This window comes from Notamacropus eugenii, chromosome 7, assembly GCF_028372415.1.
Source record: "Notamacropus eugenii isolate mMacEug1 chromosome 7, mMacEug1.pri_v2, whole genome shotgun sequence".
Classification (NCBI taxonomy): Eukaryota; Metazoa; Chordata; class Mammalia; order Diprotodontia; family Macropodidae; genus Notamacropus; species Notamacropus eugenii.
Window position 1 is genome coordinate 137,712,350 of NC_092878.1, and position 130,927 is coordinate 137,843,276.

Sequence of the window (130,927 nt, forward strand, 5' to 3'; positions counted from 1 at the left end):
TAAGAGCAAACCAAGGCTGGAGTTTGGCAAGGCAAGATTGGTGATAAGGCAAGGGGGTAAGGGACTCAAAATCAGAGGGGAATGTAGAGTCCAACTGATTCACAAAAGAATTGGGATAGGGAAGGAAGGAGATTGTTGCCTCTGATGGCCCGGTAAAAAACTGAGAGACAGAAGGAATAAAAGTCATAGAGAGGATGAGGAATGGAGTTAGGAGTCCCAAGGCCTAGGGAAAGATGAAATGATAAAAGATTGATAAAGGAATAAATAAACTCCTTCACATACATATACATATATGTGTATATCATATATGTGTGTGTGTGTGTCTGTGTGTGTGATAAAGGAATTTCAGAGTTCATAAACATGATAGTGGAATACCTGTGGGTAATCGCAAGGGTACGTGACTACCTCTGTGCATAGCTGAGGTGGAATGGAGGGGCAGAACATTGTGAAATTTAAATGAAGAGAGATTACTGAGTGACAGTGGGACGAGGACAATAAGGAGGTGGCAATGGGGAGTATTTCAACTCCGACTTTAGCCAGTGCAGGGAGACAGCAGTTTATAAGAGAAATTTATACCTTTTTAGCCAACGCTGGGAAAGGTGCTGCAAGTACACCATCTCATGAGAACTGAAAACCCAAGAGCTTGAATTGCGTCCATTCTTGAGTCTTCAAGCCTCATGATAAATGCAATCCTTTTCCCCTTGGACCTCTGTTACAAACAATTGATCTTCAGTATGCCTAGTGAAAACTCCCAACGGTTTTGAGCACGTATAAGTGCTCAAAATATATTTATTAGCTTAGTCCAAAAAGTGCTGCTTTTACAAAAAAGTATGGTGACAAATCCTGGTACAGGGGAAAGTCAGAGGACATGGATTCTAATTTTGCCTCTGATTCTTACGAAACGTGTGGCCTCAGAGAAGTCATTTGATCTCCCTAGATCTGTTTTCTCATCTCTGAAATAAGCGGGGAGGGTGGACTACATGGTCTCTGAAGGCTTCTCTAGCTCCAGAGCTATAATCCTAATCTATTTGGGTAGGCTAGTCTTTATTTAGTGTGTGACATTAAAAGTTTATCATTTGAGCATTGTAACAATTTTACCAGACTTGGGTTTTGATTAATATGTGAGGCAATGGGTTTTAGCGAGGTTCTAAGGCTTGTATCTCTAGCCTCAACGATGTCATTCCTAGGCTCAAGCAGAGCCTGGATAATACATATAAGGTTGTCCCCTAGATCTTAGCACTATTTTAATCTTATCAAAGCACTAAGACTTTCTGGAGAACCCTGTATAATGTTGTAGGGGAGATTCAAGATTTGGATAGGGGCTAGACCTCTGAAATCTCTTCTAGCACTTTCTTGATTCTGTGATCTTACAAATACTTGATCTCTTTCCAGGTTGTGTCTCAAATATCATACTCTTTCATGAAACTCAAAAATAAAACATTGGAGTTTTCTATTTCTACTGTCCAATATGAAATATCAAATGCGGAGGCGAGGACAGGACTATATATCAGGATGCTGGATGAGAAAATTTTGGGATATGTTATAGCCACTGGGCATTGGTCATTGATTGTGTTTCAAATTATAATAATTTTTACTTGACTTTAAATACTTGAGCTATTAATCTTTCATTATCCTCTATCAGACAGTCCTGGTTTTAGGTGGAAAGAAATGTCATCATACAAACTAGTATAAAGTTATCTGGAAGACCACCTGCAACCCAAGCACCCGGAAGATAGCTGACTTTGTAGTCTTACCCTAAGTGGGAACCTACCAGAGACAGGTACTGATCTGAGTGCCTTAAATATATTATTTCATTTGTTCCTCACAACAACCTTGGGGAGTAGTTGCTATGATTATTTCCATTTTTACAATTGAGGCAGAGGTTAAGTGAATTGCCCAGGGTCACACAGCTTGTCTGAGGTGGGATTTGAACTCCACCCAGAGACCCAGCACTCTGTCCAATGCAAACTGATGAATAGGTGAGTTTGGTTTACCTTATATTTTCACTCAGTAAGGTTAATAATGCTAGAGAAGATTATACTTCTAAGTAAAAAATTTTAATAGCTATTTCCGCTACAGTGGAAGTCAGAGAATCAACAACTTTTATGAGCACCTAACAGATGGGTTGTGAAAATTTTGCAATTACTAGAATCTGCTGTTAACTGACAAACCGAACATTAGCAGTGAGTTGTGGGTTGTATCAATTGGAGAGAGAGCCAAGATTTTTTCCCCTAAGATGGGAGTATTTTGTCATCTCCTTTCAGTATGTTACCACCACTACTGTAAATTGAATTTAAAGTGGTAGAAACAGACTTGCTCTTATTAGCTAATTTTTATTTGGGTGTATATCTCATTATAGGTGAACTAAAAAATTTAGCATTTTACTAAGAGCTAGGTACTATACTAAGTGCTGGGGGATACAAAGAAAGGTAAAAACATTCCCTGGTCTCAATAAACTCCAGAGTCAAATGGAAGAGACAACATGCAAGCAGTTAGCCACAAACATAAAGTGATCATGGGGATTCCTCTGTTATGGAAGTCCTTAGGTTAGCAAGGCAGCTGTCATTAGAATCTTTCTTCATTTTTCCCTGAATAAATAATAGTTGGAAAGGACCTTAGAGCTCATCTGGTCCAACCATCTCCTTTTACAAATGAGAAAGCTGAGACCCGGAGAGGTCTAGTAATTTGCCCAGGGTCACACATCTAATAAAAATAACAGCTAGTATTTATATAATGCTTAAAGATTTGGAAAGGAGCACTTTCAGTTGTTTCAGAATAGCTTCTCTCAACTACCCTGTGAGTTAGGTAGTATTATTAAACTCATTTTGAAGATGAGAAACTGAGGCTGAGGTTAAATGAGGCAAGCATCCAGGGTAACATAGCTAGTAAGTACCAGAGGCAGGATTCCAATTCAAACCTTTTTCATTCCAAGTCCAACACTAACTCCTGAGCCACCTAGCTGGCAAGTATTCAGGATTTGTACCCAGACTTCTGACTAGTCCTTCCCTTTAATCATCCCTTTTGGGGACTGCCACAAATTCACAGCAAAATATTCAACAGACATTTAAGCACCACGAGATGTAAGACTGTGTAGAAGATGGTGTATGACTGGAGAGTTAATCATGGTGATTAGAAGGATTGAGTCAGTGCAGAATTTAATTGGTTTAAGTCAAATGAGAGAATGTATAACTCACTAAAAGTGTGACAAGTATGAAGTAGAGTGACTGGGCATGAGAGGAGAAAGAGATTGTCTCTGTCTGGCGTTTTAGCCCCAGTGGCTTGTGAGTGAACCTTGCTGTGGACAAAGCATGGGGAAAGCAGGCACCAGGATGGGTGGAGTTTGGTATTTTCCATCTATGCTCTGAGCCTTGAGACAGTATGGGATTCCAGGTCTAGGAATCTCCTATGCAACACTATCAACATTTAGGGAATGGTGAAAAAATAGTCTTCTCATAAAGTGTATATCTGAATGGGACAGTTCTGTGTCTTCCAGTAGTTTCTGCAGGGAAATAAAGAGAAAGTCCTAAATTCTAAGCACCTTGGAAAGCGGAATGTGATTATTGGGAGTAGAAAATGGGCAATAGAAAGGAAATGGGTTAAAGGAGAGAGATAATATTGATGGGGTGAGGGATTATCTGATAGACACTTAAAATCTATTCTATTCTGATACAATAAAGCACTTGAAGTTTAAAAAAAATAAAAAGACTGCTGAAGAGGAGAGACAAATACACAACACCTGTCCTCAGGGAGCTTCAAGTCAACTGGAGGAAAGGACCCAAATGATTGCTTTAGGGTATAAGGTAAAGGAAAGTGAGCTGAGGTCTCTGGGTCAGCCCGGCTTTCATTTCACCGTGGCATTTTGGAGAAAATTAAGGAGCAAATGACAGATTCAAATAGGTCCCTCCAGTAGGATAATTTTAGTTGGCTATTTGGATCTGGAAGCCTGACTGGGCACGTACATGCACAGAGAGATCAGTTACCTTTGGGTACTGAGAGGGAGCAGGTGTCTAAACAAAGTCCCCGTTAGTCAAACTGATTTAGAACAGCATGACTATCTCATCCAGCCTTCTGGGATTAGTGGGCATTGGGCAGGCACAAGGCGCTCCACTGTGCAGATGGCCTTTGAGGACACCTGCACTTAATTAACTCTTATGGTCAATGGCTACATCAGGGGCCCAAAGAATTAGGAAAAAATAATAAAACTATCCACTTCCATTTAGACAGAGATTTATGGTTACAAAGTGATTTGGATACACAATTTCATTTGATCCCTACAACTATGTGAGACTTAGAACCAGTATTACTGTGCAGATCCATTTTACAGATAAGAAAACACAGACTCAGAGAAATCATTTAAGCAACAAGCATTTATTACTTACTTATCATATACATTGACCTGGGATACAGATATAATAAAAGAAATAATTTCTACTCTAAAGTGTTTCTCTACTTTTGTATTTTTTATTATTTTTTTCAAATTAGCAAGATTTTATTTTCCCTCCTTCTTATCTTCCCCACCCACTTAAAAGAAAAGAAAAGAAAGTCTTTATAACAAATGTGTCTAGTCAAAAATAGCAAATTCCCACATTGATCATGTCCTGAAAATGTGTCTCTTTCTGCATCTCCATTAGGTGATCTCCATCTCATCACGTCCCAAAGTAGGTAAGTTCATCATTGGTCCCCTGGAATCTTGGTTGGTCATTTCCTTGATCAGAGTTCTTAAGTCTTTTTTTTTTTTTAATTTCAGTAATAAAACAAGCATTTCCATAACATAGTATAATAAAAAGATTGCACGTGAAACTGTACATTATGCACAATTTGCTATTCCTTTTAGATGTATAATAAAATGTCATGTAAATTTCTTTTTTTTTTCTCTTTTTTTTCTTTCTTTCTTTAGAGATGGCTACCATTAGGCACAAATATGTATGCATATGTAAAATCATTCTATACATATTTCTATTTATCAGTTCCTTCTCTGAATGAAGATATTGTCTTCCTTCGTATGTCCTTTGTAGTTCATTTGAGTATTATAGATGGTTTGGGATCAGGTTCTGAAGGACTTCAAAAGCTAAAGAAAGGAATTTTCATTTTATTCTAGAGATTCTCTGTGTTGCTCAGTCACAAGAGGTGGGGCATGAAATCCACGCCTTCAGTGATAGTCAAGATCCATAATCTTATGATCCTATGATCACTTTTACAGATGAGAAGAGGTTATAATTTGCCCCTCCCTCTCCAGTAAAGGACTGAACAAAAGTTCAAACACGTTTTCCTCCATGTCATAGAACCACAGATTTGGAGAAAGACAAGTCCTCAAACACTCTCTAGTCCAGTGTCCTGATTCTACAGATGAGGAAACAAATCCTGAGAAATGAAATGACTTATCCAAAGTCACAGAGATACCAAGGGCTGGAAATAGGATGAAATGTCCAGTTTTCTTTACATACTTTAAAAATATGCCATCTCTGAGTCCAGAATCTAGGAAAGGAGATTTCTGGCTGGTTGTTTCACTTTCCTTCCTGCTGAGCCCAGGATTAGACCTATGTGAGGCTCAGTTCACCTACCTACAAACTGGGCTAAAGAATATTTAATTCCCATTTCTTACACAAGACTTGAGTTGTCTGCAATGTTCCATGTATTCTTGCAAAGTAGCCTTTTTATATTATATTTTTAAAATCTTCTATTGATGTCTTCCTCCAATGTCTCATTCTGGTGTAACCCTGAGTTTTGAAAGGCAATGCCAATGGAGCATGGAAAGGCTTCTGGTAGGGTGATGACATGTCTGCTAGAAAGGGACCAGCCTAGCTTAGTTCAGAGACCCATATTTTATCGTATTGGTTATGTGGCTATGGATTTTTTAAAAAGCTACTCTTGAAGACCATCTGCTAAGTGACAAAGGAGTTACAATCGATGTCAGTGAAGAGAGTGCCCACACTAAGAAAATTATAGATCAGGGGTGAGGTACCTGTGGCCTCAAAGCCACATGTAGCCAGCCCTCTAGGTTTATAGCATGGCATTCCATCCAAGAGTCACACTTAAGCACCTATTCAGCTATATGTGGCCTTGAGGCTGCAAGTTCCCCACCCCTTTTATAGATCCTTGCAGCATTGGTGTAAGTATAAAACTACATACTGTGGACAAGCAAAAGTGAAGTTGTTTCCACTCTGCTATGCCTTCTATATGGTTCCAGAGAAGAAGCTAGGAAATTCCTACTCGAGTCAAATACTGTTAGAAAAATAAGTCAGGAAGGAAAGAAGGAAGGAAGGGAGGAAGGAAGGAAGGAAGGAAGGAAGGGAGGAAGGAAGGAAGGAAGGAAGGAAGGAAGGAAGGAAGGAAGGAAGGAAGGAAGGAAGGAAGGAAGGAAGGAAAGAAAGAAGGAAATAAAAATAAGGCAGAAAATTGAGGTAATTATTGGAAGTCATTTTCCAAAAGGCAAGTTGAACTCTCATTCTTTGCTTTTTTAGAAAAAAAAAATGGTTTTTAGAGTCATGACAGAAAAAGATTTGTTTTTGTAATTTTTTATCCTTAGCAATACCTTGATTTTCACACTGAAACAGTAAAAAGGCACTTGAGGAACCTTTCCTTCAATCCTCCCCTAGAAATAGCTTTGTCTAAAAATGTGAGGGAGAGGAGGAGACAAAGGCAATTCAACATTAGGTAAAATCAGCTAATAAAAGGAGCAAGTCTTTAGAAGTTAAACAGTCCTGCTGAGAGGTAAACTTTAGAAAGAAGTGTCCCTTATCAAATGGGAAGGAGATTTCAAAGTCTGATCAGCCCACTGATTTGGAAGTAACTCAATATTTAGTTGGAAAATAAATTTGAGCAGTTTTCAACTCCCCCCCAAAGATAGTGTGTGCCCTCAATGAATTCTCATTTAAACTGGAAAAATGTTCCAAATTAAATGCACTTTCTCAGCACTCAGGTTCATAACCTAAAGAAGAGAATGGAGTTTTGTTTTAACAAAAGCTCATTAGAATTAATTATGACTTTGGGTCTAGCAGGGAATCCTAAACATAAAGAAAATTCTGTTTATCATCTTTGGTCATCTGAAGCAAAGTCACCCTCTCTTTTTTGGTTCAAAATTCTATGATGATTTTTTAAAATTGGACTTTGGAAAATGCATTTTCTTTGTGATCCCCACTGAAAAAGATTAACTTCAACAGGACTTACTACTCTTTATGCATCAAGCTTCACTAAAAATGATTTCGATGTATAAATTAACCAAAATCACTTAATGACCTACTCCTGTGTAATTTTTCTGCCCATTCAACCCTGTAATTGTGTACAAAAGTGCTTAACACAGTGTGTGGCACATAGAAGGTATTAGTTAAATGTGTATTCCCTTATTCCCTAACAGTTTTAATTATATTTTTTCACTTTGCACCACTTTGTATCTTTCCATATTTGTGTATGTTTCATATTTGTCATGTGTGAGCAAATTCTACTATCCCACTAGTTTGACTATTGATGGGATGTCATGCTGAAAGAAAACAAGATAAACATAAAATTAGAGAAAATATCAGTCAGTTTGAGGTTCCTCATCTGGAAAATGGGAGCATTAATAGCACCTACCTCAAAGAGCTCTCGTGAGGATGAAAAGTAATGCATTTTAAAGAACTTTAAAAATATTAGACTGTTGTATGTCTTTTATTATCACCAATTAGTTCAGGCAATTCTTACCATCTATTTTTTAAAAGGCTGTTTCTTTTTTTCTGCTATTATAATAAAGCTATTATAAAGATTTTGTTTAAAGCTCTCTCTTTAAAAAAAAATTGTGATTTCAAGTTATATTCTCAATACCATGATTATCAGGTCAAAGTTATCTATTTCTATAAATATATATATGTGTGTGTGTGTGTATGATGATACACGTATTTGTATGTATTTGTTGTTATTCAATCATTTCAGTCTTGTCTGACTTTTCATGACCTCATTTTGAGTACTTGGCAAAAATACTTAAATGGTTTGTCACTTTCTCTAGCTCATTTCACAGATGAGGAAACTGAGGCAAACGAGGTTAAGTGACTTGCCCAGGGTCACACAGCTAATAAGGATCGGAGACTGGATTTGAATTCAGGTCTTCTTAGCCTGGTGCTACCTAGCAGCATATCTATACATATAATTATATATATATATATATATATATATATATATATATATATATATATATATGCACACACACATATATGTGTGTGTATACACATATGTACATACATCTATATAATGCTAGTAAAGTTTAACTCTGCACTAAGACTTTTGGGACATCCTAAAGAGCTATAACTTTATCTTTATCTGTAGCTATACTATCTATCTATAGGTAGATCAGTTAAGTTTTTTTGTTTGTTTATTTAGAGTTCCATAGTTTTGGAGCTAAAAGGGACCTTAGAAGCCATCTTAGCTTTAATCTCCAATGGCTAGATTACACCCAGACAACATCCATGTACAGGCTAATCTTCTAAAAGCCTGCCAATGGTTCTAGGGTTCACCGTCCCCCAGTTTCTCAATTCCAAAATCCCTGCTCTTTCTCATGTAGACCAGTGGTGAGAGAGAAAGGCATTGAGACAAAGCTAAACCCAGGGACCCAAGCCCTTATATTTCTCCTGACTAGCCACAATCTTGCCTTTATTATGTACTCTTGGCCAGAAAAGCTTGAAAAAGGTTTCCCCTCACCTCACCCTTACAATTAATTTTCAGGGCGGCTGTCCATCAATCATTCTCTTCTGTAGATGGCTAGTCCCAGAGACTGAATGGCTTAGTTAAGGCTGCAGAACAGGACAATGGCAGTGCCTGACTTAAAACTCTCAAACAACTTTGCATACAAGTTCAGGAAATGAAAAAGTGGCTTCTGGTTTGTGTGCAAGGGAGAACTTTTAGGCAGGCTAAATATAGTGGCCCCAATTGGAGCACGGCCACTGCACTAGGAGGTAACCCCAGGATGCTTACAAAAAGAGCACTCTAGGATCTTGAATTGCCACAGGTGGTTAGGAGATTTCTTTAAAATCTTTTCTAAAAATAAACTCGTGAACAAGGCCAACTCCATGTGCTCAGTGTGTTTTTTCTTTGACTTCTCTTTTAGGAGTGAGGACAATGGTGCTATGAGATGAGAAAGAAGATAGGTCTCTGTTGTGTCACTAAGGGGCCAGGGCTGCCTTAATGCGTGCCTGGGGAGGAATTTGGAATGGGAGGAGGGGTGTTTTCTTTTAACAAGCCTTATTTAAGTGACTCTTTAAGAGGTTATTGTTCCGAGCTTTTGGTTTCGTCTGTTTTCTTAATCCGATCCTTGGGATTCCATAGGCTGGGAACAGGATTTATTCCCATTTAGGTACCTACATAAGGCTTACAGAGTAATTTCTTCACAGCCATCCTCTCAATTCATTATAGCAGTTTAAGGACTTAAAGGAGGTTACACAAAAGAATCTGGAAGGTCAGGTGTGTGGAGTTGTTGTTCAGTCATGTCTGACCCTATGTGATCCCTTTTGGAGTTTTCTTAGCAAAGATACTGAAGTGGTTTGCCATTTCCTTTTCTAGCTCATTTTACAAATGAGGAAACTGAGGCAGATACGGTTAAGTGTCTGAGGCCAGATTTGAACTCAGAAAGGTGAGCTGATGCACCCAACTTTGTTAAGTCAACTCTCTGAACTTCATAGGGAAGAATTTAATACTGCACTAAGACTTTTGGGACACCCTAAATAGTTCTATTTTTATCTTTATCTGGAGCTATACTATCTATCTATAGGGAGATCAGTTAAGTTTCTTTGTTTATTTGTTTATAGTTCAACAGTTCTGGAGTTAGAAGAGACCTTAGAAGCCATCCTAACTTTAATCACCAACGTCTGGATTATAACCAGACATCATCCATGTAGAGGCTACTCTTCTAAAAACCTTCCAGTGGTTCTAGAGTTCAGTCTCCCAGTTTTCAGGTACTTCTGGTTGGTTCCTGACATCACAAAGAAAACCCATGTCTTCCATGCCCCTGAGTATCTTCCCTTCTGGAAAAGAGCAGAAGAACAATATATTTAGAGCAGAGACACCCTACTGAAAAGATTCAGAAAAGCCTAAGAAATTATCCCAAGTAGATGTTAGCCTTGGTGGGTTAAGGGGGGTTTTGCCCCAAGATCAGATTTTATTTGAAAGACAGCTGTCAGAGTACTTGTATGCCACTAAGGAAGAAGGTAAGTGGTAGAATTTGGTGGCTGGGCAGAGTTATGGTAGGATCAAAGATTAGGAGGGTGCTGGCAGGAGACATACGGGCAGACATTCACTCTGTCTGGAGAAGTAGTTCATCTCCAATTCTCATAGGGTTCCCCTGGTGGGGTGGGGAGAGAATGAACTAGAAATACCAAAGCTCTGACCTGGACCAGGGTGGGGAGGGATGCCCAGTTCTGGCCTTCTTCTCCCTCTCTCTAGCTCATGGTTCAGAACCACTGAGCTGGTCTCCTCCATGCCAACAACGCTCCTCTCAACACATTCTCTCTGGGGAGAGGTGGTAAACTAGCAAGCACTTTGGGAACCAAAATAGTCCCTCCTCCTGACCCCCTACTCAGCCTCTGAAAGTAGAATAAACTCTAACCTATCCATAGTTCATAGCCTCAGGGGATGAACAGGAACGTTGCACTGAGGAAGTGTGGGGGAGATGGAAAGAAGAGAAAATCAGCGCAAAGAAATGAAAGCAGGAAGGAGACAGAGGCTCTGAGAGATTAAGTCCTGTGCATTTTGAACTGAGTTCTCCCTGATTCCAAAGACAGTGCTGTATTCACCAGCAAACAGCTCTTCTGCCAGATGGGCAATGGAAATGGGAAAGTGAGAAGATTCCCAAGGAAAATTGGGGAGGCTTATGATCCCCCCACTCTGCAACTGAAGAAGTTTTCTCTCATCACTGCCCTGGATGTCCTTTGTGGTCCTTTCCAAAAGTACAGAGAAGTAGAACTGTGGCTCTGATTGCAAATATTCTATGAGTGAGGTATTTTTATCCTCATTTTTCACATGTAATGGTTTAGGCTTGGAAAGGAAAAACGATGCAATCATGGTCACAAAAGTAGTAAGTTTCAAAGCAGAGACTCAGCCTCAGATTCCAGCCCCAACTTCCAGAGATTATGTCCTTCACTACCACCACTCAGAGGGAGTTCATCCACGCAGCTCTGACACTCCACCCTGGGGCTGAATGTTTTTCATTAGTAACTGGGGCCATACTGAATGGAAATTTACCTAAGCCACTGTATTTAGATGAGTGCAGGCTATGGCTAACATCCCATCTGAACATCCACCAGCCCACCCAGCTCTGCTGGCGTCCTGCCCTGCTGTTGCCTCACATGAACACCCCCATCCTCTCCTCATTTCTACCTCTTGCTCTGGGAACAGTAATTGTATCAATATCACCATTCCAACTGGAGAGGGTGTGATTGTATTGGTCACAGCTCTTATAACTTGCAAAACTTTTTTACAGTGTAATTTTATGAATTGTTCTCTTGGTTTTGTGCATTTCATTATCAGTTTACACAAGTCCTAAAGGTTATTCATTTTTAATAATATTTATATTTTCAAAGGACTGGTGATGAAACATACCATTACAGAGATATAACAGCTTTAGGATACAGAATGAGACATATTTATGTATATACACATATGTGGGGGGAATGAAGGGGTGTGGGCATATATGTGTGTGCATGTATGTGTATAGCCATTGAAAGAATTTGTTTTGCTTGATTTTACATATTTGTTACAAGGAATTTTTTTCCATTGGGGTTGGGAGAGAGATAAAATAGATTCTGCTCATTTGAAAAAAATACAGAAGTGGCAGGAGGTGTGCTATAGATACGAAATGTCATCTGTGCTTTCTGATAAGGTCATTGTATTATAAATTTTACTTAGCTGTCTTATTTTATTGCAAGAAACTTCTCATGAAGTAGGAGCAATCTAGGTCAAAATCCCAAAGATATCATAAAAAAGTAAAAAGAACCTCCATGTTCAAAAATATTTATAACAGCCCTTTTTGTGGTGACACAATATTGGAAACTGAGGGAATGCCCATCAACTGGGGTTTGGCTGAATAAGCTGTATTGGTATATGAATGTAAGGGAATATTATTGTTTAGTAAGAAACGATGAACAGGCAGATTTCAGAAAAACCTGGAAAGACTTGCATGAACTGACACAGAACCAGGAATACATAGTACACAGTATTGGCAACATTGAATGGTGATCCACTATGAATGACTCAACTCTTCTCAGCAACATGATGATCTGAGGCAAGTACAAAGAACCATCGTTTTCCCCCCCTCCCACTCACCAAGCTGATGGTCATGTCTGAATCAAGCTTCTAAAAGTGGTCTGGTTGCTGCCTTTGAAGCAGCTGTGGGACTCAGAAAGAGTAATTCAATTTAAATGCAACAAATGTTGCTTGCTACTGCATTCTGCCCTCGTGGAGCATCCCTAGGAGCTGGCAGAAAGCATTTTCCTTGTGCAAGACTTGGTAACTCTGATCAATACAAGGATCTATGACAATTCCAAAGAACTCAAGATGAAAAATGCTATCCACCTCCAGAAAGAAAAACTGAGCGCAGATTGAAGCATATTTATTTTACTTTCCTGATTTTTCTTGTGGCTTTTCCCTCAAAAATGGTTAATGTGGAAATATGTTTTGCAGGACTCTATATGTATAATATTAGGGTATCCTATTTCTTGCCTTCTTAATGGATAGGGTAGGGGATGGAAGGAGAGAGAGAATTTGGAATTGAAAATTAAAACCTTTTTTTAAAAAAAGCATCTTCGTCATATTAACCACACAAGATCTTTGGTACAAACGCTATTATCTCTATTTCACAGTTGCCAAAACTGAGACTCAAGGAGCTTAATTTATTGGCCAAGGGTTCCACTGACTTCTGAGTGGGGTAACATGTAAAGGGCTTTGTCCACTATCCAGAGCACTGTGCAAACATCAGCTACTACTGAAATCAAGTATCAGGACTGGAATTCAAAGCCAGACCTTCTGATTCCAAGTCCTAGAGTTCTCCCCATTTCACCATGATTCTGCAGAACAGAACCCACCCTGGACAAGGTGCTTCTGCAGCCTGAGATAGTTGGGTCAGCATCTGTCAATCAGAAAGGGAGCCAGTCTGCAGATGACCCAGCAAGAATGTTTGCATTCTTCCTGACAAACTCAGCTTGAAGCTTTCCTCTAGCACATAAGAATGAATGTAGCTGAAAAGTCAGGGGAGGCTTAACTGGCCCCCGTGCTATCCTAGAATCTCCGCTTATACTCTAAAACCTTGCCCAAATGAACAGTTTTCCAAATCTGTATTAAGTTGATGAATTAGATGTTATTGTTTTGTTGTGTCCAATTTGGATCAGTTATATCAATTATGGTGAATATTGAGACTTGCCATGTACTAGATACAGTGTTAAGGATACAAAGGCAAAAATTAAAAACACCTTGACCTTGAGCATCAGGGAAAATGGCCTGCAACAGAGGTATTCATAAAATAGAAACAATATAAGTACAAGGTATTGAGGCAACGAGGGTGGGAAGAGAGGAGAAATGCTAGCAGCTGGGGCTTATCAGAAGGGCTTGAGCTGAACTTTGGGGAGCTAGGGGTTCTAAGAAGTGGTGGTGCTAAGGAACTGCATTTAGACATGAGGAATGGTCAATGAAACAATAGGAGATGGAATGGTCATTGCAGGGATTAGGGTTAGCAAGGCCAATCTCTGTGCATCATAGAGTATGTGAAGGAGTACCTAATAAGCCTGGGCAGGTAAGCGACAGACAGTGTAATGGATTCCATTACCAGACTGTGAATTTGACCCTAGAGGCAAAGGGGAGCCAATGAATCAGGCCATTAAATATAGTCAGACCTGTGCCTTAAGGATATCAATGGGGAGGGAGTCTCTACTTGAGGCAGGGAGACCAATTTAGGCTCTTGCTGTGGTCAAGGCAAGAGTTGATGAGAGCCTGAACTAGAGTAATAACCATGTAAACTGAGAGAAAGAAATGTATATGAGAGATGTCAAGTAGAATCAACAAAACTTGGAAACTGATTGGCCACGTGTAGGATAGGGGAGAATAAGGAGTCAAGGATAACTCCAGGGTTGTGGAACTAGATAGAAAATGGTAGTCCCCTCAATCAAAATCGTCAAGTATGTCTTTGTGTTTATTTTCTGAGGTCTGATGTGTATTTTTTGTACCTATTCAAATATATTGTAAGGTCCTCTAAAGCAGATACTAACAAGATCCTAGACTAAGAACTGGAAAGGAAAGGAAAGGTCTTCTAGTCTACACTTTTTTACAGATGAGGAAACTGAGACCCAGAGAAGCTGAGGGAACTTTCCCAAGAGATGACAGAGACAGGATTTGAATTCAGATCCCTTCATTCCAAATTCAGAGCTTTCTTTTTCACTTCACATCAGTGATTTGATGAACAAAAATGCCCTTCCCCCCCCTTCCTTTGCTAGCACAGTTTTCTATACACAGGAGAATTTCACTGAATGTTGGTGATTAACTATGGATCATACAAAACTACCCTCTGGTCCCTATGGAGTAAGTTTCGCCCACTTAATTCTTCAAAGGCATTCATCAACACCCTTCACAGTTCCCACTTCTCCCAAAGCTTCAGACCAATGTTGCTTGCTCACATATGGAGGGTGGGCATAGTAAGACAGTCCAAGGCTAAACTGACAAACCTTGAAATTAGAAATAGAAAGCTTAAACCAAGGAACTCCAAGTCTTAATTTTCTGTGCCTCAGTTGGTTCTAGAATATAATCCCCATGTATGCAAGTCAATCTGTAGACAATAAATTGTTTTGCCTTTGGGTTTCTTTTTGTTTTGTTTTGATTTGATTACAAGTTTATCATAGTGGCTTTTTCCTTCTACGAACTGAAAGAAAAAATTCTAGGTGGGACCTTTAATGAGTATGCACCATAATTTTTTCCTGCTACAATTGTGTTTTCAGCTTTGCTTATGTGGTTTTCAAGTCCTAATTATAACTTTGCATGAAGGCTCCTGTGAACTTCCATGAACAGGGCCATAAGAATAAAGAGCCTCATGGGCTGATTGACATACTGGCCAAGGTTTAACACATAGAGCCTTTGGAAACTGCAGCTGCTGTAGCTGATAATACAATAAATAACCATAGTAAAGGGCTTTGCCATGAATGGAACATTACTGTCTTTCTGAGGGCTCGGGAAGTAGGACACAATGATTTACGAGGATTGCAAGGCAGCAGCAAGATTGTCAATCCACAGCTATTACTGTTCTCTCCCTCCCTCCCCCCACATTTTAAAACTCTTAAATGGCATTAATGTAAGACCATGTTGCCCTTAGGGAACTGGATTAGGTGAGGGTAAGCAAGATCTGTTTGACAGCAGAGTTATAATTGGGCTAGGTCCTGCAGAGAGGCTGGTATGCCCCATGGAGAAAATGCAGAAAGATCTCCGCAGTCTATCTGCACCATCTGTTGGGAAGAACAGGGACAGAGGGAGTATTTCAAGAGAGGCAAAGGAGAAGAAAATCCTGAACTCCTTTTTGGAAATTCTGCTCTTTCCTCCTATCCCTAAGAAGAAATGCTGCTCTGTCTCCTGTACTATCTTTTTTTTTCCATCAAAGCCTTGCTTTCTCAAGCTAGACAATGGGTCTAGGTGTCTCAATGGATGGAGTGATATACCTGGAGTCAGGATGACTTGAATTCAAATCACGCACTTCTTAGTTGGGTAACCCTAGGTAAATCATTCAAACCTTTCTTTGTCTCAGTTTTCTCAACTGTAAAATGGAGTTAATAAAAGCACCTACTTCCCAGGGTTGTAGTGAGGATCAAATGAAATCATATTTGTAAAGTGCTTAGCACAGGGTCTAGCACATAGCAGGTACATGATAAGTGCTTGGTGCCTTACCAAGCTGCTCATACTTTCTCAATGCACAGAGAATGGAAGGTTAGTTAGGGAGGTATGGTGTGCCTGGAAAGATGGAAGGGCTCTCCACTCTGCTAAGGTACTTGTCCTGAATCATGGGATCAAGGGATGGTACCTCTGTGACCCCAAGAGGAGCCAAATTTCAACAACCTGACTGAAAGTGCTGTAATTTGGAAATGGATTCATGGGTCACACTTCTTGCTTTAACACTAACTCTGGGCTTCTGTGTCCAGTTCAGTAAAATGAAGTTGGATGCCATGGCCTCTAAAGCCCCTTCTGGCTCTTTGAGATTTGAGTTACAATTCATTAACTTTCAGTTCAGCCTCAATAATTGAATGTCTTCTATTTTTCCTACTAAGTTTTGCCCTCCATGGTTTCTCAGACCTGCCTGCTGATGACAGTAGGAGGCTGAGGGAGGGTAGAGAGAGGGTGTCTGGACTGATCCGTTGCTCATGCTGAGTCATAAGACAAGAGACAACTGCTCTGGAAGGACCAATGTCCTGGGGAGAGGCCAGCTACTTGGGTTAGAAATCAAGAGACCTAGTATACTCTTTGCCCTGATACTAACTTGACCTCAGTTTCCTCCTTTGTAAAATGAGGGGAGTAGACAAGATGATCTTTAAAGTACCTTCAAGCTTTAACAGCTTATGAAATTATGAGATTTCTGTTCAACTGACCTCCTCTTCAGGTCAGCCTCCATTTCAGTAAGAACAGAATGCGCCTTTTTTTGTGTGACTTTAAAGCAGTCCTTTTCTCTCCTTTTGGGGGTCTCTGGCTCTTCCACAAAATGAAGACGTTGTATTTGATGATTCCTATGGACCCTTCCAGATCTAACATGATATTCTTGCTGAGAACTTTTAGAGGGAGGGTCTTTCAACTTTCTCCCCCAAATATTACTATCAGTATTACCATTTCTCCACACAACCCAACCTCCAGCACAACCCTTCCTTCTCCCACCTAGCTATCAAGCTTCTGGATGCCAAATGTAAAGAAACTATTGATCTTAGCACCTAGTAATCAAGAATTCCCCTCTCTGGGACCTCAGTTTCCTCCTCTATAAAATCAAGGAAGAGGAAGATCCTTTCCCAACCCAGCATGATCATTTTGGGGGTTGATCAAAGTATTTTCAAATCATCTTTCAACACCCTCCCCCAAAGTATCTATGTGCATATTGTAAAAGTCACCTTTCCGCCCCTCAGCCCCAACCTCTATCTTCATACCTTTGTATTGGTCACCCTTATACCTGGAATAACATTTATTCTTCATCTTTACCTTTTAAAATATTTTCTTCAGAACTCTGATAAACACCGTCTACTACATCAGAAGTATCAGATATACAGCCCACAGCCCACCCACAGTACTCCCAAGTGTGGCCAAACCAGATTAAATGTAATTGGGAGATATTTAACACAGTCGATGTAGGGAAGCTGTCCCCCACATTTAGCATGGAGGTGTTGTTGGATGGCTTGCAGGGAGACAGAACAGATATCTCTAGCCTCTTCTCCCTCCACCTTCTCCAAGGGAAAATTTAATTCCTGCCAAGAAGAGATTGCAGTTTGTTCACTCAGCTCTCTTTAGAAAGGAGTAGAATTATATTCATTTGCACCCTTGAATATTACTAGTCTAAGGGATGCATTTTTTAGGATCATGCTATTTAATAATAAAGAACTCAAACTTTATATCCAAGGCTTGACTTCTTTCCCATCAAATTTACTCATTTCAGTCATGTCTGACTCTTCATGACCCCATTTGGAGTTTCCTTGGAAAAGATATTGGAGTGGTTTGTCCTTTCCTAGCTTATTTTACAGATGAGGAAACTGAGGCAAACAGGATCAAGCGACTTGCCCAGGATCACACAGCTAGAAAGTATCTGAGGCTGAATTTGAACTCAGGGTCCTTCCTGACTCTAGCACTGGCACTCTTTCTATTCCTCGTCTAGCTGCCTGATGTATCACTCTTCCCACAGGTGAATCAATGGTTTGTTTGTTGCATTACAAAATGGGAGGGTGCATCAAAGGGGAGAGAAGATTGGGAGACTGAGGGGAGTGCATTTTGTGTTTGAGTAAAATCAAGGGATAATAATGAGGGGAATAGAACCCTGTGGTTCCTCTGGAAGAGAAACAGGGAAGGGGGGAAGAGGAGGAGGAGGGAAGGATTGAAAAGGGGAGAAGAAAAAAATGGCCTTGATTTGATGGGAAGGAGCTCCATTGATCAGTATTCCCTATGAGTGAAGGAAGATGTTCTGTGAAGGGAGATAGGGACTTTGTGCTTAAGACTGTATGGGAGAATTTGGTGCTTAAAAAATCCACTCACCCTATCTGAGGAAGGTTCCCACCAAATGCCTGTTCTAAAATGAACAGCACAGCAAATAGCAAAGAAATCTATTTATCTAAGTCAATGACAAAACAGAAATCAGAGAAAATGTACATATGAGAATATATACCAGACAACAGAGTGATGGAGCTTTCCCATTGGGAGCAAGGTAATTCATCTCAACCGAGAGTATAAAATCTCACCCAAAGGGAAATTCCCTGAAGTCACTAGTGTCTCAGGCTGGGGAAAGGGATATGAGAAAGACTGTTAATTCTTCTCATTTTGGCTTCTTTCCTAAGTCTTATTTTCCCTTCAGCAACTTTCAGTGGAGATGACATTATTTATTTTCTCTCTCAAAAGTCAGAAGCACCTAAAGTACATGTAGAACCCAAAGAAACCCAAAAGACCTGAAAATATCCAAGGTCTGAAGAGAGCTCTCCTTCCTCCTGCTTTTACCCACTCCTCCCACCCTTACAAGCATAGGGCATGGTTTCCACCATTGAGGAAAGAGGCCCATTCCAATGGGCTTTAGGACTTGGGTTATATAAATAAAAATAAAATAGAATGTTGTTGTGGTTGTTGACTTGTTTTTGACTGTATCCAGTTCATGACCCCATTTGGGGTTTCCTTGGCAAAGATACCGGACTGGTTTGCCATTTTCTTCTTCAATAGAACACAATGTTAATCTGTGATTTTCCAAGTCAACGTGTGACCAACAGGAATCCTTATGTATGGTTTAGTAGCCCCAATTTCTACCTGAGTTTGACACCATGGCTTTATCTGAAGCCCATCTTCTCTTTTCTAACTGCTAGTACTTCCTTTCCTGCTCTGCCTCTCTACTCTGCCATTACTTTGACTTTATTCTAATGATAGAGGCAGCATAGCATAATGGATAGAGATCTAGTCTTAAAGCCAGGAACTCTAGATTCATCCCTACCTCTGAAATCTTCTGCCTAGGAGACCCTAGGTGGACATAACTGAGCCCCCAAGCAACTTTCTGAGACTCTAAGTTGCAAAGAAAGTACAGATGGACATTAGAGGAGGAAGTTTCCTCTTAGGAACTCTCCATCTCAAGGTAATCACAGATCTAGCCCTTTTCCCAGAATACATATATACATAGTATGTATGCACATACACATGTGTGTGAATGGATAGATAGACAGATAGACAGATAGATAGATAGATAGATAGATAGATAGATAGATAGATAGATAGATAGATAGATAGATAGATAAGTAATGTTATCTTCCACCAGTGGAGACCAGGCTCCTTTAGGGCTGGGACTATTCCATTTTTGTCTTGATATTCCCATCACCTAGCACATAGTAGGTACTGAAGACTTGCTTGATGACTGATTGATAATAATGTGGCAAAATATAATCAAGACCCCTGTAGAGAGTGACTCATTGTGACACTGATTTACTTATGCCACTAGTTAGAATTATTTCTAGCAAAGTGGGCATGTGTCCATGTGGTATGATGTGTAGGGACTCAAGTTATCTGTCAAAAAAAAATCCATTCCCATACATTGGCTCTTGAAATTTAATTCTTTGGGAATAAACCATAGTCTTCTCCCAATGACCCACTTTAAAAATGCAAGTCTCCCGGAAACAAGTAATGTTTGAAGTCATTCAGTACTTAATGTAAAGTATTATGTTAATTTGTTTCTCTCTTTGCCATAAAGGGACCTGGCCACAGTGGGACACTGGGATCTATGGGAGGTAAGTGGATGTGGAAAGACTGGTGTTACAAAATTAGCGTCAGCTCCGTCTCCTGGTTGCATCCCAAGAGAGTAAATGAGGATAGTAGAGTTCTCTGTAAAGGACTATCCCCAACAGGTATTGCATTTCTTCTCTGTCTCCCCATTCTCATTCTGCCCACTGCTGCTCAGTATACTAGCCAATTCAAATGTACTATTAAATGTTACCATAGCATGAGAGAATTTAAATAAACTATATAGACAGTCAAGGTGAATATATGTCCGGTCTCATGTTACCCAGTCCATTGGCTCATGTTTAAAGCAGCAAACAATCCCTTGGAGGCACTCCCTGTCATCACTCACCCTTCACTCTGCCAGCCCTTCCTGTCCACCCTGCTGGATCTTGGTTTTACAGGTTTATGTACCAATCTGCCCTGCTTTGACCCTGCAGCTTCAGGTTGAGCAATTGCTTTTCTCGCCACGTTTGGTCCAGAAGGGCATGGCCCTTTCTCTTGGGAGCTCCAGAGTTTCTACCTTTGACTTATTAACTGCCTTCCAGGAGGTCATCTCTTCTATTACCTGAATAATGATCAAGAAATCCAAGAAAAATGACAGTAAATACTTTCGTCCAGTGAATGGCTGAGCAAAATAATCTGTTGGATGCTGGAGAGGGACCCAGGCAAAGAACCTAGCAAAGATGTCATAAAGACTTTCCTCAAACAGAGAACTGGAACATGATGGCTATAGATGTGAAAAACATACCAAAAGATAAAACTAATTACATCCAATTCAGCTAACATTTATTACTTATCTATCTATCTATCTATCTATCTATCTATCTATCTATCTATCTATCTATCTACTTATCTATCTATCTATCTACCTGTCTGTCTGTCTGTGTCTGTCTATCTAACCTAATCTATCTATCTATCTATCTATCTATCTATCTATCTATCTATCTATCTATCTATCTATCTATCTATCTATCTATTACTGCTATGTGAGAGGTGAGCAGCTAGGTGGCACAGGGAATAGAGCACCAGCCCTGGAATCAGGAGGACCTTAGTATAAATCCAGTCGCAGACACTTAGTCCCCATGTGACCCTGAGCAAGTCACTTAACCTTGTCTGCCTCAGTTTTCTCATCTGTAAAATGAGCTGGAGAAGGAAATGGCACATCATTCCAGTATATTTTCCAAGAAAACCCTAAAATGAGGTCAGGAAGAGTAGGACCCAACAACAACTATGTGGAAGATATAATTAGGTCCTAATTAATGTAAATAATGAATCTCCTGAAGTGGTCACATAGCCAAATTAGGACATATTTCCATTGGGTTGGAACTAATTAACACAGTTTACATAATTATAACTTTGGATAGGGCACGTTCAAATACAAGTGGTCACTTGAGGGAATTCATTATTTACATTAATGAGACCTGTTTTTCCTATACTGGAGACGTCAAGACCAGAATGAAACTGTTCCTGCTGCTAAGCAATTCGCATTCCTTCAGGGAGATATAATGCTCACCTAAGTCAGTGCAGCAGGGTTTTGATGCTTACTCACCTATAGCAATTCAAAGCAAGGTCATACGTGTGTTGAAAGGTAAACGTAATGCCTCTCAGATATTTACAGGATAAGCTCTGACCCTCAGTTCAGTGACTTGTCATTTTCTCACCAGATACAAAAATATTCCAGTAGATATGAATGGAAACTATCTCTGAAAGCACCTAAAAATACAAACTCTCATTAACTTCCAGTGGCTCTGTACAACTGTACAACTGAGGAAAAACTTCTTTTCCCAGAAGCTTCATTTCCTCTTTTTTCTCAAACTCTGAACTCACTGGCTTAGAAAAGCATAAGTGTTACTGCCTATGTAATTTATTAAAAGTAACAAACAATAGAAATTTACATAATGTATCAGTGCCAAGGGTGCAAGTAGGTGTCATAGTGGATAGATTGCCAGGTCTGGAGTTAGTAAGACCTATCTTCCTGAGTTCAAATGCAGTCTTGGATACTTCCTAGCTGTGTGACCCTAGGCAAGTCATTTCACCCTGTTTACTTCAGCTTCCTCATTTGTAAAATAAGCTGGAGAAGGAAATGGCAAAATATTACAGTATTATTGCCAAAAAAACTCAAAATTGGGTCAATAAGAATCAGACACAATTTAAAATGACTGAACAACAGTAAGCTCCTTCTTGGCTAACAAGAAAGAAAAAGAAAAAAGACTTGTAATCAGAATCCTCTCACAAACAGCTTCCTCAGTAAAAAGTCAGGTATTGTCAGCCCTCAAGACTTTAGCCTGTCTTTAAGATACACTAAGACTCAAATAAAAAATTTTTAAAAAGAATGAAATCCAAAGTGTCTGTGAGAGGATCTTTTTAAGATGCAGTTATGTTTTTCCCAACTTACAAAAAATTTTCAGTCCCTGAAAAATCACTTGGGGTACATCAAATCCAGCCTCCTCTTATCTTGAGAAACTGACCCCTTTATCACATTGCTGCATGTACCTTACCACATCCCAGCACTGGATAATTTTCACTATCGTCTGCCTGCATTTCTACACCCCTACTGCTGAATGAAACTGCCTTTCTATTGTAGGTTTGCTACAAATTTATTACCTAACCTAAACTAGTCCCCTTCATACCTACAAAAGCAATCTTTTTTATATATCCTTAATTAACTCACTGCTCCACTTGCTATAATGACTTATTTATCTCTATTTGCCTTCTTCTCCCCTACTTGAGAATCTTGTTTCATATTTTCATGCTGGAAAAAAAATTGAGGACATTTGCTTAGAACTCCCTTTTCTTCTCTCCTCCTCATCTCACACCACTCAGAAAGCTTTTGCCACCATCTCCTCCTTCACCCTGACTTTCATGAAGGGGTGGCTCTCCTCCTTGCCAAGGCAAACCTCTCCACATGCACAAGTTTAATCACATTTAATTTAATTTAATCTAATTAATTTAATCACATTTAGTGAGATTACATTTAATCTCATCTCCAGAAGATTGCCCCTGGATCATCCCTACTTTTTCATTAATCTTTCCTCTCTCTCCCATCTACTAGCTGCTTCCAAGTGCCAACAAACATGTCCATTGTCTCCTCCAACCTCAAAAAATCCTCATTTGATTCATCCATCTCTGCTAGCCATCTTCCCATATTTCTTCTGCCTTTGGTGGCTAAACTCCCTGAATAGTCCGTCTATATAGGTGCCTCTTCTTCCTTTCCTGTCCTTCTCTTATTAACTTTTTTCAGTCTGACTACCAATCTCATTATTCAGTTGAAACTGCTCTCCCCAAAGTAACTAGCAGTTTCTCAGTTGCCAAATCTAATGGACTTTTCTCGGTCTTTATCCATCTTGACCTCTAAATCCTCCATTTCACCTTCATACTTTATTCTCTCTAGGTCTTCCTGGCACTGCTCTCCTCCTGATTCTCCTCCCACCTATTTGATTTCTATTTCCTGTCTTCTTTGCTTCATCCAAGTCATGTCCAATAAAGGTGAATGTACCACAGAGTTCCATCCTGGGCCCTTTGCTCTCCCCCTCCTATCCTATCTCAAGGTCAGCAAAATGGCGCTGGAGGTCTTCAGTTTAATAAACAGCCTAGTATGTCTTCTCTCCCAAACTTTTCTTCAGAGCTTCCCAAACATTGAGCTAGCTTGGGCAATGCATATATGGAACCACATCATCTACATACCTACAGTTCTGGAAAGTATGCTGCCAAGGTAAGTGAACTTATCCACAGCATTCAGAATTTCTCCATTTGCTATAACCAATGGTTCTGTGGTGCTGAGTGGTACAGAACATTTGTTTTCTTGGTGTTGTTAGACCAAAATTAGCACAATTGGTAGAGAAATTGATCCATATTTTGTTGCATCTCAGTCTCAGAATCTGCACTGAATGCATAATCATCTGAAAGCAAAAGTCATGTACTAACTCTCCCTCCACTTCCTGGCAAATAGTAGGAGCTTAATTAATGTTTATCAATTGATTATTGATATGCAATAAATATATTACAATAGAAAGCACTGACAGACTGGTATGACAATGACAAAAAAACTAAATATAGGACCTAATGCATGTACAAATCACAATAGTACATACATATCCATTATTTGGGAACAATCAACTAACTCTGAAAAACAAGAAAACCCAACTTAAGCAATAGTAACGGCAATCACTCTATATAACAATATGTGCCCAGTGGACTGCCTGCTAATTTACATATCAAAGGCAAAATACAATAGTAGTAACCCATTGCACGGATAAACAAGCCACTCATAGAACACACAACTGCACAGGTTGAAATTACAGGTCAACACCATATATAATTTACCAATAAACTGGTAGCTTGAATAATCACTTGTTTCTTTTGCAAAATCATAAATTAGCCTAGTCATGGATCAGGGGATTCTAAATGTTATATGAACTAGCGATTTTTTTATATCTGTAGCTAACTTGGTTAATGACAAATGCTGGTAATCAATATCCTCCTATCTATAGCTCTGTGTTACTAAACCTGAATTTATTGCTGGTATAGGTTTGCTAGGAGCATTTTTTCAGCTCTATAGATTGTTTCTGTACCAAATGGGTCTGTACAGCTAAAATTTAAAGCAGGCAAGGTATGACCTCAGGGTTCAGCCTTCTCTCTCTTAGTTAATCAATCAATAAGAATCTATTAATAATTTACTATATGTCAGGTACTGTGCTAAGCCTTTGGAGTACAAAAAGAGGCAAAGAGCAACGTCTATTTTCAAGGACCTCATGATCTAATTGGGGGGAAACATGCAAACAAATATATACAAAACAACCTATGCACAAGATAAATAGGAAATAATTAACAGAGAGGAGGCACTGGAATTGAGAGGAGTTGGGAAAGGCTTCCTATAGAAGGTGGGATTTTAGTCTAAGACAAAGTTACTGGATTCCTATGCATGAAATCAATTCAGAACAACCCCGCTTCCAGAAGTTCTCTCTGCTAATAAGGAAGCAAGTTCAACGTTATTGAACATAAATTTCAATTGAACTATTTCTTCCTGAACATTTCTAATGTATTAGCTTTTTGTTTTAAGGTAGAAGTTTGTTTCAGTCTCTATCTCTTTATAACAAGAAGATGATTATCTTGATTTCTTGTAACTATGTGTCTTCACTCTATCTGCTTTACTTTCCAGTTTCTTCTTTGGCTAAGATAGTTCATCTTGAAGCTCGTCTATCTGTGATCTGGTTTCTGTTTCAGGTCTCTCCATGGTTCTTCAGAAGCCTAAGTTTCTCAGCAAAATTTTCATCTTGCTTTAGTTCTTGATAACAAACCCGGATATCGTGTTGTCATTTATTTCTCAGTGATTGTTGTTGGGGCATTCCTCCAAACCAAGTGAAATTTCTTCCCTTGAGAACACATCATATTTATGGCCATCAACCTCACATTTATGAAGCAGCTAGGTGATGCATTGGTCAGAGTTCAAATGTGACCTCAGACACTCACTAGCTGTGTGACCCTGGGCAAGTCACTTAAGCCCTGATTAAAACTGGAGAAGGAAAGGGCAAACCACTGCACTATCTTTACCAAGAAAATCCATGGGGAGTTGGGCCACAGAGTCACAAAGAGTTGGACACGATTGAACAAAACCTCACCTTTATAATACAAAACTGTTCTGCTTCTTCTGGATGATGTTCTTCTACCAAACTACTGCAGTCTTTATCCTTTTGGTCTTTTGTCTTCCCAAAGAGAATAATTTTGTTCACAGCTACATTTTTAAAAGTTTTGATAAAAGCTTTTACCTTTGTGCTACCAGTGTCAATTTATTATTATTATGTATTATTAAAATATTATTGTTACTATTAATGTGAAAAGGTATTTAATAAGAATGTGTGTGTAGAACCCATATAAAATTGCATGCCATCTCGGGGAAGGAGGGGGTTGAAAGGGGGAGAAAATTAAAAACTTATAGAAGTGACTGTTGAAAACTGAAAACAAATAAATTAATTAAATAAAAGAGAAAAAATGATAAAAAAAATATTATTGTTATATGTAGACCAAATAAAAGAAGATGTTCTGTCACTATTCAAAGTGGAGTTGTCCTGATTTGGGTTACTTCATACACACCCTCAGTCCGTTGTTTAAATAATTGTGGCATCTTCTTTCAGCTACCCACCAGTCAAGTACTTATTCTCTTGCTAGGAATTTGCTATGTGATGTAATTTTAGCACTGGCCACCTTTGTCCACTTGGTCAAGTTATGATTTTTTTGTCTCAGGTTGTAACATTGTAGACTTTTTCTACAAAAGTTCTTTTTGCTATCCAAGCTATCCACTCATATCACAGATTTGGAGAGGAAATCATCTTCATGCTAAATGATAATGCAGAATCTAGCAAATGTCTCAGCATGTAGGACAGCCACATAATGATACTCTGGCTTTTGCAAGAACATGGATCCAGTCCTAAGATTTTTAGTTTGGGTCTCTGATAATTTTTTGTGATGATGCAAATCAGCACCTACCTCTTTGTAAAGCATATTTTTCTGACTTGGTTATAATGCTTAGTTTTTCTCCTTGCAAGTCCACTTGTCAAACATAGCCTTTACATTTTGTAATCAACTCCTCCTCAGAAGGGTGTATGTATCAATTTCCTGGAACTTTCCCATACTATTACTGAATTATTTACATAATCAACTGGGTCTGGTCATTCTAAAAATGCTGAGTGATTAATTTCTCCAAATATTATTCTTTTAGCAACCACTTCGTTTTCCCCTAACTCTTTTTCATTTCATTCTAAATTTTAAAATAATTTTAAATAATTCATAATCTCTACGCTTTTACATTCCATGTCTACTCATAAGATCAAGAAACATCTGATGTCTCAACAGTCATTATTCAACAATTCATTTCAAATATGTCAACTTACATTTTTTAAAAGCAGTAAAACTGAATTCAGTTGACCAATAATGTTAGAATCAGCACTAGTCATGCAGCAAATAAAACGAGACAAATATGCAAAGTAGTAGTACGTAAAGACAGCAAGCACAGAATCATATAAAGCACCATTGTCAGACACTTTACATTAATAATTCTATAAAACACAACAGGATAGCTAGGTGGCACTGCAGCAGATAGAGCTCCTGGCCTGAAGTCAGGAACACATCACTCTGAGTTCAAATCTGACCTCAGATACTTACTAGTTGTGTGACCCTGGACAAGTCACTTAATCCTGTTTGCCTCAGTTTCCTCATCTGCAAAATGAACTGGGGAAGGAAATGTCAAACTCTTCCAGTATCTTAGCCAAGAAAACCCCAAATGGGGTCACAAGGAGTTGGACATGACTGAAATGATTGAACAACAATTTCAAGAACTAGAGAGTGCCAGCAAATGGAAGAAAAGGGAGAGCTCATAAAAAGTCTCTTATTACTTAGCTATACCTGAATAAATAGAAAATAATTGATTGTCTTTGTGGAAGTCACTTTTAAATCAATCATTCATCTACTTATTAAATCAGAGATCAAAATCAAAGAATAAAAATAGAAATAAGACCATCATGGTGCACAATTAAAACAGCACCAACTTGCTATCTTAAAATAAATTATTGATAAAAAAAATAGAAGTGGGAAAAGGAACAGTTATCAGTAGGAATATTCACAATTTCCTCCAGAAGTAAATAATATAAATAAATGATAAATATAATTTAACTAATGACATATTGTCATGTAATATGACATAATATAATAAATATTATATAATATTATTGGCAACACAGATGTAAAATATAAATGTGAGGTATATAATGCTATTAATAGTATAAATGCAAAATAGAAATATTGATAATACAAATGCAAAATATAAATGTAGAAACAATTACCCTAAGGGGAACGGTAAGAGTCTAGAAATCATCTCAGGCAACAGACACTTGATCTCCTTGACAAACAAAGAAATATGGCATTCAAGGACAACATCAATTTAGAACATGCACTCACTTTCAAACTCTTATGGAACTTTAGGACAACATACACTCACTTTCAAACTCTTATGGAACTTAAGAGAGGGAAATATATAATATTTCCTTATTAGGCATTGAGAAGAAATGGTGGGGAAATTATTTGAAAGAAAACTTTGTGTGAGACCCAGTTAAGTCAAATCTTCTTCAGGACACTTGAGGGTAAAACTAGAAGGCCAATTGACAAATAAAAATGGAAAATAACTGCCAGATTTTTTTTATCTTTTCACATCAGTCCTTAACACAGTGCTTGGAACATAATAAGCATTTAATAAATACTTGTTCACTGGGAGGACCCATGTTTTCATGAAGCAGTGTGAGAGAGAATTCTTAAATGAAGGGAAGTTTGCGAACAGTTAGCTTTTAGCAAGTTTTGTGAAGTTATACTTTGATTTAGAGTCAACAGGAGGTTTAGTGATTGCTAGGTGTACTTGTGTATAGTTAAAGGCTAAACTGAGTTATTCCATCCAGGTGGTGCAGTGGCTAGAGAGTTGGACCTAGAGTCAGGATGACCTGAGTTCAAATTCTGCCTTGGACATGTATTAGCCATGTAACCCTGGACAAATCACTTAACCTCTGTTTGCCTCATTTTCCTCAACTGTAAGACACAGATTATTATAGTTGCTACCTCACATATTCTGAGAATCAAATAAGGTAATATTTGTAAAGAAAGAAATGGAGAAAGAGAAAGAGAGAGAGAGAGAGAGAGAGAGAGAGAGAGGAAATTGAAAAAAATTAAGAGAGAAAAAACTTAAAGTACTCCATTTACTGCTTGTCCTGATGACTAATTTGGTTATAGAGTCATACACATTACTTTATACATTACACAATATACATTACTTTATAAACTGCCTAATTTAGTCTGTTACGTACTATTAAATAAACTCTTTTGACTAGAAGAAAATCCCACCATTTTCATTTCAGGTGGAGACTTGGGATGGGAGATATGTCATCTTCTTGAGTAATGTCCACCCACCAGCCATAATGAACAAAATATATAGAATTCATCCCAAATGGTAATAGATTAGAATATATGGTCTTCAGGAGATAAATGTGACATGGAAAGGTTTCCACTTGCCTAGATTCACACAAAGTATAAGGTCAGCTCTCCATCCAACAGGCTGCCTTTTTATGATTTACTGTGTACATGTGATTTTTCCAAAATGAAAGAACTTCCTTGAGTGCTTAGAACAATTGTTTTTATGTTTTTAATTCCAGTGCTGAGCAAAATATCTGACTGCGCTTTTGAGTATTAAGTAGGCAGCTAATGAATGACATTGAATGAGTGAATGTTAAACTCTACGTTGGAAACATTAAATCCGCAATCTCTACTTGGTCAAGTCTGACCAATGGAGATAAAGTTATAGCAGTCTCACCTCTGATTTTGATTTATTAACCACCTACATTTCAGATACAAGCAATATTTCTCTAGAAGGAAGCTCTTTATTATCTTAATTTTGTCATCCCTTACCAGTCAGATAATCAGACACTTCACAGATTCTAATGTTTCTTTTGTTGAGTGAATACAGCAGATAAAGTTGATAATATTTTAGAAGTTATCATTACTAGGGTTTATTTGACTTTTCTACTTTAGATCTCATTACAAAATGTTCCCTTTTTTTAATGAATGAGATGGTTTCAGAGAAACCTGGAAGGACTTGTATGAACTGAGTGGAACCTAGAGAACCATGTATACTGCGTATACAATGATCTAACATTGCAAAGGCAAACAACTTTGAAAGACTCAAGAACTCTGAGCATGCACTGATCTGCCACAATTTTGGAGGACCGATGATAAGCAGGAGGTTACTCATCTACTAACAGAGAGATAATAGATTCGAATACAAAAATGAGACATTCATCTTTGGAAATGGCCAATGTAGAAATCTGTTTTGCTTGACTGTGGATATTTGCAGCAAGAGATTTGTTTTTTCTTTCTTTTCTTTCCTGCTTTCCTTCTTTATCTCTCCTGCTCTTTATTTCTCCCTCTCTCCTGTTCTTTCTTTCTCCTTTGCTCTCTATTTCTTTCTCCCTTCCTTCCTTCCTTTCTTTCTCCCTCTCTCCATCCCTCTCTTTCTTTTTTCTTTCTCTTTCTCTTTTCCTTCCTCCTTTTTTCCTTTCTCCATCCCTTCCTCTCTTTGTTTCTTCTTTTTAACTTTGTTTTTCTTTCTCCCTTCCTTCCTCTCTTTTCTTCTCTCTTCCTCTTTTTCTTACTTCCTCCTTCCCTTCTTTCCTTCCACCCTCCCTCCTTCTTTCTTTCTCTCCAAATGTGGGCATAAGGAGGAAAAAACAAATCCTTGTTAATTTTTAAAATTAAATTTATTAAACTCAAAGGGTTTTTTAATTGGTTTTTTCCCCAAAAGTTCTTCCTGGAGTTGTCTACACATACTCTAAAATCTCTGGAGCTCTTGAGAATACCAAAATTTTAAAATTCCACACAGTCTCAAACTATTGGTTCTATCTCTACAATTTTCTTCCATGATATGGTACTCAACATTTTGGTATTTGCCTCCAATAAACTGGACTCCCCTTTAGCAACTCAATATGGAGCTTTCTTCCTGAACTCCATGTAGAGCTTCCTTAAACCTGTTTATAATTCCTACCTGCGTAACATTTGGGGATGAATTCTGTATGTGTTAATGATGGCTGGTGGAGGAGCACTATTGAAAATGGTATCTTTCCATGTAAAACTTTGCAACTATGGCACAGACTCCACCAGATTCTTAACTGAAGCAAAGTTCCAAAACGTCTTTATGTTGGCCCAAAGTGTCAAACACCTAGCTCCTAAAGATTACTTCATATTTACTCTTTCTCCTTCTACTCTGGCCCTGGAAGTCCCTCACAACAAAAAGTAAATTTAAAGGAGATGCCTTAAAGTTTTATTGATATTTCCAGATGTTGTATTGAGGCAGGTAGGTGGAAAAGTGGATACAACCCTGGACCAAGAGTAAGGAAGACCTGAGTTCAAATGTGACCTCAAACACTTACTAGCTATGTGACCCTGGGCAAATCACTTAACCACTGTTTGCCTCAGTTTCTTCAACTGCACACTGTGGATAATAACAGCACCTACCTTCTAGGGTTGTTGTGAGGATCAATTGAAATAATATTTGTAAAAAGTGCCTACAGCAGTGCCTGGAATATAGTAGGCACTATGTAAATGCTTTGTCTCTTCTCTTTCCCCTTTGCATTGTCTTCATTTCAAATACACATCCCCTCCCCATTTCTTGCAACAAAGAATTAAAAAATAAAGAAAGGGGCAAAATAGTTTGGGGAAAACCCATCAGCCCCATCAGGTTGATGCCTTTTTCATATCTCTTCTCTCCTAGTACCCCCTGGGAAGGCCATTTCCAGAGATAGCAGGGTAGCCATCTGGTTGTTTAAAATAATTCTTGCTTATATTGACCTCTACTGGCCAGAGTGAATACTTTTAAAGCAAAGTTGGTCCAAGAAAAATAACAAAGATTTGGACTAGATCTTCAAGATACTAAAGTGTGTAACACTATCTGGATCCATTGGGTGAGCCAGAAACCACTTTTGCAAACTTCACAACAAAAGCTGGTTCAGTCTAAGTTTTATTTTAATACGTGCTTTCGTTATTCAGAAATGGATGCCAAGACAATTAAGCATGACCTTTCCATACAGATGGTGCCTCACTTCACACGCACACACAGCACCTGTTACATTAACACTCATAGGCAGATGTTTGCATATTTTTAATGCACACTGCCTTAATATGGTAAAGTGCTGAAGCAATAGTTTTGCAGAAAGGAGCCCAGTATCACTTAATCTATGTGCCTTAGCTGACGAAATAGACTCATGCAATTCTAGGAAATCCTGGGTCATGTCAAGTAAAGAGTTCTTATTGAACTACATACACATGTGTTTAATAAACTGAATGAAATAGCTGTTTCACAAACACCACATTGCTTGTGAGCCCACAGAGGTACTGGCTGATCCTCTGATGGTCTGGGATATGCTCAGGATCATTGAACTGGAAGGTCAGTCCTTTACAAAGAAGACAATGAAACCCATCATTGTGGAGACATAGATCTAAAGTTTCAAAAGACCTCAACACCATTTCATCTAGTTTAATTTAAATTAATTTAATTTAAACCTCTTCACTTCATAGATGAGAAAATCAAGTAACAGAGCTTAAGGAACAACAAAAACAATGAAAATAATGATAATAATAGGCATGTATATAGCAATATAATAAGGATTGCGAAAGATTTTACAGTCATCTGATCTTCACAACAACTCTGTAAGGTAGGTGTCATTATTATCTCCATTTCACAGATGAGAAAGCTAAGAGATTAAGTGACTTCCCCAGGTCACTTAGCTAGCAAATGCATCATGCAGCATTTGAAACCAGATCATCTGATCAGCAAACCCGTGTTCTTTCCATTGTGCCACACTCTCTCCCTCATGCATAAGAACAAAAGTGTTGAGAATCTTTTGGATGGAAGAGTTAATATAGTCTAACTTCTTGACTCATTCAGGAATTTCTTTCTATAACTTCCTTAACGGTGATCATTCAGCCTCTGTTGGAACACAGCAATCAGAAACTTCCTACGTCGTAAGACAGATAGATGATCCAACTTTGGGATAGTTCTGTTAAAAAAAAAATAAACGAAAAACCCTCTTCATTATATTGAACTTCTTAAGTTGTGGGCCCCAACCCCATATGGGTTCACAAAACATTTGGCAACAGTAAAAAGTTTCTGAACACGCAACGACCAAAACTTAATTCAAAATCCAACAGGTAATGAGTCTGAGGTGCTTCTGGTGGTGCTTAACCATGCCACACAGAATAACTTCACTGCAGCTGAACACAAAGCATGTGCACTTTGCACTCTGCATGCCCTCAGGTAAACTAGCACTTCCAAAATTCAGAAAAGTGTCTTGAGTGGAAAGAAGCCCTGAACCAGTCTCTAGTGTCTGGCACATAGAAGGCACTTGATAAATGGTTATTGACTGACTAAATCAATGCCTGTAGCTTTTACCCTTTGAACCTAATCCTATCCTCTGGACTTTAGTAGAAAATAATGCATTCTTCCATGTGACAGCTCCTTAAATATATTAAGACTGTTTTACACCTCTCCCAAATGTTCTCTTCTATCAATGAACAAGTATAATTAAACAGCTGCCATGTGCCAGGCAATATGTTAATCCTTGGAGATACAAAAGTAAAAACAAAATAGCCCCCATCCTCTCAGATCTAATATTCTATCTGGGGGCAGCTGAGTGGCACAGAATGCCAGTGCTGGAGTCAGGAAGACCTGAGTTCAAATCCAGCCTCAGACACTTACTAGCTGGATCACCCTGGGCCAAGTCACCTATCCCCTAGTTATCTCAGTTTCCTAATCTATAAAATGAGGATAAGAATAGTTACCTCCCAGGGTTGTTGTGAAGATTAAAAGAGATAAGGATTGTAAAGAGCTTAGCACAGTGTCTGGATCATGGTAAGTGCTATTTAAATATTAGCTATTATTATTATAATCAGAGGAAACAATACGTATATAAATATTTACAAATTATATATGTGTACATATAAACTAAATACATAAATAGTGTACAATGTAATAAATGTATAATAATAAATTATAAACAGGAAATAATAGAATAAATAATAAGCAATAATAAATGAGAGATGAACGATAGATCATAAAATAAATTCATAAATGCATAAATAATGAGGAGGGGGAGGGGATCAGGATGGGCATCATGTAGTAGGTGATGTCTAAGATGAATTTTGAAGGAAACTAAAGAGCCTAAGAGATGAAAATGAGAAGGAAGTGCATTCCAACCATGGGAATATGTCTGAGCAGACACATGGAGTTAGGAGATGGAATGTTGTGTGAGAGGAGAAACAGGAAGGCCAATGTAGCTGGACCATAGGGTATGTGAAAGAGAGTCATCTTTAATAAGGCTGAAAAGGTAGACTAAAAATAGATTGTGAGAGGATGTAAATGAATGTTACCTTAGAGTTGGAGATCTTAGCCTTTTTTGAGGCCATGGGCCCCTTGGGCAGACTGGTGAAGCCTATGGACTCCTTTTTAGAATCATGTTTTAAACTGCATAAAATAAAATATATAGGGTATAATGGAAACTAAATGCAATGACAATAAAGATATAATTTTTTACATTCAAGTCCAAAGTTTTCTTGACCTCTGTCTACCAGATGAAGGTGCCAGATGAAGAAACCTTAAGGGCTAGAGATAATAGGGAGCCACTGGAGTTTACTGAATGGAGGAGGGCAATGGCCAACTTTAGGAAAATTATTTTTGTAGTTGTGCAGAGGAAAGACTGGATTGAGGAGAAACTAGAGGCAGGGAGAAATAGGAGACTATTCTAACAGTCCAAGTGAAAGCTCCGATAAGGGCCAGAACTAAGATGGTACCTATGGGATTGGAGAAAAGGGAGTGGCTGGAAATTGCAGGAATGCCTATCAATTAGAGAATGACCGCACAAGTTGTGGGATATGATTGTGATGGGATATTACTGTGATACAAGACATGATGAGCTCATGGGAAGACTTGCATGAAACAAGGAAGCGTGAAATGAGAACCAAGAGAACATTGTATACAGTTAATAGCAACATTGTTTTAAGAATGACTTTGAGTGACTAAGTGAATTTTATAAACACTGAAATTAACTATAAAGGACACATGAAGAAAGATCTTCTCTGCATTCAGAGAAAGAACTGACAAGTAGAAGTATGTGTAGAATGATTTTACGTGTGAGTGTGTATGCCTATTTACGTTTTAATGGTAGCCATTTCTAGGTTGGGGGAAGGGGAAAAAAGAAAAAAAAGAAATTTACGTGATAGTTTTATTATATATTTAAAAGGGATACACAAGTCGTGCACAACAGATTTGCAGCTTCATGGGCAATCATCTTTTTTTATTACACTGTGTTATGGAAATACTTGTTTTATTCTAACCCTAAATAAAATAAATAGATGTGGGGAGAGAAAGAGATGACTGTAAGAGATGCTATTAATATAGAATCACCAAGACTTGGTAATCGATTTGGATATGTGGATCTCAGAATGGAAGCTGAGGATGTTGATAACTGCTCCTTGGTTGTGAAACATGAATGACCAGAATAGGGGTGGGGAACCTAAGGCCTTGAGGCCATGGGTAGCCCTCTAGGTCCTCAAGTGCAGGAGCTTCCATTTGGGGCTGTACTTGAGGGCCTAAAGGGTCACCTGTGACCTCAAGGACGCAGGTTGCCCAGCCCTGGACTAGAAGGATCTTGGTGCCCCCCAATAAAGTTATGAAGGAGAGGATGAGGGGTTTTTTTGGTGGGTGGAGTATGGGAAGAGGTGATGAATTCTGTTTTAGATGATGTTGAGTTGAGATGTATAGGGAACACGTGGTTTGAAATATCCAAGAGTCGACTGATAACGCAGAGTGTAATTTAGGAGGCAGATTATGGCCAGGTTGATATGTCTGGGAGTCATAGAAACAGAGATTACATTAAATGCATGGGAGCTACTGACGTTACTGAGAGGGTGTGCAGAGAAAGAAGATAAGAAAGGTGAGTTCCTTGGAGAGGGTAGAAGTTGTCCCTTCTCAGCAGCACAGTCACTGTCTGCCACATCTTCAGTTCCCTTCTTCAAGACCATGAGGGACAATGTCCAAGCAGAAAAAGGTGTGACATTTTAAAATTGGAGATGCTTAACAGGGCACTGAGATTGAAAAAAAATCTTGAAGAATGGACAGCCTCTACTCCATCCCTGGCTTACTTTCATTTAATTATGTTTTTTTTAAAGAATACAATTGCTTAATTTAATATTATTTCTCATACACACCTGTGATTGACCCTGTCCTTATGTTACTTAGGATATCTTGGTTTGCAGTATGAGAGCAAAGTGGGAGCCATACAAGGGAGGTCCACCCCTTACCCATGTTTAAAGAGTTTTGCTTTCTTACTGAGGGTGTAAGAATGAACCATTTCATAATTACACCTACAAGTACAGAAGTATTATAAATACAGAAGTACAAATACAGAAGTATTATAAATATGGGCTATATTTTATAAATCTGTCCCATAGATATGACTCCCCAAAATAACTGAATGTTATTGTAAGGGTAGGACAGGAGGGTAGGTAGAGTAAGAGGCTTGATAAGAGAAAAGGAAACTTGGAACACCTATAGGAAGTATGATAGAGAATAATCAGGAACAGCTAGGTGGCACAGCACTCAGCCTGGAGTCGGGAAGACCTGAGTTCAAATCCAGTCTCAGAAACTTACTAGCTGTGTGACCTTGGGCAAGTCACTTCACCCTGTTTGCCTCAGTTTCCTCATCTGTAAAGTGAGATGGAGATGGCAAACCTCTTTATTATCTTTGCCCCAAAATACCTGAGGGCATCACAAAGAATTGAACACAACTGAATAACAATAAAAGAACTTCTTTGTTCTAAGCCTTCTTGGGTTTCAGTTATGTCCAACTCTTTGTGACCTCACTTGGGGTTTTCTTGGCAAAGATAGTTTAGTGGTTTATAAGTTCACTGAAACTTGGATTCAGTCAAAGGGCTACACTTGAGGACCTAGAGGGGCACACAAGTTCCCCACACTGGGGCTAGTTATTTAACCTCTTTGGACCTTTGTTTCTTCATCTATAAAATGAGGTTTCACTAAATGTCCTCTTCCAGCTCTGGCCCTATGATCCATAATCCAAAACTGAACATTCTTGATCTGACTATAAATGCCTATCCTTCCATCTTTCCTTAATTGATACATGTTTTACTATGAACCCAAAAATACAGATCTCTTTTTTTGTGTCTCAATTAAATTTGTTTTAAGTGTTTGTCACATTCAGTATCAGAACTCTAAGTAAGAGTTAAATAACTCAGAAGCTATGGTTATTAATAGGGACTTTAACCTTCTCTAGAATGTCTAAGGGTGGTTGATGGTACAAGTGCAACCATCTACTTAAAACTGGTGGGCATAGTAGAGATTGTTCTTCTATCGTATTATCACTTCTTTTTATCTTTTAACCAAATTTTATTTTTTATCAACAAAACTCTCCCTTCTTTCTTTTCAACCTTCCTCTCTCTCCCACCTGCATTTAGAATGCAGGAAAATTAAAACCCCTATTCCAACCATATCATATTAGCATCTACTGTGGAGTAAGAATACCAATGACTGCTGGGCCTAGAAAGCCAGAATATCAAGGTTTCCAACCAGTTAAAGACCCTAAATAGTACCTCTAGCCCAGAATCTAAAAAGTGTAGCTTTTGAAAAGAAGGTTACATAAAGACAGTTAAAATTGCAAAGTAAAAAATGAGCAGTTACACTTTTAAGTGGTTAGTAATAAGAATTTTCACCAGAAAATGGATCCAAGCATGTCTTGAATTTGACAAGTAATTAGTGTGGCTTATAGGAAGAAGACTAGTGTCATCTGTCAACCAGGATCTTGGGCATGTGACTGTGATTGAAGAGCATGGGTTTATGTATTATGTTCATCATACAGCACCACCCTGGGGAATCCCAAGCTCCCTAAGCCTCTCTCAGGCTCTCAGAGTCACTGACAACCACTCATCCTTTATCTCTCTGCCTCTGAGGGAAATTTCCATATTTTCATATTAGCCAAAGGGTTGGATCCATAATTAAAATGTTAATTAAGTTCTGTGTCAATCAGCATTAGGATGGGTCCTTTAATACTAACAACTCACACTCTATTCTAATGATGCTTTTTACCAATATAACTTTTGCTGAATTTTCCTTGCATGGTATCCTGGGTCTTTCTCTTTCTTTCACTTCAGTTCCCATCCCAGAAATCTTGAAAAAAAAAAATCTATCCTGAGAAGTTAGGCATGTTATTATGAACACTCATAGTTTGAGTCACTAAACAACTTTTTATAGCAATGGTGATCTTCTCTAAGGCTACTCTTTGCTTAGATTCATTATTAGAGCTTTTGCCTTAGTCTGATAGGAATATTATGTCTATGAGCATTGTGCCATGAATTGGGTTATGCCCATCTTTCCTCCATCTCTCCTATGACAATGATTAGTTTTTCCTAAAAGGAGACAAAGTAATCCCAGAACGTGATCAGCCTCTATTTCCCTGATGTAGCTTCCTGGTCACCTAGAAACTCAAGGCTTCAAAGCCGCTAGAACTAACTGTGAAAACAGCAAGCAAAAAAAGCCTGAAGTTTGGGACCATGCCCTTTTCCCACCCATGCAGGGGACAGAGCCCAGCTTTAACATAAATATAAAGTTAATAAATAGGCTGGAAAATTGAGGAAATAACAGGAAAGAAAAGAAAGAAAGAAGAACTTCACCATAAAAATCTATGATGGTGGCAAGGAAGATCAAGACACACACTCAAAAGAAGACAATGAAATCAAAATAGTTACAAGCAAAGTCTCACCAAAAAAAAAATGTGAATTACACACAAGTCCAAAAAGAATTACTGGAAGAACTAAAAAAAAAAAATTCAAAATCAAATAAGAATGATAGAGGAAAAATTAGATAAAGAAATGAGACTGATAAAAGAAAATTATGAAAAGACAATTAGCATCTTGGTAAAGGAAGCACAAAAACATGCAGAAGAAAATAACACCTCAAAAATAGAATTGACCAAATATATACAAGATTTCACTGCTGAAAATAATTCTTAAAAAGAGCAGAAATAGTCAAATGGAAAAAGAGGTATAAAAGCTCACTGTAATACTTCCTTAAAAATTAGAATGGAGAAACATCAAGGAATAATAAAATAAAGGCAAAAATAAAGAAATAGAAGGAAATGTGAAATATCTCGTTGAGGAAACAACTGACCTAGAAAACAGATCAAGGAGAGATAATTTAAGAAATATTGGAGTTCCTGAAAGTCATGATCAAAAGAAGAACCTAAATATTATATTTGAAGAAATTTTAAAGGAACACTACTATACTAGAATAAGAGGCTAAAATAGAAATTGAAAGAATCCACTGATCATCTCCTGAAAGAGATCCCAAACTGAAAATCACCAGGAATATTATGGCCAAATTCTAGAGCTCCCAGGTCAAAGAGAAAATAATTCAAGCAGCCAGAAAGAAATTATTCAAATATTGTGGCATGATGGTCAGGATCAGCTACCAAATTAAAGTAACAGGGGACTTGGAATATAATATTCTGGAAGGCAAAAGAGCTAAGACAAAAACCAAAACAGTGTAATCTTTCAAGGGAAAGAAAATGACTATTTAATGAAATAGAGGATCTTCAAGCATTCCTGATGAATAGAAAATTTGACTTTTAAATACCAGATTCAAGAGCAACATAAAAAGGTAAAGATAAAAGAGAAATCATAAAGGATTAAATAAGGCTAAAAAGTTTACATTTCTGTATGGGAAGATGATACGTATAACTTCCAAGAATATTGTTATAAAGCAGTAAGACAGACAGAGAGGGCAGAGTGAGTTGATTTATGTTGGGATGATATCTTAAAGATGGATGGGTAAGAAAGGGGAATGCATTGAGCAAAGGGGGAAGAAAGAAGTAGAATGTAGAAAATTATCTTACATAAAGGAGATATCCAAGAAAGAGCTTTACAATGGAAGAGTAAATAATGGTGGGAGAGGCAATGAGTAGCACTTGAACCTCACTCTAATTTAAACTGGTTCAAAGAGAATATAAATACATGTATACATACACGTATATATACACACACATACACATATATACATATGTATTATGTATACATTCAATTAAATATAGAAATCTATGTTACCCAACACAAAAGTAGGAGGGGAAGGGAATAAGACAAAGATGGGGTGATAAAAGGAAGTCAGATTAAAAAAAGGCAGTGGTCAGAAGAAAAACAGAATTTAGAGGGCGGACAGGATAAAAAGAGAAAAAAAAGATAAATAGAAGGAAATAAGATAGAGGGGAATACCGCTAGTAGTCATAACTGTGAATGTGAAAGGAATGAGAAGAAAAACACTCATAAAATGGAAACAGATAGGAAAATGAATTAGAAACTAGAATCCAGCAATATGTTGTTTAGAAGAAATACACTTGAAACAGAGACACAAACAGAGTTAAAATAAAGAACTGAAGCAGAATCAAATATGCTCCAGCTAAAGTAAAATAGATAGGGCTAGTAATTAGAATCTCAGACAAAGGAAAAGCAAAAATAGGCCTAATTAAAGGAGATAAACAGAAAAGGCATATGTTGCTAAAAAAGCACCACAGACAATGAAGTAATATCAATACTAAAGATATATGCAGCAAATGACGATGCATTCAAATTCTTAAAGGAAAAGTTAATTCAATTACAGGAGGAAATAGACAGCAAAACTAAATTAATGAGGGACTTCAACTTTCCCCTCTCTGTGCTAGGTAAATCTAACCATAAAATAAATAAGAAAGAAATCAAAGATATGAATAGAATCTTAGAAATATTAGGTACGATGATCTCTGAGGTAAATTGAGTAGGAATAGAAAGGTGTATATACCTTTTTCTCAGCTGTACATGGCACTTTCACAAAAATTATCCATGTATTTGGTCATAAAAGCTCACAGCCAAATGCAGAAAAGCAGGAATATTAAATACACTTTTCAGACCATAATGCAATAAAAATTACATTCAATAAAAGGCTGTGAAAGCATAGAATAAAAATGAATTGGAAACTAAAAAATCTAATTCTAAAGAATGAGTGAGTCAAAGGACAAATCACAGAAACAAACAATGATTTCATTAAAGAGAATGACAGCGATGGCACAACATACCAAAACTCTGAGATGCAGCCAAAGCAGTATTTAGGAGATATTTTACATCTGTAAGTGTGAATATAAATAAAAGAGAAGAGCAGGTCAGTGGACTGAGCATGTAACTAAAAAGAAACTAGAAAAAGAACAAATCAAAAATCTCCAATTAAACACCAAAATGGAAATCCTGAAAATCAAAGAAGAGATTAATAAAAATGAAACTAAAAAACCATTGAACTCATAAAACTAGAAGTCAGTTTTATGGAAAAACCCCCAATAAAATAGATAAACCATTGGCTAATTTTATTTTAAAAGGGAAAAAAACCAAATTATTAGTATCAAAATAAAAAGAAAAATGTACCACCAATGAAGATGAAATTAAAACAATTATTAGGAATTATTTTACCCAATAATGTGAAAATAAAATTGACTATTTAAGTGAAATGGGTGAATATTACAAAAATATAAAGTGCTCAGGTTAACAGAAAAGAAAATAGAATACTAAAATAACCCTATTTTAGAAAAAGAAATTGAATGAACCATAAATGAGCTCTCTAAGAAAAAATCCCCCACACCAGATGGATTTATCACAAACATTTAAAAACAATTAATCTCAATTATATATATATATGAAAAAACAGACAAAGAAAGAATTCTACCAAATTCCTTTTATGACATGAATATAGTTTTGATACTTAAACTAGGGAAAACATAAACAGAAAAAGAAAATTATTGACCATTTTCCTTAAAAAGCCATTTTCCAATTGGTATATAATCAAAGGATATGAGCATGAAGTTTTCTGGAGAAGAAATCAAAACTATCCAGTCACATGAAAAAATGCTCTAAATCACTACTGATTAAGGAAATGCAAATTTTAAAAACTCTGAGGTTTTTAAAAAACTCACATCTATCAGATTAGTTAAGATGACAAAAAAGAAAAAAAGAACAATACTGGAGGAGAGGTAGAAAACCTGAGACACTAATGCACTTATTGTTACCATTCAGGAGAACAATTTGGATCTCTGCCCAAAGGGCTATAAAACTGTGCAATACCACTGCTGAGTCTATATCTCAAAAAGATCAAAGAAAGGGTCAAAGGACTTATCTGTACAGAAATATTTATAACAGTTCTTTTTATGGTGACCAAGTATTGAAGGGATGCCTATCAATTGGTGAATGGTTGAACACATTATGGCATAGTTGTGATGGAATACCATTGTGCCATAATATATAATGAGCAGGATGGTTTCAGAAAAACCTGGGAAGACATAGGAACTGATGAAAAGTGAACTGAGCAGAACCAGAAAAACATCATACACAGTAATAGCAACATTGTCAGGATGATCAATCACGAAAGATGTACTTGCTCTGATCAAGACAATGATCCAAGACAGTTCCAAAGGACTAATGATGTTATCCACCCCCAGAGAGAGAATTGATGAATTTTGAGTACAGGTTGAAGTATACTTTTTTACACTTTGTTTTTCTTGGGTTTGTATGTTTATGTTTTCTTTTGCATCATAGTTAATATGGAAATATGTTTTGAATGACTTCACATGTTTAATTATATCATATTGCTTCTTTTCTCAAGTGTTAGTGGAGGAGCAAGAGGGAGGGAGAGAATTTGGAATTTAAAATTTTTAAAAACAAATGTTAAAAAAAGTTTTTCATGTAACTGGGAAATATTTAATGAAATCAATAAAAATATATTTTAAAAAGAAATTTTAAAAATAGCTACCTGGACACCAATCACTGGTGGCTAACGATAGGGAAAACATACCTAGAATGGGGGCTAGAGACAATTGTATTAGGGGTGACCCCCTTAGGGGTACCTAGAACCTTAAGGGGTTCTAGCCTGATTCTAGGACAGTGAATCCAAAGCATACTCCCTACATAAGGAAGCTGTCTCCAAGATTTGATTGGCCCAGGGCATGAAGGTTCAAACTGATTACTCATTCACAGGGCTTCCCAGAGCTTACGCTGTTTTTATATAGCTTCCTGATCATCTAAGAGAATTAAAAGACTCATGCATAAAGGGAAGCCCTTTCTACTTGGCATATTTTCCCCCAGCTAGTTTGCCACTCCTTGCTACTGAGTAAACAGGTTTCAGTATGGTTATTTGGAGGGAGGAGAGAGAGGAGGCTCCACCTCAGCTAAGTGCTGAAGTTAACCTCCTTAGAATGACTTTTGAATGACCTAAGTGTGTGTCATTTAGATTAAATAACAGATTTAAATTACCAAGAGACAGATTTGAATCAGGACAAGCCTACACCAATGTGTATATTACATAAACATTATATAGTATATACAGTAGTTCCTCTTTCATTCTTGAGGAGAACCAGTGACATCAGTAGGGTGATGCCTTGACTCGCAAGTGAATTGGATTTAAGCTTCAGAGACAAGAAGGCATGTGTTTAAAAAACCACTAAACTGTGTATACCATTTGACTTAGCAATGCCTCTACTAGACCTACACATAAAGAGATCAAAGAAAAAAGAAAAACCCACACATAAACAAAAATATTTATAAAGGTTCTTTTTGTGATGAGAAGGAATTAGAAACTAAGGAGGTTTTCATTAATCAAGTGATGATAGAATAAATTATGGTATATGAATATAATGGGATAAGATTTTACTGTAAGAAATGAAGGCAATGGGTTTAGAGAAACCTGGAAAATTTGTACAAACTAATGCAGAGTGAAGTGAGAAGAACCAAGAAAATATACAGTAACAACACCATAGTAAAGAAAAAGAAATTGGAAAAACTCAAGACCTGTTCTCAACCATGATTCCTAGGGCCTGATGATGAAGCAAGGTGACCAGCTCCTGATGCAGGGGTGATGATGTCAAGGTGCAAAAAAAAAAAAAAAAATGTATTTTTGGACCTGGAAAATGTATGGATGCTCATTTGTTGTAAAAATTGTTTTTTCTTTTTTTGGAGGGTGGGAAGAGATTTGATGGAGAAGGGAAAGTTAATGATATTGTCACCACAGGGAACAAAAAGAAGGAAAAGATAGTGAATTTTTTTTTAAATATACATAACAGAAGGAAATTTAGAAGGAAACAGACAAGCAGAATGGCTTTGTAAGTACTTTGTTGAATTTATTATATACATTTTTATGCTTAATAGCGATTCATGACTTCGCATGTAAACCTTTTTCATTCTCCTTTACATATAAAATTGTTTTCATCATATTTAGATTAATTTTTCATTGAATTAAAAAAAAAGATGGCTTCATGATTCTTGAGGATCAAAAATGAAGCATGCTGCTTGTTTCTGGCAACATGGGAATTCTAGGAATTTGTTTTGCTTGACTATGAATATTTGTTCAAAGGGTTTTATTTTTCTTTCCTTCTTTGTCTTTCTTTTCTTTCAATTTTGATAAGGAGAAGTTGGATAAAAGATGATAGGTTGACAAAGAAGAGGAAAAAGATTCACTGAAATATTTTTTAACCAATGAACAGAACAGAATGAAGATGCAAGAAAAGACAGACAATCAGGACAGCTTTGAAAGTTAGTACATGTGGATATGACCTACAGGATGGAGGACTAGATGTTTTCTCCAATCCTCACAACCTCTCAAACCTTTCCAAAACAGAAATTATGCATCAAACATAAAACAACTTCAGCTGCCTCCATGATCTAGGTAAAACATCTGGAATCCAAATGATTAAAAAAATCAAGCAAACCCATGAACCGATGCCCTACTTTGAGCATACAAGCTCCCCCTCCTCTAGTGCCTACCATGCTTACCAGCAGGAAGGCTGGTTTATAACAAAACTCATCTCCACACTCCATTTTTTCCAATGTCCAAAAGATCCAAATTATAAGTCATGGATGTTTACTAGGGCCTTAGTGGAAGCAACTGCAGCAGCAATCTTTGCTGCAAAAGATTTCTGCAGAAGACTGGGAGAACAGAAGGAAAGAGGCAGGATACATGTCTGGGAATGAAATAAAGTTCTAATCCACATATCAGCCACCCCACTCCATCTACAGCCTCAGAGACCCAGACTCCAAATGACAGAAGTCACTCCTGGCTGCAATAACACATGTGATAGTGCTCTGAATTGCTGGGCCAGAGAACTGAAAACAGAGGGAACTGGACAAGACACTGCTTAGGGGGTTGTGCCAGGACCCTACTAAGACTGGGAGAAGGAGCTTAGCAGGAGTCAATTCTGTCTGCCCCAAAGTCATATGAGGTGGTTGTTCAGTGTGGGCTTAGGAGGAGACACTTTGAGATCCAGCCCCCAGAGACTCAGATGTGAGCAGTGGGGTGGAAATAAGGGAGAAAAGACTGAAATTACCAAAGATTTCAGAAAGAAGAGCACTCAAAGACTTTGAACATAAGCAAATAAAATAATAATCACAAGGAAATATGGTCTTCAGTACTTGAAAATGAGTTCAAGCATCCATGATTAAATACTGCAAAACAAAGGAAAATAGAACTTAATGAGACAGAGAACCTTATAGAACATAGAACCACAACATTCTGTTCCAGAGTGGTTTAAAAGAAAAGTGAGAAATATGCAAGGAAAAATTATGGCCTGTGAAACACAAATAATAAGTAGAATTAAAAAACTGGAATGTAAAATACCAAGTCTCACCACAGAAGTAAAAAAGGAGAATAATTTATTGGGAATACAAATACCTAAAAGTAAAGGACAATCTAGTAGAAAAAAAGGAAAACAAAACAATATTAAAAGAAAATCTGTTTTCTATAGAAGTAAAACAAACTGATCTCGAAGGCAGGTATGCGGTGGGAGCGAAAGAACCTCCTCGGGTCCACCTTTGACACTAGGGATCTGTGTGTGCTTGGGTAAGGCATCGAACATCTCTGGGCCTCAGTTTCCCCATCTGTAAAATGAGGGGGTTGGGCTGAATGACCTCTGAAGTCTCTTTTTTTTTTTCCTGGGAATTCCAAAACTTAGACTAATGAGGACAGGAGAGCCACGAACTACTCTTTCCAACTCTCCCTGAAATTGTAATTATCACACAGTCATTCATAAATAGAATAGAAATAGTTCTATGTGAGTCATGGGGGAGGAGGGGTCCTCTCCCCACTGCATATAAATTGTGACCTGCAGATGGAGTTGCCTTGGTTATCTTGTCTGGGTGCCCGCTACCTCCAGTGAGTCCCCTGGGTCCCAGGTGCGCTTGGAGCAGCTGCCTGGTTGTCTTTGCATACTTCCCTGACTGTACCTCTCCTCCCTCTTGCCTCAGGGTCTGGCAGGGCTGGGTGGATGGCTGTTCAGAGCTGCTGGGAGTTTCACTTCCTCAGTGGTTGGGGCTCCCACTCACAGGAGGAGCGCGCGCTGCCGGCCGGGTGCTTTCCTCCTGGTGCCCAATGACCAAGTGAGCAGCAGGGAAATCTTGTCTTGCTGGCTCTCTTAATCTCCAGGCCACCCTACGTGCTAGCGGAGAGGCAGCTCGAATGGGCAGAGTCGAAGCCAGAGAAAGAAAGATGAGCCACCTGGACTCCTTCGAGGGAGAAGCTGAGCATCTCCAGCACTTGGGGTAAGGGACTGCCGCGCGTCCTGGACCTGACTCGGACCTCCCTGCTTACTTCCCCATCCTCTCCCTCTCTGCCCTCGTCTTTCCACATTGGAAGAGGCCAGGCATCTTCCAGTTGATGGGTAGTTTCATTTATTCTAGCTTTTGAAACAAAACATTTAACAAACTATTTTTTTTTCCTGTTGTAAAACCCAAGGGCAAGGCGTGATAATATAAAATGCAATCTCAGGGGAACAGGAGGTAGAAATACAGACTAGACTTTGTGCATATAAAAAGCTAAAAGTCAAGTATGTGACGTTAAAGGGGATTCCTGATCTCTTGGGAGCGAGGGGAATGTATTGTGGATATATGGCAAGCAATATAGCTTATCCCATAATAAATAAGTGGACTGGGGTTTGAGTGAGTTTGTTGTTGGATTGCGTTTTTTTTTTTTTAAGAACAAAAATGAGGAAGTGTCAGCAGTAATCTTGTATGTGTTCAGTTTTTGTTTTGCTTTTCCATCTCCTGGTCTGCATATGTTGAATGGTGATATTGTGCAGAGGTCTTTTATTCCCATAGATGCTAATAAGGGAGTAAATTTTTTTTTAAAATTGAGTAATTTATGCTTCTGACAGGCTAGAATAGTCAGCTGTGTTTTGATTTTTATAAAAAGGACAATGAATGCTACCTTCAAAAGGGTGGTTTCCCAGAGTGACTTGAGGCTTTGACTCGGAGCTCCTGGATTGTCCCTTGATAATCTGGACCGGGCACTTTGTTAAACAGGAGAGGAAAAATCATGGATTATAAAATGAGGAGAGGAGCTGAAGTCAGGTCAAATACAGCTGTCTGAAAATGCAGCTATCATATTTTTATGGACTTTATGGACTTGACCATAGTTAAGACCTCATTCCTCCTTCCCTCTCTCTGCTTTTTAGAGATGGGGTTTTAAGCAGAGAATTCTACTTCTGGGCCACTTGTATTTTACAACTACAAGTTTAAGGACACACTTTCAGGAGCTTCAGCCCTGCTGGAGAACAGCCCCAAAACAGAAGTGAGTGAAAAAAGATCTCCTGGTCTCCAAAATAACTGTCACACAGACCGTACGCTAAAGCCATACCTTTAGCCCACTTCTCAAACACTCAAAACTTAATGACTTTTATTTTACACTTTTCCTACCTAAGCAAGTTGGGTTATCTAATTTCCAAACCCATAGTAAAGCAAGTAAAGCAAACTGGAAAGACCGCTGGTAGAGAGAGGTGCTATACCAGTAGAAAGACATGATAGTTGACAGTTTGACAGAAAGATGAGAGACACAATTCAAAGGCAGATGTAAAACTGGGCTGTAATGGACAGCCCAGAATGAGGAGTGGATTTCACCATGATGACCCTGAGCCATAGAGGGTGTGCTGAGCATTCTATATTTTAAGAAACCACTGAAAACATTTTAGAAAGCTTTCATACCAAAGTATCTAAAGGCAGTAAAATTTTGAACTCCAATGGGTTGTCTGAAAAATTCACTAATGTACAACACCTCACTCTGGATTTGGGACAGTTGGGGGTAAATGATTGCATGTGGGATATTATTCTAATCTCAAAATGATATGTAGTATTTGACGAGAAATGTGAGATTTGTATAAAGCCTCTTCCAGGCAAAAGAAACTTTATAAAACAAACCAACATGGAATATTTTCTCATTATTTTGGCAAGCACCTCTAAAAGACATGGCAACTCCTTTGAAGACTAATCATCATACATAAGGTCTTGGGATTCTGCCTTTTGATAATTCTATTTTCTAGAATTCAACTGGAACAATGAAATATAATTTGCTTGGTAGAGTCATAGAAGGGATTGAGAGGACAATTAAAAAAACATTAAACTAATAAGCTTTTATTAAGCACTTACTTTGTGGCAGACTGCACTAAGGGCTTTGCAAATATCTCTTTTGATCTTCACACCAACCCAGGAAAGATCCAAAGAGGTATGTTAAATATCTCAGCGCTATCCCCATTCTCTTTCTGTGTGTCTATCTCTCTGTCTCTGCTGTGTGTTTCTGTGACTCTGTCTCTCTGTGTGTGTGTCTCTGTCTGTCTCTGTGTCTGTCTGTCTGTCTGTTTCTTTCTCTCTGATCTTTCTAATCTATCTATATTATCCATACATACAGTGAGCTCTAATGACATATATTCCACCAAAGTTTCAATGGATGTATCACGTATCTTAAATTGTAAGTGGTTAAAAGCAGCATTTACTAAAACTGCTTTTATTTCTCTCACAATTTCAGAGGGTAGATTAAAGGTGAGGGATTTTTTGTATGCAATGAGCTGGTGGTAAAGCAGGGGGAAAGGGTATTTTTCTGGTTTAGTTGTTGGCTTAGAAAAAGGAGAGGAGATGTGGGAAACAAAACAAGGAAGAAAAACTAGAGGCATCACCTTGGTAATTCAGCAGTAGGAACTGGTGAGTTGATAGAAAATAAAACTGGTTTTGTAGAAATTGAAAAAGTCCCAAGAATTCCAAATGGTTACTTTCAATCAGAAGTATTTTAGAATATTGCAAAGTAAATAATAATATTATCGTCAGATTCTCTTCGGGAGAAATACATCAAATTCTCATTTTTGTGTCTAGAATTCTAAAGAAATTAGGCACAAAGGGTGAGTTACTCAGACAATGAGTTACCCAAAGTCAAAATAGCATAAATGAAATTTTTCTTCTACTCTGATTTCTTTCTTTTTGGAGGGAAGAAAGGAGGGAGGGGAAAAAATGGTACACAGCTCTCCAGTACTGGTCCTCTTCCTACCTGACTGTAATTTAATGTCCAGTTCAAAAGCCCTTAGGGCTACCTGGGTGTTCGGAAGGGGAAAAGTTCCATCTCTACTGCTGAAAAATACTACAGCCCTGGTGAAGAGGGAGCAAAAAAGATATTCTGGCTAAACTGACCTACAATGGAGGCATTGTGTTCATTCTATATTGGGTGTTTTGACTTATTAGCAGTGAAACTTTGGTGGTGTTTGGGCCAGGGAGGGGAAAAGGCAGGAGTTCCAGAGCTGAAAGGATTAAGCCTTTAAGGAATGATCTCCGGGATTCTTCATCTTTTTTGTGTCATTATACCTTTTAGCACAGTTTTTTATTCATTAATTCACTGATTCAACAAACGCTTATTCTTCTTATTTTTATTTTTTCTTTCTTCTTTCATACCTGTGTGACTTTGGGTAATTCATTTAACCTCTCTGAGATTTCTCATCTATAAAATGAAGACACTTAAAAATAGTTGAAATTTATTGCTTTAAGGCTTAAAAAATGCACTATGAGGTGTATGATAAGTGTTTTATTATCCCATTATATAACTAAGGAAACTGAGGCTCAAAGAAATGAATTGGCCAGACATGATTGTACATACTTATTATCCTTGTTAGTGAGAAAGCTGAGATTGGTGGATCTCTCGAGCTTAGGAGTTCTGAACTTCGTGGATTAAACTACTGGGTGTTCATACTAAATTCAACTAAATTCATACTAAATTCAATAAGTGGTTTGGGGTGCCAAGGAAGCATCTCCAGAAACAGAGCAGGTTAAAGTTTACTTGTCAGTCAACAATGTGATAGGACAGTGAGTGTTTGTACTGGAACCAAGTCAAAGGAATTCTTAGCAAAGCCTGTCAATTACTTTTCAGCATGAGTATTCAAATCTCAGAAATCAGCAGATGTTACAAAACAGGACTTGATTTATTGTTCTGTCAATTGTCTAGACCTAAGAAAGGGATGGAAAAAATGTTAATAACGCAGATTAAGTTCACAAGTGTGTTGTGCACATTTTGTTTTGGAGAGCTGGTTGTTAAACATTTATGAGCATAACACTGTGTGAGTTGCTGCTGTATTTCCAGCCTGGGTGACACAAGACCTAATAGATAGATAGATAGATGGATGGATAGATGGATGGATGGATGGATGGATGGATGGATGGATGGATGGATGGATGGATGGATGGATGGAACGGTGGATGGATTGATGGATGGATGGATGGATGGATGGATGGATGGATGGATGGATGGATGGATGGATGGATGGATGGATGCATAGACACAAAGACAGACAGATAGAAAGGAGGATGAGGACAAGGAGAAGAAGAAGGAGGAATGTCTGAGTCACAAAACAGTAAATGTCAGAAGCAAGATGTAAACGCAGGTCTTCCCAGGTTCCACAATTATTCCACTGCATTATCATTGAAACACCTACTTAGAGTAGGAATAGTTTTAGAATCCTTTCTAGTGCTCAATCATTTGATCCTATATCTTCAGCCAGTTTTCTCCTCAAACACATAAGTCATTTCTCCTCCAGGCAGGCAGCCTGGTGTGGAAATCTGCCCCATCTAGAGCTATGCAAATGTGGGAAAATCCTTCTGCTCAGTCAATATGATTGTTCAGCATTTATTCAGAATAAATCATTTCATTAACAAAGTAAGGAAAAGAAGCATTGTTGTCACCAAGGTGCCTCCTGTCATTAACTTATTCAACACTTATTGAGAACCTTCCCAAATCCAAGGGCCAGCTCAGTGATACAATGCAGAGTGCTGGACCTGGAGTTAAGAAGACTCATCTTCCTGAGTTTGAATCTGGCCTCAGACACTTGCTAGCTGTGGGAACCTGGGCAAATCACTTAATCCTGTTTATCTCAGATTCTCCATCTGTAAAATGATCTGGAGGAGGAAATGGCAAACCACTCTGGTATCTTTGTCAAGAAAACTCTAAATGTGGTCACGAAGAGTCAGAAACCACTGAAATAACTGAAGAACAACTAAGGTCAGAGAAATGTGCTAAGCCTCAGAGAGAATACAGAAATGTATAGAATACAATCCCCACCTTAAGAGACAGGAGCTGGGGCAGCTCGGTGGTAAAGTGGATAGAGCACTAGCCCTGGAGCATCTGAATTCAAATCCATCTTCTGACATGTGCTAACTATGTGGTCCTGGATAAGTCACTTAACTCGGGTTGCTTCCAAAAAAAAAAAAAAGAAAGAAATTTATACTATAATAGGGCAGATAAAATCTGGACACAGCTGACTGTAGAACAAAAAATTATATGGTCAGCGTGTTCATCCTTCGTTGCCGAAGAAGACCATGTCATCAGAGAAATAATGATATGACTTGCACTTCACTTTGTTTTGAGTGAGGGAGGGCTGTGCAGGTCACCAGCCTCACTTCTCCTCCAGAGCTATCTGAATCCAGTGACCAGATATTCATCAGAAAGACTGGAGATGACCCAGGATGAGGCAATTGGGGTTAAGTGACTTGCCCAAGGTCACAGAGTTAGTGAGTTTCAAGTGTCTGAGGTGAGATTTGAACTCAGGTCCTCCCGACTCCTGCACTGGTGCTCTATCCACTGCACCACCTAGCTGCCCCACTATGGTCAGTAATAGTGCAGACAAAGCATGACCATGTGGTTCAGAGGAGAAAGATAGTTTTTTCAGTGTTAGGCTTTGAATTTTAATGGAGGGGAAAACTTTGATAGGTGAAGGTGAAGAAGGAAATCATTCCAGGTAGAGGAATGAAGAGAATTGCAAAAGCAAATCTTTATATTGGAAAACAAATGGATGTTTGGGCAATGGTAAGAAGTTGAAATTGCTTGGGGACTGTGTTGGAGAGTTATAGAAGAGAAGGCTGGAAAGGAGAGATTAGGAGTCCCCCGGATGCCAGCTAAGGACCTGGCCTTGAGTCGGCAATGTGAAACAGGCTTCGTGGAAGGGGAAAAATGCTTCTTAAAACCCTTCATAGCAGAGCTTTAAAAGGATTAATTTGTCTATAGTGTGCAGTATGTTGTATGAATTGGAGTCAGAAGAAATGGGAGGCAGGAGCCTATGTAGGAAAATGTATAAGTGGACTTAAAACCAAGGCAGACGATTATACTCATGGGATAACTAGCTACATGGGAATGAGTTCTTCTGCTTTTGTGTGTTTCCAATTGATCAATGAGCCAATGAACTGCTCCCTAATTAAGTGCCTACTATCTGTCAGGTGCCTTACTGGAAACAAAGGGTTCAAAGACAAGAAAGGAGGTCTAACAACAAGACGATTACATTCTAGGGAGTGTGAGATTTGAAAAATTTGAGAGACCTGATTTCTAGGTAATTCAACCATTTTATTAATAAGGCTAGCATGTTGTTAATAAGAGAACTTGTTAATAATTAGTGATATTATTAGTAAAAAATACTCTTGAATGCCAAAGACCCCTCATGGTGGTAGGCTCACAGTTTATATGCCCTTGGAAGACTAGTTAACCATTAATGAAAAAATGAATAGTATAATAAGATGTAGGCTCATTCTAATGAGGGTCTTGAAGATACATGACTTGGATCAGCCAAATCTTAGAAAAGAAGATTTATCAATTTCCATATCAACTGTATGACAAAAGAGAGAATCCACATTTTCTCAGACTTGTCTGAGTAAATGCCATGGGCAGGAATCCATTCATTAGCTTAAACTTAGAATTTCTTTTCTATCTGATTAGATCTTAGTCAAGGTAAATCTTTGAGAAAGATTTCCCACACTGGTTGATTTCTGGATGAGGAAGTAGAAACAGAGGGAAACTTTGGTCCTGATTCAATATTTAGTTATTAATCTGAGAAAGAAAGAATCACTTCTCTCAAGAGGAAACATGTTCATATATGTGCATATAAAATAAGTGCAAAAATAAAAAGTAAGCTGGGAGCGGGGGAAGGATCAGGAAAAGTCTCATAGTGTTTGAGATGAGTTATGAATGAATGAATGAAACAGCATTTATCAAATATTTTAATGTTATTCAATTGTTTTAGTCATGTCTGAATCTTTTGTGGCCCTATTTGGGGTTTTCTTGGCTAAGATACTGGAGTGGCTTGCCATTTCCTTCTCCAGCTCATTTGGCAGATGAGGAAACCAAGGCAAATAAGGTGAAGTGACTTGCCCAAGGTTACATGGCTAGTAAGTGTCTGAGGCTGGATTTGAACTCAGGAAGATGAGTCTTCCTGACTCTAGGCCCAGCACTCTATGCACGATGGTGCCACCTAACTGTCCTTTAAGTGCTTGCTGCACGCTAACACAAACACAAAACCAAAGATAATCAATGTCTGCCTCAAAAAGTTTCCATTCTAAGTGGGGAGAGGAGGAAGAAGGGTGCCAATGTAGGAGATTTAAGAGAGAGTTGGCCATGGCAGAGTATGTTAGCTTGTAAAGATACACGGAGGGTAAATGAAACCAGAGGGGATTTAGATTGAACCAACCTTTCCTGTAGTAACTGCAGTATTCATTTGGTATGGTGTATGTCCCAGATAGAGAACTAAAAAAAAAAAAAGAATCTTGCTAACAATCTGAAAAATCCATCCAGTTGCCATAGCCTCTCCTTAGACTCCTCTGGTGGCTTTCTGAGTGCATGGGATGGCAGCCAGTCACAACCTTTTATAAAACTGAGACACTTAGTAAAATAAACTTGGTGAGCATGAAGGGAGTCTGAGAAAGAGGATCTGTACGCCAGTACCTCAAAAGCTCAGCCACTCAAGCAGCTCATTACCCAGAGGTCTCTGAAGCATATCAGAACGATTCAAGTAGGACTTATTATTGTGAAAAGGGAGGAAAGTGGAACATTACTCCACTATAAAAAATGATGAACTCAATGATTTTAGAAAAACATGGAGAGATCTCCATGAAATAATGCAGAGTGAAATGAGCAGAATCCAGAGAACACGGCATACAGTATTGTTTTAGGAACAACTCTTGAGCAACCAAGTCGCTCTGAGTGTTATAAATATCCAAATTAACCTCAGACATCCTATGAAGGAAGATACTGTAGGAATCCAGAAAGGAATACTGCTGTGGCATAGGATGGGATGTGTTGATTGATTTAGAAAAAACATGGAAAGACTTGGACTAATGAAGGAAGATGCCCTCCACCTTCAAAGAAACAGATGATAGGATATAAATATAGTAGTCTTACATATATATATATATATATATACACACATATATGAGTGTATATGTGTGTATGTTTATAGATACATAGATATATATCCATACTCTTCTTTGGGGGGAAAGGTAGGAGAAAAATAAAAGTTAAAAAGTGCACCACAGAAAACAAAAGAAAACCTACCAGGAAGCAAAGAAAAGCTAGGCAGCACACAAGGCAAATGCAGTATTTATTATATAGGTTTTCTTGAAAGGGAGATTTATTGTTTTATATTGAATCATCTCTTATGGTCTCTGCTGTGTACAGAGCAATGTTATTTTCTTTTCTTTTCTCATTTTGTATTTAAGTGTAAAAAATTTTTTTAAATTACCAAACAAAAAAAGGAAGAAAGAAAAGGAAGGAAAGACGGTAACTTTTGTTTCCAGAACAGGTTTGCTGCTCTTTGTCGGGGCCACATAATTGCTTTTCAATGAGCCAAGGAAGGTTTTGTTTCTGCTAGTGTAGCCTTTCAAGGGGGTGGATGGGAAGTGTAGCTTTTCCCAAATAGATTTTCCATGCTAGTACCTTCTAGAGGTACTAGAGGATCATGGGAGGAAGAAGCCAAGAGACATGGAAAGCATGAGAACTTTTGCATCCATGGGAACGACATTACAAGTGTAGAGCTCTGCTACCCCAAAATGAATATCATTCTGAGCAGTTGGACCCTTGTCTAGCTCACTGACCCCCTTAAGAAGTGATCTGACTGAACAGAATGCTGTGGTTTTCCTGACTGTTGCTAGTACTAGGATCTGGCAAATTTATCCCCTTTCTACTTCCTCCCTTCTCTTGTTTCATCACTGCCTGGCTACCCTCAGAAGTTTACTGCTCTCTTTAAATTTTACTAATTTGCTATATATTCTTTTATAATGAGTTTTGTCTTCAAATAAAATTAAATTGATTTTTGTTGCATATTGAGTAAATAGTGGCTGCAAAACAGTGGATAAACAGCCTTGATTTAACCATGAGTCAGCCAGTCAATAAGCACTTATTAAGCAGACACTATGCTATATGCCAGGCACTAGGCTAAGCACTATGGTTACAAAGAAAGACAAAAGACAGTCCCTGCTTTTAAGGAGCTCCTAGTCTAATGGGGGAGACACTATGCAAATAACTATGTACAAACAAGATAGAATCAAGATAAATTGGGAGTAGACTCAGAGGGAAGTCACTAAGATTAAGGAGAGGCATCCTGCAGAAGCGGGGCTTGAGCTGAGACTTTGAGGAAAGCTAAGAGTCAGTGATGAAGGGAAAAACCAGTGCAGGCATGGGGAACAGCCACTGACAATGCTAGCCCTTGGGAGATGGGATTTCTTCTTCATGGAAGAACAAGGAGGCCAATGTCACTACCTGGAGGGAAGTGAGGCATAAAAGCACTGTAAAGATAGAAAGAGGCCAAATAGGGAATTTTATATTTCAACTCTGATGTGAAACCTCCTTTGATACTGTCCTACTGCCTGTGAAACCTGGGCAGCATACCAGCACCATACCAGGAAACTGAATCGCTTCCATTTGAATTGTCTTGGAAAGATTCTGAAGATCACTTGCAGGACTGAGGTCCTTACTTAAACTAAACTGCCAAGCATTCAAACTATGCTTCAGAGAGCACAACTCCGATGGGCTGGCCATCTTGTTCAATTTCAGATGTACTTTGTCTAAAACAAACTTTTCTACAGAGAACTCACACAAGGCAAGTGCTCACATGGAAGTCAAAAGAAGTGATATAAGGACACTCAAGGTCTCACTGAAGAACTTTGGAATTGATTGTGAGGCATGGAAGTCACTGGTAAAAGAGCATCCCCACCAAAGAAGGCACTATGCTCTATGAGCAAAACAGAATTGCAGTAGCTCAAAACAAACATGAGATACACAAATTTAGAGATATCTCCACTCCAAATGTACATGTGGACTATCTGAGCTCATGTTGGTCTGATCAGCCACAAGTCAGATATACTGTATACTAATTCCCACATAGTGATGTCATGATGGTCCTCTCTGAGAGCAACTACCTGCATGTCCTACCTTACTTAGTACTGTCTGCCAATCAAAGAAGTGGAATGCCATTTTTAATATCTTTTCAACTTGGCAATCTATACCACATACCCAGTTCCCCAGCACTGACATCTGATCTACCAGTTCCTCAGGGAGAGTGAAAATCATTCTTGAGGGTTGTCCAGTCTTTTTGAGTCACTCCCCACACAAATTGAGAACAGAACTTTCAGTCATCATGTATTTCTTTCTTTTTTTTTGACTCTCTTCCAGCTGCCATCCCTATCATTGTCTTATGTTCCTTCCAATGACCCCTCTTTATTGTCTCCAGTTACTCAAACAGCAGAAAGAATGGAGAAAAGTCATAATACCCAGTACAAATTTATCAATCAATCAACAGGTGTTTACTTGAGTATTATGTGACCAGCATTGTGCTATGTATTATGTAAGCCACAAAGAAGAATGATATGGTCCCATTTCCCAAGGCACTTAAATTTTATTTTTTGTTTTTGTTCAGTCATTTCAATTGGGTCCAACTATTCGTGACCTCATTTGGGTCTTATTGACAAAAACACTAGAATGGCTTGCCATTTCCTTCTCCAGCTCATTTTACAGATGAAGAATCTGAGACAAACAAGATTAAGTGACGTGCCCAAGGTCACACAGCTAATAAGTGTCTGAGACCAGATTTGAACTCAGAAAGATGAGTCTTCCTGACTCCAAGCCTATCCACTACCCATGACACCAGCAAATTGCTCTAAAAAACTCCAAAACAACACTTTATTATACTATCCCTTCTTACCAGATCAGATGTTTATAAATATTCTTTACTGCTTGCCAAACAAACTGAAACAACTTAGCTTAGTCTTTTAGAGGCTCTCACAATTTGACACTCCCCCATCTTTCCAGCCTTCCCTCTGTATAACCCACACTTACTAACCATTCATTGTTCCCTGCCCACCTCTTGGGCTTTCCGTAACTTTGCTTGCATTGTTGTTTGCATATAGAACAACACTGACCTCATTCCCACACCAGCTGAACACCTACACACCCTTTAAAGTTCACCTCAAAAGCTACCTCCTCTAAGAAGTCTTTCCTGTTTCCCCAAAGACAAGATTTCCTCCATCCCAGACGATACATAACACTTTGGATTATCAGGTGCCTTCCTCACTTACCCAAGGTCACACAGCTAGCTTGTGCTACAGCATGAACTCAGGGGCCTGGACTCCAAGTCCAGGCTGGAGTCCAATTCCAGACTCAGTACATTTCCCACTGTGGCCTGCTGCTAGTTCTTAGCTAAACTTTGTTATCTCCCCTAGCAATGAGTTCAAGGTTCTGCACATAAAATAAATGCTCTATTTGCATTTAAGGTCAATATTAATACTGTCTCCTCTATGCTTGAATTGTAAAGAAGTTCTATGATATAAAATCAATATCAAATTGCTCAAATGAGATAACATTTAATAAACCTTACAGTGCTACGTAAATTGCTAGCTATTATTATTGTTATTATTCATTAAAAATTATTGGAGGGCTAGAAGGGGAGACTGTAGACATGAGCCTGATTAGGTCAGTCCCAAGTGGTCCTAACCAATCATTACTGGGCCATTTACATAGTAGACACTGAAGTACCATAGAGAGAAGGAAGGATGGGAGTCAGCATTACTTCTGCTAATTTTCATACTCAGTTTTGTATGGTTTTTGAGATCACCAACAATGACTTAGCAATCATATCCAAAAACTCTTTGAGTGCCCTTCACTTTAAGACTCATATCCTAAGTATGAGGTGCCACGCATGATGGCTCATGCCTGTAATCCCATATACTGGAGGGAGGGAGACTGAGGCTAGGGATCAACTGAGTTGCAATGAGTCCTATAGGCTGATCAAGTGCCTGCATTAAGTCTGGCATCAATACAGTGAGTCTCTAGGAGACTGCCAAATTGGTTAAGGAGGGGTGAATTGGACAAGGGCAGAAATGGAGCTGATCAAAGCTCCCATGCCCATTAGAGTGGAATTCAGCCATGAGTAGCCCCTGTACTTTAGCCCATGGGTGAGATGGGAAAATGTAGTGCTTTTTAAAAATGAAGGAAAGGTATTTTAGGATGAATAGCAGACTCAAGGAACTTAAGAGTTGGAAGGAACCTCAACAGTCATCTTTGTACAGAAGTCTGCAAACTACATCTGTTTTTGTTGGTTGGTTGGTTGTTGTCCTTCATTCTCAAAGGGGATCAAAATAACATCAATAAGTTGGAGTCAAGGTATAGTGTGTCCGACTGTGGCTGATCAGACCAATATGAGCTTGGAATGCTGTACCATACATAGGTCGGGTACAAGTTCATATGAACGTTTGGAGTAGAGATGGCTCTACATTTGCTCATCTCCTATTTCTGTTGAGTTACTAGAATTCTTCTTTGTTCATAGAGCACAGCACTTTCTTTGATGCAGGCATGCTATGCTGAGTAGTCCTTTGCCAGTGTCTCCCATGCCATGTAATTGATTCCAAAGTTCTTCAGAGAGACCTTGTGTCTTTATTTTGTTTGTTCTGACCATCATGTGAGCACCTTCACTGTGTTAGTTCTTCTAAAGATAAGTCTTTTAGGAGAACATACATTTGGCATTCAAACAACATGGCCAGCCCATCGGAGCTACGCTCTTGGTAATAGAGTTTGAATGCTTGGCAGTTTAGCTTGAGAAAGTACCTCAGTGTCCAGTACCTTGTCTTGTGAGGTGATCTTCAGAATCTTCTGGATAATGGACAATGACTCTCACACTTTCCCAAACACCAGTGGAGTCAGGCAAGGCTGTGTGCTTGCTCCCGTGTTTTTTAACATGATATTTTCAGCAATGTTGTCAGAAGTCTTTGACAAGGACAAAAATGGAATCAAGGTCAGCTACCATGGTGATGGTAAACTTGTTTAACATGAAAAGGCTACAAGCCAAAAGTGAAGGGAGAGTCGGTACGTGATTTTTGCTCCCAGATGATTGTGCTGCACTCAGTGAAGCCTCTGAAACTGGGGTGCAACAAAGTACGGATCCATTCTCTGCCACTTGTACTAATTTTGCCCTAACAATTAACACCAAAGAAACACAGGCAGAGAACTAATAGCCTGCAATAACCAGCATCACACCATTCCACCCATATGTGGAGTCATCAGTTACAGCAAACAAAGAAATTCTAAGTACTGTGGATAAGTTCACTTACCTTGGCAGTGTACTTTCCAGGGGTGTACACATAGATGATGAGGTTGATGTGCCCATTGCTGAGCTAGCTCAGTGTTTGCGAAACACTGAAGGAAAGTTTGGGAGAGAAGAGGTATTAAACTGCCTATCAAACTGAAGGTCCACAGAGCCATTGTTCTGACCTCATTGTTGTATGCCTACGAAACTTGGAAAGTCTTCCAGTGCCATGCCAGGAAACTGGATTGCTTCCAATGGAATTGTCTTAGGAAGATTCTGAAAATCACTTGGCAAGATAAGGTATTGGACACTAAGGTTCTTTTTCAACCTGTTTTTTTAAATATACCTGCCAGTTAAGAATGGTTGTTATATTTTCAAATGCAATTAAAGTTTATTTTTTAAATGTAATAACCATTCTTAGCTCAAGGGCCTGCAAAAGCAGGTGCTGGGCTAGGTAGTTTGCTGATCCCTGAGTCTAATACAAAAGGGATTCCTACTATAATACACCAATAAATGGTCCTCCAACATTTGCTTGATGCAGATTTTAGCAGAGCTTTGGAAAAGGTACCTCATAGGATTGTTGTGGAGAAGGGGGAGAGGTCTGGATTAAACAATAGAATCAGATGGTTTCAGAACTGGTTGGAAGGACAGAATTAATCTGTTGTCCCAATATTTTAGTTTTAAAGGAGGGGGGAACCTACCACCTCTCAAACTGGCCCATTTCACTTTTGGACAGTACTCATTGTTGAGAAGGTTTGTTGCTGTCATTTTTCTTACATTGAACCCAAATCTGCCTCCTTGCAGGACCCAACTATTCCTTCTAGTTCTGCTGTCTGAGTCTAACCAAATCTAACAATTCTAAACAAAGCATATTTAATGCTTCCTCCACATTAGTCTTTCAGATACTTTAGGACATCTATCATGTTCTCCCTGAGTCTTTTCTTGTCCAAGCTAAACATCTTCAGCTCTTTCAACAGATCCTCACATAACATGGTCTTGCTAGCCCTCCTCTGAACACCCTCTAGCTTATCAGTGTCCTTCTTAAACTGCAGAAATGAAATAGTGTGACTTCCCAACGATGTCTGATAAGATCAATTGAATTCATCTTTGGTTACCTGCCCTGATCTTCAATCTTCTGTACGTATCTTTCAAAAAAATCAAATTTGACTGATGAGCTCTTTGTGCTACAACATTGTTCTCTGTAGAGATAGGCTTTTCCTTCTCAGTGGAATTATTTTCCTGTATGCCTTCAGAATTACATTCTTGAGACTGCCATGTCTTTTGATCTGGTTTCCCTTGAGGCTAAATTTGAACTTGGGTCTTCCTGACTCTCCATGGAACTCTATCCACTACAACACCTAGATGCCTCAAGAAGGCAGAGCTGGAGGAACACAAAAATGTGCTACATTCCTTTAGTGTCAGAGATGCTAAGGGCTAAGACTGGTAAGGAAAGCTAAGCAAAAGAAAAAGTGGGGTCTTGGAGGAGACATTTATGATATGGGAGAAGGAGTATCAAAGAAGGGATAGAATCCTTGTTTGGGGATATAATAACACAGAGAAACCATAGCTGCTTGATTCCTTTTCTACTTGAGATTGCTCTGTCTGTCAAGAAGAATGATGTTTAAACTGAAAAAAACATAATAAAAATGCCTATTAGGTAATATGAATGCAAAATTAGTAAAGACACAGGACGAGAGCCCCACCTGCCCTTGGAGAAGTCAAGTAACTTATAGTTTCAGATCCGGAAAAGATTGGCAAATGTGATGCAAGAGTCACTAATAGTGAATTTTAGAGATTGTAGACAATGGAGGTAGTGCCACAGAATTGAAGAAGGGCAAATGTCATTCCAGTTTTCAAAAGAGAGAAGAGATTAGCATCAGTGAGCTTGGCTTGAATTCTTGGAAAAATTCTAGACCTCATTATTGAAGAGATAGTTATAGAATATCTAAAAGTGGTAATCCCATGGCTGTACCAAACTAACCAAACTGGCTTACTAACTAGGTATATTTTGCTTCAATTTTAGCAAAGCATTAGGTAAAACATTTTAAATTATTCTTGTGTGAACAATAGATGTGAGCTAGAAGGTAGTGTCATTAGAAGGATTCAGAACTGATTGACTTCAGATATATTGGTTTGACTGGTATCATCTTGGAAAGAGGACTCCTGTGGAATGCCTTCAAGATCTGTTCTTTGCCCTGTGCCATTCAACATTTTTGCCAATGATTTAGATGAAAGCATAATAGGCATGCTTACCAAACTTGTAGATAATACATAATGAAGAGGGACAGTGGACACAAAGGGTGACAAAAGTCAGGATCCCTCAAAGTATTGACCTGAGTCTAATAAGATAAAATTTAATAAGAAATTCTAAAGTCTTATCTAAATCTGAAGTCGTATTTCATTCTAAAGTCTTAGATTTAAGAAATCATTTTTGTGAATACACGATGGGGAAGTTGATTAAGCAGCCTTTTCTTAGAAAAAGACCTTGGGATTTTAGTAGGTTAAAGACTCAGTATGATTCACCAATATGATGTGGTAGTCAAAAAAACTATTGAAATCTTGAGCTGCGTTAAGAGGGGCAAGGTGCGTAGGACTAGGGAATGGATAGATCCACTGTATTTGGCCCTGGTCAGACAACATCTGGGGAACCAGTTCAGTTCTGGGAAACAGTTTAGGGAGGACATTGCTAAGTTGGAAAGTGTCCAGGGGAGGGCAACCCATAATGTTCAAGGATTTTGAGAATATGTCACAAAAGGATGATTTGAAGAAAGAGAATAATAATAGGGACATCCAGAAGGTCATAGGAAACCAAACCCAAAAGAGAAGCCATGGCCTCAACTTTATACATATTTATGTGTTTATACATAAATATCCTATGTTTAGGCAATATGTAAAGGGAAATGGAAATCCCCATGCAAGGAAAGAATTTTGACCTCATAACTAGCTTAGCGATATGGTGAGATAAATACCCATTACTGAGTCCTGAGGGGTATGCCTTATTCAAAAGAAGAAAGATAAATAAAAGAGGTGGAAGTGAGATAGCAGGCTGTATTAAGATGTTATTTTCATGTGAAGAAATCCAGGAACTAGCAGGGGGAAATATGGTAGGTAGCATTTGGGTGAAGATTAACAACTGAAAGAAAAACGGAAGTAGTTTTGTCATTGGAGTATATTACAGACCACCTCATCGAAAAGGGCAATAGATAAAGAATTTCAGACTCAAATAATAAGCCTAGTATAGAGGAATAATTCTGTAGTGGTGAGGGATTTCAGTTTATCTGGATATCTGCAAGAGTTCTCCGCCTCTTTCTCTGTATCTCTGATTATCTGCTTCTGTCTCTGTCTCTTTCATCTGTCTGTCCCTGTCTCTCTTTCTGTCTGTCTTTCTCTTTCTCTTTGGTAGGGATGCTAATAAACTTCTTGACTTGCCTTAATAATAATTTGTTCTTTCAAAAGGTAGAGGAATAAACAAAGGGAAATGGTGCTCAAAATTTGATTGTCACCATCAAGGAGGAACTCCTTGCTGAGGCTAGAAATGATGGGAACTTTGCAGGGAGGGGCGAAGTGACCACTCCCTCTAAGAGTTTGTAATAAAGGGACAGGAAATCTAGACAGTCTGACACAAACCCTAGATTTGGAGAAAGTCATTTTCAAAGCTTTTAAAGTATAGTAGCTGCCAATGAACTAAAATTCCATAGGGCAAATCAGCTCAGGATGGATGAGAAATTCTCAAGAATTAAATTCTGAGGGCACAGAGGAAAACAATTCTGTTGAGAGGGAAACTATAAGAATCATCTGAGAAAACCAGTGTCAATGTGTGGAGAATTCACCAGCCAGTTTGGTTTTTTAAAAGGTATGTACAGAAGGGGAAGGCAAAAACAGATAGATACCAAAGAGTGACCCAATCCTGTAAAGATAATATCTGGAGAGCTAAAGTTCGGGATGAGCTAAAAGAGGAATCAGGGGGAAGAGAAAGCAATGTCAAGGAATTGGAGCTTTTTGACAGCTATATTGGAAGAAAAGTGAAATGGGGTGGAGGACTTGAACTACATGGGACAGTACATGCCAACAGAGTAAAGGTGCATGCCAACAGAGGTTACTTTGCTTCTATTCTCTCTGCCAAGGAGAATGACTTTTGGACTGAAAAGGACAGAATGACTACAATAAATCAAGGTGGGGGATTTAGTGCACTGCAAGCTTGACAGTGTGATATGACAGTATGCCCCTCTCCCTCCAAGAACCCCTAATGTTATCTTAGGCTGTAGTAAGTGGAATCCAGCCCCTACTATCTCAGTCAATAGACCAATGTAACTAGTATATTTTGTCTCTTTCTTTACTGAAACCCCAAGCTCAAAAAAAAAAAATTCCAATACCCAATAATCTCAGAATTATAGAATTTTATAGTTGAGTGGGATATGGAATCATCCTTAAAATAGGATATTTCCACCACACAAGATGATAAAGAAATTATGCCATCTAAAGAATGCCTGAAGGAAATAAGGAAGAGGCTAAATCTGGGGGTGAGAGGGGAAGAGAATAGGGAGGAGGAGAAAGGGAATGTTTAAAGGGCTGACATGTGGACCAGGGACTAGACTTGATTTGGGGCTTGGGGGAAGAGCAGAAGGAAAAAGGCAAAGGGAATCACCATTTCTCAAGTGCCTACTGTATACCAGAACCTGCACAACGTGCTTATTATCTCATTTGAAGAAGCAGGAATAATGGTTGGACATTGAAATGTAGACAAATAAAGACTTTGTGTCATGAGAAGTTTTCTAAGCATTAGACGGAATGGGGTGCTCTGGGACATCGTGAGTTCCTCCTCACCAAAATGGTTCAAACAGGCTCATGACCACTTGCCTGGCATGTTAAACAAGGGACAACTTTTTGGTTATGGATTAGACTAGACAGTCAGTAAGGTCCCTTCCAACCCTAAAAAAATTCTGTGATTCTCTGATCCTAAGAACTGAGAATGTTTACTCTAGAGAAGAAAAGACTTGTGATATGATAAGTGTCTTCTAATACTTGAAAGACAATCATGTAAAAAAGGGATTAGATTCTGTTTGGCTCTAAAGAATAGGTCTAGCAGTAAAGGAAAGGAGCAAATTTAGGCTGATATAAAGAAAACTTCTTAATGACCAGAGCTATCAGATGACAATCTGACAAACTAGGACGTAGTAGGCTATACTTCATTGGTCTTCAAAACTGGATGACCCCGTATCAATGTTGTGGAAATGATTCTTATTTGGGGGGGGGGGTATGATTTGAACTAGATGATTGCTGAGGTTCCTTCCAACTAGTAGTAGTGTAATTCTGGGATTCAAAGTAAGAGAAAATATTCTTTTATTAGCTTCTATTCCATTTATCAGTAGAAGCAGTATGGTATAGCATATGGAAAGCCAGGCCCTTAACCAAGTCCCACTTCTGACACCTACTGACTGTGTGGTCCTGGGTAAGTCACTTCACCACTCCATGTCCCAGACAACACTAAGATTAGACATTGCCAGCAAGGTGTTTCTATTAGAAGACAGAGGTTCTTCACAGAGGAGTTTCCCAAGTGAATGCAAGCCCAGGATCAGTCCCTATCCTATCTTGGGTAATTGCTACTGAATTTTTATCTCCTCCCTCAACTAGAATCCCAAGCTCAAAAGGAAATTCCAGAATTTTGTACTTGAGAAGGAGCTGGAATCATCCTTAAAAGAATTATTAGTAAGCATTGCTATTAAGAAAAGAATGCTATTAAGTTGATCCTTCTCTCCTTTGTCATGGTGTGAGGATTCTTGAAGGCTGTCAGCAGAGCACAACTCAGGTCCTACTAAGTTTCACATCTCCTCTTGAGTACAAACTATGATTACTTTCCAAGTCTAGCATTGACAGGCTCTAAGAGATTCCCTTCCATGGCTACAGGGTGATAAATTTTTGGCCCCAACAGTTCTGGAAGGCCATCCATTAAATCAGAGGAGGAATACAATTTGTATCGATATCCACACCAGAGATAACATATTTCCTTGAAGGGAAATCATATTATGGAACACCTTGAGTGGGAGACCCTGCAGTTCTGGTTACATCCTGTTGGAAATAGACAACTGAAAGTTTTCAATCATTATCAACAAACATTTATTGAGATTACCATGTGTAAAAATAACACTGTGCTGTGCACTGGCCTAAGGCTGAAAACTAACACGTTCTCTACTCTTGCAATGTTTCCATTCTAATCTGGTTGGATAGACTATATAGATGAAATATAACTTGTCATAAAAAGCCAAATGAGGGTTTAGGTAGAGGCAGATATTTAGGGGTTAGGTTTTTCCTATGAAGATTAGTTGTCTATTAGGATTTTTTTAAATAAGAGGATTTCTACGATGCTTTATCTTTATTATTAAATGGGAGGTAGCATCACCTAGCAGAAACACACCAAGACTCAGAGCCAGAAACACTGGGGATCAAATTCCATTTCTGATACATACTTTCTGTGTGACCCTGGGCAAGTCATTTAACCTTATTTGCCTCAGTTTTCTCCTTTGTAAAAATGAGCTGGAGAAGCAAATGCCAAACCACTCCAGTTTCTCTGCCAAGAAAACCCCGAATGAGATCATCAAGTTGGACACAGCTGAAATGACTCAACAACAACAAATTTTTAAATAGCAAAGCAAGTATCTGCCTGAATTGGTAGAGGAAGTTCACCATTAAGGGATTCCTATCCAATGACATCCCAGATCCAGTCCCTGGAGCTAGATTGATTGTTGCCCTTTGCTCTCCTAGAGGACAAAATGACACCACTAAGTTGGAGTCAAGGTACAGTGTTAGCCTGTGGCTAATCAGGCCAGCAGATGCTTAGAAGGCTCTACCACAGGTCAAACATATGAACATTTGCAGTGGAGATGTCTCTAAATGTGTGCGTCTCGTGTTTCTGCCACCATTCTGTTTTGCTCATAGAGCACAGTGCCTTCTTTGATGCTGCTTGACCCTTCGTTTCCCATGTCTCACAGCCGATTCCAAAGTTCTTCAGAGGCTTTGAAAGCATCCTTGCTTCTTCTGACCACCATGTGAGCACCTGCCTTGCGTGACTTCTCCATAAAAGTCTTTAGGCATTTGGTATTCAAACAATGTGGCCAGCCCATATTTGTACAATGTCTGTGGAATACAGATCTTGTATCAAATTACAATTTGCCTTCTATCTAACTTAAGAACCTAAAGAGAGCCTTGGGTTTTTGTTTCTTGTTTTATTTTGCTTTGTTTTCTATTTTTTTTTTAACAAATAAAAGGACTCCTAGAAATGTCTCAAGCAATAAGGGTCAAATCCTGCTACACCGAAATCAAGGGAATATCTATGTTATTTTGTTGGCTTAGAATTTTATGGAATCAGCTATTGCTTTAAAAAGTGAGGTTCAAATAACTGGCTCAGGGCTTTGTCATGCTGAGATTTTTGTCTCAAAAGTATCTGTAGATAAAAAGGACATAAAAGGGCTCTTGAGGATTCATTGCCTGAAGAGGAATAGAACTTTTACCTTGGAAAAGCCTAAGGTTACAGTGAGCTCATCTCAGGTTCTGGTCTGAGATTAGAGCTAAGCTGAGTTAATGAAAGGTTGAGGCTGAGGAGCAGGTATGTTTTCTTTCAAAGATACTTCCTTTTTTTTTTTTTTTTGTAAGTTACAGCTTTACACCAACATGAAAAATGCAGAGTGATGACATCTTTGCCTGAAAGAGGAAATGTACTCAAGAAATAGACACCAGGAAACACAGTTTTAGAAAACAGATAACTTTGAAACCTATGAAGGAACTTCCTTCCACTAACGTTCAAACATTTTCTTTTTAAAGGTTAACATGATTGATTCCTGTGAGGAAGGCTACTTTTTTTTACACAGTGGCCCACAGATTGGATCATGAATAAAACCTCATGGGAAAGATAAAATCCATTTTCTTTTTGGATTAGAAAATTATGATAAAATTTATTTGGTCCCAGGTCTCTTTCATTCATGGGATATGATTGAGACACTAGGGATGTTGCTCATATTACAATATAAGCAGTGTAAACCCAGGGTTTATTTTCTTATCATGCCCAAGTTTCTTTTTCTACCTATTTGATTGACAGTAAAGCTTAAAGGTATTACAAGGCAGTAGTGATTCTTCCATAAAATGATTTCCTCTTGCTGACAGTAGAGGCTGGGGAGAAACAGAGATTAGGAAAACCGAAGGAGCAGAGAAGAAAAGGGAGACTATTCTTGATGTTAGTGGGATTGATTAATCCTGTTTTGATTCTCACAACTACAATATAACTCTGCTGACCAGTTCTGTTCCCTCTCCCACCCTTACTCAGTATTTTCTTTGAATTTTACAAAATCTCAGAAGAGACATTCTGGATCAGCTAGTTCATTCCTGAATAAATCTTATGTTCGACTAATGTGGGCAAAGTAAATTGGGGGTGGGGATGGATTAAGAGCCTCAGTGATTGGAAGGATGGTGTCACACTCAACAGAACAGAAAATCTAGAAAGAAGGATGGATTTGGAAAAAAGAAAATGAGTTTCATTATAGAGGAGTTGAGTTTGAGATATGTGTTCCCACATGGTGATTCCCATGTGGTGATATTCAAAAGAAGGCTGGTTATGAAGACCTGAAACTCCACAGATTCAATGAGGCTGATTATGTAGATTTGGTAAGTCATCTGTATAGAGATGATAATTGGAACCCAAGGAAGCTAATGAGATCACTGAGAGACAGGGAATCTTTGAAGAAAAAAAAAGCAGCCCATGACCAAGCCCTGGGACACACCCAGGTATAGAAGGCAGAACACAGATGTTGATCCAGAAAAGGAGACTTTAGAAAGACCAGTCAGACAAGTGGGATAGACATGGAATGTGGGTGAGGTTCTGTTGGTTCAGAATCCACAGTATCTGAGGATCTAAGTTGCTCTTTTCCCCATGATCAGACCAACTAGGAAAAGCAGGTGGTTGAGTACTGGTATGAAGAGTACCCCTTTCCCTTATGCTGAAGAATAAATTTGGTCTCCAGCTTTCCTAAAAGTAATGAACTTGAAAGACTTGAAAGAATCATATCCTATCCATTTCTTAAATATTTTCCAAAGATTTCAGAGTGGTGGGTCTTCACTGGGAGTTAGTGGCTGCTGTGCCCCATGACAAGATAACTGCTTCTCCGTTAGAGATCAGATGTTTATGTAGAAAATTCTAATAGCCAGGTCTCTACTTGCCAATATATAAAGAGTGGAGGCTGGGGAGAGGGGTAAAGAATTCAAACAAAAAAGCGGGAGAGTAGGAGAGCACCTAGTTTCCTTTAGTGAATTCAGGTGACCTGGCCCAGATAAACTCCACCTCAGGTTCTGAAAGAGCTGGCAGAAGTCAGTATTGAGACACTGTCAGGAGTATTTGAAAGATCATACTGTGGGAGATATTGGACATAGTTTGGTGTTGATTTTTTGTTAATGTTGAATTAATCAGAGAAATGGTATTTGGAAAAGTTCTTAAAATTCAGCCTTTTATGAAGGCTATGAAATCATTTGCATAATTTATGTAAGGTAAAAATAATGTAGATCCTTCTCTTGCCCCTCCCACCATTAGAATGTAGGTCGGTTATGACTTGCCCATTGTAAATACTTAATGAAGTGTCTATTGAATCAAATGAAAAAAACATTGAAATATCATGGACAGGGGAGAAGTCCCACAGATTGGAGAAAGGCAAATAACCCAATATTTTTTTCTTCTCTTCAAAACTAAAATTTTTATTTTATTTTAAAATAAAGGTTTTCACTTCCTCTTCCAGTGTTCCAATTTCTAAAAAAAGGAAAGGAAAAACAAAATTAAGTCTTCAAATTTAAAGGCTAGTGAACTAGACTTCAGTTTCTTGGGAAATTCTAGAACAGGTGTTCTAGACATGTCATACAAGGTCCAAATAGGGAGGTGAGATTTCGAAGTGCTAGCATGACTTCATCAAATACAGGTCTTGCCGTACTAACATCCTTTCCTTTTTTGGACAGAATTACTAAACTAGTAGTTGAGGGAAATGCTGTGGGTATTGTTTCTCTTTTTATCCAGATTTTAGCAAAGCTGTTGATAAGAATATGTCCTAGTAGAAAAGATGGAGAAACATTCAGAATTGATTGCAATAATACTGGTGCAATATCAACATACTAGGTCTTCAGTGGAGTACCTCATTGTTGTCCCTCTGCTGTTTAACATTTTTATTAATGATTTGGATAAAGGCAAAGATGGTGCGATCTTCAAGTTTTCAGATGACAACAAGTTAGAAAAGATAGCTTACATTCTGGAGGACAGCATCACGATCCAAATGGTTCTTAACAGACTAGAGTATTTGGGCTGGATCTAAGACAATGAAATTTAATAGAGATGAATCACTCAATCCATAAACATTGTCTCTATTTTCTTCCTTTTACATTTTGTGATTTCATCAAGTGGTTTGGGGGGACTCCGTTGGGGTTGCATTCCCCCAAATTTTTCTAGACCCAGGTCTTTCATAATAATGATATAGAGAAAACCCCAAACTAGGAGCTCCAAGACATAGTTCATGTTGCTTAGAACCTCCGCTCTCCCACCCAAATAAAACCAGGACTCTTTCAAGGAGTCATTTTATAAAAAATATAGCACAACCCCTAACTGATGCCTTGTTCATGGAATCCACTATGGCCAGGCATTAGATAATAGATCCAGGAGCTCTGGATCTGGGTCTTAGCTTCTCATAGCATAGCTCATGGACTTAAGAGACCCTAAACCCACCCTCAGTGCAGATTGAAGCTTCTGTAGCTGGTCTTACTCTATTCAATGTCACATCACTGTCAGGGATGTCCACCTGCTTCTGAAGTATCTAGCTCATGGCTCACTCATGGAGCATGGAATCAAAGGAAGATCTTTGGAAGTTTGCTGCCATTCCAAATTGGCATCTCTGACCTTAAAAACTTTAGTTCCTATTTCCTGTGGCCAGAGACAAGAGGTATGTCACTGGCTCCCTGGAGTGTCAGTTCTTCTCTAGTTTTTGGCTCAGTGAGTGAGTTCTACCCTCTCCTTATAGCAATTTAACACCTTTGTTCTCTAAGTACCCCATACTGGAGGGGAAATTATTGAACTCATTTATGATCAAAAACTCAGAAAACAAGAGACTGCTACATCTTGTTCCTTGAATGTAATTTTGATTTTTTTTCCCATTTAGATGGTATCATGGCAATCTCACTCGACATGCTGCAGAAGCACTTCTTCTCTCAAATGGAAGTGATGGAAGTTACCTCTTAAGGGATAGTAATGAGAAGACTGGTCAATACTCTCTTTCCGTGAGGTATGTTATCCAATCAAGAAATGAGAACAACACAACAGCACTTGGTAATTACACTGATGTAGCTCAAGCTCTGGGCTCATTCTCCCAGCGCCCTCTCTTACAGACCCAACCAGACCTCAGCCATTACTTTTTCCCTCAGGATTCTAGGACAGAGGATAATTTTCTAGGAGCAGAGGCTCATGAGCCCCCATCAATGTATGTCCCTTATTGATTATCCTTTTATATAATTACCCAGACTTAAATAGTTTTTAGAAAAAGATATTTACTAAGGTAATGTAATAAGAACAGTTGGTACAAGCTCCCTTCCAAACCTGGAACCCACTCACAACAACCATATGCAAAGTCCAGGGAAAAGTGGGTTCAAGCTTAGAGAACATGAAGCAAAAAGAATAAGTCTTTGCTTATAGAAGTCCTTCAGTTAGAAGTCCTCTTCTCACCTTCATAACCTGACCCCTCCATGGAAGTACTCTTAGGTATGGTGTGTCTTTCTACTGAATACTTTATAAAGTCCTGAAGCTGCCTTTCCTTAGTGTGTCTAGCTGATCCTTAGCTCCTGATATAGACAGACAGACAGATAGATAGATAGATAGATAGATAGATAGATAGATAGATAGATATAGATATAGATATAGATATAGATATAGATATAGATATAGATATATTCCCATCAGCTCTTCTACAGATGCTGTTAGAACACTGATGAGAACTCCAAGTTGAAGTCCAGGAGGTCATCCTCTGGTTAAGGTGGGAGAGTCAAAGATTCTTCTCTCCTCCACCCAAAATGATTCTTTCTCAGGAATTTGACTAGAACTATTCTCTCTTTTACTAGAAAACTAGGCTCCTTTATATAAGAACCATAGAGTATAACTGAGACTTTTAAGCCCATCCCAACAAACCTTCTTTATATTGTTAATTCCTCAAGACCTTAGCTTGGAAAGGCTAGTGACCCCCCTGCATCCTGAGCCATCTCCTGTTGTCCTGATCCATATTTGTCCACTGGACCCAGATGGCTCTGGAGGAGAAAGTGAGGCTAGTGATTTTTCACAGCTCTCCTCTCTCACTTAAATCCAGTTCACTTGCATGTCATGCCATCATCTCCCTGATGTCATGGTCCCTTTGAGAATGAAAAACAAGCAGCAGCAATCCTTTCACTCCTTCCAAATGGCTTTCACTCCTTCCCAGTTGTTCAAAGATCTCAAACCTAACATAATTCCCTTGATTGATAGACTAAGTATGTTCTTACCTGGTTAATGTAGTTACTTTAAGTGGGAAGGAATAATTGATTTAATTGACACCCTCCCTCATCTCACACTTAGATCTCCTTTACCTCCCACTTTTATACCACTGGATCACAAATCTGCGTTGCTATTTTGGACAATTTGGTCAAAGAGCTCCCATACCTGAATGATAAAACAGCTAAATCATCCTTGCTCACTCAAAATTAGAATTATGCCAGTGACAAAAGCTGCATCTTTGATGGATTATGTCTGTCCAGTACTTTTCAGGAAATTAAACAATATAGAATTCTTTCCATTCACAGATTACTCATTAGGATGGCAATGAGATATGAAGATGCATATTTAATCTGAATGATAGTACATGATGACGGTTCCCAGATGTTGTCAACATTTGCTTTATTTTATGTAGTATGAACATCCTAACCAAACATGGTGGGAGCTGCATTAGGGTGTTTTGTTGTCTTTAATGATGAGACCTACAAGAAGAATCTTCCTCTTGAAGGCAGTGTGGTACAGTGGAGCAAGGACTGTCTCTCAAGGCAGGGGCCAGGATTCCAATCTGCCTCTGTCACTTCTTTCATGACCTTGGGTGAGCCAGTTACTCAATTACCCTTGGCTTCAGTTTCTTCACTTGTAAAACAAGGCATTTAGATTTGTTGGTGCCCCTAACGTATAATCCTATTCAGTTCCCTAAGGGTCAAGGATCGAGAAGTTGCAACATCACTACCTTACTTTTGTAAAGTTCAGAAAAAGGAGCCTATTAGAAACAGTTTTTAAATCTTTAGAGCCACAACTAGAAATAAGTTGGTGAGGGAACAAACTTAAACATGGTCAATGTTTTTTTTTTTAATAATAATTTATTGACTTTAAGGTTTCCAAAGAATTTTCCTCATAACAACCCTTTATGGAAGACATTTCAAGTGTTATGATTCTTATTTCATAGATAAAAAACCAAGAGGTTCATAGTACTGCTCAAGCCCCTACAACCTGGAAGTGTCAGAGCTAGGACCTAGACCCCATCTCCAGTCTCCAAATCCAATGCACTTTGCCTCAAATCATTCTGCCTCTTGCAATCAATCAATCAATAGACATTTATGAAGCAGCTTTTATGTGCCAGGAACTGTGCTAAGCATGGGGGATACAAAAAGAGGCAAAAGGCAATTCCTACTCTCAAGGAGTTTATAATCTGAATGAATGAATATACAGGTCACCATTAATGTTCTCAATGCCTAAACACTGTGGGACATCCATGAAGATAGCCACTCCTATAGGAAACATCATATAAGTCTGTGTGTGTGTGTTTTCTACATATGCCCTATTCCTTTTCTGCATCACGCTACACCCTTTTTAGAACTAAATATGTAAGGGCCCTTCAGAGAGGTAGGGAAATGAACACACAAGGGAGATTGCTCCCCTGGCATTCTGTCCAAGAGGGGAATCCAGTTTTGCATCTACTCTGCAAAGTAGAATTTGTCTAATCCCCAAGGTCATTGCCCTGACAAAATTTAACCGCTGCATCAGATGTCTTAGTTCTTGGACAATAATGACTGGAATCCTATCAGGATTGTGTGGTTCTATTCAAAAATGATGAATTTCACATACATAATAGATATGTATAGATAATAAATGTTTTTCCCTTTCAGAGCCAAAGAGTCTGTCAAACACTTTCATGTAGAATACACAGGCTATTCATTCAAGTTTGGCTTTAACGAGTTCTCAAGTTTGAAGGAGTTTGTCAATCATTTCGCAAACCAGCCTTTAATTGGGAGTGAAACAGGTAAGCTGTGTGTAAATGGGAGCCTTGCAAGAGGTTGTTTGAGGGATGGAGAAAGAAGATGGAACATGGGAACCAAAAATTCCATAATTGTAATGATTTGTCACCTACACGGGTCTTTGAATAGGTGAATTTTGAGTTCATCTTCTTTAGAGTCAATGTACTATTATCTTGTTACTGGCTTTGAATCAGAAAACACGATTTCAAATCTGATACCTATTGTGTAACCCGGGCCAAGTCATTTAACCTCTGTTTGCCTTAGTTTCCACAACCATTAAATGGGAATAATAATAGAACCTAGATTCTACCTCCTAGAGATAGGGTGACGATCAAAGGAAGTCATATTTGGAAAGGGGGAAAAGGTGCTTGATCCAATGCTTAGCACATAGAGGTAGCACATATGGAAACTCTTATTCCCTTCCCATCTTCCCCTCCCCCTCCTTCAAGTAACTCCAAGACTAAAATCTGCACTAGTGAAATTATTCCTCATTAGGGAGTTCCTTATGCCACAAAAATAACAATTAAAAAAAAGTCAAGTTTAGAATTTTAGAACAGAAAAGGATGTTGTTGTCAAAATCTTTTTTCTTTAGATAGGTTTAAGTGAAAAAAAGAAACCAGGTGTTGAGGAATACAGCATGGGAACTCCCTTTAGAAATACAGAGAGGTAACCTTCCAGTACAGAACTTTAAATTCTCTGGGAGTTGTCTGGAAAGTTAAGTGACTGACCTATCCTGACCCCAAGACCAGCTCTCTGTAAAGGTTGTTTGGGCTGTTTATCATTAGAGCAGCAAGGTGGAGTAGTGGATAGAGTACCAGGAGTCCTACAGGAAGGATGACCTGAGTTCAAATCTGACTTCAGATATTTACTAGCTGTGTGAGCCTGGGGAAGTCACTTAACTCTGCTTGCCTCAGTTTCCTCATCTGTAAAGTGAGCTAGAGAAGGAAATGGCAAACCACTGTAGTATCTTTACCAAGAAAACCCCGGGTGGGATCACAAAGAGTTGGACACAATTGAAAAATGAATAAAATAGCAAAAAATCATAAGAAAATGCCAACACGAAGTACCTAAGGTCTCTCTTCAACCCCACCTTAGAACTCTGCACACACACACGCAAATATCTGTGGATTTGATGAATCAATAGTGTCGAAAAACCCCTTGTTAGTGAAGGTGTTTTTGTTTTTATCAATAAGGAAGTATCCACAAGACATAAAGACGAAACAGTGACAAGATGGATTTTGGGGCTCTTTACAATTCCCTGTCTTCACTGACCAGTAATTGAAACAAGAGCTATTAAACTATGGGGGAGTTGCCCACTAATATCAATTTAATAATTCTTTGTAATCCTGAGATATATTGTCATTGACATCCTTCAGCCATGAGAATCAGACGAGGGAATGTAAGAAACTATCTCAAAAAGCAAAAGAGCTGCAATTACAACCCAAAACATGTTCTATAAATTTGAGCCCAATATTAATGGGAACAGATGGACCTTTAATAAAATATGGCTATGAATGGGAAGTATGGAAGAAAGAGAAAGAGGGGAGCTGGAAATACACACCCACCAAATCCACAAGGGAGTGGTGAAGTAAGTTCTGTGGTCTCTTAATGAGACTAGGAGCTATGGGGAAATAGGATAAAAGCAATGGAGAAGAGGAACTGGAATAGGGATAGTGGAAGGGAAGTCTCTTTGGAAGGAAGGAAGGAAGGAAAGAAGGAACGGAGGAAGGAAGGAAGGAAGGAAGGAAGGAAGGAAGGAAGGAAGGAAGGAAGGAAGGAAGGAAGGGAGGGAGGGAGGGAGGGAGGGAGGGAGGGAGGGAGGAAGGAAGGAAGGAAGGAAGGAAGGAAGGAAGGAAGGAAGGAAGGAAGAAAGGAAGGAAGGAAGGAATTTAAGTAAATTCAAAAAAATTGGGATAGGACAGATAATGGGAAAGGGAACAGGGAAGACCCTGTAGGGTTAGCTTCAAAATAGCATAAGGAAAATTAATTACAGAGACTAAGTATTGACTTTGAAGATGAAGGGAATAAAAATCAATACCGAAGAAATAAGTGAGGGTAAACACAAGCCTAATAATAATAACTTTAAAAGTGAATAGACCAAAGAAATCTAATAAAATGACATCCAACAATCTCAACCAAAAAAAAAATCTAAAAACAAAAATACATCTGGAATAAAATGAGGAGACCAAACTAAAATATATTATATATCAGCTGATTCCAAAAGAGCAAGAGTTGCAACTATGATATCAGACAAAGCAAAAATTAAACTTCTCAGTGTTGTGAGAGATAAACTATACTGGGCTTAAATGAACCATATAGACCATGAAGTAATATCATTACTAAATGCACATCCATGAAATGGCATCCTATCTAAAGTAGCAGAGGAAGAGTTAACTGAACCACAAAAAGACATAGAAGTTAACATAATTATAGGACGCTTAATCTCTTCTCCTAGAGCTAGATTAATCTGACAGAAAGATAGACAAAAAAGGAAAATAGGAAATTGAACCAACTGCTGAAGAAGTTAGATCTAAAAGACTGTTTCCTCTGAAAGGAAATATTAAAGAATATACATATTTCTCAACATCATATTTGCAAAAATAGGCCATATGCCGGGGCGTAAAGAAGTTACAAACAAATGTTTAAAAAACATGAATACCATGCATGTTCTTTATAGAACATAACAATAAAATGGTCATTAATATAGACAGCACAAGCAAAAAGTGCAGATATAAATAGAAACAATAATGGTATCCTGAATAATGAGATTCAAAGAAGAAATCACAGAAACCATCAATAGCTGTGTGAAAGACTGATAATAATGAGACAACATGGCAAAGTTTCTGGAATGCTGTTAAAGCAGTACTCATTGGGAAAAAAAATCTTGTGTAAAAATATTTACACGAACTACCTAATAATCTCTCTCTCTCTCTCTCTCTCTCTCTCTCTCTCTCTCTCTCTCTCTCTCTCTCTCTCTCTCTCTCTCACACACACACACACACACACACACACACACCCCTTGAATCTGGGTCTTTAAAAAACATTCTAACTATAAAAGTTTTGATGAGATTAATTCAGAACACAGCTCAAGATGCTTGTGTTCTCATTCTACACCTTTTCGTAAAATCTTTAAAATGAACGTTTTAAAAAAGGCGAACTTAGTGGATAGAGATGGGGAGCTGACATCAGAACAATCTCTATCTTATACTGGCTCTATGAATATGAGTAAATCACTTATATCTCAGGGTTACGTTAACTCCAGACTAGAAGTTGCGGAACAGGTACAGAGCTGCATCGACTGAGGAAGTTTCTTCACTAGTGAAAGTTTCTTCCCTTAAAGCATGAGGTCACAGATCCAGAGGGGAAAATGAAACAAAACAAAGCAAAAAAAAAGGAAAGAAAAAATCTGCAAAATGGGGAAAGAGAGGATTAAGTGCTCTGTAGGCTCTCTCCCAGTTGTAATGATCCGTTTCCTAATCCCTCTTTTTCTTGACTATGGACTGTATTAAACCATTCCAAATTGCATAAGAAGTTGCTATTGACTAATTTCCTGTTTACTTTTACACACAGAGTTCTTCAAACACTTGAAACTTAATTTTAAAGTATAAAACTTCTTTTTTAAGTGAGCAGTGATTACAAAACCAATTCCCATCAATAATTTAAACACATAAAGTCAGTAAGGGTTTTCTCATTACTAATACTTTATTTTGTATAGACTGCAATCGAGCTTTTAGCTTGTTAAATGATGCTTAACTGAAGCTCTTACTTGTTTATAAAAAGCACCCAAATTGTCAAAGAATCAAACATGAAGGTGAGCCAAAGGGCAATGAGAAGAATTATGTGGAATGTACTTGGTCATACAAGACATCTATAGTCAATCTCTTGCCCCTTTAATCAGCCAGTCAGCATTACGAAATAAAATTTCAAGTCAGCTATTGCATAGATCTGGACTTCCCTCTTTTCACACATGCTTCCAAGCCAAAAAAAATTCTATTTGTTGCTGGGTTGTTTTTTTGGTTTTTTTTTAATGTTGAACTTCCACTAATCTTAAGATTCTACTTCTTGGCTGAAGGAAGTTACTACACTATCATAGTTACTTTATAAGGTTTTATCACAATTTCCTTATAAAGTTAAGCCCTGCCTCCTCAAAGGTCTCTGTGACACATATTTATTTAAACCCTAAAATGATTCAAAATTAATTTTAAGACTTATAAAACCTCTGGAGGTGATCAGAGACTTTGAGATTTTCCATGGCAAAGAATAGCTGGTTTTGTGTTCTTTCCCCTCCTTAAAACAATAGAAGAAAAGCAATTTTAAAAGCCACCTAAATAACTGATTGGCTCGGGGTGGGGAGACACATAATAAAATGCATTGACTTAGCATTCTTTTGACTTTGAAACCTCTGAATATCATAAGAAAATATTGTAATGTGCTTTGTATAAAGAGTGGAGTGCTATTTGCAAAGCACAGCTGATTAACCATAGATGTAGTGTGGGGAGAATCCTTTGAGCTTTAAAACAAAGGCGTTTATACAGGGTGTCCCAAAGGTTTTAAAGCTATTAAAGTTTTCAGCAACACATGAAAATAGAAGAGGAGCACGAACAGATACAAGAAGAGAAACTTACCTTGTTTCCACTTCTTCAAATTAGCAGAGATTAAGACCGCACCAAGACCCTATATTTGATCCTAGTGGAAGCCAATGAAGTGTGTTAAGTTGTAAGGAAAGTGCTCTTTAAACCAAGAGAACTCCTATTATTGGGTTTAGATGATCTTCTCCAAAGTCCCTTCATTCTCACGACCCTGCTGTTCTTTGGTCCTTTCAATCATATTTGACTCTTCATGGCATCATTTGGGGTTTTCTTAGCAAGGATGTGGGAGTGGTTTGCCATTTTCTCCTTCAGCTCATTTTATGGATGAGGAAACTGAGGCAAACAGGGTTAAGTAAGTTTTCTAGGGTCACACTAAGGCCAGTTTTGAACTCAAGAAGATGAGTCTTCCTGACTCCTGGTCTGGTGTTCTATCCACTGTACCACCTAGCTGTCCATTTAATAATAATAGCTAACATTTATATAGCACTAAAGCACAGGTCTATTCAGTAACAATGACTCCCTAATCAGTAATAGTGGCTCCCTATTGTCTCTATGATCACATATAAAGCCTGTATTTGGCTTTTTAAGATCTTCATCCTTTGGACATTTCTTACTTTTCCAGTCTTCTTATACCTTCATCTTTTTCCTGTGCTCTATAATCCAGTGACACTCTTTCCCTGTCATTCCTCAGACACAGGACACTCCTCCTAACTCTGGGCATTTTCACTAGCTATCCCCCATGTCTCCAATGCTCTCCCTCCTTTTCTCCACCTTTTGGCTTCCCTAACTTCCTTCAAGCCTCAGTTAAAGTCCTACCTTCTACAAGAAGCCTTTTCTGGTCCTCCTTAATCTTAGTGCTTCCCCTCTGAGATTATCAACAATTTACCTTGTACATATCTTGTTCATATGTAGTTGTTTGCACATTGTCTCCCCCTTTACACTCTGAGCTCCTTTGGGGTTGGGAGGAGGAGTATTCTTTTGGTTTGGTTGGTTTTGCTGTTCTTTGGATTTCCCAGACTGAGCACAGTGCTTGGCACACAGTAGGTCCTTAATAAATTCTTGTTGACTTGAATTGACTTTAAGATTTATAAGTTTTATTTAATCTTCATAACAATTCTGATATAGATCCCCCTTTTACAGATAACAAGACTTGAAGGTTAGATACTATTATCCCCATTTTGTAGACAAAAAAACTGAAGCTTAGAGAGATTAAGTGACTTACCCAGGACCACATAACTTATATCGAATCCAGGTTGCCTCATTTGCAGTATGCCATAGGTATAGAATGGAAGGGCTTGATTAGGAGCCAAGAAAACTGAGTAAGACTCCAGCACTTAGCAGCTGTAAGGGTGAATGGACACATCATTTAATCTCCCTAAGTTTCAGTTTCCTCATCAGAAAATGAGGATGTGTAATATTTATACCATGTAACTCACATATGAGAAATACTTGGTGAACCTCACATCATTATGCAAATAGAATTTCTTAAGACTTGCCAAGCCACTTTTCTAGAATCTAGGGGAAAAACCAAATTGAAAAACAGCCTGCAGACTACTAGGGAAGACAAAACATGGACACAAATAAGGGTAAAACAGTATAAGGTAGAATACCATAAGGACAAAGGTGAGATTCAGAAAAGGTGCTGGAATAAATCAGAGGAAGAAGAGCTTATTCCCAATGGAGGGAGAGGAGGATGAAGAAGAAGAGATTTGGGGTCAATGTTGCATGGAGAAAATTGTCTAGAACTAGATTTGATGAAGGGTAGTATTTCAGCAGACAGAGATGTGTAGGAAGGACCTTCCAGGTATGACTACCTTGCCTACCTGAACCCTTGAAATCTCCAGTTGTCCTGATCGATATCTGGTTGCTGAACCCAAATGGCTCTGGAGAAGAAAGTGAGGCTGGTGACCTTGTACAGCCCTCCCTCCCTCAGAACAAAGTCCATTTCAAGCCATGTCATCATCTCCTGATGTCATGGTCCTCTTTGAGAACCAAGGACAAACCACAATTGGAAAAGAGAAAGATTACAGGCTCAAGGACTACTGAGAAGACCTTAAAGAACCCAGAGCTTGAATTCCTGAGTGAAGAGGAGAGGATGGATGCAAATCCATCACTGGAGAATCGTCTGAATTTTACACTGCAGAGCATCAGAGAACAGTCAGTTCTGTGAACCGACTCTCACCAGCTCTCTATACTGGTGATCTGCTTAGCCCATGAATTATCACATAGGGTTCAGTGGAATACAGAGCTTGTGTCTCTCAGATACATGAAAAGCCCTTTTCAAAATACGTTGAGTGTGGGGCAGCTAGCTAGCTCAGTAGATAGAGCACCAGCCCTGCAGTCAAGAGGACCTGAGTTCAGATCTAGCCTCACTTAATCTTAATTGCCTCAAAAAGAAAAATGAAGAATGGATAAAGTATCATGGTTATGTGTTGTTCAGTTGTGTTGATGCTTTGTGACCCCATTTGGGGTTTTCTTGGCAGAGATACTGCAGTGGTTTGCCATTTCCTTCTCTAGCTCATTCCTTAGATGAGGAAGCTAGGGGATGCCAGGTTAAATGACTTGCCCAGGGTCACACAGCTAGTCAGGGTCTGAGGTCAGATTTGAACTCAAAGATAAGTCTTACTGACTCTAAGCCCGGGGCTCTATTCCCTGAGCCACCTAGCTGCCCCCAAAATACTGACTACACATGCTAATAGTGATCTGATTGGTAACGGGTATTTGACAGGCTCTCTCTCCTAACCAAAGAATGTAAGTTGCTTCTCCCTTTGTGGTGTTTAATAACATTCACCACTATTATTTGAACCATTAGGGCTGTGGGTTGGTTTTCACTTGACCAAACTTTCCAGGTAATCCAAACAACTTACTTCTCTAGGTTCCTATTTTCTCCGCTATGAAAATGAAGGTACTTTCCACCTGCCTGTGTTACAATATACCCTGGCAGAAGGTCAGCCCTTCAGGGTCATGGAACATTTCCTTTTTCTCATTTTCCTCAGTGCCTTACATTGTGCCTGACATACAGTAGATGATATATGCTTCCTGATTGATTGATTGCTACATTGGAGCATTTGGGAACAAACTACAGAACAGATGAAATGATTATTCACACCAACATGGTTTGGGACATTGAATCTTCCTCATGATGATGAAAGAATGTCTTTAATATTCACTTGTACCTCTGCGAGTAGAGATTTGAAGGGAATGAATGTAGAGCACACCTTTTCTGCTGCTTATAGTCTTGAAGTTGCCTGGGGCATCAAAAAGTTAAGTGATTTGCCCGAGGGCCACACAGCAGCGGGACTCAAACTCAATCAGATCATTACTAGCATGTGTAGTCACTACTTTTTGAGCTGCCAGGTTGCGCAATGGATAGACTTCCAGGATAAGCATTGATCAATTGACTATGCCTCTACACCTCACAGTATGAAGAGTGATGAAAGTCCATATTCATGGAGTCATTGAATATTAGACTTGGAAGCAAACTTGGAGATCTTCTGGTCCAAGCCTTTCATTTAATAAGCGAGGAAACTGAGCCCTAGATCAGTGAAATGACTTGCCCAAGGGCACAGAACAAGTTAATGGCAGAATCAACCACTGACTCTCAATTCACTGCCCTTTCCACCACACCAAACATTCATATAGAACTATGGAAAGAAATACTAACAGAGCCTAATGAGTAACTGATAGCATGGTCATCATTGTTGTTTTATTGGGACTTACTCTCTGAATCCAAGAACAGCAATGAAATGAGAGTCAATTTTGTTTTTAGAAGTAATGGTCTAGGGGCAGCTAGGTGGCCCAGTGGATAAAGAATTGACCTCGAAGTCAAAAGGACCTGAGTTCAAATCTGACCTCAGACACTAACTGTGTGACCCTGGGCAAGTCACTTAATTGCAATTGCCACCAAAAATAAAGCAATAGTCTGTATATATTTGTACTTTACAACAGTGGTATCAAATTTGAAGAGAAAGGGGAGGGCCATTAAATTATACATGAGGATCCCCGTGAGCTATATGTTGACTTGGAAAACTACATACTAATATTGTCTACGTTGTATTATATTGTATTTATTTTGTTGGATATTTCTCAATTCAGTTTTAATCTGGTTTTAGCAGCACCAGGGTGTTGCAGCAATAATGCAGCCCATTGGCCACAACTCTGCTATACAGCACTACTGTATGCAAGGAGATCAGCCCTCATGCCCAGCATTCCACCAGGCAGCTCAATTGTTCAGTTCAGTTATTATCTAAGTTCATAATCTCTGGACTGTAGACCACCCAAGGAGTCTATAAATAGATTTTGGGGGATCTTGGAACTTCTATGGGAACTAACCTCTAACTGAAATTGAGCATCTCCTTCCATTATGAATGATATAAGTAAGGGTGTGATGGTAAATGTTTAACTGACTCTCTGAAAAAAGTTACACCTACATTTCAAAATTTAATCTTCATTATTAACATTTTCTCCATCACTTTCTCAGGTCTAGATGTTTTCTTTTCTTTTGGGGGGTGGGGGGTGGGGTGAGGCAATCAGGGTTAAGTGACTTGCCCAGGTCACAGACTGAAGCTGAATTTGCACTCCGGTTTACCTGACTCCAGGGTTGGTGCTCTAAGTACTGTACCACCTAGCTGCCCCTGGTCTGGACAATTAAAAAAAAGAAAGAAAAAACCTTAACAAATCATTTTGTCATCTTTGCTTATTTCTAGGATGCAAATGTTCACACTGAAGATTTAACAGTTGTCTCTCCCTAGCCAATACAAACTGGCTGTAGGACATATCTAGATGTAAGCAATGACATTATTCTGAGAAGGGATCCATGGGCATCACTAGAATTCCAAAAGGCATACTCCCCCCCCCATTCACCTCTATGAATGTGTGTGTGTCTGTCTGTCTATCTCTACCCTCTCTCTGACTCTTTGTCTATCTTTGTCTATCTGTCTGACTGTCTCTGTGTGTCTGTATGTCTCTCTATCTCTGTGTACCTCTATCTCTGTCTCCATCTATCTGTCTGTCTTACACACACACACACACACACACACACACACACACACACACACACACGATTAAGGAACTACTCTATGTACCTCTAATGAGCAATTCTGAAACCAAATTTAATGTCAGAGGCAGGAACAAACCAGCTTCTAGAAACAGAGCAGAAAATGAAGTAAAACCTGTAGCCATATTCTCTAAGCTCCCAATTCCCTGATTCCCCTTGTAGCCTTTTCACTCCCAAGCCCTGAAGTTGTCTTGGTTGTACTATCTTGTATGTTGGAGTTTCCTTGTCTGCTGGTCTGGTGCTCTAACTCCTCTTTCCAAAATATGAGACCTCACTGAATTAGTAGTGTTCTTTCCAGGGGATTTCAACAGTCAGATTAAGAAAACCTCTCCTCTGGGGTCACAAAAATAAGAAGTTTTAGGATGAGTTGCCTTCTTGCCTCATCTATCATTTCAGTCTAAATCCAACCCCAGTCACATAAACTAGAGAAAGCAGATCAGTACCGCTACTTTGCTTTCCATTTATAATCCACTTCCCAGAAGCAGAGAGCTCATTAATACTTCCTTTATTGAGTTAAAAGATGAATATTTTAGGAGTAAAGTTTTTGAATCCACTCTAGGGGTGGGGAAGACAAAGCTCGGATCCTGGAGGAATTTGGGACATCTGGAGCTGTCCTGGTCCTAGGCATTCAGTGCTGTGGAAACGAGGAGGTTTGCCAAAGCCCTTTCCAAGTTTAAACCTCATCCCACAAAGGCATTCATTCACTTATTCATTCAGTGAATGCTTATTCAACTCCTACTCTATACAAGACACTAGGCATTACAATGGCAAAGAAGATATTATCCCTGTCCTTTATAACCTAGTAGGACATAATTCCATTTACACAAAGTCTCTAAAATTTCAACCTGCTTTGGGGATAAAAGATCATCAAGTATGGCCCACAGCTCTATAGTATCAATCGGTGCCACCATCATGGCCATATTTTTCAGTCTGGCTCAGAAACTCTCGGCTTATACCTTTACTGCTTTTTCTTTTCTAAAGATCACTGACATCATGCCAGTCACTCAAGTTCATAATCTTGGAATTGTTTTTGTTGTTCATTCCTCTTCACATCCTCCCAGGTACCTTAAGCCCCACAATACAATCAATGGCCAAGTCTTATTTATTTGACCTCCATAATATTTCTTGCATTTATCTCCTTCTCTATACTCATATGGCTACCACTCTTAATTTAGGTCTTTGCCATGCCTGCTCTGGACTATTGTTTTACCCTCCTAATTGATCTCTTTACTTTAGTATCACTTCTCTCCAATCCACCTGCCAAATAATAATCAAATTCATCCTCTTAAAGCACATCTGGACATGTCATTCTCCTACTCAATAAGCCTCAATTGTTTCCCATTGCCATTAGAATAAAATACAACTTCTTCAATTTGTGATTTCATTTTTAAATTAAATATTCTACATTATGAACTTGAAAAATAGTAACAAACATGAATGATTCCACACTGAAAGAAGAGAAAAAGAAGATTGTATAGGAAACTGGAGATCTCTACTACATACAACTTTTTTAACCAATTAATTTATTTTTAGTTTTCAACATTCATTTCCACAAGATTTTGTGTTCTAAATTTTCTCCCCATCTCTCCCTTCCCCCCACCCCAAGATGGCATGCATTCTCATTACCACTTCCCCCAATCTGTCCTCCCTTCTACACACCTCCTTCTCTTATCCTCTTCCCTTCTATTTTCCTGTAGGACAAGATAGATTTCTGTACCCCATTGTCTGCATATCTTATTTCTCAGTTGCAAGGTAAAAACAATTTTTAGCATTCATTTTAAAACTTTGAATTCCACATTCTCTCCTTTCTTCCTTCCCTACCCACCCTCATTGATAAGGAAAGCAAGTTGATATAGGATATACATGTGTAGTCATGGAAAATACTTCCATAACAGTTATATTGTGGAAGACTAACTACATTTCCCTCCATCCTATCCCTCCCCCCATTTATTCTATTCTCTCCTTTCATCCCATCCCTCCTCAAAGTGTTTGCTTCTGATTACCCACTTCCCCAATCTGTCCTCCCATTTATCATCCCCCCTCTTATCCCCTTCCCTCCTACTTTCCTGTAGGGTAAGATAGATTTTCATACCCAATTGAGTGTGTATGTTATTCCTTTCTTAAACCAAATCCAGTGAGAGTAAGGTTCACTCATTCCCTCTCATCTCCCCCTGCCCCACACACACCCTTCTCCTCCATTGTAAAAGCTTTTTCTTGTTTCTTTTATGTGAGATAATTTACCCCATTCTACCTCTCCCTTTCTCCTTCTCCCAGTACATTCCTCTCTCACCTTTTGATTTTATTTTTCAGATATCCCTTCATATTCAACTCACCCTGTGCTCTCTCTCTCTCTCTCTCTCTCTCTCTCTCTCTCTCTCTCTCTCTCTCTCTCTCTATCTATCTATCTCTCTCTCTCTGTGTATATATATATATATATATATATATATATACACATATATATATATGTAGGAATGTAAACAGTACAACTTTAGTAAGCCACTTATGATTTCTCTTCTCTGTTTACCTTTTTCTGCTTCTCTTGATTCTGATATTTGAAAGTCAGATTTTCTATTCAGCTCTGGTCTTTTCATCAAGAATGCTTGAAAGTCTTTTATTTCATTGAATGTCCATATTTCCTCCAGAAAGATTATACTCAGCTTTGCTGGGTAGGTGATTCTTGGTTTTAATCCTAGCTCCTTTGACCCCCAGAATATCATATTCTAAGCTCTCTGATCCTTTAATGTAGAAGCTGTTAAATCTTGTGTTGTCTTGATTGTGTTTCCACAATAATTGAATTGTTTCTTTCTGACTGCTTGAAATATTTTCTCTTTGATCTTGGAACTCTGGAATTTGTCTACAATATTCCTAGGAGTTTTCATTTGGGGATTTCTTTCAGGAAGTAATCAGTGGATTCTTTGAATTTCTGTTTTCTCCTCTGGTTCTAGAATATCTAGAATATCAATATTTCCTTGATAATTTCTTGAAATATGGTGTCTAGGCTCTTTTTGTATCATGGCTTTCAGGAAATCCAAAAATTTTTAAATTATCTCTCCTGGATCTGTTTTCCAGGTCAGTTGTTTTTCTGATGAAATATTTCACGTTGTCTTCTATTTTTTTCATTCTTTTGGTTTTGCATTGTAATTTCTTGATTTTTTTTAATAAAGTCATTAGCTTCCATTTGCCCCCATTCCAATTTTTAAGGAGTTATTTTCCTCAGTAAGCTTTTGGATCTCCTTTCCCATTTAACCAATAATACTTTTTAAGGCATATTCCTCCTCATTGGCTTTTTGTACCTTTTTTGTCATTTGGGTTAGTCTATTTTTTAAGGTATTATTTTCGTCAGCATTTTTTGGGTCTCCTTTAGCAAGCTGTTGACTTGATTTTCATGATTTTGTTGTATCACCCTCATTTCTCTTCCCAATTTTCCCTCTACTTCTCTTACTTGATTTTCAAAATCTTTTTTGAGCTCTTCCATGGCCTATGACCAACTCATTTTTTTCTTAGAGGCTTTGGATATAGGAGCTTTGACTTTGTTGTCTTTTTCTTGTTGTGTGTTTTGATCTTCCTTGTCACCAAAATAAGATTCTATAATCTAATTTTTTCCCTGCTGTTTGCTCTTTTCCAAGCTAAATGCTTGACTTTTTAATTCTTTGTTAAAGTAAGACTCTGCTTCCAGTGAGGGGAAAGGAGTGTACTGTCTCAAGCTTCAGGGGTTTTTTCAGACATACTTCTAGGGACCTGTAAATTTTCAGTTCTTCCAAGACGGTATGATCAAAGGAGAGGTTTTTACTCCTCTCTTGACCTGTGCTCTGGTCTGTGAGTGACATAAGCACTCTTTTCTGCCTTGGAACTGTGAGGAGGATTCCCTCTCTACTGCACCACAAGCTCCCCCATGCCAGCATTCTTCCCCACCCCAGGACCACCACCCAGGACTGCAATGCAGACCCAAGCATGGACAAAGTAAGCCTGCCTCAGTGCCAGCAAAGAAATTCTTGCAATCCCCACCTGATCAGCCATTAGATCCCCACACTGACTGGGGGTCAAGAGCTCAAGAAGAAGCAGCCTCCACCCCCTCCCCACCTTTGCCTCTACTGTCCCAGAGTTGGAGCCAGACTATGTTCCTCTCTCATGCATTGACCTTCTAAATTGTCTTTGGTGATTGTGGTTTGAGAAGTTTGGAAACCTTCACAGTCAACAATAATTCAGTGCTCTGAGGCCTGCTCCACTCTAACTGTGCCAGGGCTGTGCAATAGACCTTTCCTGTCCACTGTCCAGTTTGTCTTGGGCTAAAAATGTCATTTTGGGGGTTCTATAGCTCTAGAATTTGTTAGAGTCATTTTTTTTACAGGCATTTGGAGAGGTTTGGAGGAGAACTCAAGCAAGTCTTACTTTTACTTTGCCACTTTGGCTCCATCCCCACATACAACTTTTTAAAAGTACATATGAAATTTAATGCATTAGTACCAACCGAATTCTAATTATCTGTAATTCCTTCTGAACTTCCTTCTTTGCTCTTGCTTATCTTTAAATGTTTAATTGATATTTTTTTCTTTTTTTCTATCACTATCACTATACTCTCTGCACTTTTCTGTAAATAAATCTCTCCTCCTCCTGAAAAGCCCATTGTAATTAATAGGTATAGTCAAGCAAAAAAAATAAATAATTCCACATTCTGTTCTTCTAGACTTCAAAGTCCCCAGAAACTCAGCATCTTGTAAGATAGCATCTGAAACTCAGACCTCCATGGTGTCCCCTACCCCTGCATCTCCTCCCTTCTTCTGATTGGAGAGTGTGGAAGGTGGATAACAGAGCTCCTCCCAGATCTCCACCCTTTAAGAAGGGTGCTTTGGACAGTCATCTCATCATCTCCTACCCCCACTGCAGTACTTGATCACACCTTTTTACTTGATACCCTCTCCCCAAGCCCTCTCAACCTTCTTTTCTCCTTTTTTAGTATTATCATCTGCCATCAGATTGTGAATTCCTTGAGGATAGCAAGTGTCTTTTGCTTTTTTTATATAGTACAGTGCCTGTACAGAGTAGGCACTTAATAAATACTTATTGGTCATGTTTATTGACATGTTCTTCTCATTTTGTATCTCTTTTTCTCTCTGCTAAGAGGTGAAAAGTATAGAAGATTCTATATTCTATACTTTCAGCACAAGCTTTCCAGAAACTATTTATTAATTTCAATTACATTAATTCTAACCATTTATACTCATGAGGGAAGAGATCCAAAAAAGGGTAGAGTTATCTATGCTGATAAAAATTTAACACAAGCCCATTCTGGAGTTGAAATTCCAAGTATTCCCAGAAAATAGACAACATTTCACAGTAAAGAATAAGCAGAGTTTCAAAGTTTAGATGACACTTTGTTTCATCAAACAGAACAAGTCAGATTACTTTTGTCACACCCATGAAGCATCATATTACTAAAATCATTCAACTTCTTCTCAATCTCTCCCTTTAAGGGTGCTCTATTCTAGCTTTGAAAGGGAAACTCAAGAGATATTTCCACTAACTGAAGTCATCAGAGACTTCTTCTTTTCCTTAGTCAGATCATTACCCTAAACCATTATGGAGGTATTCCATCAAAAGGGAGTATATTATTCCTCCCTGAACTCACAAGTATGAAAAGAAAATAGACCCTTTCTCCTCCTTACCAAACCCAACCATGTAAGGTATTATTTCAGAATTGATTTTTCTCATCCAAGACTTTAAACTAAATAGTCATCCTAATCATTTAGTGTGTAACCTAAGGAAAACAGGCAGCCTCCAATAAGTTTCATAGAGGCATGCTTCATCATCAGTTTTTTGAAGTATAATGGGTCACTGCTTTTATCAAGATTCTTGTCTTTTGACATTGCTTTACAATCTTAAATAACAATGTTATCATCATTCTTTACATTATTCTTCTGGTTCTGCTTACCTCATTCACTCTGCATCCCTTTAAATAAGTTCCTAAGTTTCTCTAAAATCATCCCTTCTATTATATCTTATGGATCAATAATAGTCATTACATTATTTTACCATAATTCATTCAGCTGTTTCTCAACTGATGAGCATCTTTTTAGTTTCTAAGTCTTTAATACAATAAAAAAGTGCTACAATTATTTTTTTGCCTATATGTATGTTTATTTTCTTTGATCTATTTGGGATGGTAGACCTAATAATGGTATCAGTGGGTCAAAGACTATATATATTGTTTAGTGGCTTTGGAGATATAGTTCCAAATTGTTCTCTAGGATAGTAGGACCAATCGACAGTTTCAACACAATGGATTAATATGCCTTTTTCCCCACAGGCCTTCCAACAACTGTCAATTTCCTTTTCTGAGATCTTTAGTCAGTCTGATGGGTATAAAGCAGAACCTCTGAATTATTTTAATTTTGATTTCTTTTACGACTAATAATCTGGAGCATTTTTCATATTGTTGTTGATAGCTTGCACTTCTTTTAAGTCCTTTGATCTATTGGTGAAATCCTCCCTATTCTTCATTTTTATCAATTTTTATGTATCTTGTATGTCAGATTGCTTATCAGAGAAATTTGCTGAATAGTTTTTCTTTTTTCTCAATTAACTTCTGGAGGGAGGGAGTTCTAATTCTTCTAAGACTCAAACTGCACTGATTTTGTTTGAGTAGAACCTTTTCAATCTTATGTAATCAAAATTTTCTATTTTATCTCTTATGATTTATCTCCAGTTCCTCATTTGGTCCAGCACTCTTCCCCTATCCAGAGTTGTAAATAGTTTATTTCTCTTCTAATTTGTTTGTGATGTGACATTTACATCCAGGTTTTGTATCCATTTGGATCTTCTAGGGGTATGTGTGGTGACAGCATGGTCTAAATCTAATTTTTGCCAGTTTTTTGTTGGGTATGAGTCCTTACCCTGATGGTTAGCATCTTTGAGTTTATTGAACACTGTTATTATGCTGCATTACTTCTTATGTATATAATCTGTTCCATTGACCAACTTTCCTAATTTTGGGTCAGTACTGCCTAATTATATAGTTTAAGATGCCAGATCTCACTTTTTTTTTCGTTATTTCCCTTGAGATTCTTGACCTATTTTTCCAGATTAATTTTGTTTTAATTTTGCCTAGTTTTACAAAGTAACTCTTTGGTATTGCAATTGATGTAGCCCTGAGGCCATAAATTAATTTAGACAGTCTTCTCATTTTTATTATATTGGCATGGCCCAATCATGATCAGTCAAAAGCTCTCCTATTATTTAAATCTTTAAGCAAGAGTGTCTTGTAGTCATATTCCTTTTCTGTATATGTCTTAGAGGGTAGACATTCATAACAATAAAAACACTTATATAATGTGCACTATGTGCTTGGCACTGTGCTAAGTGCTTTACAGAAATAATCTCATTTGATCCTCACAACAACCCTGGGAGGTAGATGATATTATCTCCATTTTACAGTTGAGGAAATGGAGGCAAACAGAAGTTCAGTGATTTGCCCAAAGTCACACAACTAATAAGTTCCTGAGGCCACATTTAAACTCAAGTCTTTCTGACTCTAAACTCAGGACTCTGTCCTACAATACCTACTTGCCTAATATCTGACTTCCCAACATTTTGGGAATATTTTATGGATTCTGTCGTTATTTGTAATGGAATTTGTTTTCACATCGCTTCTTGGATTTTGTTGGTAATATATGGAAAGTTTATTACATGTTATATTATTATTATTATCACCTGTCCTGGAATTATTCATTGTTTTAATTAGCTTTTAGTTAAATTTCTAAGTCAAAGGATTCTTCACCTTTTTCAGCACTCTAGTGAAACTTCCGACTGATTGGGGCCTGAGTCCGTAGATGTTATTTTTATTTGTCATTATTATTAGTAGTAATAGTTTTCAACATTCACTTTTATAAGATTTTGAGTTCTAATTTTTTTCTCCTTCCCTCCCCTCCCCCAGCAAGATGGCAAGCAATCTGATATAGGCTGTGCATGTACAGTGAAATTAAACATATTTCTATATTGGATAGATGTTATCTTTAAAAGTTAAATGAAGGGCCAGAATTAATTACCCCCTTTTAAGGTTTTCTTCTTGGTATTTTGCACTATATACTATTTCTTTTTTTCCAGATGAAACATACTAGTAGCAGTTTCTTCTCTTGGACTATTACTTTGACCTCCAGTAGATTTTCCCTGATCCAATCTCAACTTTTCATAGCTACTAAAGTAATTTTCTTCCTATGGCACAGATCTGAACATGTCGCTTCCTTACTCAAAACCTTCAGGGCATCCCCCTAGTCTAGTCTAGGAAGGCAGCCAACAAGTCACCAAGTGCCAAACACTGTGCTATAAATGATACAAAAATAGACAAACAGCAGTTCTTGCCCTCAAGGAGCTCAGTCTACTGGGGAGATGACATGCAAACAATAGAGAACATATATTCAAGTAAACTGGAGGTGATCTCAGAGAGAAGGCACTAGCAGTGGGGGATGGGAGGAGGGACTGGGAAAAGGCTCTTGAAGAAGGTAGCATTTGAACAGAGGCTTGAAGGAATGAAGATGAACTCCTTAGCTAAGTATTTAAGACCCCTTCTCAACCACCCATGATCTGACTCTCCCCTACATTTCTAATAGTGTTTGGCCCTTCACTTACTCTACATTCCAAACAAACTAGACTTTCCAGAACTCAATGCCCCATCCCTTATCCCACTATTCCCCCAAATTTAGAGTGCAGTCTCCCCATTTCAGTGTCTCAGAATTCTTGTCATCCTTCAAAGATTCAGAGATCGTCCTTCAAGTATCAGTCTGTGAAGGATCCTAAGCAGACACATCTCTTGAATGGAATTGGTGACATTTAGGGGGATAATAATGATGATAATAGCGATAATAGCATTTGTACAGCACTTGAAGATTTACAGATATTATCTCATTTTATCCTTATAACCATCCTGGGAGGCAGGAGCTTTTATTATCCTCATTTTACAGATGAGAAAATTGAGGCAGAGATTAAGTAACTTGCCCAGGTCACACAGGTAGAAAGTGTCTGATAAAGGATTTGATCTTCAGCTCTCTGGCTACTGCACCATCTAGTTGCCTATAAAGATGCAATTTTCCTGCAAGTAAAAGTAGAGAAAAAATTGGTTATATGTGACATCTACTCTGATCAAAGCAAATGTGTTTAGTTAAGAGATGGAAGGGAAGTCAAGGGAAGGGGGCATTGATGTATGATTTAACTAATCAGAGATTAATGCATAATGTATTAAAGTCCTTACTTTAAAACTGAAATGAAGTCAGAATAGTGCAGTAAATACTTCTGAAGTACATGTAAGTATTCTCCTTATCCAGTTTTAGCAAACTCCTGAAGAAAACCCAAGCGCAGTTAGCCCTTGACCTTGTCCTTCTGGCAAAGTTGCATGAACCTGTGTTTTCCCTCCAATTCAGGCACCTTGATTGTTCTAAGACATCCCTATCCACGCCAAGTGGAAGAGCCATCCATCTACGAATCAGTCAGGGTCCACACAGCAATGCAAACGGGAAGGACAGAGAGTGACCTGGTACCCACAGCTCCTTCAGTAAGTAACTACCATGCTAATCAGAAGCCATCTTAGGGGGGGGGGGTAGAAGAGAGAGAGACAGACAGACAGACAGACAGAGACAGAGAGAAAGAGAGAGAGAATAAGGAGGAGGAGAGGGAAGAAGAGAGGGAGGGAGGAAGGGAGAGAGAAACAGAACACTCAACCTAAAAGCACACTCTGGGATAAGTTTCTTGGTTTCTTGAACTGAGAAGATGTAAGATACAGTGATGAAAGACTAGTCTCTGAATCAGGAAGACCTTCCTCTGATATAAATTGATTGTGTGACCCTGGACAAGTCACTTGAGTTCTCAATGCCCTAGAGATGCCTCTAAGATTTTAAATTGCAAAGCAGATCTCATTTGCTTTGATAGAGAAAGTTTCCCTATCTTAATGGGATCACAGGTCCTGATCAGTCAATCAGACAATTAACATTTATTAACTACCTACTATGTGCTAGGCTAAGTGCTAGTGATACAATAAAGCCAAAAGACAATCCTTGCTTTCAGGAGCTCATGGTCTAAACAAAATGAACTTGGTAGGTAAACATTCTTTCACACACGGATAATATTCCAACTCACAACTATGGTAGCTGTAGTAGGTGAGAGACATAACCCCTAAGAATCCATTCTGACCCCTTGTTCCATTTCATCTGAGCCATGAAATGTACCGAACAAATATAGACTGCTTACGCAGATCCTTTAAACTTTTGGGGAAGGACTTTTAAATTTGAGCAGGATGCCATCTTTGTGGTGGGGTTGGTAGAATGATGGATACTTGATGGAATGTATGGCCTGTGGATCTGCTGTATGTGATAGACATAAAACCACATGATAACACATATTCTCCTGTTTTACTGAGATATGAAATAACTTAACCAAACAAGATATTTGTACATAAAGGAAGGGAAAAAGAAAACCCTGAATCTTTGTTCTGCCTAAATGGATTCATTGCACTTCTAGTCAATTCAGCAAGTGTCCATTAAATTCCTAATCATTATGAAGCAGCAGCTAGTGCTCACCAGGCTGCCTTACTTTCTGTCCAGCCCACCCTGGCAATCCCCACTCTCTCTCCTTCACTCCAGAATCCTGGTCTTATTGTGAGGAACATTGAAACAACTGGTGAATGTGATTACTAAAGCATTCTTGATCTCTGAAAAAATGCGTAGTGCCCAAAAGGTGACACAGAACTCAGTCTGAGAAGCCCCGGAAGGAAAAGGCAAGATTTAAAATGTGTATGAGTCACCTTTCAAGATCAAGAGACTGGCATCTTGTGATGTACAGATAACTTCTGAGGCCCTGAGAGGAGAGGAGTTTAAAGACCTAAAGAAAAATCCAAAGATCCTCTAGAATAGAAAAGAGATTTAAGCATAGATGTAATGCAGTATGGCGCTCCTGGTTTCACTAACTTCTTGCTTCTTTCCTAGCTGGGCACCAAAGAAGGATATCTAACAAAACAAGGGGGACTAGTGAAGGTAAGTGCTAGTTTTATAAATGATGCCCAAAGAGATGGGAAGTAAGCAGATGGCCTAGAGTGTAAGTGGATTCCCAAATTTGAGATTAGTGGCTGTGTTCTTGGATGTATTCAATGGACCATTTTGCTTTCATTTTCAATGGAAAAAATTCAATGGAAAGAATTATTACTCTTTTCTGGATGATAAATTATACTATCTATATATGCATATATAACATAGTATAATATAATATGATACAATATAGTATAGTATAATACAATTAATATAATATATCATGATATGGAAAAATCATCCATTATATAACATATTATATTATATATTAACTATGTAATTATTATTATATTATAATGTATAATTATGTAATATATATTTAAAAACAGATATGTTTATTGTCATATTGTATATAATATGTATCTATAACTATGTAATATATATTTAAACACATATGTATATACTTGTACAAGTCACTTAATGTCTCAGAGCAGGTGGTGAACAGCATTGCCAGAGGGAGTTTCCCAGCTGGGAGTTCCCTACACCAATAAAACCACAGGTGTGGCTTAAAATTAATTCTTTAATTGATTGATTAATAGAGCCACCTCACCAGTGCATTGTGATAGCTAATTATTCAAAACTAGGAAAGTAACTTCAGAGTTCCAAGGCAAATACCTACAAAGAGATTTGTGATTTACAACCAAGATGCTTCGTAACGGTCTCATTGAGAGGGAGGATAGCAAATATATTTTTGAAAAATTTCTAGAAAGCTCCCTCTGTCTAATTTTTGACATCTTATTTTAAAAGTTCAGTTGGTACAAGTTCAGTTCCTTTAAAATTCCAGTAGGCTTATTTGGCCATGACACCTTGTCTAAGAAATACCGGAAAACAGAATTTATATCATACTGGACAAGGATATTTAATTGTCTCTGATTTATGGGTTTTTCAGTGTTTCACCTTGATGTTCCCTGAAAATGTCTGTGGATAACTAATTAACTCATTTTGCCCAGTTTTAAGGTGAGGGACATGAATTACTTCCTAGGAATTGTGCTGTGTGAAACTGAAAAGATTTTTTCTTCCATGGCTCTATCTAGCCACAAACATCTTATACAATAAAGGGAGCAGAAAGTAAAAGGCAGAAGCAGGTCTAGATTCTGCCCCGCCTCCCACAATTTGATCTTCTTCCTGTGATCTTAGAAAAGAGGTGGGTGGGAATAATGCTTCTAGTTTTGCAATATTTCAATACCACTTCCTACTCAATACAACATTTGAGCTACTTCGGGAGTCAAGGAAACGATATATTTTAAACTATTGACAATAGTATTTAATAAGCTTAATTTTGTTTTAGTTCATGTTTTTAAATTCTCCAATATACTTTTGAAAAGCAGTTTCAGTGTTTATTCAACACTGAACAACTTCTCTACGTTTGATCAGATCACATTATCTATAAATTTGTACAGACTTTTTTTTTTTTGGCATGTTAACCATTACAGATTTACTGTATGGTAGCTTGTTAATTACATGCTGGGACAATCAGTGATTCAGCTGTGTGGGTTTTCTATCCATGAGTAACAGATCACAATCTTAGTAGTTTCTACCATGGGTTACTAAGACAGAAAAATATTCATTACGTAGTGTCTACTCTTTCCACCGATGGAGTATGTTTTGTGGGAAATAGACCCAGGGTTTATGAGAGGAAATGTTTTGTTGGTTCTTTTTGGGTTTTTTCCTATGCTGTTTCATTATATGCCTTTGATTTTCATTTATTGTCCTTCTAAAAGCAAGTACATTAGTGGGGGCTCATGAACTATGGCTTTGAATTCCTTGAACCTGGGGTGACCTTGTCTGTGGAAATCTACACGACAGGCACAGGACACTCAGGGCTATGAAATGTTTCCCATTTGAATACACTTTAAGTTACTTTTTTCTGAAGTGATTTTTATAAGAATATTCTTTAGTTCTGTGTTTAAATATATATTATATTGTTATGTGTAATCTAGAGGATTTTAAACAAAGAAACAAAGAAAATACTTTAGTTCAAATATTATTTTTCTTTTTATTCAAAACCTACGTATTTCCTTTCTTTGTTCTTCTTCCTCCCCACTCACTCTAGACTTGGAAAACCAGGTGGTTCACTTTGCATAGAAATGAACTGAAATACTTCAAAGACCAAATGGTGAGTAGACCAAATGCAATGGAGTATCATTTGAAAAAAAAAAAGACTATTGAGGAAAACAGGATCTTTGAAATTCCTTAAATCTCTTAAATTCTTATTACTCTTCCTGAAATATCCAGGGCATAATTGGGGGTCTGATTCTACTGAGCAGAACCAGTCAACAAAAACATTTATGTTTTCAGCCCATTATCTAGGGACTATACAGAATGAAGCATCATGGGAATTATAAACAGAGGGCTTCTTAGCCTAATCTGACTTTAGATCCAACTCCCTCATTTTACAGGTAACACAGTTAGTGAGTATGGATCTCAATTTCCTCATCCACTGTCACTAATGACAGTGTGAGATAATATGTGTAAAGCACTTAGCACAGTGCCTGAAACATGGTAGGTATTTAACAAATATTGCTCTCTTCTGTATTCCCCGGCCCTCTTGTTCAGTTATCTTCCATAGTGACCGGCTTTTCATGACCCATTTTGGTGTTTTCTTGGCAAAGATATTGAAGGGGTTTGTCATTTCCTTCTTCATCTCATTTTATAAATGAGGAAACTGAGGCAAATGAGGTTGTGACTTGCCCAAAGTTAGACAGGAAACAGAAGAGCCAGGTTTGAAAATCTGATCTCAAATGCAAGTCATCAACAAATATTTATGAAGTTCTTTCCTAAGAGTGTGCTCTCCTACCCTGCCACTAATTAGTTGTACGTTTTTTCTTGCGTGAGAAGCTTCACATCTCTGGGACTCGGTTTCTTCATCTGTAAAATGAAGGAGTTGATCTAGATGACCTCAGAGATCCCTCCCTGCCTAGATCAGATGATGTCTAAGCTTCTGTTTCTTCATCTATAACCTGAGGATAGCAACAGCTCCTATACCTGCTTCATAGGATTGTTGGGAAGAGCAAATGAGAACCAACGAGGATGAAAACTGTCAGGTGCTAGGTTGTGAAGCATTAAACAAATGTAAAGCATTCAGTTATCATTTGTCCAGCTCATACACCTATTGCTACTTCACTTGTCCCTTCTTCCCTCAGGAGGTAAAATCCTAGAACGTTACAGCTGAAAGAGATTCCATCCTGTTCACTTTACTGATGACCCCTTTCCTACAGCAAACTTTTTCTGACAACTGCCTTGTTGTCTCCGTCTTCAAATTATCATGCATATGATAATATGATTACATATTGTATTACTACCACTACCATATATTCAGAAGTTCTTTGAAGGCAGGGATTGTTTTTTCTTCTTTTTGTTTTTGTATGCACAGTGCCAGGGTTCACAGACTTTGGGTGGGTTAGGTTAGGTTCAATTAGATGAGGAAATGGAAGGAGGCCCAGATGGATTCACAGACTTGGGTTGGGTCAGGTTGATGAAGAAATTGAGACTCAAATGGATTTACAGACTTGGGTTGTGTTTGATTGGATGAGAAATTGAAACTCAAATGGATTCACAGACTTGGGTTGGAGCAGGTTGGATGAAGAAATTGAGATCCAAATGGATTCAAAGACTTTGGTTGGGTTGGATTAGATGAGGAAATTGAGATCCAAAGAAATGCAGACACTCCAGGTTATAGTTAGCAGACCTAGAACCCTGAGATGCCCACTCTTTCCATTAGACTCATGGTACCTGAGTTAAAAGGTTGGAGAAAAATGTGGCTGTCTCTAATATGTAAGAATCCTTCCATATGAAATTAATGTGGGAAATCCAAATCCATCTCTCTGATGCTCAGGGTCTTGAGCCTTTGAAAACCTTTCACATGTGATTCCTCCAAATAAAAAGTACTTTCTTATTTCAGTGCACTTTGGTGGAAATAAAAGCTGTCATAGTCATCTTGGGAAGGGCTTACATATATATGAGCAATGGACAGGCTCCAGGAGTTCTTCAAATTCAAACATGATACTCTATCTTATTTTCCAGACACCAGAGCCAATTCGGACACTAGATCTAACAGAATGCTCAGCTGTGCAGTTTGATTACACACAGGAAAGAGTCAACTGCTTCTGGTAAGTTGTGATATAAAGAGAAAATTCTTACCCATCCTTCTTTCCTGCAAAAAAATAAAAGCCCATAGACATCTCAATATGTTGAAAGGTTCATGACCTTGGACTCAGTGGTCCCCAACCTGTGATGTTTAGAAGACCAGGAGACCCTAAGAAAACATCCAGGAGGGGCATTCTAGTTTTCTCATTTTAACTGCACATCCAATATTTCCTAACACTGAGACAATCCCTACTGGCATCCCATTGCCTCTAAAACACACAATCTCCTCTGGGGGACATTCAAAGTCCTTCCCATTCAAGGTCCAGCCTGTTTTTCCAGACTTATTACACATTCATTCAATCATACGGTGAAATTGATCTTGCTCTTTCTGGTACACAATAATCCCATCTCCACGTCTTACAATACTATCTCTCTGTGTCTGCAACATGTGACTTCCTCAGCTCCACCCTTTAGAATCTTTAGCTTTCTCCAAAGTTTAGGTCCACCATGAAATCTTTTCTGACCCTCCACAGATACTATCTCTACGCCTCAATTATTTTGTATCAACTTTCTATATATTTTCCATTTATTTAAATGTGGATGTTATCCCTGCTCCCAGAGGATTATAAACTTTCATTTTTATCTTTGCATTCCCATGTGCCTTACAAATAGTAGGCATTTAACATTTGTTGATTGCTTCCTTGCTTGTCTGCAATAGCTACTGAAACAGTAGCAAGGGAAGAGATAAAAGCCAGAGCTAGGTCTGTAAATCAAATTACTTTAACTTTGTAACCAAGGAGATAGATAAGCGAACTGCCTGTTCTATGAATAGATCAAGTGAGCTAGATGATTTTCTCACTGAGTTGAATGTTGAGAGGGGATTTACTATGTTCATATATGAAGGATAACCCTTCATCACACCAGATCAACACAAATAGAGTCTACAAGCTTCTGTGCGAAAACACCGGCCTTGGTAGTCTTGGCAAGCAACAGGCAATGTCTTTCTCTGTTTTGGTTTACTCTTCAAATCAAATAACAGTTCACACTAGGAATCCTTTGATGGGTGAGATGGATGAAAAGGACATTATGACCTTATGTCCATCTTATGGAAGGACTTGTGAGAGCATTAATGGAAAGGTTTTTGGAAGTAGCCTAGACTTTGTCTTTCTCATCTTTGAATTCTTGTAAGACAAGAATATGACCTGTCATAATTATAGGAATTTTGGTAGCCTTGGTATGCTCAAGAAATTGCTTCCTAGATCCCAGTCCTTCCAAAACCTTAACTGAACCTTTTATCAAGTTCTTTTCCTCCAAGAAAAATGGGAGTAGGAGATGGGAAACAGGGGAGGAAGGATGATATCTAAATTGTTCCTCTTTTTCCTTTCCTCACAGCTTAGTGTTTCCATATAGGACTTTTTATTTATGTGCAAAAACAGGAGTAGAAGCGGATGAATGGATTAAGATACTACGATGGAAAATGGTAATTTATCAAGACTCACTAATGTGCTAAGCTCTTTTAAAATTTTTGCATTTCTTTCAAACCCCAACCGCATTTTTTTCAAACTAACTTAGAAGGAAACTGATCACTTGCAGTCTGACCCGTGGGGTAAGACATAGAGAATTGGGTATATGATTTAATTCATTTCAGGAAACTCTAGGGTAAGGTTACTCCCTCGTCCAATGTGGATAGGTTTGTGCAGGAACTTTGTAATTTATTCATTCTTCTGAGGGAAGGCTGTTTTAATGCTGATCTGCTGTCTCCTGAAACCAGACCAGTCTGATTTATAGAAGTAGTCTGCAGGTGGATAACAGTGGGGATTGGGGAATTCAGGGATGGGAGTTGGGCACATTTCTCTACATAAGGATGCAAGTTCTAATGATAGGTAAAGATACTTGTAACGGCAGTCTGAAAAATGACCAGTTATCCATAGCTAGCAACCAGTTGTACTGGTTGAGGAAAAAAAAGTTTACTTCATATCCTGTACTTTGTAGGTATTTCCCAGAAGGAAGGTAGAGTGATTTATAATAGAAAATTTTGCAAGCCTTTGTGTAGTTATTACATTTTGTTTTGTTTGTATTTTTTTTTCAAATTGCTGGCTAAGTCTTAGTTCCTAAGGACATACTACACACACACACACACACACACACACACACACACACACGCTCATGCACATATACACGTATACATATGTGTATGTATACACATATGTATATATGTATATGTATATATGTATATATACTTTAATGATTACCCACTAGTATTTAGTTCAAATATCTATCATCTTCACCAAGAATTCCTTGATGCTGCAAAAGTCAGGACATCAGGGGTAACTAGGTGGTGCACTGGAGAGAGCACCAGCCCTGAAGTCAGGAGAACCTGAGTTCAAATCCAGCCTCAGACCTGACACTTATTAACTGTGTGACCCTGGGCAAGTCACTTAACCCCAATTGCCTTACCAAAAAAAACTAAGGACATTATCCTCAAGAACTTGAAAACCTTGCTAAATACTGTTTACTATACACAGGGATTTTCTTTTTTTCTTCAGTGCATAACCTAAAAACCCTCAGCAGTCATGCTTATGTTTCCCCAGTACATTTGAGATGTAGAGATCAAATAGGTCATTGGAAATGTTTTTCCTGAAGATGATTCCCAGGTCATGACTGAGAGACAGGGAGATATCCAATTTCTCTGACATGTAGATTATATAGGAGTAGCAGAAGATACATGTGGAAAGGGGTGTGTGTGTGTGTGTGTGTGTGTGTGTGTGTGTGTGTGTGTGTGTGTGTGTGTGTGTGTGTGTGTGTGTGTGTTTTCAAAACATTTTCCTACATATCTAAGTAACTAGATAAACAGGATTGGTGTGTGTGCATAGGTATAAATCTAGAATTGCCCAACTATGCTGTGGATGTTATTATAACTGGAGTTACGTGAGATAAAATAAATTTCACAAATGTGCATGTGCTTTTTGTTCCTGGTTTTGTCTTTCAGTCCCAAATAAGGAAGCAGTTGGGGCAGGATGGTGGCACCATGAGGTCTCAGTCCTTCCTTTTTAAGTAGCCCCTTTCCGGCAAGGGATGATCATTCTTCCCCAGAGGCAGACTGTTCCACAATGTTGTAAATGCTGGTGGATGGACTTCCAAGGAAATTGAACTCCAAGGACAACTAAGGGATGCCTGGTTGGGTTCTTTGAGAATGACACATGGGGTGAACACGGAAGTGGCTGTCCTGTTAGATACTGCTATCTCCTGGAGTTGGCATGCCCACTCATCATCTTGGTGGAAACATGCATTTGATAATAATAAAAATAGCTCACTTTTACACAGCGCTTGAAGTTTTGCAAAGCGCTCAACACATTCATTTCATCTGTGACACACTCCTGTGAAGTAGGTGCTACTAATCTCCCCATTTTTCAAGTGGGAAAACTGGGGCATTCATGCAGTCAGTCATTTATCCGAGGAAGAATTTGAACTTAGGCTTCTGGACTATATACCCTATCTGCTAACATTGCCTTAAAACTTTGGATACCTATAGTGATTTCATTGTTATGATAAAAACTTTCCCAGAGTCAAATGTTCTTTTCTTTCTGGTTGTAATTGCCAAGCTGGGAAGAATTACAGTCAACATGTTTTGCAGGCAGTTCCTCTACTCCCTATTATCTGGGAATATGCTACTTTGGGGAATGTAGGTTTTTTTCCTTTCAGTGAGGTTGTTGTTTAGTTGTGTCTGACTCTTTGTGACCCCATTTGGGGTTTTCTTGGCAAAGATACTAGATCAATTTGCCATTTTCTTTCAGTACAATAAACATTCATTGAGTACCTAGGGTGTTCCGAGAACTGTAACGGGAACTAGAATTAATAGATACCAAAAATATTATTTTGATGAAAAAGACAAAAACTTTTTCAAAAATCATAACCTGAAAAATAAACACAAGTAAGTTTATAGCTTTAAGGTCTACTGCATTGTTTGCATGGTAAAGCAAAACAGAGGAAAAGAAACACTTTTTTATGCTTTTCTATGGGTTGTTGTCTACATAGTGGGAAAGTATAGTGTCAGAAAGCAGCAAATTAAGTAGCATGTTGCTGGAACTTGACTATCTCAAAAACATGGTCCCATTGCAAGGATTAAATAAATTCATCATGGCAGATACTCGACTCAGGCCAACAGAAATCTAAAGGATTTCTTATTATTTAGAGTTCCTTCCCTCAGTGTGGAATGGTGGGAAGTGCATTGGTTCACAAGTTTGAGGATTTGGGTTCAAATCCTGCTTATCTATATAGTCTTGGGCAAGTGGCTTACCTCTCTGGGCTTTAATTTCCTCCTCTGTAAAACAAGATTGGCTAGATGAGGTTCTTTTGAGCTCTAATGACCCTATAACCTTAGTTTTGGTATTAACCCAAAGATGTTAAGATTTCTAAGCTCTTACAACCTTATAGCATAGGAATTTGTCTACAATGCAACTGCCTATTAAGAGCTCAAACCAGATTTGTTGTACCATCGAAGATACATGCAATATCTAGAGGTTTACAATAAAAATAGCCATGCAGAATGTTTAAGAGCGAAGAAAAAGCAGAATGAACTGAGCGGAGAAGGTATAGACAGAGGAAATGTTGGATTTATAGTCCTGGGCATTCACTTCACCTTGCCTTCCTTTGTAGAGTGAAAATGTTGGCCTAGATCTTGAACATCCCTTTTAAGCTTCAAATTCTTGTATTCCATGATTCTAAAAGTACCACTAAAACAAAGCTCATAGGGTTAAGACTCTAGCCCTTTCTATTTACTTTGACACTTTCCTTTATCTAGGTAGCAATATCAAGGTGAATTTTGGAATGAAAAGATTTTAGTCCTGGGAACTGAGGCTCAGCCTGTCCACTGAAACCACACAGTGGGTGAGGCCAAGTTGTATTTTATCTCCTATTATTAACTCCCTGAGAGATGGACACATGTGGACCCAAGTTGGATTCTGCACATAAAAGCAAAGCTCCAATGAGGTTTTTTTTTTTATTACAGTGGATGCTATAATAGCAAATGTTCGTACTGTGCTTGATTGGGGTGAGACTTAAAAGTACAAGAAATTGAGCGAGCATGAATGTGTATTAACAGAGAAGTTAGCCTTTTTTTTTAAGCATCTAGTTGATTGGGTCAAACAGGGATGGTTTTTATGTGAGCCATAATGTTTTAGAATCAACTGTTTGCTATTTTAATAGGATGTTATGTATTTATTTATATATTTTTGCTCTGCTTATTAAAAATAGCATTATTTTCCAACATGTGTGTTCTTTGACTTTGTTTTTAATATTTAGTGACTAAAAATACAACTGATAACAATTAACATCCCATGCATCTTTAAGGTTACAAATCATTTTTCTAACAATAACTTTGTGAGGTAAGGAGTCCAATGCTATTCCCCCCATTTTACAGATGAGGGAACTCACCTGCATGAGAGCATGAAAGAAAATAATTTTTTTTGCTTTTCATGGCATTTCTTCTATCACATTTTAATTACGATACTTAAATTTTTTTTAAATCTACAAATTTACATGGACAGCAATTCCCAGATACTGATATGCATAAACACTCAAACTGTCACGTGAGAATCACAACAATAACTGGTATTTATTTAGCGCTTCAAAGTTTGCAAAGCACTTCCCATACATTATGTGATTTGATTGTCACAACAACCAGGGAAATACTATTGGTCTTATTATCATTCCCATTTTACTGGAAAATGAGTCTTGGAGAAGTCATTTGTCCAGAATCATAAACTGAAGTGTCAGAGGCAGAATTTGAACCCAGGGCTTCCTGAATTGAACTCTGAGAGCTCCACTGCACCACACAGCTCCTCACAATAACTGGCATTCGTTAAATGCCAGTCCTGTTAGTTGTTTGTAAATGTGTGTTTATGTCTATTTACAGGACATCTCAAAAATCTTAAGAGCAGTTTAAGCTGATTAAAGCTTAAACTACGTTGACTATATCTATATATAAATTACGCATATATATATATGTATATACACTCATATATAAGTACATGCATCCTATTAAAAATATGAATGTTTTCCCATTATGTAGAATCAAAGAAAGCAAAGATTAAACATTGTTACATACTTTTCCACAAGTATCCAAAAGAAAGAACTCCATCAGGGCACAAAAGGTAATTATAACAATTCAGGTGGTACAAACCATCTCCCCTAAATCAACACCCGTAACTCTAATTAAGCTGTTTACAAAGGCCAGTTCCAAGCTCTCAGGGCAGCATTAAGGGAGGACAGAGGAGCACTCCTGTGTCCTTCATTTCCGTTCTTTGCCTTCCTGTCTCCATGCCTCTGTCTCTCCCCAAGCTTAGAACGGACTTTCCTTCTTCATTTTCCTGGTATTCTTCTTCCCTTTCTCCAACTCAGGTTCCATAAAGCCTTCCCTGACCTAAGAGTGCATTGTCTGGCCCTTTATGCTGCATTCACTCTTCTGTATCACAGCATCACGTGGGGAATCCCATGGGGCAATGTGCTGGCCACTAGTCAGCAGTAAGGGTCAGGTGCTGTCTGCCAAACCCTCATTCCCACCTCTGAAGGTAGAATGACACCGTCTGCCTTTTGGATACCTGGTCTACCTCAGTTGTTTGATACTGCTCTCCATGTTGACTCTCTCCCTACATCCTCAGTCTCCTTATCTTGGTCTGACTTTCTATGCCTGGGTACAACCCAGGGACATCCACAATCTCCTGACGTCACATGGATCCAGCTCTAAGTACCCCCTTTTTTCCTAGTCCCCCTAAAGCCATGCTAGTTTGGGTCCTGATCACATCTTCTCTAGGCCAGTCAGGTTCATGGCTCTGCCACTGTCCCACAAGGAGAAACTCCCTACAATCTTCTTATCCTTAGATGTGGGCCTCATTCACCTCCTGCCCCTTCCCCCCAATACTATATGACTAAATAGTCAAGCTATACTTTTACAAAATACTATTTTATTTAGACCCTTATTCAGGAAAAAGAAAAAGAACTGTTGTATCAGGGTATTCATATAAATGTCACAAACCAAAGCTTTGATATTGATTTTCACATTTAAATTGTACAAAGAGAAAAACATCAAAATACTGATTGGTTATTGAGAGCTGAATGTAAAAGTAAATCCAAAGCAAGAGACTTCTTTTTAGACATGCAATACTTTAACGAGAAATACCAATTAGTGACGCTTTCTTAAATCCTCTACCTCACAATGATAGAAACAGGGGTAGTTAGTGATTGTACTGGTTTATTACTGCTGTTACAGGCTGTCTTCCTCTCACTCAGCGCAGACACACAACATGGCACACACAAAAAGAAGTTCTCTATTATTCACAATAAAGCACTAGCATATACAGAGCAGGGCCTACCTACTGCAGGCCTACATGTACTGTACACAACAGGGGAGCTGTAAGTGGCTCATTTGGATTCTGATCCACTGGATAAGAACCTCATCCCTCATCGGTGGTTGAGCTAAACTCCATGGGAGCTGTGATAGATACTGAACCACTTTTAGTGGTCTCCCCAGAAATCATACTACAGAAGAATTGAGCCTAAACCCAACACAACAGTCCATCGATCTAGAAATAATAAATACAATCTTCTTCTTCAGTCTAAGTTGGGGAAAGTTGTCTTTTCTGAGTGTGTGGAGTCACGTTACTTGATGAAGTCAAGGTTGCTGGACTGGACTCAGCGGGATCACAACGCGACCAGGGTCAGGCCAGAGTCAGGCCAGTCAGGTTAAGAACCTTCCACAACCTGTCTCAACTCTTCAAACAAGGGGGCAAGTTCCTTTTCTAGGCTGACAATCAGTCCTACATCAAAGAAAAAAAGGTAATTTTTACAACACTGCAACTGAGATGAAAACAACAACAAAAAAACCCTTGAGTTGCTCAGAATATATTCCAAAACATGAATTTAAATGTTTTGTACTTTTCAAGGCTGAGAGGAACATGTATTCCTCTTAATTAAGAATAGCACGAAATACTATAATCCTACCCATGCTGAAATCCATTTGCATTTTATACTGTTAGAGCTCAAAGATGATCCAAAGATTAAAATCTATAGCATTTTTCAGATAAAAAGCACCAGAATTTAAGGACACTTTTATCTTACAGGTCTGATCTCCCATGCATTAATGCAGCCACTGTACCCAGATGACCCAGGGTTCTCCAAACTTATGCCAGTAAGGCACCGCTCTTGTAAGTTGCTATGAAACTGTCAAGTATTCAAGGAGAGACCTGGTGATAGACTGTGTTTAGGTAAATTCAATTGCTCATCCTGGAAAGGCTGATTACCAGGTCAATTTTTATTGAGGGAAGGAAGGAGGAAGAGAGATTACAGCAATTCATGATAGTTACCTATGATGTAGAAGGGATAAAATTTAGTCAGTTGAGGCAATACCTAACATCAATGAAATTGAGGATCTTTTGAAGTAGTGAAGTCTCTTAATTTTTTCATTTAGTGACCTTTGTGTCAATATCTGCTTATGTTATATATATATATTATGTTTGAAGATAAAAGTTTAAGTTTTTAATTATCTGAAAAAAATTATTGGAACACTTGTCATTATTCTAAATTAAGAAGGTCACATTATGTTCCATGGTCCCCAAGCATACTGGCTAAAAGTATTCCTATATTTTGCTTCATATAGCATATATGGATATAGGAAGACCCTAAATTTTCTTATGAAAAACTAAGCCTAGGATTAAAACCACCACCACCACTGTCTTGGGTGGGTTCAGAGTCTGAAGTCTGCCAGCTGCTTTTCTTAGAATAATAAATCTCTAAAGTATCTACTAACTTCCCTGTGCCAACTGCATCTCCCTGGTATCCCCCAAAACTCTCCTCCAGATCTTTTGGTCTTTTATCACATCACATGGAACTCTTGGGGCAAAAAGCCAAGGCAGAGCAACGTCACAGACTAACCAAGCCCTCCCACATACAGCATCAAGCAAAAACTGTAACTTTCATCAAGGTAGCCCAGGGACATCATGGACGTGCTATGCATTTGGGAGTCACTCTGAGCCAAGTTTAAGATCTGCTTCACACCCTTAGAGCTGTGTGACCCTAGTCAAGTCATTTAATCTCTGTCTACCTCAGTTACCTTATCTGTAAAATAGTGCCTATCCTACAGGATTGTTGTGAGGACAGAAGACACTATCTCTGACACATGACACGAGAGTTGATGATGAAGATTCCAGGCACCTGGGTGGTACAGCAGATAGAGCACTGTACTTGAGTCACGATGATTCAAGTTCAAATCCTGCCCTAAATCTCTACTAGCTGTGTTATCCCAGGCAAGTCATGTAATCTGTGTCAGCCTTAGCTTCCTCTTCTGTGAAATGTGGACTCACCAAATTGCCGTGAGAATCATGAGTTAAGTAAAGTGCTCTGCCCACTTTAAAGCACTATACAACTGTTGGCTATTATGATTTCTGTAATTATTATACTCACAGCTCCTCTATAACTTAAGAGATGGATAGTTCCAAGAATCGTTGTTGCTGAACAACTCGTCACCCTGTGGCTGTCCTGAGAATGAACAAACTGCACCAAACTCAGCGTGACTGGGCCTTGGACAACAGGGCCCAGAACAAGCTATACTTATACATAAATTAGAAAGATTAATTTTTAGAATATACTTATTAACTGTTAAAAAATGGATAAAGCAATAGTTTGAAAGTTGGGAGATCTAACATGGCTTGAGGCTTCTAAGTGTTTTGGAATGTACCTCTGCTTCCAAAGGTAGCACAAGGAAAACTGGGAAAAAATAAATAAAAAAACCTCCTTTCTCTTCCTCGAAGGAGAATATCAAAGAGCCCTGTACAAAATTTATTTTGTTTAACAAGAGGCAAACAAAACATAAATACAAGGTACAGCATATCTAATACATAAGACTATCTGAAATGCTGGATAGAGAGGGGAACACCAAGTACAATATCTCAATAATTTAAAACTATATTTGAAATAACGAAAACATACCAGTATTTGCACTGCTGCTTGCTATGAAACTCACGACCAATGGTAATCGATTGAATTGGACTACCTTAAAAAAAGGGGGAAAGTTGGTTTTAAATTATACATTGCTTTAGAGAAATAGAGTATAACATTTTATGCTCTAAAATGAAAATGAAATGTCTTGATATATGTTCTACTTACCCTCTAATTTTAAAATGAGTAACAAGTCTAACATGATTCTATGAATAACTGTAATTAATGTCAATTTGTTTCTCTAATAACAAAAGTGAAGCAGTCTAGAATGGGTTACTCTTTGTAACCACATATCTCTGTGTATTTTGAACATTTACCCACTTTTGTGTAAATAACTCCCATTTCAATATACTATGAGACAAAGTTAGAAAAACTGAGGATGCTGAACTTTATCTCTTATAAATATAGTCCTGTCAGATTTAAAAACCAAAAAATTAGTGACATCAGAGAGAAGTTAGTACTTTTATTTTATTAACAAAACAAATAATGCAATAACTGTTCGTTCAAATTTACATAACAGTTACCATTAGGTTTTCATGACAAAATTTTTAGCTGCAAACAATAAAGATATACATGAAAAGATGATTTCAGTGCCTCACAGCTGGTTAGCTAAGCGCATCTGCTGGAAGTAAATGACCTGAATTGACCTTCTACTTCTTACTGGGTGACTATCAAATCTTTTAAGTGGTTTTCCTTACCACTCGATTTTCACTGTAAAGTGACTTCAATGTAACTGAGTTATAAACTATGTAGATAAAGAATTACTGTAATAAACGGAGTCCACTTAATTTAGAAGAAAGGATTTGTAATGATAGCTACAATCTAATCGCTTTCTTTAGTTAGGCACTTACTTGGTATGTGTTATAATAGCAAATGATACTTTTGTTTTTTGAAAGTCCAAGTTTGCTACCCTGGTCCGTTGCAAGTGCAAAAGTAGACAGGAAACCAGGTCTCAACGCATGCTCTGGAGCATTATCATTCGCCACTGGAAAAAGACAGCAAGTTTTTCATAAAGGCTGTGAAGAGCCTGTACGAGAAATCAGGTTAAAAGCAAATGGAGCAACACAAACAATGCCTTATACCTCACAAACCCATAAACACTCCTCCTCATGAAACGTCAAGACATTTCATTTCAATGGTTTTATCAGGTTCAGGAGAGAGAGCCCTACTTAATTAACCACATGCTCAAAGCCCATAAATAACTGAAGAAGAAACTGTTGAACTTTGCCTTGAATGTCTTCATCACAGTAAAACATTCATAATGAGTACCTGTATATTCTAAGTATACACAGGAAGATTTACATAAATTAAAATGCTCAAGGAATATGCTGCAGTTAAGAATAAAGTAAAAAGGGATTATTTCCACTTGTGCAAAAGAACATTTTCATTTGTAATAACATAATGAAAACAAATTAAGTTGTCCCTCATGACTAACAGTATCAATGGGTTGTCACTCAATATCAATTTTCAACATACAATATTAGAAGATGTAAAGAGCATAAGTACTAGGTAATTGGGCTGAATAAATACTGACCCTAGAAGTTTCGTTTTATATAAATCTCTGCTATAAGCTTGTTTCTGGTGATTTGCCTTTTCTCCTGAAAGTGGAATGCAAAAATAAAATTTTGGTTAAGAATCTTTGTTGCTGGGGTTCTGGTTAACTCAAGTTTCACTATCAAAAAATTCTAAGAATATGTAATTTTCAGAAAGAAGGCAGAAAAGGGAAGAAATAAACTTTAAAAGTTAACTTTTTCCTCAGGGCATTAAGTGGGAGTATAAGCCCGTTAGATTTCAATTCAACAAACATTTATTAAATGCCTACTACATGAAAGGAACTGTTAAACAAAGGTCTTTGAAGGCTTTTTTTCAATTTATTATTAATTTTAAGTATTGAATTGTATACTTGGCTCTTATAATTTAGATTTACTGATAGCAAATCATATATCAAAAACTGCCTTAAGTGGGGAACCAGCCTTTTGAAAAAACCTGTGTTCAAACACTGGCTACATAAAATACCTGACATGATAAACTGCAGGCCCAATAGCCAGTTTTAATAAATTCTAAAAACAGACTCCCTTGACAATGTAAAAACAAACGTCTTCTCAAAGCCCAAGAACAAGCTTCTTCCACTTACTAAAATAGCTTCTTGATTTTCTTTTTGTCACCCACACCAGGTAAAACCTGTTAATGTTTTAGTCAAAGTAGAAAACAAAATTTCCACTTAAATGTTACCTTTGATAACAGGCACTCCATCCCTGTCTGAGACTACAATGGCATGAAGACCTTCAACACTAGAGAAATAAAATAAGTTTAGTTATAACACATTACACTACATGTTCTCAAAATGTGAGCTTGAAGTTGGGCGCATGCGCACGTGCACGCGCGCACATACTCTCTCTCTCTCTCTCTCATATGTTCTTATAGATCAGACTTACGATCTCACGGACTCAGACGCTGCTTTCCACCATGGAGATACTGGCTCAGACTTGCCTGTATGATTCCTGTCCCAGGCCTCCCACAAGTTCACGTTAAGCTGGGGGTGGCTGTCTGCACTTGCTTCTGTTATAACCAAGTGACCAGCCGAGCCCCATGGACTGACTCTCCCCCCGGTAGCTCCTGAACTCACAAGTGACCAGTCTGTTTTCAATTCTGGGCATGCACTTCTCTGATGACATCCTTCTCTCTTTCTTTCTCAAACTTCCCTATTATGCACTGCCACCTTCTCACCTTACAGATATCCAGTATCTGACTGCTTGATGCTCATTTTTAACACTTCAAATAGTGGGACCATTCATGACTTACAGTCAGACAACACCAGCATGTTTTATTCCCATGTAATACCTAACAAAACTCTGGGCACCTTAAACTAACAATTATGGCCAATACAACTAAACTCTTAAAATCAGCCAAATCCAACTGTTGACTATGTGCTAATATTTAACTTTAAGTGAGAAAATAAGTTCATCAGTGAAGTCCTAAAATGATTACATATTCAATTTCACTAAACACCATAAAGTGTTATGATTGTTCTGTTACACAGTTACAGAAGGCAGGACATGCATAGACAATAAACAGCCTTATACTATTTTGGTAGGGAATGCTCAAGTACATAATTGCAAACTTTATTGAATAATAAATGATGTAATAATTATTACGTTAATAATATTAATTATATAAATAACGTAAAGGCACAGAGATGGACAGCAGGATACTAAGTTGTGGAGCTCAGCATAACACCCAGATCCCAAATCTAGAGCTTGTTTTGTGGCTCGCTGGGATCCGTGGCTGTGGGATGCTGGTTTTTCTAATCCTTTCACTCTGCTACACAACTCTTCCTCTTGGGTCAACAGGGCTAAACGTAGACCAAAACAGTACAAAAAAACCCTATTATGATGTTAGGAATTCCAGCCTCTTCCTCTTTGACCTGCTCCTCTAGGAACCCAGGATCTCCATGCCTCCAATCCATGAAAGAAAGACAGAACCAAGGATGTCACCCAGATCTAAGAGATGCCTTTAGAGATAATCCACTCTCATTCCCCCAATGTTCCCTAATTGCTGGGCTATGGATCATTTTTTATAATTAAGTACAACTGTGATGTGATGTGAGAGGCAGCATGGTGGGCCCAACTGAAAACTCTGGAGTCTGAAAAAACCATGTGACCATGGTCAAGTCAATTCACCTCTCAGTGCCCCAGGCAAACTCACTAAGATTGTAAATTACAGGTAAGTGCCAATCTGATTTAATGAATGAAAAAAATATTTATTAGGTGCTCACTGTCTGCCAAGCACTTTGCTATGTGCTGGAGATAAAAACAAAGAGACAATCTACTCTCAAAATCTACTCTCAAGGAACTCATATTGCTACTTAGGAAATATACATGAGTTCAACTGTAGGAGGGATGGAAAAGTCTGGAAATAATGATGCAGCAGAAAGCAAGGCCCAAAGTCCTCAAGGTGCATGGAGAGGTCAGACTGGGAAACAGGAAAGTGGGAAGATGGGGTATCTCCTTTATTTCCTTCCTGCATTGCCAAGCCAGGAGTTTTTAGAGTGTTAAGTTCCTTATGTCAACAAACTCACAAGTGTGATCCAAAGAAAAATCAAAAAACTTCCATCACATAACATAACCCATAAAATTGCCATCATTTTCAAATACTGAAAATGGCACAGCAAAAGCCAAGTTTCCTATTTGTGGCGGAAAGACACTGGTCAAACAGGAAACTTTGTACCTATGTGCTTGGGGTTCAAACCCATCAATCATGTCATATGGCAACATAAGGAATAATTGATAAAGTCATTTAAAAGACATCCTCACCTATCAGGAAAAATTACAACCTATTATGTTAGAAACCTCTTCCATTTCTCTTATAAAACACATGAAACCACTGTGTACAGAAAATGTGACGCTACTTTCCACTGAATATCCTTTCATCCTAAACTCATCTATCACTTAAAAACATATACATTTTAGTCCGAAATTTGAAGTAAATAAAAGTATTTTAAAATTATCAAAAAAAATGATTCATTAATGAGTTTCTTTTCCTTTTATATTCTCTGATATTCAAATTAGAGGACCAACTAATGTTATAGAGAGGAGATAAGAATAAAAGCCTTTTCTTCTTAATGGATATCAAACAGAAGAAAGTCCTAGAAAATGAGGACAAAAGCTTCTTAGAATATTTTAAGTAGAGTCTGAAGGAAATCAGTTGACAAATATAATAGGCCTCGTGTTGACATTCAAGATAAATGAACCGTACTGGGGACCATCACAGGGAAATGACAGACCACTAATACCTGAAATCATTGGTACTACAGATAGGAGCACAAGATTTTTAGTAAGATGTGAGAAGTTAAGATTTCATGAAATGATACTTCCAGTTGGATGGGCTTCATGTGGATAGAGTGCTCTAAGAGGCCCTTCTTCATTTCCTAAGTGTTTTTTAAAAGATCAGACTGAGCTCTTAGAGCCAAATTGTTTGGTTTTTTTAATTTTACTTATTTTGTTTGTTACATTTTGAGTAGTGAGCTGTCTCCCAGCTTCCCACTCCAAACTAGAGAAGACCACATTTGACAGATTTATAATAAAACCTAAGCTAGTGATCAATTGCTTAAGAAAATTTTATAATTTGGAAACCACCAGTTATTTACATTTTGAAATTGTATAAACAATTCAAATTTCAACACCCTGGTGATGTTTGTGCCTTGTTAACTCAATGTTAATTTTATCATGTCCAAGGTTTAGCTTTCAAGTGACCCTGTTGTCACAACTATGATCTGTTGCATTAAAATAGTCTTAAATTAGACCAGTCACAAGGAAGGCTAAGGCATAAAATCATCACCACTATGACTACAATTTGATGTACATGCCATACCTAAAGGTTAACAGAGGAGGGAACAAACACATTTATTTAACTGACCTACTGTTAGGCACTCTGGTGCTGTTTTGCAAATATCTCCAGGGGGAAGGGGGCCAGAAGGGAATATGTGTGTGCGCTATTATTATCCCATTTTTACAATTTAAGAAACTGAAGCTGAGATATGTTTAGAAATTTTAGTCTCTCACACACACACATGTGTATATATGTGTATACATATGTACACACATATAAATATACATACATATATATATATATACATATATATGTATATATATATATATATATATATATATATATATATATATATATATATATATATATATATATATATACACACATATATATATAGGAAATCAGGTCTTTAGAAAGATTTTAATTAAAGATGTTTCAACAGAAAACCCTTAACTACAGTCCAGTAACAATAAGCAACTTAGAAGCTTCTACCTTTATATCCATACACAGTGGACAGAACTCAGTTAATGAGCACTACTGTTTTCTATATGAGCAAGAGGCTTAGACAAAATTGCACAGGGCAGAAGGCAGAAAACGTAGTCTCCTTATTGATGACTCAGCCAGTTTGTTTCCTAGAAGAAATGCTGATATTTCCATTGCTGCTATTTGGTCCTGCCCAACCCTTTGTGACCCCATTTGGGGTTTTCTTGGCAGAGACACTGGATGGTTTGTCATTTCCTTTTCCAGCTCATCTTACAGATGAGGAAACTGAGGCAAACAGGGTGAGTGACTTGACCAGGATCACACAGCTTGTACATGTCTGAGGCAGGATTTGAATTCAGGAAGATGAGTATTCCTGAGCCCAGACCACTGCACCATCAAGCGGTACTATGATATTCCCTTGTGACCCCTTTGACCATTTAAGTTTTTTCAACCCAGAGAATTTTTCCATGATGTGTGGTATAAGAATAAAGTCAGAATTTAATTATATGTAATATTTTCACATAATGGGTTAAGTGATGTCTCATGGCATTTTCTCCTTCCCTATCTCTCAGGATCCAGTAGATCTGATAGACAGCTAGACAGATCTAGTTACCAGATAGCTCAGTCCTAACTCTCAGGAACTTTCTGAAGTTGCATTAGTAAAGGGAGCTTCCTTGTCTGGGAATTCCTATGTCACATAACAGCTCCAGTCTCTATTTCCTATTTTTAAAAATGTGCGCATAGGTAAACTGTATTTGAATTTAAAGTATAAAAGAAATCCAAATCTTTCTCATTAGTAGAACACCTCAGACGAACTTCCCTAGCAAAAGCAGAAAGGCTCAGTTGATAAATACTACATCTAACACCACAAGAGAAATAAGCTGGCATGGCACAAAAAAATGTCATAAATATGAAGCAAAGGCCATGATGAGAATGAAAAACATGCACATCTGCAAGCAGAATCATACTTTTCCTGTCTTTTCTGTGTGTCAATTTCATTTCCTTTCCAAGCACAGTATAAAAGCTTTACCTTAGAGTGAATCTAAAAGTGAAACGAATGTTGCGGTGTTTTTATTTTAAGGTGGCAACAAAGTGAGACTTTATGATTCAGAATTCAGGGTGACACTACTGATCCTTTACCTTGGTAACTTTTTGTAGAGGAATCTCTTCAAATCCTAGAAAAGGAGATATAAAGTCACGTTGTAACAAGATGTCACAAGGGGAAAATACAGTTTCAAACACTTAGGGAGTTCCTCAAATCTGAGTGAATGGTATTTCATAACTTCCCTCACCAGAGTCCCTAAATTTCCTAAAGCAAGTTTCAATTCAAACCCCATTCTTGAACTTCCCACAGGCCTGAACAATTCCTAGTTCAAACCTATTCTTATCCTTCCCACAAGCCTCAACAATTCCTGAACCCAGTTCACCAGCTTTGTCCTAAAGCTGCTATCCCTCATCATAAAACACCTCATAAAAGCAGAGTGCTGTGGGAAATACAAGGTCCTGACCTTCAAGTTTACAATCATATCCACCCAGAGGGAAAAACCAATAGTTTACATGTATACAAATCATTCATGATGGAGGGACCTTCCAGGTCAAATCTCAAGAAAGCTCTCCTATGTGTTGGAAGTTATTATCACTGCCATTTTTTTGATGAAACTGAAATATAAAGAAGTTAAGAAACTTGCTGACTCAGAGCCAGCCAAGGCCAGGCCCAAGGTGTGCTGGTGTTCAGTGCCCTCTGACTCTCCATGACCCTGTTTGGGTTTTCTTGGCAGGGATAGTGGGGTGGCTTCCCATTTCCTTCTCCAGCTCATGTTCCAGACGAGGAAACTGAGGCGGACAGGGTGAAGTGCCTTGTCCGGGGTCCCCCGGCCCACAAGCACCTGAGGCTGGACTGGAGCTCGGCTAGGTGAGTCTGCCTGGCTCCACGCCACCTCCCTGCCCCGGCCCCAAGTCCAGCACACCTTCGCATGGCCTCATCTGACCCTGCCCAGCTCCAAGGGACCCTACGGCGACCACTCCGGCTCCAATCCAACAGGACACACGCCTTCTTTTTCTGTCCCCGGCGCCTGTCGGACCGACCACCGGGCTACATAAGTCACTGCCCGGTGCTGTCGGGCGGCGGGGGCTTCCTGCGGTTAAAGAGGATCTGAGCTGCGCCAAGGCACGGCGGGGTGCGGGGGTGCGGGGGCGCCGGGAGCCCCGGGCCGGGGACAGGAACGGACCTTTGTAAAGCGCCTGCTGTACGCACCTGGGCACTTATGGAGCACCGACTATGGGCCCGGCTCAGGGGCACCATCCCAGGGGAAGGGGACGTGCCCCACGGCCCGCAGGGCGGAGGCCCCGGGCGTCCCTGCGGCGGGGAGGTCACCCCTCCCAGGCTCCGTCCCCCGCCTCCCTCCCCCGCGCGGCCCTCCCCCAGCTGGGGGGGGGTGGTCTCACTCACATCCGCCATGATGAGCCCCTTCCTCCCGCCGGGACGCTCCCCGCACCTGAAAGAGAAACACCCAGTGAAGCGGGGCGGGCCCGGGATCGCCTCCCCGCCCCCATCCCAGAGCGGCCGCCCCTCCCCGCCGTCAGGCCGCGAGGCCTACCTGGCTCAGGCTGCCGGGGCCGCCGCAGGTAGCTCCGACCGCCTCAGCCGCTTCCTCTGGAACCCGCGGTCACATGATTATCGCTCTCTCAGGAAGCTCGGTCGGAGCCCTGGCCCCGTGACACACTGCTTCCGGGGAAAGGGGTAAGGACACCGGAAGCGGCTTCCTTGGCCCCGCTGCCCGCGGGGACCTGCCACGAAAAAAGGCCTGCCCCCTTCTTCTTCCCCTCCTCCACCCGCGGAGTCCTGCGCATGCGCCAGACCCGCCCCTTGCGCTCCTCAGCCCGCCCCGGAGTTCTGCGCATGCGCCCCCTTCGTCCTTTCTCCCTACTCTTCCCACCTCTCAGCAGAATGCGGCGCATGCGCCTGTCTCTTTCCTACTCATCCAGGGAGGGACATTGAAGGAGTTTGCTAAAATGTTGCAGTCCCTCTGGCTGGATGCCAAGGGGCGCGTCAGGAAAACCACGCCTTAGATGTCCAATTGGAAGCATCCTCGACCTTCACTTTTTTTTTTCCATCATGTACCATCTGGGAAAGCCTTGGACCCCTGTCAGAGTCATGTTTTTAATGCATAAAATATTCATGAGATGACTAGGGAAAGCTTTCCCTCTTTCATTTCTTATCCTGCATGGAGGCTGATGTATACATATATGTATAATGTGTGTATGTATATATATATGCAGGTGTGTATATATGCATGTGTGCACATATGTGCATGTGTATATACATATACACATGTGTTTATAAGTATGTGTATATATGTATGTGTGTATATACGTGTGTTTATATGTATGTGTGTATAGGTATTGTGTAAGTATATGTATGTATATACATGTGTGTTTATGTGCATGCATATATTGTGCAAATATGTGTGCATATAGTGTATATGCATACATGTGTTTATATGTGTGTATATATGTACTGTGCATATATGTGTGCTCGCACACATACATGTTTATATGCACGCATATGTGTATATAGTGTGTATACATACATGTGTTTGTGCATGTGTGTGCAAATCTATATGTATATATGCATATATGTGTGTATATATGTATTGTGCAAATATATGTATGTGTGTATGTATATGCATACATGTGTTTGTATGCATGCGTATATGTATGTGTGCAAATATGTATGTGTATGTGCATGTGCGTTTATATGTATGGTATATATGCATTATGTAAATGTATGTGTGTATATACATGCTTATATGCATGCACATGTGTCTAGTGTGTACATATGTGTTCGTGTGTGCATGCATGTATATGTATCTGTGCACGTGTGTATACACATGCATGTGTTTATGTGTATATATTCATTGTGCAAATGTATGCGTGCACACATGTTTATATGTGTGCATGTATGCAAGTATGTGCACACTGTGTATACATACCTGTGTTTGTGTGTGCGTGTATGTGCACAAATGTGTGGTGTGCATACATGCATGTATTTATGTGTATATATGTGTGCAAGTATATGTGCAAATATGCATATATGTGTGTATATACATATATATTTGAGTGGTATCTCCATTTGATTGTGTTTCTTGAGGATAGGGACGGTCTTTTGCCCCTTTTTGTATCCCCAGTGCTTCGCAGTATTCCTGGCACATGACAGGTAATTAATAAATGTTCATGGAATTAAATCATATAGGTTGCTCTGTATTTGTTTGCATACTGTCTCCTCCATTAGATTATAAACTCCTTGAGGGCAGATATTGTCTTCTGCTTCTTTTTGTGTCTCCAGTGCTTGGCACATAATTTTGTGCTTGATAAATGTTTGTTGAATTAAATGTTGAAAGTGAGTTTTCGGGAACATTTTTTTTTAATTCAGGTACTTCAGATTAAGAAGCCTAGACTAGAGCTAAAAGGAACTGTAGGGCCATGGAGCCCAGCCCTCTTCTTGTATAAATGCCAAAAGTGAGGCCCAGAGAGGTTCAGTGACTTGTCCAAGGTCACATGATCAAGCAGTCAGCTGATAAGGTGAATCTATTTTGGTACTTTTAAGTAGATGCTTGGGCTTCACATATTTAAAAGAAAAATAAAGGAAACTGCCTGACTTCAAGGGCCTTATGTTCTGTGAGGGAGACAAAAGGTAGAGATAAAAATAGACTTAAAATATATTTTGAAAGTATGTAATAAGAGCTTGGATGGATTCCTATTGTAGCCACAGCTGGTCCTCTTTCCTGCCCCACCTTGGAGGTGTTTTACACACTGGGAGGGGAAAGAAGGGAAGGTTGTCATTAATGCTTTTCTGGAGGTCAGACTGCCTGTTGGTGGCTTTTTTCATTTCCTGATTTAGTGTCTTCAGGAGAGTTGTCTCTGATACCCTTCTTACTCACCTATTATGTGCTTTTACTTTTCAATTATTAAAGCAGTTTGAATTGGATTTTATGCTTCACAAAGGCTTGCTGTGTTTTGCTTTGCTTGTTTTCAAAGGAAAAGACCTTGAACCTGTGGAACCCAAGATACTTCTTCAAGAAGAGGGTATCAGTAATAGCCTTTCTGTAGGAGGGATTAGTGGCAGAGTAAGTACATTTCTTTCTGCTATACTGTAGAGAATAATTCAGGTTTTGAGTTTCTGGATCTTTTAGACTCCTAATTAATTTCCGTTTCCATTCTCCCCCAGCTCCACACCATCTATCATCCGATGCCTAGGTCATTTTTCTGCTCAAACATGTCCATAATAACACCAACTGTACAGTTTGATCCCAATCTTTACTTTCTTGCCTTATGTCAAGGGAGGTACAGAAGGTCATACACAGTCTTAGTAGGAACCAGAACTTGTGGACATGCTGAGTTTGGGATATTGGTGGGACAAGTAGGTAAACATTCCCTCTAGGTAGCTGAAAATCTTGTTCAGGAGCTGTGCAGAAATGATAAACCATAGGCTTAGAGACAGAAGAGACCTTCCTTACAGACCATATAGTCCAACCCTCACCTTATCGCTAGAAACTGAGAACTAAGGAAGTTACAGTGCTCTCTCTAACCACTGAGTTGAGTTGACATAATAGGTATCCACCATGGTCCCTTCCTTTCTGGCCTCTCTTGGAAGGCCCCTTCCCTCCTTGAATCTCTCAGACAGTTTTTGACTTTGCCTGTACACTGTGACTATTGATTACCTCTTCATCCTTTAACACCCAAGTCAAGGACCACTCTCTACAAAAAGTCTTATTAATACCTATTGCTAATTATTGCCCTTTGATTTCAAACAGTGCTTTGCTACACAAAAGGTCATACAAGCATTAAGTGACAGCACTGAGATTCTAAGCCTGCTTCTCAGACTTAAAATACATCACTTTTCCCAAGGTACCACGGTCGGAAATGCCTACTGTCACCTAGGTAAGGAATAGCCAGTACAATTTCTATCTCTGACTCCAAATTCAATGCTTTCTCCGTACCACCACATTCTGGTGGTGATTCTCCACCAATCTTCTTAAAATCCTAAGGTGACATATTAGGACATCCTCCATGATTCCTTCCCTTAGTAGGCCTCTCTCCTTCCTTGATTCTCTCGGGTCACATCTTTGACTTTCCCAGTGCACTGTCATTTTCTAACTTGCAAATGTTTAATCTCCATTTTCGACTGTAAGTTCGATGAAGATCAGGAACATTCATTTCTCATCTTTGTTTTTATCTTGCAGGATCAAAAGATTGATGGATTCAGAATTGGAAGGAATCTTACAGATCATCTGAATCAATCTCATTTTGTAGATGAGGAAACTGAGGTCCAGACGGGTTGTGACTTGTCAGAGGTCATGTAAGAAGTGGCAAAACCAGGACTGTGACTCCAAACCAAGTGCTCTTACCACTGCAATAATACTGTTTCTTTGCTTTGACCTATTATGCAACTGATTTGTGGATTGCATTCAGATTTTCTTTATGGCTTAAGTTTTGAAGTTTTAACAGCTTCTCTCTTACTTGACAAGTATTATCCCACATACCTGAAATGTCCTCTACCACTCCTGTTTTCTTCTCAATAAATAGTAAGTTTGGGGGGCAGAGCCAAGATGGTGGAGTAGAAAGACACACATATGCTAGCTCTTACCACACAGCCCATAAAATACCTGTAAAGAAGAACTCTCAACAAATTCTAGAGCAGCAGAAGCCACAGAACAATGGAGTGGAGGAGATTTCTATCCCAGAGTGACCTGAAAGATCAATGGGAAAGGTCTGTCGCACACAGGATGCAGAGCAGAGCCCAGCCCAGCCTTGGCCACGTGGGCACCAAGAGGAGCAGATCCAAGCAGGCTTCAGGGACAGAATCTTCAGTGGCAGCACAGATCCCTCAACACACAGGCTCCAAAGGTCAGTGAGTGCATCTTTTCTGCTGGCCAAGAAGGGAGCAGGGTGTCCCCATAACTCGGGCCTCCTCAGGAGGCAGCAGTAGAGGCAGCAGCGGACAAGGCTCCCAAAGCAGGCAGTAGCCTGAACCCATTGTTGAAGGTCTCATCATAAACCCCCTGAGGGAACTGAGCCCTGTATGGTGGGCCTGCCCCCACCTGAGCAGGTCATCTTAATCTCACACAGCTGATCTCAATCTTTAGGCACCCCCCCCTCCATCCCCCACCCCCCCCACCCCCCCACCCCCACCCCTCCCCCCCACCCCCCCCCCCACCCCCGGCCTAAAGTCCCTCAGGGTTTGGAGCAGTTCATCTGAATCTCAGCCCCCAGTGCTGGCTTGGCAGAACTGGAGGTGAGGTGGTTGTGGAGAGGAAACTCAGAAGTCAAGTAACTGGCTGGGAAAATGCCCAAAAAAGGGAAAAAAAATAAGACCACAGAAGGTTACTTTCTTGGTGAACAGATGTCTCCTCCCATCCTTTCAGATGAGGAAGAACAAGGCATACTATCAGAGAAAGTCAAGGCCTCTGCCTCCAGAGGGAAATTAAATTGGGCTCAGGAAATAGAAGACCTTAAAAAACAAGTTAGCAGCTTACTAAAAGAGAACCAAAAAAATGCTGAGGAAAATAATAGCTTTAAAAAGAGGCTAACTCAATTGGAAAAAGAGGTCCAAAAAGCCAATGAGGAGAAGGAGGCTCTAAAAAGCAGAATTAGCCAAATGGAGGAGAAGGTTCAAAAGCTCACTGAACAAAACAATTTATTGAAAGAGAGAATTGAGTTCAGGGAAATGAATGACTATGAGTTAAACCAAGCAGTTAGTATAGAAAACCAAAAATTTGAAAAAATAGAAGATAATGTGAAACATTTCATTGGAAAAACAACTGACCTGGAAAACAGATCCAGTAGAAACAATTTAAAAATGATGGGACTACCTGAAAGCCATGATCAAAAGAAGAGCTTAGACATTATCTTCCATGAAATTATCAAGGAAAACTGTACTGATATTCTAGAACCAGAGAGCAAAATGAATATTGAAAGAATCCACTGATCACCTCCTGAAGGAGATCCGAACAAAGAAACTCCTAGGAATATTGTGGCCAAATTTCAGAGTTCCCAGATCAAGGAGAAAATACTGCAAGCAGCTAGAAAGAAACAATTTGAGTATTGTGGAAATACAATCAGGATAACACAGGATCTGGCAGCTTCAATATTAAGGGATCAAAGGGATATTGGAATGGGATATTTCAGAGGTCAAAGAAACTGGGATTGAAACCAAGAATCACCTACCCAGCAAATCTGAGCATATACTTCAAGGGAATAAATGGTCATTCAATGATATAGAGGACTTTCAATCATTCATACTGAGGAAAAGACCAGATCTGTATAGAAAATTTGACTTCCCAAGACAAGAATCAAGAGAAGCATGAAAAGGTAAACAGGAAAGAAAAATCATAAAAGACTCTCTAAAGCTGAACTGTTTACATTACTACATGGAAAGAAAATATTTATAACTCTTGAATCTTTTCTCAGTATTTGGGTAGATGGAGAAATTGTACATACACACACATGCACACACACACATACACATATATAGATAGAGAATACAGGGTGTGTTGAATCAGAAGAGATGATATCCACACACACAAAAAAATAAAATAAAAATTAAGGGGTGGAGGAAAACACCAGGAAAAGAAAGGGAGAAAAGGAACAGGGCAGGCTATAACTCATAAAAGAGATAAGAAAAATCTTATTCAATGGAGGAGAAAAGGGAGAAGGGAAAAGGGGGAAAATGAAGCTACTCTCTCCACATGTGGCTGATGGAGGGAATAACATGCTCACTAAATTTGATATGAAAATTTATATCACACTACAGGAAAGTAGGAGAGAAGGCAACAAATAGGGTGAGGGGAATGTTAGAAGGGAGGGCAAATGGAAGAAGGGAGTGACTAAAAATAAACACTTTCGAGAAGGGACAAGGTCAATTGTGGGGGAAAAATAAGGGGGATAGAGTAGGACAGAGGGCAATATAATTAGTATTACACAACATGATTATTATGGAAGTCTTTTGCAAAAAAACAACACATAGTTAGTCTGTATTGAATTGCTTGCCTTCTCAGTGGGGCTGGGAAGGGGGTGGGGAGGGAGAGAAGTTGGAATTCAAAGTATTAGCAACAAATGTTGAGAATTTTTATTGCATATAATCAGGAAATAAGAAATACAGGGAATGGGGTATAGAAATTTATCTTGCCCTAAAAGAGAGAAGATAGGGATAAGGGAAGGGTGGGGTATGATAGAAGGGAGGGTACATTGAGGGAAGGAGTAATCAGAATGCAATGGAAGTGGGAGGAGGGGAGTGATGGAGAGAAAAACTGGACATGTTACAAAGTGAGGTAAAAGCAATTAGTATTAAAACAATTGGCTGAATTAATTACTGAGAATAAATCAATGACATCTTTAGTTGGGGGAAAAGAATTTTAGTCTAAATTTCCTAGAGGAAGGCAACCTTGGGTAAAATTTGGCGTTGATGGAAAACTTAAGGTTTTAATGGTAAATTTGATTTTATGATTGCTATTTAATCAGGAACCAGAACATGTATAGAAAGGCATGTAAGCCACTTAAGACTTGCCTCGAAAGATGTTCCTTAGCCAAAGTGAAACTATAATCATATTTGAAACCTGGTTATTGGAACTTGCCATTTTTAGATGCTATGGGACTATTAAATGACTGTTCTTCTGAGTCTAACTCCAGATATCGGAAGCAAGAAAGGCAATCTGAGCTTCCAATCCATGATGCCAGTAAGCTGGTGAGATGCTGGTATGAACTGCATAAGGTGATCTCAAAGGAAGGGTGGGAGAGCAGCTGTTCAGCATGGGCTGAGGTGGGATTCTCCTGACTCAATTTCCTGGCAGACTTTAAGCCTGACTGAATGCAAGTGGACAGTCTAATCCTGCCTGGAATTTACATTAAGTTGGGGAGATATTGTATCCCTGCAATATCCCTACTTTTGGTGGCAATTTCCTATCGTCAAAAGGTTTGTAAACTTAATACCAGAGCTATTAAATTATAAATTATTGGTAGGGGAACATCCGAGGTTAAGTCTAAAATTAACCTGTTAGGCATAGGGCTTTAGACCAACAACAATAAGTTAGGGTCCTTTAATTCTTAGTAATACTGTGGAGACAACTAGGTCAAGAGCTTGTGAAGTTAGCAACATAAATGTTACTTGTGTCTCAGTTGGTTAATGTTTAAAAAAAAAAAATTCTTTTGTGGTCCATATTGTAAATGCTTTAAAAGGAAGTATCACCTGACCAAAAGTTGGAATTGTTTTATCTGTTATAAACTGTGTTAAAAATGAAAAATAAAATTAAAATAATACTGGAAAAAATAGTAACTTCATTTTCTTCTCAATAAATAAGTTTCTACTATTTTCTTTCACAAAAGCTTTTCACATAGTTTAGGAGTCCATGGCCTTTTCTGAATCTGCTACCATGGCTGTGTTGTTCATTTCAGTAGTGTCCAACTCTGTAATCTTATTTAGGGTTTTCTTGGCAAAGACACTTGAAAGGTTTGCCATTTCTTTCTCCAGCTCATTTTACAGATGAGGACACTGAGGCAAATAGGATTAAATGGCTTGCCAAGATTAGAATTCAGAAAGACGAGTCTTCCTGACTCCAACCCCAGTACTATGTCCACTGTGCTACCTAGTTGCCTATACATCTACTCTATAGCTGAACTACCCCCTAATCCCTAAGACATATTTAATGCATATTTAAATGCAAAAGTAAATCACGCAGAAGTCAATTTTGAGCTTACTGTTCTCAAGTCTGTTTCACTGCTAAGCTCAAAATCCCACCTCCTGCAAGTCTGTAACTGCCCATTTGTTAGTGTTTTCCTTGCTGAAGGTTACTGCTTTGTATTTATTTTACCTGTAAGTTTTTTGTTACCCACTTTATTTTGTATCTACTTAGCTGGATTGGAGATTAAATTTGTTCTGTCTGGCCCCAAGTATGGAGCAAGAAAGCATTCGATGGAATGCAGGTTCCTGTCACTGGAAGTCTTCAACTTAAAAAAGCTATAAATGGAGGAAGGGTAGGTGTATGACTGCAGATGATTGTGCACTCAGTGCAACCTCTGAAGCTGAGATGCAACAAAGTATGGATCAAGTCTCTGCTGCATGTGCTAATTTTGGCCTAACAATTACCACCAAGAAAACACAAGTGATCCATCAGCCACCACCGCATCATCCACACATGAAACTGGCTACAGCAAATGGAAAAATTATGCTGTGGTTAAGTTCACTTACCTTGGTAGTGTACTTTCCAGGGATATACACACTGCTAATGAGGTTGACACACGCATTGCCCAAGCTAATTCACTAATTGGGAGGCTCCAAAAAAAAGTGTGAGAGAGAAAAAGTATGAGACTAACTACCAAACTGAAGGTCTACAGAGCTGTTGTGCTGACCTCGTTGTTGTATGCCTGTGAAACCTGGACAGTCTATCAGGGCCATGCCAGCAAACTGAATCCCTTCCATTTGAGTTGTCTTAAGAAGATTCCAAAGATCACCTGGCAGGATAAGGTACCAGACACTGAGGTCCTTTCTCAAACTAAACTGTCAAGCATTCAAACTCTGCTTCAGAGACAACTCCAATGGGTTGGCCACATCGTTTGAATGCCAAATGTATGCTTGCCAAAAAGACTATTTTATGGAGTACACACAGGAGAAGCGTTCACATAGTGGACAGAAGAAGCAATACAAGGACAGTCTCAAGGTCTCTCCAGAACTTCAGGACTGTGTGACAGGGGAGACACTGGTAGAGGACCACTCAGCATAGCGTGCCCATATCAGTAGGTGATGTGCTCTATGAGCAAAGCAGAATTGAAAGTCAGCCAGCAACATTCAGGGAACCACTAGCATTTCAATGTAGATTGCTAAATGGTCCAATCTTGGATCATCTATGTGTTTCTGGTAAGTATATCACTATAACATATCTTGAATGGTTCTGAAATGAAAGTTCCCTGGTTGTTTGTCAAGGTCCAGTATAAATCTTAGCTACTTTCTGAAACCTTCTTTAATCACTAGCGGGATTGTTCTCCAATGCATCTTAGGTATCTTCTCTATAATATCTCCCTGGGCAATCTCCTTCACTCTTCTGAAGTGGTTACCACCTCTACAGATGACACCAAAATCCATAGCTCCAGTCGTGGCCTCTTGTGAATTACTGATCCACCTCTCTGCTTGTAGGAAATGACTACATTGATGTCCCACCAGTATCTAAAACTCAGCATGACCACAACTTGAGTCATCATGGTCCCCATTAAATATAGCATGACCTACTGTGTTACCTACACTATACCTACACTATAATTGGAGATTTGCTGTTTCTGCTCATGCTCAGATCTATTTCTATGATGTCAACCTCTTTTGCCTACTGCAATCCTACCTTACTTCTCTTTCAAACCCCAACTCAAAGTCTGTTTTCTATAGAAAAGCCTTGCTGACATTCCCATCCTTTCCCAATGGAGTTCATATAGTTTGCCCCACACCTAGGACACTTGTCATGTACTACCTTCCAATATAGTTGTTTTTAGGATATCCCTCTACTGGACCAGAAACTCCCAGAGAGCAGGGACTGTTTTTGTTAAACTTTATTTGCCACAACCACTAACATAATGCTCCACATACAAATAGATTCTTAAGAAATTTACTGGACTTGTTCAAATGCCTCTATTATCTGAACTCCATGCATATGATGAGTGCTTGTCATTGGTCATACCACATGACCAACGAATATGCATATATGTGTTCATGCTATATCTTAAATGAATTATAAGCTCCAAGAGGGCAGTAATTGTCCTAAATTGTGCATAATATTCAAAAGCATCTGGCACAGTATTGCTGAGGACACGAACTCTAATATTTTTGTAAAGTAAAATACGAAACGACAGTACACCCATATAGGGTCAGACAAAAGATAAAGCACATCTATTGTGGACAAGTAAACTTTTTTTTTTAATGGGCCAATGTACTAATACCCAAGTTGTCTGAAGCTCCCTGAAATCTGATGTATTTTTGATGCTGTGGACTGGGTAATTTTTGCTGGTGATTGCTTTTGCCCCTCTGGGGTTCAGATTATAAGGGAGTAGTGGGAGCTCCTGAAACCTCAAGCCTTATCTTTTTCAGGAAAACCATTACTATTGATTGTGAAGTAATTTTATTCATGGCTTCAAGAGTACAAAAGAATACTTTTCTTTTAGTCACACAGAGAAGTCCAGAGACCATCTCATATGGTAATAGAGAAGGGAGAAATGATCACAAAAATTATATTTCATGTTTGCTCTGGGTGAAGTTGTTTCAAGCACCCACATGACTGACAAATAAAGGACAGAACATTGTATACAACAGACCTTTCTGAAAGGAACTGAAGCACAGAAAGAAAACAGCTGAGCTCTCACTCGATAACCCACTACATTTGGGAAAGAGACAAGTTTCTTTTGTTTTGACCATTTGAGAAATAAGGTTCTCAAGCAGGCTATGATCTATTTACATTTAGAATATGGTTGTTTCTACTCTGTCATTTATTCCAATCCTTTTTCTTTCAGGGCACAACAGCACCTTTCTAATCACCCAGATCCACAACCTTTGAGTCACTATTGACTCCTCTCTCCCTCAACCCATGAGGCTCCATACAATGCTTCTAACTCCCCATCAATCACATCAGGTCCATTCTCATGGCTTATCACTCTAGTTTGGAACCTCACCCTCTCATCTTAACTATTACATCAGCAATACTGGTTTCCCTGTTTCAGCTTCTCCCTTCTGCACACCAGTCTCCACAGAGCTGCCTGACTGATATTCCTAAAGCACAGGGATGATCATGTCAATCCTAAGTCAAAGAAAGTCTAGGGCACTGCTGGCATTTACTGCACCCTGGTTCTGATCTGCTTACTGGGGTGATATGATGCATTCTATGATTCAGCCAAATGGATCCGGTTGCTCTCTTCCCCCATGATATTCTATCCCCAATCTTTATGCCTTTGCATAAGATGTCTCACCATGCCTGGGATATAGTCCTTCCTCATCTCTACCTCTTGGAAACCCTCCCTCCAGGTACATATTTTATACATATAACACAAATTATATTTCTAAGAAAGAATGTCCTTGAGGTCAGGACTGTTTCCTATTCTTTGTAGAACCAATAACAAACATGCAGTAAGCATTTGATAAATGCTGGTGGACTGATCCAGTGATGGACAAAACACACGTTAGATCAACAAGCATGTAAATGCCTATGATCTGCTATGCCCTGGACTAGTGTTGAGGATACAAAACAGGCAAAAAACAATCCCTTTTCTCAAGGAGCTCACTGTCTAAGCAGTTAATGCAAGACAACTAGAAAGCAGGAACACTAGTAATGAAAGGGATCAGGAGATGGTTCCTGTAAGAGAAAATACATAAACTAAAGCTTGAAGGATGCTAAGGGTTCTAAGAGTTAGTGCTATAAGGGAGATCATTTTAGGCCCGGTGAAACTGGAGAGACAATGTGGCACAGGGGAAGACCACTAGCTCTTTCCAGGGGATTGAGTCCCTTGGTTCAAATCTGCCTGATAAACCTGTGTGATCTTGGCCATAACACAATTTCCTCTAATTAGATGTGCTGAGGTTCCTCCTATCACCAGATCTGATCCTATGACTGCAAGTAGGTCCATTTAGTTAAAACTGTGTGTGTAATAGGTAGTAACATGAAGTGTCTAGAAATATAGTTTAGACTAGAGCTAGAGGGTGAAACTGTGAGGATTTTGTACTTTTTCAGACAACAGGAGGTCAGTCAGAGTGGGATATGATCAGGCCTGTGCTTTAGAACAATGATTTTGGCAGCCATGTGAAGGATTTTAGGAGAACCTAAAAGAACAAAAAATTATTATGGTGCATAAATGCTGGAATCATAAATGCCCATTTCTTTGTGTATGTGTGTATATATACAAACATATGAATGTGTCACAATCATAGTAAGACCTGATATATACCTGGCATTTTCAGCACTGGTTAACCTGTCAAGTGTCCAACACAAAACTTCATTTCAGCTTTGGATAGTCAACAAGAATACAGGACCCTCCAGGTCAATGCTAAGAATCAGGATTGTTTTTAGAAATGGCCTTCTGAAAACAAAACCATGAAAAACAAAAGCAAACAAAAAACGAGACTAACCTCTGAGCCCCGTACGAGGGACTGAGACAACTCTGAGGTCTGCAACCTAGCGGAAGCTATAAGGTTTATCCCTGATTGTGCAGTTGTGCTATTATAAGTGGCACTTATATCTTCTTCACAAAAAGTGTTACTACAGTGACTCATTATTATTCTCTTGGAAAAAAAAAAGATTCATGAAAAGGCTTAGAATTCATTTCACAAGATTTCAGGTAGGTAGGAAAGGCTTCAAATGTGGTCATTTTCAAAGGAACTTTACTTAACTATTTGCTTTCTCAGGTCCAGCCTATTTATCAGAAGGATGAAATTATTAAGCAGTACTTTAAAAGACTGCAAAGTACTTTCTTCACAATGACCTGTGAGGCAGGTGGTGGGTGATAAATTTTCATGGAACAAAGGAAAATACAAAATGACCCTCAGTTTTATGTAGCTCTCTTCCAATTCTGTGGTGATGGTGGAGGGACTGCAGGAAGGCCAGGAATCATAAGAACCAACAAACGTTTTAAGTGAATTTGTATTGTAATCTTTTGCAGGGAGAATAATGTATTTCAATTTGTTCCCACCTTGTAAGACATGAAAACTAGGAACTGAAAAACAAATTTATCACAAAGCATTCAACAGAATTTACAAGTTTACAAAAGTAAAATCAAATGCCATTTCTTTAACACAGTTCTCACACTGAAAATAATTTTATTTTGATATAAGTCTGATATTACAGTAAATGTTACAAATCAGACAGTTCATTTTGTAATCTTGAATGCACTATATAGACAAAATAAGATCTCCTATATAAGATGCCAGCTTCACTTCATTAAATTTTCTTTACAAGGCTTCCATTAAAATTTCTACACATACGGGGAAAATTATCTGTGGCTTTCCAAAACATACAAACTAAACTTTGGACTAGGAGGAGGTATACTGAATGACAGAAGGTGCAAGAAGGCAAGAAGCATTTCTTAATATCAATAAATGATCAGTCCTTTTCTTGGTTGGAAACTGGCCAGAACAATACCTGAACTCTTCATGCTGCATAAAGCTGAATGTTACCCATATCAAAGTGTCTATTTCCGTTTGTGAAAGCGGAAAAGTGGCTTACCAAACTGGAATGTTTTAATAAGGCATATTGTCTTCTGTGAAACGGAATTATTTCCAGGGCTGCTTAAATGTTTAAACTGCAGGTCTTGACCCACAGAAGCACTGAGGCATGTCTGGGGTCAGATGTTAATTATCTTCTTGGTATAATCATGTTGGTGAGTTACAATCTCAAATATCAATTATAATGAACTGATGGAGACATTTTAAGAAATGCTTCTTACACAGCAGACTTTCAGATTGCTTTGAAGAGAAACAGGTAACAGGCTATTCTGAACAATGGAACTTAGAATAGGAATGGCTATACTCAATGGGAAAAAGGATTAATGAAAAGGCTTGGAATTTAGGTTTAGCAAGGTTCTCAATTGACTGCCTAGTATTAGAAGATGAATCCTTCTGCTAATGGAAGCCCTGCTCTGTGCAAATATATTGTGGTATTAATTAAACAATCACAAGTTTGAGGTAATAGCTGAAAAAAATATATACACCTATACACACACACACAATACACAGAGTATTCACAAATCTAATGGCCCCAAGACCAGCAAACGTTGGCATTAAATGAAAAGAAAAATCTTATC

At 38.6% G+C, this 130,927-nt stretch overlaps 2 protein-coding genes across 5 annotated transcripts; one reads left to right on the forward strand and one right to left on the reverse strand.

Moving 5' to 3' along the window:
• The first annotated feature begins 45,622 nt into the window (after window positions 1–45,622).
• On the forward strand, window positions 45,623–103,574 carry DAPP1 (dual adaptor of phosphotyrosine and 3-phosphoinositides 1). Its single transcript, XM_072623591.1, has 9 exons — window positions 45,623–46,107; window positions 70,379–70,501; window positions 73,383–73,516; window positions 92,567–92,697; window positions 94,124–94,171; window positions 96,276–96,338; window positions 98,246–98,331; window positions 99,701–99,788; window positions 101,298–103,574. Exons 1-9 carry the CDS (start codon window positions 46,025–46,027, stop codon window positions 101,364–101,366), a joined length of 825 nt encoding a protein of 274 aa, XP_072479692.1. The 5' UTR covers window positions 45,623–46,024; the 3' UTR covers window positions 101,367–103,574.
• LAMTOR3 (late endosomal/lysosomal adaptor, MAPK and MTOR activator 3) lies at window positions 92,124–117,010 on the reverse strand. Of its 4 annotated transcripts, none has more exons than XM_072623594.1 (7): window positions 116,707–116,952; window positions 116,559–116,604; window positions 115,250–115,284; window positions 110,531–110,589; window positions 109,150–109,283; window positions 108,290–108,353; window positions 92,124–92,238 (listed from the first exon to the last, which is right to left on the reverse strand). In XM_072623594.1, the coding sequence occupies exons 2-7, from the start codon at window positions 116,565–116,567 to the stop codon at window positions 92,150–92,152; spliced, it is 390 nt and encodes a 129-aa protein (XP_072479695.1). In that variant the 5' UTR covers window positions 116,568–116,604; window positions 116,707–116,952; the 3' UTR covers window positions 92,124–92,149. The 4 variants fall into 4 exon arrangements, with proteins under 4 accessions (XP_072479695.1, XP_072479697.1, XP_072479696.1 ...); XM_072623596.1 differs by lacking the exon at window positions 92,124–92,238 and adding an exon at window positions 103,904–106,122 and having other exon boundaries at window positions 108,290–108,349; window positions 109,146–109,283; window positions 116,707–117,010; XM_072623595.1 differs by lacking the exon at window positions 92,124–92,238 and adding an exon at window positions 105,541–106,122.
• Window positions 117,011–130,927: the final 13,917 nt, after the last annotated feature.

Excerpts from the sequence above, each read along its gene's own strand:
- LAMTOR3 (XM_072623593.1), bottom strand. The coding sequence starts at position 116,411 with ATGGTGCCCCTGAGCCGGGCCCATAGTCGGTGCTCCATAAGTGCCCAG. Across the intron at positions 108,354-109,149 it reads GCTATTATAACACATACCAA|GTAGTCCAATTCAATCGATT; the intron begins GTAAGTGCCTAA and ends CCTTTTTTTAAG. Across the intron at positions 106,123-108,289 it reads AAGCAGCAGTGCAAATACTG|GACTGATTGTCAGCCTAGAA; the intron begins GTATGTTTTCGT and ends TCTTTGATGTAG.
- DAPP1 (XM_072623591.1), top strand. The coding sequence starts at position 46,025 with ATGGGCAGAGTCGAAGCCAGAGAAAGAAAGATGAGCCACCTGGACTCC. Across the intron at positions 94,172-96,275 it reads AACAAGGGGGACTAGTGAAG|ACTTGGAAAACCAGGTGGTT; the intron begins GTAAGTGCTAGT and ends CACTCACTCTAG. Across the intron at positions 96,339-98,245 it reads AATACTTCAAAGACCAAATG|ACACCAGAGCCAATTCGGAC; the intron begins GTGAGTAGACCA and ends CTTATTTTCCAG.